The sequence below is a fragment of the Antechinus flavipes genome, chromosome 3, assembly GCF_016432865.1.
Source record: "Antechinus flavipes isolate AdamAnt ecotype Samford, QLD, Australia chromosome 3, AdamAnt_v2, whole genome shotgun sequence".
NCBI classification, from domain to species: Eukaryota; Metazoa; Chordata; class Mammalia; order Dasyuromorphia; family Dasyuridae; genus Antechinus; species Antechinus flavipes.
This window is the reverse complement of record NC_067400.1, coordinates 530,795,829-530,940,007: the sequence shown is the minus strand read 5'-3', so window position 1 is coordinate 530,940,007 and position 144,179 is coordinate 530,795,829. Positions and strand designations below refer to the sequence as shown.

At 36.5% G+C, this 144,179-nt stretch overlaps 1 protein-coding gene and 1 long non-coding RNA gene across 2 annotated transcripts; one reads left to right on the top strand and one right to left on the bottom strand.

Moving 5' to 3' along the window:
• Window positions 1-58,963: 58,963 nt before the first annotated feature.
• Window positions 58,964-59,846, bottom strand: LOC127555141 (general transcription factor IIF subunit 2-like). Its single transcript, XM_051987252.1, has one exon. It carries the CDS (start codon window positions 59,844-59,846, stop codon window positions 59,058-59,060), a length of 789 nt encoding a protein of 262 aa, XP_051843212.1. The 3' UTR covers window positions 58,964-59,057.
• Window positions 59,847-59,883: 37 nt separating this feature from the next.
• Window positions 59,884-114,061, top strand: LOC127555143 (uncharacterized). Its single transcript, XR_007952165.1, has 3 exons — window positions 59,884-59,995; window positions 72,489-72,599; window positions 113,878-114,061. It is a non-coding gene; the product is annotated as an uncharacterized LOC127555143 (long non-coding RNA).
• Window positions 114,062-144,179: the final 30,118 nt, after the last annotated feature.

Sequence of the window (144,179 nt, the reverse complement as noted above, 5' to 3'; positions counted from 1 at the left end):
AGGAGGAAGGGGAAGGCTACTTTCCCATGATGGCTGTTATTGTACTTCACCTAAATGTCTCATTCCTGTCTGTGGCACAGATGCCACTCTTAGGGTTCCATCACCAAGGACCTTTTATTCCAGGTCTGTCTTTCTCAATAAATCAGGCAAAAGCGAGAGCCATACCAGCTCCTTGCCATGTTCAATTGTATCCATGGCTGGATTCTCTTCTGCACTACTTCTACCACGACAGCCCTACCTCACCACTTTCTCCATCATCTGTTTTTGCCCTTGGTGAAAATTTTTCTAGTTATAGTTCTACATACAGGGAAATAAAATATTAAATAACAAAAAATTTCCTAGGGGAATTATACAAGCTCTTACAAAAAAAATAGGTCTATACATAGATAGGTAGATAACACTTGGACTGAAATCAGGAAAATCTGAATTCAAATACAACTTTTGGTCAAGTCAATTATCTTAGTTCCAGTTTCCTCACCTACAGGTGAGGAAATAGCATCTACCTTCCAGGATTTTTATGAGGATCAGATAAGATAATGATAATGCACTTAGCACACTATCTGATACATAGTAGGTGCTTACTAAATGCAGCTCTTCTTCTTTCCCCCCCTACCTTTTACTAGTCTCCCTTCTCTTGTCTGAGTCTTTTTTTTTTCAGATCTATTCTCCCGAATGAATTCCTTCCTTTAAGAAAGGAAACAAATTAATCATAATTTTTTTTTTCTCACTAACTCTTCCCAGATCCTAAGATTGGGCAATAGGTAAGTGAATGGATTTCATGAAATTCAAGTTTAAGTTCATTCACTATTCTGAAGGACTTCCTGGTTTGGGAATCATAGGACTCTAATAATGACTCTGCTACTTACTGCCTGTGGGATCTGAGTATAATGGGTGACCTCTCTGGCCCCTTACTGTACATCAACTTTGCCCACTTCACAAATGCAAGACATCTCATTATATGAAGTCTTGAACAATAGGCATCAGGAGTCTCTTAACCACTTTACCTATTAACTATACCTATCTAGAATGCTTTAAAGTTTGAAAACTTAACTTGGGAGAGTTCATTGTAAAAATATGTTTAAACCATGGGAAGACTTAATTGCATCTTGGAAGGGGAATGGTTCTCTTATTCCTGAAGTTTATGAATGGTGAGAAGCCCAGATTTCCTACAACAAAAATAAATAAATAAATAAATTATGGGTCCAAAGATAAACAAGCCACCTGCAATGTCAGTCATAACCTGAACTGGAGCCCCTTCCTTTATTTCTTCACCCCCTTAATCAACTGGAATACTCAAAGATCCCAGCACATAGATTGGGAAAGATGCAATAGATAGCACCTTGTTTCCCCACCAATTAAAACCCTATAAAGTCTACAACAAAATAAAGAAACAGTGAAGCAAAGAGCTGCTCCAAAATACTAGCTTTCTAGAACATCAAAGCCCAGAATCCAACATATTACATTATGCTGCCTGCTCTGTATAGATTTGAAAGTACGGATTCATCCCAGAAGATTCATCTCAGGCCCATGAAGAATATCAGAAGTAGTCACATTCTAAATCCTTCCTTCATCATCACAGAAGGCAAATCAACAAGCATTTATTAAGTGCTTACTGTATGCCAAGTACCATGTTAAGCACTGAGGATACAAATACGAGCAAAAAGAAAGACAATTCCTACCCTTAAGGAGCTTATATTTTAATGGGAAAAGACAGAACACAAGCAAGAATTGAAAAGTGGGAGAGGGGGAACGATGTTAACATAGTAGAGCATAGCATTGAAATTCAGAAACTTAGGCAGAGGCAGGAAGAAAGTGAAAATTGGCTGTTGTGGGCCCCTTCTTAAAGTGGGAAGAATTCAGCTAGCTCTGTTATAACCCTCAATGGACCTCTTGGATTCAGAATTTTGGTATGTAGATTGTCTTTTTATTTCTTTGACTTACTGACAAACTCATATAACTACTCATTTAGAAAGCATCTGCTACTAAATGGTGCGTCATGTAAAAGAGAAAATGATCATTTCTCCAACCTCCAAATAATTAGACCCTTAAAGCCAGAGTACTTGAGCAAATAGCTTGATTTATATGAGTCTCCCCGTTTGTGTTTTCTAGCTCTGTTTTTCTAGCTCTGAACCCCGTGATCTTTGACCATTCCTTTACACTAATGAATATTTCTCTTCCAACTCTTTGAGGAGAAAATGAATTTAAGAGCCTCTTCTAAGAGAAAATAACCTTAATCCATCTATATAAATATATCTCTTGCATCTTAGCATCCTCCTTTGTAATGTCTTGAGACTGATTCTACTAGTAGGAAAGAATCAAGCACTTAGCTTTGAGGAATTATAACTTCCAGCTAATTGAGAATTTTTTACTCTGTGAAAATAAAAATGCGTCCAAAAAATTATTAATCATCCTCTTTATCTTTAGCATGATGAAGTTTATTATTTATTCCATTGTTACTATTCATATATCTCTCAAATTCAATAGAAGAATCTAGTAATCATGTGTAATGAGAAAGGGACAGAGAATCTTAAATTAAGTAGTATAGTATCTAGAACTGGAAAAATCCTATCAATTAGACTAACCTCTGCATTTTATAGATGTGAAAATGGAAGCCTATAGAAATAAAGAGAACTTGTCCAGTTCATACAGCAGCAGAACCAAAAGTCAAAATCAATATGTATGCTCTTTAAGCTCAATGATCCTTCCACTGCCCCATATTGCCTCTTTCTTCCTATAGGATTTATGGAAGGAAGTTCTTTCAGAATCAAGAAAGATTATATGGATAGAATTTTAACAAAGAAGTATAACATCCGCTGCTGTAGTGTTTGAATTCAGAAACACCATCCTAAGCTTACACCCTCCCTTACCTCCAGCATTTATATACAGGTAAAATCAAGTTAAAAGGAACAGAAAGAGCAGCTTTGAAAGTATATATGAGTCACAAAAATCCAGAGCTATCATCTCATTACAGCATTTTTTAAAAGCAAGAAGTAGTCTGATAGTAGAAAGAACATTAAACTAAGAATCACAATATGATTCTAAATCCAGCTTTGAAACATACTAGGTCTATGATCCTATGTCAACTTCTTGAAGGCTCAATTTCCTCAATTGTAAAATGGTCTAGTTATAGTCATATTACCCACAGCATGAGATTATTGTAAAGAAAGGACTTTGTAAAATATGAGCTATAGAAATGAGGTTTTTATAATTGTCCAATCTGAGGATATTAGAACCAGAGCTACAACCACGTGCCCATTTATCCACCTCCTTTTCTTTCTTTATGTAATGTTCACCAGGGATTCTTAATTTCTTTTTTTTTTTTTTGGCATCATGGATACCTTTGTCAGGCTGGTGAATTTCTATGGACCTCTTTTTAGGATAACATCTCTAACTTCATAAAACAAAATATATAAGATTGAAAAGAATTATTTAAAAAATAGTTATTCAAAAGAAATTTAAACTCACAAACTCCAAAATAAGAATCACTGAGCCTAACGATGCCTCTAATTAAACTTCTACATGTTGACAATGCTTCCCTCTAGGGGATTAATAATAGCTGCCTAACATCTATATAGCACACTGAGATTTGAAAAGTGCTATACAAATATTATATCTCTTTTTTAAAAAGAAATTCTCACAAATCCTGAGAAGTAGGTGATATTATTATCCCTATCTCACAGATGAAGAAACTAAGGTAGACAAAGATTAACTGAGATTTATTAATAGTCATTTAGCTAATTAAGTGACTAAGGCAGAATTTAACTCAGATCTTCCTGAATCCAGACCAATAATGTGCTAGAGCCCCCTATCAAGAATTTGGAGAGCCAGGTGTTAAATATAATCAGTCCACTGTTCAGTCAGCTCCTGCACTGGTCATATTATTTATTGCTATAAAAGGATTGGTATAAATCACAGAAAAGTGTATTTTCAATACATTATTATCTATTTCGAATTATTATGGCATTATCATGAATGTTTGAAAGTGAAATTAGTTGCATTTTCTTCTGATAGTGCTGATAGTAACAATGCAGGGAAGGAAATCTGGAAAAATTACAATGAAAATTTTAAAAGACATTTTAAAATATTTGTGGATAAAAATGTATTCTATTCATCATCAATATAAAAAAACCAAGCTAGAAATTGTACCTACAGAATTTGAAATTGAATTTATTAAAATGGGACAAATATTAGGATCAAGATAGATTGGCATGTGGTTTACAAATTGCACATAATATGGCTTGGTACCATTATGGTAAACCTATCCTGCATTATAAATATATTTTTTCTTGCTCTCCTTCTTATTCTGTTCATCAAAGAGAAGAGCTTACATCCTTTCAAGATCTTATTTAATGATTGACATTCTTGAAGAATTATAGTTATTTAGAACTGCAATATAGGCAAGATCAGCTAACATACAGAAAGTGGAAAAAATTATCAAATGAACCATAAAAGCTCTGGAAATTTTATAGATTGGTACTAGGAAACACAACTCTAAGTTGAAATTTGATTTAGTTAGATAAGTTTAAAGACATTCCATACAATAAAAATAATAAATTTAATATTCTTCCTAGAAGTATATCACTAGAAAATATAATTCAACAACTAAACTTACACATTTTATAAGACAGAAAAAAAGATAAAGGAATTTTAATTGTTTTTGGTTTATTGGAATATTCAATTTGACCTTCTAAAGAACTAATACACAAGGGGGAAAAAATATAATTTAAGTGAAATTTTAAAACAGGAAGCTGATTTGAATGGGTTTCAAGATTTTTCAGATAATGGTTAGAATTAAACTTTGCTTCAATCCCTGCAACTATACAAAAAGCTAGAAAGATAGTCCTGTTACAATCAGTAACTTTAAACTGAAAGAGATTTTAGTTAAGAAAAATAATTTGTATGAAAATGGGAAACAGTATAGATTGTCTACAATAACAGAAGAGCAAATAAATTACTTAAACAGTCCCATTTTAGAAAAAGAAATTGAACAAGCCATTAATGGACTCCCTAAAAAAAATCTACAGGATAAATCCAGGATGGATTTACAAGTGAATTCTACCAAACATTTAAAGAATAATTAATTCCAGTTCTATATAAACTATTGGGAAAAATAGGGGAAGAAAGAGAATCCTACCAAATTCATCTTATGACACAGATATGATACTGATACCTAAACCAAGAGGGGTCAAAATACAGAAACAAAATTATAGACCAATTTCCTAAGGAATATTGATGCAAAAATATTAAAATGTTAGCAAAGAGATTATAGCAATTTATTACTAGGATAATACACTATGACCAAGTAGGATTTATGCCAGGAATATAGGGTTGGTTCAATATTAGGAAAACCATTAGCATAATTGACCATACCAAAACCAAACTAACAGAAATTATATTGTTATATCAATACATGCAGAAAAAGCATTTGACAAAGTACAATATCATTGTTATTAAAAACACTAAAGAGCATAAGAATAAGGAGTTTTCCTTAAAATGATAAATAGCATCTATCTAAAATGATAAGCAAGCGTAATATGTAATGGGGATAAACTAATATCACTCCCAATAAGATCAGGAGTGAAACAACATTGCCCATTATCACCATTCAATATTATATTAGAAATGCTAGCTTTAGCAATAGGAGAAGAAAAAAATTCAAGGAATTAGAGTAAATATTGAGGAAATAAAGTTATCACTCTTTGCAGAGTGTATGATGGTATATTTAGAGAATCCTAGAGAATCAGCTAAAAAACTACTAGAAACAATTAACAACTTTAGCAAAGTTGCAGGACATAAAATAAATCCACATAAATCATTGGCATTTCTCCATGTTACCAATAAAGTTTAGCAGCAAGAGACAGAGAAATCCCATTTAAAATAATTGTAGATAATTCAAAGTGAATTGATCCAACCATTCTGAAGAACAATTTGGAACTATGTCCAAAGGGTTAATCAAATAGTACACACCCTTTGATTCAGCAATGTCTCTACTGGGTCTATATCCCAAAGAGATAATAAAAAAAGAGAAAGGGACCCACATGTGCAAAAATGTTTGTAGCAACCATTTTTGTAGGGGCAAAGAACTGAAAACTGAGTGAATGCCCATCAATTGGGAAATGACTGAATAAGTTATGGTATATGAATATAACGAAATATAATTTTTCTATAAGAAATGATGAGCAGGATGATTTCAGAAAAGCCTAGAAAGACTTACATGAACTGATGCTAAGTGAAGTGAAATGAAGAGTTTGATTTAAAAAAAAACTTTTTATGAAAGTCAAATGACAATATATAGAATCCACAATAAAAAGAATTATCTGTTTTATTATTGTTTATAAATAATATGCTACACATCCTTCACATCAGAAAAATTTATAATAATTTCATATATATATATATATATATATATAGGCACACTGGGTTTTGAATGAAGGTGGGAAATTGGGAAACCAGTTGTTATACATTTATCAGTAACCAGCTGATCTAAGTCCAGCTATGCACTGTGCCACCTACCATTACAAGTCTGTGTCTTCTTTTCCATGGCAACCTTTCAAATATTTGAGGATAATAATTATATCCACCCCAAACCTTCTTTTCCCCAGACTAAGTATCCCCAGTTTCTTCAACCTATCCTCCTATAATCTCTTTGCTATTCTGGATCATTCAGGCCAACATTGAAAAAAGTTTTATTTAGTTCTAACCCATAGGTTTCTTTCAATCATTCTCCCCACCCCACTGCAGTTAGCAATCATTTATAGCTAACTTGTTTTATAAGGTGTAAGAAACAATAAAGGGCAGAAGAGGTCAATCAATATTTCTCTGCTGTAATGGAGAATGGATCTATTGAAAGAGATTAAGGAAATTCCTTGAAAAAAATAATTTAAAGAGGAAGAGCATGACTTTTAGCATTTTTATGGCTGAAACACATACATCGCAATTTAAAAATCCAATCCCCATTTTAAAATTTTCTAACTTTATTAAATCTCTCAGAGCTAAAGTCTGTTTTAAAATATGGCTTCAGGGAGGAATTTGGTGTAAGATGGAGTAAAAAGCAGTGTTTGCCCTGGCAGGGCTCTCTTATTTCCAGATTGATCTTCAGGTTTCTTATTCATGCATTTACTTAGCTAGGACTTCAAGATGACAGTTGAGAGTTTCAGCAACATAATTCATTTAGAAAATGTGTAGAAATTATTAAAGGGGTTCCAAAATGACAGTAACTACCAATATTTTTTGAACTCTCGACTCATATAAAGAATTCCAAGTGTGGAAAGTCTCTCTACCAAAGAAGATGAATAATTCTTTTGTAACTAATAGTTTTAGAGAGTTGCCTGGGCCACTGAGAAATTTAGTAAATTGCCCAATAGCATATAGACCAGGACTTAAATCCTGGTCTTTCTGGCTCTCAGATCTGGTCTCTATTCATTTTCTCTCTTCTCAAATTAACACAATAGATCTTCAGTTAACTGTTGGTTTAGTTTACAGAAGGCTGTTTGAAGTGAAAAAGACAAAAGACAAAGCTTGCTATTCCCCACTGGATCAGGTGATCTAAGAAGTCCTCTCCCATTCTGAAATTTTGTGGTTCTTTTTCTGCCAAGTCCCCTCTCTTCCTGAAGCCTCAGTTTCTTGCTTTTATAGACGAGGGCTGGGAGTGGGAGTGAGAGGTGGACTAGTAGTCCCTACATTTCCTTCTCACTTTGACAGGCTGTGATACACAAAATGCCAGTCACAGAATCTGGCCTTCTCTTGTTCTACCAGAGACCCCACAGGATTAACATTTTGAAGGCAATTATTGGGGCTGACTAGTTGATACTAATGACTGGTTATCCAGGCACGGTTCTTGAAATCACTTAAAATACATTAAGAGAAACTTTGCTCTCTAACAATGCGCTTTTAGGCTGCTGGATTCTGTTGGAAATAAGGAGTCTTTCAAGTGAGCATAATTCACAAGCATCAAATTGCTAAATGAAAAAGCAGTGCATTCCCCATCTGATCTATATCATGGAGTGTGCATGATGTCTCCTCCCTAAATATAAGCTGTTCAAGTGGTCAAGAGCTGATGCCAGGCGGAATCTTATTATAGAAATGAAGATGCTTCATAGAGGGAAAAGTTGACTCTTAAAAAGATTTTTTAAAAATAACAAAAAACAAAAATAAAACAAAACAAAGCAAAAATTTTTAAAAGGGGCAGCTAAGTGGCACAGTGGATAGAGCACCAGCCCTGAAGTCAGGAGAACCTGAGTTTAAATCTGGTCTCAGACACTTAACACTTCCTGGCTGTGTGACCCTGGGCAAATCACTTAACCCCAATTGCCTCAGCCAAAAATATATATATACATAAATAAATAAACAGACAAGTAAATGAATAAATAACACAACTTTGGATCTCTGTACTTGAGTTTGGATCTAAACTGGTTAAAGACTGTGTAAATCATTTAACCCCCTTTGTTTTACAAATGAGGAAACCAAGGCCCATAGGAGGTATATGACTTGCCAGAGGTAACACAGGAAGGTAGGATTGGAACTGAGGTCTTCTAAATTCAAACTCAGAGTTGTCTGCTGGACCACTCTGCTCTCCTATTGGCCAGTTGGCTGGTTAGAATAAGGAAACATGAAGGATTGGGAAGAAGGCAATACAATTTTTTAAATTAAACTTTGTTTCATAAATTCTTAAGGATAAGTTCAAATTCCTGGTTCAGAGGCAAAAGATAGAGTCATAAAATATTATTCAAAGATGAAAAAGGAACTAGTATAGTTCTCCTAATGAATAAGAAACTGAGGAAAAATTGCTGAGATTATTATCTCTATCTTGTGATCTTTTAAATCTTAAGTACAATTTGGTGGTGAACAAGAACTTTTTGTGTGTGTTCCAGACTTCTCTGGCAGTAAGTTCCAAGAAGCCAATAGAACCCTTCTCTGAATAGTGTTTAAATGCATAAAAGAAAATAAATAAGATTGAAAAGGAAACCAACTATATTGAAAGAAAGTTATCAAAATATTTTTTAGGTCAAGCTCATCAACCTCGGTAAAAATCTCTCCTTGTAGTGAAAAGAACATGAGATGATGAATCAGGTGATGTGCAGGCTTAAGTTCTGCTTCCACCACTCAACTGGCTAAATAATTTTTGAAATCTCTCACCAGTCATTTGGCCAATATGATAGAAGACTGGATACTTTCTCTGATCCTGAAAACCTTTCAAACCTCTCCAAAATAGAAATTCTGTACCAAAAATAAAGCAACTTTATCTGCCTCTATGTTCTTACACAGTAATGTCAAACATTTTGACTTAGCCATAACTAAACATTTATCTGTTATATATTTATTTATCAAGCATTTCCTAATCACATTTTAATCTGGTTTGGAATGAATTTAGAAATTTAGCTGGACAGTCAGTTTGATACTTCTGGCTAGGGTACCAAGAATTCAAAAGAAGGTGAAAATTCTATGAACCAATATCTAAATCATAGTTACTACATTTCCAGCAGGAAGTTTGTACTAGAATTGTACAAGTCAATTCATGACTTGGCCACAGAAGGCAACCATATGCTGACCACCCCTGCCCTTGTCTAAAGCTATGGAGGTCTAAGCTCTAATCTGCAGAAACTTACCAAGGCCACAAAAAAAAAAAAAAATCAATATGACCACATTCTGTACCACTGGGCCAGAAAACTGTGAGATAGAAGGAACCAAATGTGAAATCAAGAAGGGAGAGGAGGGAAGAGAGAGGAGCAGTGAGAAAGAGAGTTGGCTATACAATATTCCACTAAGCCTGAGAGAAAGAACCCAGCATCCAACTGGGGTCAGCTTCAACCTTTTAAAAGTCATCTGAGACTGATACCTAGATTGCTATAGTATCGAATAATCAGTGTGTAAGAAAAAATTCAGCCCCAAGGAAAACTATCGTCATAAGGGAGGGAGTTAGAAAGTGAACAATAGGAAAAAGTAAGAGATGAGGAATGAAATCTGAAGAACTCAAGGAAAGAAAACTAGAAAATCTTGAGCATAAGCAGGAGAAATATCATCTCCAGATGCAGCAAACAACTTATCTATGAATAAACACTAAAAATCAAAGGAAAACAATATCTGATAAGACAGAGAGACCCTGTAGATTAAAACGTGGAATTGAATGTGTGAGTCATGGTTCATAGTTGGACTGAAAGAATTCAAGGAGATTCTCTCATAGTCACAAAAGACTTTATTATACCAAAATGATGAGCTAACCTCTAAAGGAAGTCTAGAAAATTAGAAATAGTTCAGGAGGGTTTTTTATACTGAAAATTTGGGCATTAGCTAGCAGGCTAACAGCCTACAAAGTTGTGAAACAAATATAAGGAAGATCATAATTTATAGAAGTAAACAAGTAAGAGATTATACAGAAAGAAAAATAAGCTAAGATGGGGGATTCAGAGGAGATGAATAAGGAGCAATAGATAAGAGGTTCTAATTGCTATTCCTTATCTAGATATGTAGTTTTTATTGATCCACATTCATCAGCTATATGTACAGTTTTGAGCAGGCTCTGAATATGGACCATCAGAACCACCACACAATGTTCTTAAAGGGCTTATAAGATAAATGAGAATTGTGAGAGCAGAATCTATAGCTTGTTCAGCAGAAATAATTGACAAAATAGAAAAACTTGAATTTGCAGTGACAAGTCTCACAAACAAAATAAAAAGAAAGAACCATGGACTGAGAATATGGATATATGGAAGGACAATCTGGAAGGTAAAAAATAAAAAGAAATAATTTTAAAAGAAAATGACCCATATTGCTCTCAAAGACAGAATGCATAGAGACAACTAAAGACTGTCACTGATGAGAAATAAATTACTAAAGAGCCCACAAAGGTTATAGTAAAAGCTTTACACCACTTGTCAACTCTGAAAAATAAAATAAAATACTCAAGAACTCACAGAGGTTATAAACAAAAAAACTTTCTTTATCCCATTAGAGGATGGAAACTAGACATGCATACCAGGAGACCCAAGGCAACAAGGGTAAACTTTGCTATATATAGTTGTGAATAGACAAAGAATCAAGCAATAAGGTCTAACAGCAGTAGTAAAGAGTAAGACCTACAACATGACAAAAAGTCTATTCAGAGCAAGGTGTCGTTACCAGAATGTGGTTCCTGCAGGTGCTTGCTCAGGGATCATATGGGACTGGTTTGGGCCAATTCTATGATTTAGTTGTAACAGTTCATCCAGTGCGTACTGTTGTTAGACCAAGCTCAGCACCCAGCTTGCTTGGTGGGCCTTAGCGCTGGAAAATGTATCTCCCAGTAAGAAAAGAGAGGAGCAGAAAGAGGAGTAGTCTGGCGGGGGTGGGGGGGGAGGGGGGGGGGCTCTAACAGGAAAATAGATCTCCCAGAAGAACATGACAAGTCAAAAACATGAACACCATAAAGCAAAAAATAAAAAAATAAAAAAACAACCCAACCTAGGTCAATACTTCTGAACACAGAAAACAAAGTACCAGTTGAAAGGAAATCATTTATCTATCTGGTCCTCAGTTTCCATATTTGGAAACTCGGGATAATCCACCTTTAGACTACCTTGCTATGAGAGCAAATGAAAGCACTAGAAAGCTGACCTGTGGTTAGTTTACAAAAAACTTCAGACTGAAAAGTTCCCTTTGGATATCTCAAATAAATTCCTCTGTGCTATAAACAAGACTTTCTATTTTCAAATAGGTTGGATTTCCACATAGATGAAGTAAGGAATTATCTCAAAGGATAAAATAATTTGAGAGTTGAAAGGAACTCTAATTTTGGAATTAATCATCTAGTCCAACATATATATTAAAGTACTTGAAAGATTATGTCTCCAAAAGAAAAAAAACTTCCTTAGGGAAAATTAGTGTCTGAAATTAGGTATCTTGTCACTAAAAGTTCTCTGTCAAAATATGTATACTTTATGTTAGAAACACACTCTTGACACTGAAAATCAGATTTCAAGGAAAATTTATATCTTAAAGAATCATCTAAATGTTTCTGGTCAGAAGTAGGCTCCACTCCTCTTCAAGAAGAAGTGCTGAGCACAAAAGTGGGAGAACCTTTATACTTGCTATTTTGGCGCAGCCCCTCCAGAGAATGGATTGGTCTGTTTCTTCCAGGTTACAATCTTTCTGATAACACATGTTTCCCTTGAATATGTATAAAACATGTGTCCCCCCAAACATTCCATGTTCAAAAATGTCTGAGAACTCCTCCTATAAGGTGTATTGTTTAATATTCAATTAGCTTAAGCAGACACAATAGTGATTTGGTCAAGTCCAGTCACTGACCCCAATTAGTTTGAACTGGATAAGCTATTAGCTCAAGTTTGTGTTTTTTTCTCAAAACCACAAGATTCTTTCTGATGGAATGAATCCACCTGTGCCTTCCTAGCCCCTCCAATTCTTTGTTTGTTCAAGGCTTCTTTCTATTGATAATTTAATTGTTCTGTGACATCTTAAACTTCCTTACCCTCTCACATTCTGAAAACTCAGTGGAACCCACTATCCCACACTACCTCCAAACTTGCAACACTGTGGAAACCCAACTTTTCAACATTTCTCACATTTTACAACCTAGGAAAGTGAACATATTAATTCAACTATTAGTACCTACTAAAATTCCCACAATTAGATTGGTCAAAATAGCTAGTTATTGCTTTGAATAGTTCAGAGTAAGTTTCTTTGAACCACAAGACCCTTTTAGCCTTCTGGTGCACCCCACAGAACCTTTGCTTAGAATAATATTTTAAGTGAATTAAAAATATAGAAAATTACCAAAGAAACTATTTATATTTACATAAGATGATCAGGATATTTTTAAAGAACAAATTCAGGTTTAAAGCCCTTTTAAAAATGAATGGGACCTGTGACCCTGGACAAGTCATTTGACCCCAACTGCCTCAGCAAAAAATAAAAAATAGATAGATAGATAGATAGATAGATAGATAGATAGATAAATGGGACCAAAGAGGCAAGTTTTGATGATGGAAAAAAAGTTGAGGACAAGTCTGAGTGGAGTGCCAGTTAAAGAAGGAAGGCAGAAGTTAGACAGCTGGAATATTGTAGGCACAGATTCCATAGCCCCTTTAAGTTCTGTCTTTGACTTTTTTAGCTATCAGGATTCAACTCTAGTTTATAAATTAGACTAGAAGTGAATAAAGGATCATTCTGGAGTAGCATAAACTTGTTAGAAGCACAATAGAACCTCAACAGCTTCTTTACAAAGTGAAAAATGAACAGGAGAGGAAAAAAAACTTAAGTATTTCATTTATACAATAAAAGTCAGCTTCAGAATTAAAAGGCCCATCAAATTAGTTCATTTCATTTAATTCAATTCCATTCAACAACATTTACTAATCATCTATTTTATTCAAAGCATTATCTGGGAATAAAAGGGTTAAAATGAAATAGTCTTTGCCCTCAATGAATTTACATTTTCCTGGGTGATGTGCCATCTAAGAAGCAGGTACAAATTAGTGCAAATTTCAAGAATGAGAAAATACTAACCAGGGAAATTGGAGAAAGACTTATGTCTTTTGAATTAGATAGGAAAAGAAATAAAGATTGTAAGAATTAAAAAATAAAGATTATAAGAAATAAAATTATAGTCTAAATGAATTTGTGTGGGACAGCTATGACCCCCAACTCAAATTAAAATCAGAGATTCTCAAGGTAGAAAAGTTAAAAGGATTTATTAGGATCTTCAGGAAAAGGGTAACGCCTAATAGACAAGGTGTCATCAGTAAAGGAGTGCAAAATACAAATTGTAAAACACAAGATTATATAGACCCTAACCAGAAGGCCCCACTGCTCTTTTTCCCCATTGTCTGGGAGAGTCCAGGCTTAAATGGGGAAATCTATCTCAGAAATAAAAGAATACTAATAAATAACAAACTCTTTAACCATTAAGTACTTAAATGCTAATTAAGATGTGGGGGAGGGGGGACAGGAGGAAATCTTTAACTAAGATAGTGGAACACCTGTAGCTTTTAGCTTTAGCTCAACTTGTTATTATAAAGTCTCAAATCACAATTGGGGCATAGGTCAAGGTCAAATTCTTATGCAAGGTCTTCTCTTAGTTTATCCCATACAATCCCTCCTCTTTATTTATTAATCTTTGAAGACCTCACACCATTCTTGATACATTTCCTCAACTATTTTGTTCTCATTCTCCAATCCCTCTGGACCTGGTTTGTCCTTTTTCTCCTTTGCGCTCCATCCTCACCCTTTTAATATTCCAAGTCTAACTGAACACCCCCACCCCCTCCAGGTTTTTCTGTCTTTGCCATCCTGGCCAGTGATATCTGTACTACCCTTGGGATATATAAGCTGCATCGCACAGGGCAGGCAGACAGGGACTAGTGTAACTCCACTTAAAGCTATCAGCAGGAATCCAAGAGTCCATCTCCACCAGTTGCCTACAGACCAAGACCATCAAGAGGTATTAAATGGTGAGTGATGAGGTCTTCAATATTATGTTCCTCCTTAGCAGAGGAATTCATAAAAATTAATCCTAAATTTAAGCTGGCTGGGTGAAGACTGATAATGGAGATCAATTTGTCCTCACCCTCTAAAGGTAATCTAGTCAGAAATCCAAATTATGCTAAACTCTCCTGAGACCCATCCTCTGTGAAAATCCCAAGCAGTCCCTGAGGTTAAATTTTCTCTATAAAACCTACTTGTGAACCATCCCATGGCTGCTGACTTCCTGTGAGTCAGTACACAGCACGCTGCCCTGGGATGTCTTTTCCCTTACCCCATGCCACATAGTATCTCCCCTAACTCCACTATGCTTCCCAACCCCACTTCTCCTTACATCTAACTCTTTTAGAATGCTGAGTCCTTTTCAGGATTTAGGCAACCAGCTGAGAGCTTGCCCCAACATCATGGAGAGCTTTTTTCTACCAAGAAATTGTGATTTCCACTGAGGAACTTGTCTTTCTTATGCTCCCCCACTCTATTTCATATTTATCATTCCTTGTGTCTATTTATCCCTTCATTTTATCTGTAACCTACTCCCCCAGATTTTTTGCCAAAGACAATGGCTATTGTGAATCCTTCACATGACCAAACCCCAGCTTTTTGTGCCTGCCATTATTTGGTGACAAACCCCACACTATAGATCACATCAGTGATCTCCAGGTCTGGAATAGGGCTGGTTTTCTGATATCTTTGACAATTTTTTTCACTACCTATCCATTATCATCGATTTTCACACAGCAAGTGGATAGATTTAATTTCACACAAACTCCACCTTCTTCAGCTATCATGAAGTCTAATACCAATCTATGCTGGAATTCTGCTTCTCTAGTCTGAGTGGCCTGATCTGCTAACAAATGGAGGGTCTTTGTCATCTGGTTAGTAAGTATTTCATTGATGGCATGGAGTCTAATGAGCTTATTCGGAGTTCAAATTGGGGTTCTATACCCTTAACTCCCATCTGGGGCCATTTATGCCCCAACCATTTGTGTTCCCCAGTCATGAGAGTAGGTAATTCTTCACAAATAAAGATGCTTATCAAGAAAGTCAGCAATGACAGAAATGCTAAAAGAAACAGACAGACAGATGCATTTAACAACAGATAGATGGCTAAGCCAAATACTCACTTAACTACTTATTTAGGATATAATGACCACATATTTTCAGATAGGAAACTGCAAGATCTTTCATATTTGAATTGTACTCAGAGCTTCTACTGAACACTTACTCTGATTATAGAAATTTGCTATAAGAGGAAAAAGCAGGGACATGATTATAATAGCATCAAAACTGGTCCTTCAGGCCCCAGCCTGAGAGTACATACATTTCAGGATAAAGCATTTTTAGATCATATTGACTTAGGTAATTGTATGCAATAACAATTCCACTTAATAGACAGACTCGGGAATAAGCAAGTGGGTTCTTAGTCAAAAGAACATCACTGGGAAACTAAGAAAGATCCCACCTTAAGTGGAGGCTTAGGTTGTCCTCCCACTTCTTGTCCAGATACTAATGTCCACCTATAACAATTCAGGATCACTTTGCTCTGAGTAGCCTGTGATATAATCCTTTCAGATAGTGTATAAACTGGCTTGATGATCCACTAGACAATAATATCAGCTACAGTCCCAAGAGATTTTATCTCAAATAGCAAGTCTCAATAATCAAAGTTCAGGTGAATTTAGCTCTCACGCTTCACAGATCCTAAATAAGTTTTTACTATAATCCTACATTGATAACAGTAAGAGACTCATCCACCAGAAAGTTCACAGCTTATCTTCATATCTAAGTAAATGGGTTTTAAATTCAATATAACACAAATCATTTTACTTTAAGATGCTCAAAAAACAATCTATATCAAAACATGTTCAAAGGCCAAAGACATAGACTACTATTCTCAGAATCTTCCTAAACAATAGGAGCTTTAAAATGACTCAATACAGCTAATTAAAACTCACATAGAATATGAAATACACTTAATTTCACATTAAAGAACCCCATCAGAATTAACATTCATAATTTCTTCTTACACCCTAAACAGTGGAAATCTATCCCAGAAACAAAAAAAAAAAATACTAGTAAATAACAAACTCTTTACCCATTAAGTACTTCAATGCTAATTAAGAGGTGAAGAGGGTACCAAGATAAGATCAAAATGGGTCCATGACCTAGGCATAAAGAACGAGATTATAAATAAATTAGAGGAACATAGAATAGTTTATCTCTCAGACTTGTGGAGGAGAAAGAAATTTGTGACCAAAGATGAACTAGAGACCATTACTGATCACAAAATAGAAAATTTTGATTACATCAAATTAAAAAGCCTTTGTACAAACAAAACTAATGCAAACAAGATTAGAAGGGAAGCAACAAACTGGGAAAACATCTTCACAGTTAAAGGTTCTGATAAAGGCCTTATTTCCAAAATATATAGAGAACTGACTCAAATTTATAAGAAATCAAGCCATTCTCCAATTGATAAATGGTCAAAGGATATGAACAGACAATTTTCAGAGGATGAAATTGAAACTATTACCACTCATATGAAAGTGTTCCAAATCATTATTGATCAGAGAAATGCAAATTAAGACAACTCTGAGATACCACTACACACCTGTCAGATTGGCTAAGATGACAGGAAAAAATAATGATGAATGTTGGAGGGGATGCGGGAAAACTGGGACACTAATGCATTGTTGGTGGAGTTGTGAACGAATCCAACCATTCTGGAGAGCAATCTGGAATTATGCCCAAAAAATTATCAAATTGTGCATACCCTTTGATCCAGCAGGGTTTCTATTGGGCTTATATCCCAAAGAAATACTAAAGAAGGGAAAGGGACCTGTATGTGCCAAAATGTTTGTAGCAGCCCTGTTTGTAGTGGCTAGAAACTGGAAAATGAATGGATGCCCATCAATTGGAGAATGGCTGGGTAAATTGTGGTATATGAATGTTATGGAATATTATTGTTCTGTAAGAAATGACCAGCAGGATGAATACAGAGAAGACTGGTGAGACTTACATGAACTGATGCTAAGTGAAATGAGCAGAACCAGGAGATCATTATACACTTCGACAACGATATTGTATGAGGACATATTTTGATGGAAGTGGATTTCTTTGACAAAGAGACCTAACTGAGTTTCAATTGATAAATGACGGACAAAAGCAGCTACACCCAAAGAAAGAACACTGGGAAACGAATGTGAACTATCTAGGATGAATACAGAGAGGACTGGCGAGACTTACATGAACTGATGCTAAGTGAAATGAGGAGATCATTATACACTTCAACAACGATATTGTATGAGGACATATTTTGATGGAAGTGGATTTCTTTGACAAAGAGACCTAACTGAGTTTCAATTGATAAATGACGGACAAAAGCAGCTACACCCAAAGAAAGAACACTGGGAAACGAATGTGAACTATCTGCATTTTTGTTTTTCTTCCCGGGTTATTTATACCTTCTGAATCCAATTCTCCCTATGCAACAAGAGAACTGTTCGGTTCTGCAAACATATATTGTATCTAGGATATACTGCAACATATCCAACATATAAAGGACTGCTTGCCATCTAGGGGAGGGGGTGGAGGGAGGGAGGGGAAAAAAATCGGAACAGAAACGAGTGCAAGGGATAATGTTGTAAAAAAAAAAAAAATTACCCTGGCATGGATTCTGTCAATATAAAGTAATTATTAAATAAAAATTAAAAAAAGAAAAAGAAAAGGTGCTTGCTATTTGTATTGAAGGAGAGAGTACCTATAAATCCAATGAACAGATCTGCTAAAAGGTGATGTAGTATAAAGGGGACAAAGCTTATAATCAGAAGAACTGGATTTAAATCCCAATTATACTGCATGCAGTGTAACCATATTTATTTTAGTTTATGCAATAAAACAAAAATGTTATGCATAACATAGAATAATTTAAAGAAAAAGATTGCACACAAAACTGCAGGTCTATATACAACTTGCTGTTCTTTTAAAAATATAATAAAGTTATATAATGTTTTTTACTCTTCTCATGTAAAATTGACATGATAATATTTGTGTCACCTTTATCCCAAGTTTGTTGTGATGGCCACATTACAATGAATGATCATCTTCCTAATCTTCTGCTCCCTAAAAAGTAGCATTTCCCTGAGCAGAAATTCCTAAATTGATTTTAATTCAACAGTTTGTAGGCAGCCACTTGGATCACAGTTACTGAATAGCTCAAACCTGGGCAATGGCTTAAACCTGATGTCTCCCAAATATTTCATAGAAAGAAAGTAGTCTCCCTACTAACCATCAAGGGTCAAAAGTTAACACAGTCAAATTACTTGAGCTGGGACTTTTTGCAGGTGTGACTTTTCAATTTTCTTCTTGAATGATTAGTATTTCTTTCATAATTATTCCCCTCACTTCATGTGGGAAATTTTAAATCCCAGGGCCTGAGCATAAAAACAGAAAGTCTGCCCATTCTTGCTGAGATTTTTTTTTTAAACTATTATACATTTTAATTACCATAATCCCCATCTGCTTTTTTCAATTAGGCAGAAGACACTAGAGCACATGTTCCAGAATGTTTCTCTAAAGATGCAGAGAAGCTTGGACTGTGCCTACCTCATTAAATTTCTTTTTGAATGCAATAATTACATTTGTCCAAGCCATATGTTCAAGTTCCAGTTGAGAAACATCTGTGTAGCAAAGCCCCTAACAAAGGACAGACGAAGAAGAAAATACTTAAAGGGGAAATGGTTTCTGCTTGAAAATAACTTAAAAGGCTGTCTTGTGGGAAAGAAATTACCTAGTCTTATATAATTCTAGGGGAAGCAAAGAATGGAAATTAGAGTATGGGAGATTTCATGGAAAGATAAATTTAGTACACTTGTTAGCTGGGCAACCAGGTAATACAGTGATTAGAATGCTGGACATCTTCTTGAATTCAAATTTGGCTACCCACTTGCTGTGTGATCCTGGGCAAGTCACTTAGTCCTGCTGGCTTCAATTTGTGCATAGTAAAATGAACTGGAGAAGGAAATGGCAAACCACTTTAGTATTTTTTGCCAAGAAAATCCCAAATGAGGTCACAAAGAATCAGACATGACTGAAAAATATCTGAACAACAATAACAAAACACTGGCTAGGTAGGCAGAGTTCCATAGAGGCCTTAGGGACTGGTGACCTGCTCTAATCTCTGTCCTTCACCTGCCATCTTGAGTTGTCCTAGGTTCATTTCTCTAGGGCTTCTTGACTTTTCAATGGGGATATAGGTTCTGTTTCTCTACTGCATTCCCTTACTGCAGTCCACTTTGTAATGGCATTATATTGCAATAAAGTTTTGCCCCTTGACTAGGAGATGGATTCAAACTTGAAAATTCTTTTGAGACACCTCATGACACTGGTCTTGGACTCCAAACTTTTAGTCACTCTTCCCAACCTCTATAGACAGGGAAGGGTAAAGAAGGAGTGGACAGAAAATATCTGCATGTATCATCTAGTTCAACTCTCCCCCTCATGTTATTGATAAGAAAATTGAGGCCCTGGAAACTTAAGCAATTTTCTCCAATAATTGTTTGATTACAAATATTATGGAGTAAAGTCTTACATCGGGGAAATAAAGAGTCTAGGGAATAAAAGATTTATATAACACCTACTATGTGCCAGACACTGTACTAAGCTCTTTACAAATATTATATTATTTTGTTCTTATAACAATCCTGCAAGGTAATTATTATTATCATTTTACAATTAAGGAAACTGAAACAAACTGGTTAAGAGACTTCTCTAGGGTTATACAGCTAGGAAGTATCTGAGGCTGGATTAGAATTCAGGTCTTCAGACTTAGTCGTCTTATCCACTTTGCTGTTATTTGCCTCTGAGGTTCTCAAAGATCCCTTCCAATTATATCCAATTCCATTATTTGTTGTCTTTAAATCTTCCCAGAAGACATTCCCTTGTATCTAACAACCATGTTATTTTTCTTGTCCCTCATTATAATTCAATTGAATTCAATTGATATAGTAAGCATATTTTGTAGAAAGCAGGAGATACAAAGAAAAAAAGAAATTGTTACTTATATTGTGGAGCTCACATGCTATTGAAAGAATTCAACTGTTACACAGGTAAGGGATACAAGGTATTTAAGAAGAAAGGAAGCACTAATCACAGAGAGAATCTGGAAAGGTTCCATGAAAGAGGTGCTCAAATTGAGCAACTTTTCAGGTCCATTTTGTATGTTGTTTTCTATCACTAAAATACATTCTGAAAAATGTATTCCAATACTATATATACCATTTGGAAAAATAGGCAAAGAAAGCATCCTACCAAAATTCCTCTTATGATACAAAGATAATGCTCAAACCCAAACCAAGAAGAAAGGAAATAGAGAAAACTATAGACCAATTTCTCAAATGAATATCAATGTAAAAAATTTAAATAAAATGCTAGTAAGATGATTACAGCAATATATCACAAAGATCATGCACTATGACCAGGTGGGATTTATTCCAGGAATGCAAGGCTGGTTCGATATTAGGAAGACTATCAACATAATTGACCATATCAATAATAAAAACAACCAAAATCATATGTTATCTCAAAAGATGCAAAAAAAAAAAGCTTTTAACAAAATACAACATACCACAGAGCTTTCCTTAAAATATATAGTATTTGTCTAAAACCATCATCAAGTCTTCTCTGATAAACAATATTTTGTTTGTATGTGATCTTGGAGGCAGAGAATAGGGAAATAGTATGATGAGAACTTCATTTAAGGAAAATCATTTTAATGATTGAATGGAAAATGGATTAGAGTGGGAGAGACTTGCAGCAGGCAGATCCACCAGTAGGCTATTGTAATAATCTTTGTATGAGGTGAAAAAGACCTATATCAGAGTTACAACAGTTATAGAATAGGAGAGAACATGTTTGAAAGATGTGAATCTTTAGGCCTTGGCAACAACTGGCGTGGGGAGGAAATAGTGGGATATCCAACATGATTCCAGATTGGGACCCTCAAAGACTGGTAGGATGATGCTGCCTTCAACAATAATTCAGAAAGTGAAGAGGGGAAAGTTTGGGGATATATTAAGTTTAAGATATCTATTGGGCATATAATTCAGGATGTCTGAAGGTGGTTGGAGATATGAGAATGTAGGTCCATAAAAAGATTAGGGTAGTATAAGTAGATTTATGAGTCATAAACATAAAGATAGTAAATAAATCTATAGAAGCTAATGATATCATCAAGTGAAAGAAGATGGATGGGGAAGAGAAGAAGGCCTCAGACAGAATCCTGAAAGCATCTACAGTTAGAGGAAGCAATCTGGAATAGGATCCAGAAAAGGAGACAAGAGAGATCAGTCAGGTAGGAAGGATGAGAACCAGGCGAGAGAAGTATCCCAAAATCCTTCAAGGAAGAGGGTATCAAGGAAGAGTGAGTGATCAACAATATCAAAGGCTGCAAATGTCAAGGAGAATGAGGATTGAGAAAAAGTCATTGGATTTGACAACCTAGAGATCATTAGTAACTTTAGAAAGAACAGTTTTAGTGGAATGATAACAAGAAGCTTTTTGTAAAGGGCTAAGAAGAGAGTGGAAGGAGAAAAACTCAAAGCACCTACTGTAGATGTCATTTTTTTGAGACTTTTAGCTACAAAGAGGAATAAAGATATAAAATGAGAGAGGGAATGGAAGGATCAAATAAGGAGTGACATGTAGGCAGAAAAGAACAATCCAATCAAGGGAGAGATTGAAAATAATGAAACAGTGGAAATGAGAGAAGGTACAATCTTTTTAGAGAAGATAGGATGAAATGGGATCACTTGAACAAGGAAAGGGGTTAGCCTTAGTAAGGAATAAAGCATCTTCACCATGAGACAGAGATATAGGAAAAGATAGTGGCAAAAGGCATCAGAGTACTACATGAAAAAGGTGGAGAGAAGAGGAAGCTTATGGCAAAGATCCTCATTTTTTTCTGTAAAATATGACAAGATTCTCAGCAAACAGAATGGGGAAGAGTAAGACGCAAGAAGTTTAAGGAAGATTGAAAAGGTTTGGAAGAGCTGCCACATTTCTGCCTCTTCTTGTAGGAAAGGGGAAGAGGAAAGGAAAGAGAATAAAATAAAAGTTTTATATTGTACTTTAATATGTACCAAGCCCTATATTAAGCACTTTACAAATGTCATCCCATTTGATCCTCACAATAACTTTGTGAGATAAGCATGGTTATCTCCATACTCATCTACAAACACTGAGGAAACCAGCAAACAAAGTTAAGTGACTTGACTGGGGTCATAAAGTAAATAAGTGTCTGGAGTTAAATTTGAACTTAAGTCTTCTTGACTCTAGGCCCACAGGTCTATCCATTCTTCCACCTAGCTGCTATCATTTAGCACACTTTCTAACACATGCTTAATAATACTTTATGACTGACTAACAACTGTCAGATGACTTCACATTAACATGACACTAACCCTTGACCCAAAAGAATGAGGTTTTAATAGGGAACTTTAGGCATCATCACCAACAATTATACTAAAATCTTGCTATCAAATGATTATCTATAGAATATAATTTAGCATGATCCATGCTTGACATTGTTGTTAATCTTTCATTTTGAAAAAAGCCTAGTGACATTAGGGAATGAATGGGACTGATTGGATGAGACTAAGTCACATGATGTGAAGACCAAGTTATCACCTTGGATGTCTTAGAATCAGTCGGAGTCAGGATAAGCAAAAATCCTTGGTCTTTATTCTTGGTCTTTAGGGGTAGAAGTGAATTGGATGAACACAGGATCTCCACGACCATCCTTCTCTTCATCTACCACCAAAGTGACTCTGGCTTGTTTTACTCAACCCCCTAATCTCTCCTACAATTATCTTTATACACCAAAAAAAATGAGCCAGCACAGAATAGTGGGAAGGGCCATTTTCCAAGCATATGCTAATAGAGTATTGCCCAATTGGTAATTAGCCTTAAGTGCTCAGTTGTCTGACTCGAGTGCATCAACTCACAAGTTTTAGCCCTTTACAACATGATCCCTATTCTCCCTATTCCCAGAGTTGGGAGATCAGATCTTGGACCTTGGGTTGCAGGGAGTCACATGGACTCTACAGGTCAGATTCTCAGGAAGTTACAGGAAATGATATGACCTGTAGGAAGCAGACAACATTGGTGATCATTTATCAAAGATAATTACATTCTTTTTGGTCTATCCAATGAAAAGGCTTTGGTCTTTTGCTTTTTAAATCCCAACAAGCCAAAAGCTGGTCAGGTTCCACCAGCACATGGTGAGAGCTGGGATGGCTTTCAGGTGTGTGTCTGGGCCTATCCTTGCAGGAACTAAATAAATGCTTTCTCTTTGTACCTGAAGATGTTTCTGATTAGTTAATTTGGAAAAGGGGTTCTAGCACCCATCCCACACAGGGGTGATGTCTTGACTCATGCATGAATTGCATTGAAGTGAAGCAGAATTGCACAAAGTCATCAACCTCATTCTCTCTTTAGCATCATCAAAGTCCAGTGGCAAGATAAAAATCAGAATAGGATGCATTGGATGAATGACCTTGGCATAATCAATGTCTGATCAAACTCTAAGAGCTTAATGGTATCTGCCTGCTTCAGCTACCTTCATGGCCACTGGAACAAATTGTTTTCATCTGTCCATTCCAACAGAAAAAGTCTTCACTTGCTTGTGGTAGATATCCCCCTAACTTACTAATGGGTTTGATACCTGGTTTAATCTATATTCTTAATTTTTTGTTGGTTTTTTTTTTGTTTTGTTTTGTTTTAACCATTGCTCATACTACAATTTCTAGGTGCTACAGGTTGGGGGACAGGTTGATACCAAAGATGGATGAGCAGCCCTAACAGGGACTCAGCAAGTCCTCACACCAAAGGTGCTACTCATTACTGAACACCATATCCACCTTTACTTGACATAAGAGAAAGGGTACTGTACCTCACAAGTACCCCAGATCAAGTATTCTGATCTCAAGATCAGTATTCAATCCTGGCTTTTTCACTTAGCAATGACTATGGGCAAGTAATTTTACCTCTCTGGGCCTCAGGCTGCTCATCTATAAAATGGAGTTAATAAACCTTGTACTACCTACCTCGGAAGCTTCATAAACTTAAAAGTGTTGTAGAAATATAAGCTACTATGATCATTGGCAACCCAAATAACAGTCCCCAATGAGGGTATCATAACAAGTTTCTGGTGAATTATCAGTATCAGCTTTCCAATTATTTAACTCATTTCATAGGAAATCACCAGTGAAAGGCTTTGGGGAGGAAGTGGTTTTGATTAGTATCATGTGATGAGTTAAATAAAGGACAGAAGGCTACTTCTGCCAGCCAAATGTAAAAAAGAAAGGGGAAGGGGAGAGAGTAGTAATTTTCTTTGCTCCTTATTCATAATCAGTGGAGTTAACTAGAAAACCAGTGGTGATTTAAAAAAAAAAAAAACCCAAACAGCAAATTGGCAGAAAGAAGAGATTTTAATTCCAGAAGAACAAAATCAGTCAGACAGCCTGAGTAGAATTTCAAAAATGGCCCCAGGGGCTCTGGAAAGGGAAGCCAATAACCTATCTAGGCCAGATGGGGTTCACCCCAGTATATCATAGGAGTTACATAAGGTCCTGGTGGGAGCTAGATGCTCCCCTTCACAAATGTCACTGAGGCTGCTGAAAATGGGTCTGTCTAGAGAGGCAAACCTATGACAATGTCATAGGTTTGAAACAAAGAGGAGAGATGGAAGGAGACAGATGGAAGTGTGATGGAGAAAAGCAGAAAGAGAAGAGGCAGAGGGGAAGGGAGAAAAGGAAGGGAAGAGAGATAAGGAGACATAAAAAGACAGAGAAGAAAGAATGAGATGAGAAGAAATAGAGGGCAAAAAAAGGAAAGAAAGCTAAGAGGCAGGGAGAGAAAATAGAAAAAAGAGAAAGAAAAGAGAGGGGAGAGAGAGAGGGAGGGAAGAAGGGAAGAAGGAGAAGAGAAGAGGAGAGGAGAGAAGAGAAGACAAGAGATACCGAGATGGGCAGAGAGAGGGGAACATAGAAGGGAATAAAGAGACAAAAGGGTACAGAGAAAGAAAAAAAAAAGAAAAGTCAAAATAGAAGACTAAGAAGAAAGAAAAGAGAGATGGGAGGAAAGAGAAAAAAAGAGGAAAGGAAGCTGTGAAGAAGAAAAATTTGTTTCTTCCATATTTCTAAAAGAAAGAGGCAATCTAACTCTGTTGTTTTCTGGCTGCCCCCTTCAAGGATCCAAACCTATAAAGCAATTGACTCATCCTTACAGCTCCAGACATGAGAACAGATAGACAAGCATTCTGATCAGCCAACTCACACTAAGGATATAAAGAAATTGAAAATTTAGAAGCATTTGCATTTTAAAGGAGAACTGTAGAGAGAAGACAAATTTTAATTCAAATGAGCAACTTACTAATGGTTTAGCTATAGGTATTAGAATACACAGGCCTAGAAAAGAGGCCTTCATTACCATCCTTTAAATGACATCATTGCATCCTATTTTCTCTAACAGATTGATCTCTCTGTCTTGCTACCTACAAACATACCTATATCCCACATCCTCAAAAAAAAAAAAAAAAACAAAAAACCCTCACTAGTTTTATTTGTCCCTGCTAACAATCATCCTATGGTTCTCTTCCCTTTATTGACCAAACTTCTTGAGAAGGTCATTTATACTCAGTACCTCCATTTCTGTTCAAACTCACACCCTCACATCTCATTCCTTCTTAATTCTTTGCATTTGGACTTTAGACGTCATCATTCAATTGCAACTCTCTCTTTGATGTTATCAGTGGCTTTTTAATTGCCAAATCTAAAACCTTTTCTCAATCCTTATCCTACTTGACCTCTCTGCAATCTTTTACCCCGTGGATATCCTCTTCTCCTGGTCATCTCCAGTCATCCTGCTCTACATTTTGTCACTGGACCCAGATGGCTCTGAAGGAGAAAGTAAGATTGGTGACTTTGCACAGTCCTCCCTCATTTTCCCTCATTTCAATCCTTTCACTTGCATGTCATGGCATTATCTCCCTGATATCTTGGTTCTCTTTGAAAACAAGGGACAGTCTCTGCAAGTCAGAATAGGAGCTGCCCCATTGGGGACCCCACTATAACATGGTTCCTTCTTTTCTTTTCTTTTGGTTTCTTTTCTTTTTTTCATTTATCTTCTTTTCTCTTCCCTTTCTTCTGTCCATGTAAGGTATCATACCCTTACCTGTAGGTGCTCTGCCCAAAAGAATGTAAACTTTGTTGCTGAAACCTTGCTAGATACCTCTTATGTATTTATTTTAAATTTTCAGTAATATTTTATTTTTCCAAATACACATAAAGATAATTTTCAACATTCATTTTTGTACAACTTTGTGTTCCAAATCTTTCTCCTTCCCTCTCTTATCTCACCCTTCCCCAACACAACAAGCAATCTGATATAGGTTAAATATGTACAATTCTTTTAAATGTATTTACATATTTGTCATGTTATGCAAGAAAAATAAGATCAAAAGGGAAAGAAAAAAAAAACCCAAAAAAGAAAAATGGAACAACAACAAAAATACTATGTTTCAATCCACATTCAGCCTCCATAGTTCTTTCTCTGAATGTGGATGACATTTTCCATCCCAAATCTATTGGAATTTCCTTGAATAACTTTACTGTTGAAAAGAGCCAAGTACATCACAGTCAATCATTAGATAAACTTATTGTTAGTGGACTTGTTAGAGGTTGTGGGCTAGTAAAATGCTTTAAATCCAAGTCATGCTGGCTCTTATAAATTGGGGAAAAAAAGTTAGGTTCCATCCAAGCCCAATTTGGTCATTGTTTGAGTCAGAGTAAATGTAAATAGCAATTGTTTCTGTTTTGGCCAGAAACTCTGAGGATCTTCCCCTGCTTAGGTTAAAGAGTCTATTTTCTGCCTCATTTCTTACCTAGACTTAATCACTGATGGGGTATTGCCTCTGTCAAATTGAGACCTATTAAAGACCTTAGCTTAAAAAGGCCAAGATCTCCCACTGCATATAGGGCCATATCCAATTATCATGATCTGTAGCTAATTATTGGACCCAAATTGTTCTGGAGGAGAAAGTGAGACTGGTGACGCCACATAGTCCTCTCCAGGTCACTTGTATGCTATGACATCTCCTTGATATCATGGTTCTCTTCAAGAAGAAAGGCTGTTTAGGTTTTTGTGTTGAAGTTTTTATTTTCTCTTAGTTCTTCTATCTATCAGACTACCCTTACATAGTTCCCCTTGTGGGATCTTCAACCAAGTCATATCTGCTAATCATGGTGTCCACCAAGTCTCTTTTTTGGGCCATCATTTCTTCTCCCTCTATACAATATTGCTTAGTGATCTCAGTATCTCCCATGCTTTCACTAATAATCTCTTTTGCAAATGATTCTCAGATATTTTTACCCAATCCTCACCTCTAATTGCATATCTTCAACTGCTTACTGGACATCTCCTATAGAATCTTAAATTCAGTATGGCCAAAGCTGAATTTTTTCCTCAGAACCTTCCCATCTTCCTAACTTCACCATAACTATTATGGATACCACCTTCCTCCCAATCATTCAGACAAATATTAAGGATATTGTCCTTAATGCCCTAGGGACTCTCACTATCACCACCTTACATCCAATGTGTTAATTAAGTTCTGTTGCTTTTACCTCACATCTCTCAAGTATGCCCCTTTCTCTCTTCTGACACTGCCATTAACCTGATGAATTCCCTCATCAACTCACACCCAGATTAATGAAATACCTGTTGCTTAGTCTCCTTGCCTCGATTCTCTCCTCACTCTAGTCTATGCTCCATTCAGCTACCAAAATAATTTTCCTTAAGAACAGATCAGTTCATATCACACATCCCCTCCCCAATTCAATAAACTTCTGTGGCCCCTTCCTTCCTTCAGGAGGAAATATAAAATTCTTTATTTGGCTTCTAAAGTTAAATAGGAAGCTAATGGTAAAAAAGGGAATAAAAATCGGGGCCTGAAGTCAAGGTGACCTTAGTTCATATGTGGCCTCAGATATAAACTAGTTGGGTGACCCTGGGCAAGTCATTTTAACCTATAACTGTCTCATTTTCCTCATCTGTAAAATAGGTATAATAAAAAATCACATACCTTTCAGGGTTACTGAGAGAATCAAATGAGATATTTGTAAAAAGCTCTTTAGTACAGTGCCTGGCACATTGTAGGCACTATATAAATGCTCATTCCCTTCCCTCTTTCATAATCAGATTCCTTCCTACTTTTCCTGTCTTCTTTTATTTTGAACTCTATGATCCACTGATACTAACCTCCTTGATATTTCTTCCATAAAACATTCTATCTCCCGACTCTAAAATTTAATGGCCCTACTCTTAGTGCTGAAATTATCTCCAATTTATCCTGTATGTATAATATATATATATATGCATATATATATACAGAGAGAGAGAGTAGAGATATATGTAGAGAAATCTATACTATGTTTCTATATCTATATATACATATGTGTATATATAGACATATACACATACACATGCACTTTGTAATAGTCATGTGCTTATTGTTTCCCCCTATAAACTCCTTGAGGCTAGAAACCAGTTTTGCCTTTTTTTTTTGTTTCCCCCAGCACTTAGCCCAATGCCAGGCATATAGTAGGCATTTAATAAATGTTTGTTGACCTGACATCATACAGTTGACAACCTTTTCTGCCTGTATTAAAACTAACCCAGACATTTGCCTTTCTTCAGAACAAATCATATTATTCATTTCTGATATGTTTAGGGAAACTTTATTATGTATAATCTAAAAGAATGATTTATTTTACTTCAGAGCTGGAACATTTCTCAACTTCCCAAATAGAAATTAATTAAAGTATATTAATATCTCTATCTTCTACCTTTATTTTTACCCCAGTGAATCTATCAAGTGACCTTAAAAACTGAGGTATCAGGTTTGACAATTAAACAGTCAGATCAAGCTAGACATTGAGTCTAGCTCCTGAGTCCTATGGTTTATCCCTTTCATAGATTTATCTTGATTTTAATTTTACAGCTATCACAAATTTAGCCTCAGTCTCTTTAAAAAAAAAAAAGAGTAAAGTTTCTATTTACACGAAGCATCCTTAGGTTATATATTTCACTATCTATAAAACTAGGGAATTAGCATGACAGATTGCTAGAATTCCTTCAAACTCTAACTTTCTAGAATTCCATGATCCAAACTCCAAATGGAAGGGGAAGTTAATTAGTGGAACAGGTGAAGTAAATAAGATCCAGAAGCAATAGAACCCGTAGCATAATATTCAATAATCCAATAGATAAAGGGTCAGTCAATAAGGATTATTTATCAAGTTTATTATGGGCATTTTTTACTGAATCCTGAGGGTTAAAAAGAAAGGAAAAACAAAAACAATCCCTATTCTCAAGAAACTTACATTATACTGGGGAAGACATGTAAATAAGTATAAATATGATAGATTCAGAGTAGAAGGAAGGTAAACTGAGATTGGGAGGCTTTAGTGACTGTAGGGAATGCAGTCCTGCAGAAAGAGACATTTGAGCTTAGTCTTTGTAGAAGCTGGAGCAGCTAGGTGGTACAATGGATAGAGTGTTGGGCTTGGAGTCAGAAAGATTCCTTTTCCTTAGTTCAAATCTAGCTTCAGACATTTACTAGCTGTGTGACTGTGGGCAAGTCATTTGATCCTATTAGCCTCAGTTTTCTTACCTTTAAAATGGGCTGGAGAGGGAAATGCCAAACTATTCCAGTATCTTTCCCAAGAAAACTTAAATCAAGTCACAAAGAATTGTACATGACTGAAAAATGATTGAACAACTTTACAGAAGACAGCACTGTGGAGGAAAATTCCATGTAAAAGAGGCAGCCAGTACTAAATTATAGAGATGTAATATGAAGAATCAAATGCAAGGAACAATAATAAATAGATCAGCATTGATAGATCATAGAGTTTCCAGGGGGGGAGGGGAGAGAAGGGAGGGGGGGCGGGAAAGGGAGAAGAAGTCTGGCATTGTAGAGAAGGTGTAAGTCATGATATTCTTTTAATGCAAAAGGACTTTACATGACATCCTGAAGGTCTAGAAGCATCATTAGTGTATATGAGCAGGTGGATGACATGATTAGACCTAATTTTAGGAAAAATCATTTAGATAATGGAATGGAGGAGAGACTTGAAAAAGACCATTTAGAATGTTATTATAATATTCTCTATGAGAGGTGATGAAGGTCTTAACTGGGGAGATATATGAGGGCTAGAGAAATGGGAACAAAAATGAGAGATGTTGCCAGAGTAGAACTTATAATGTTTGGCAATGATTTAGATGTATGGATAGTGAGAAGCAGAGGATGACATTAAGAATGAAAACTTGATAAGTTTAGAAAATGGTGATTCCCTTAACAGTATTAAAGAAGTTTGAAAAAGGAAAACATTTGTGAGGAAAAGATAATGAGTTCATTAAACATGCTGAGCCTGGGATGCCTAAGAGATATCTAGTTTGAAATGTCTAACAGGCATTTGGAATTCATAAAAGTGGTCAGGGCTAGAGGTAGAGATCTGGATATAGAGAAAGAGATGATAATTGAACTGAACTTATGGAAGATGATAAGATCACCAAGAAGATTAATATAGAAAATAGCAGGGATCCCAGGACAAAACTTTGGGATACACATTCAAACACACACAGAGAGAGAGAGAGAGAGAGAGAGAGAGAGAGAGAGAGAGAGAGAGCATGGGGGAAAGGAGAGAGACAGAGAGACAGAAGAGAGAGAGAGAGAGAATGATAGAGAATGATATGAGGAATATGAAAAAGGTAAAGAGACAGCAAAAACTGAATACAATTGGTCAGACAGAAAGGAGAACCAAGAGAGAATAGAAATAGAAATAGAAATATAATGAAATTCCATTACACTCTTAAGAAATGAAGAAGGGTAAAAATTCAATTGGAATCATTAGACTAGATGAAGCAAGAGTTTTTAAAAGAATTTTAACTTATTTATAAGAATATTAGATGAAAAGTTGGAAAAGAAGGAAGAGAAATAGAATTAGAAATGTAATCAGTAACAGCACAAGATGTTTAAAACCTTTCCCAAGCAACAAACTTCCTGAAAATTAGAATGGACCAATTAGAAGTTAATGATTCCATGAGACAAGAAATAGTCAAGTAAAATAAAAGACTGAAAAAAAGAAGAAAATATAGTATTTAATAAAGAAAACAATTGACGTGAAAAACAGGTTGAAGAAAGATAATTTAGGAACCATTATTCTACCTGAGAGTCGTGAATTGAAAAAGAGCCAAAACAAATGATCACCTTGGTCAGGAAGCTAGAGAAATGAAAAACTCAGAGTGCCTATTAAGACCTATTTTTGTGACCAATGTGATCATTTGTTATGTTTGGCTATACATTTCTCTTCAGGCTACACTCTGGATTTCTGCCACAATACTTCAGAAACCTCTCCAACCTGTAAAACGCAGTTCAGCCCAGGAATTCATCTTCTTTTAATTTCTCCTTCTGATCTGATGGATCCAAGTTCTCTGAATTCAGAGGCAATGTTTGCTCTTATTCCATGCTGTCTCCCTATTGTCAATAATTTAGATAGGCTGGTGGTAGAATGGGAGAACATGGGAGAACACTTTAAACATGGGATAGTCTATGGAGCAGCTACTCTTAGCCTTTCTGCCTTCAAGATTTCAGGGATATATTTATTATTTAGTTTTAAGTTAAGAGCAGAGCTGCAATATCTTAAAGAGTAAAATGTGGAAAATTCCAATACCCAGGTTATCACACTTGTGGTTACCACTCAAGAGTTTAGAGTTAAATCTTGCAGTAATAAGTGACCCATAGAATGGAATCTTTCTTTCTTACATTCTCATGATCTTGGTAAGATATGCAAAATGATTTAAATGATCTCTGAGGCCCTTTCCTATTCAATAGCACAAAATTCCATGAAAAACTGTCTTAAATTCATTGTTACCTATGATACCTCACTATGGCTGTTGAAGATAATATGAGTAGAAATTATTGACAAAAATATAAACACAGGTACATGCTGTTGTCGCCATTCAACCGTTCCAGTAATATTAGACTATTTTTGGCTATATTGGGAATTTTTTGGCAAAGATAATGGAATGATTTGTCATTTCCTCTCCAGCTTATTTTACAGATGAGGAAACTGAGGCAAGCAAAGTTAAGTCACTTGACCAGGATTGATGTCTGAGGTGAAATTTGAACTCACAAAGATGAGTCTTCCTGACACCAAATCCAACACTCTGAGCTACTGAATTACCTATAATCCTTGAATCCCTAGATTCCTTCAAAGCTCAGCTTTGGTAAAGGCAAAGATAAAGGTAAAAATGACCACTTTTTTACATGAGGAAGACCGAAATTTAAATCCAAGCTCACTTAAATCACTTAATCTCTGCCTTAATCCACTGGAGAAGGAAATGGCAAAGCACTCTTTGCTAAGAAAACACTAAGGACATATAGTCTACTAAGTCACAAAGAGTTAGGACTGAACAAGAAGAAATTAGAGGATAGAATACATAGGGAGAGTAAAATGTAAGAAATGGAGTAGGAAGAGTAGGAAGGAAGCATATTATTAAGCGCTTTGAAGGTTGAACAAAGGATTTTCAATTAGATCCTGGAGTTAATAGGAAACCACTGGAGTTTATTGAATGGGGAAACAGTCAGCACAGAAAGATCCAAGCTTGAAGAAGATCAATTTTACAGCTGAGAAGAGGGGGGAATGTAGTGGGGAGAGACTGGAGGCAGGGATATTGATCCAAATGAGAGCATCTAGGTAGATAGATCTAGGGGATAGAATGCTATGTCTGGAATCAAGAAGACTCATCTTTCTGAATTCAAATCTGGCCTCAGACACTGACTAGCAGTGTGACCCTGGGCAAGTCACTTAGCCCTATTTGCCTCTGTTCCTTATCTGAAAAGTAAAGAAAATGGCAAATCACTCCAGTATCTTTGCCAATAAAATCCCAAACGGAGCCATAGTGTGAAACAGGACTTTAAAAATATCCTAACAACAACAATGAATCCATCAAAAGCCCCTTGCAATAGCCCAATCATGAAATGATGAGGGCTTGCACTAGAGTAGTGGCCATGTCAGAGGAAAGAGGGGAGACAATACAAGAGAACTGGATGTGAGGGGCAAGGAGAGAAATAGGTGAGAGAGAGTAGGGGTCAAGGATGACAAACAGGCTGGGTAAATGAGTGACTAGTAGTACCCTCAACACTTTAAGGGAATTCAGAAAGATGGGAGAGCTTTAGGGAAAAGATAGGTTCATTTCTCAACATTTTGAGTTTAATGTGTTGTGAGCCATCCAGCACCTAGCAAATTGCTTTGTACATATAGTACACATTTAATAACTGTTGAATTAAATTGTGGAAAGCACACTAGACTTGGAATGAGAAGAGACTTGAGTATGATTATTCTAATACCTACTTGTTATGTGTCTTTGGGCAGATCATTGAAGTTTCTGAGCTGAGTTTTTTTCTCATTTGTAAAATGGGGATAACCATACTTGCAAGCACTGCCTACCTCCGAGAAATGGTATAAAGAAGAAATTCTGGAGATCTTAAGGAGCTATTAAAATGGGAATTATCATTAGCTGTTCATATTGCTCAAGGTCAGGTGACCTCACTTGCTCCTCCGTGTCCTGTCACTCCCTCAGCTCTCTCATTCATTCAGCACCCAAGTTCAATGCCCCACAAGTTCAGTGATAGCAGAGATTTTCATTCTCAAAGCCTGTTCCTTCAGCCTGCCTATGAGAACGGATGGGCCCCATCTTTATTCTGAAAAGGTCACCTAAAACTCTAGCACAAATGTGGAGATGGGCAGGGTGCCAAGATAAACCCATCTGTTGTGTTCCTGTGGCAAGATATGATGGGTCAAATTAAACAAGCATATTTACAAAGACAAACTGGCAAGATTTATTGGGGAAGAGGGGAAGAGATAATTTGTTGCCCATAGAGGCCATACATCCTGTCTACAGTTTGACATCCTATAGCTGCTGGGGATAAAGCCAGAGATTAGAGAGGTTTTACTATTCCCAATGCAGATGTTACCATGTAACTGAACACAGCATCAACAGTCCAAAAAGAAGCATAACCAACATATGATTTTCTGCAATTCTGTCTGATGGTCCAGAAGAATGAGGATGGAGGCTGAGAGAATCAAATGGAATGGAATGGAATTCTCTGGGATGATCATAAGGCCTAGAGCTGGAAGGAACCTTATTTAATAATCTCCCTTCCATTTCATGCTATATCTTCATTTTTCAGTTATGGAAATCAAGGTTCCTTAAATAATTTATGCAAGGTCACATAGTCCTGATCCAGGATTCAAATCCAAGCCCTCTAACCTCAAAATCCAGTGCATGTTTCAACATACCATTCCACTTTTTTTTGGCAGAAGGTAAATCTTTAAGATGAAATTGAATATGGTACAACCTGAGTACACTTAAGCATCCTTCCTGGATGTAGCTTTCTAGGAGTTTATTTGTGTTGGCAAATATTTCTCAAGTTGGGACTGTTCTTAACCTTTCTTTGTAATAGAAAAGTAGTCTGATCTCTTAAAGGAGGAGAGCAAGGATTTTATGTTATGGTAACATGACTATTTTGGATACATTCATTTTAGAGGTTTTGTGTATCTGTTTGTCCCTGCCTAAGAACACTCTGTGTAAAACTCTGTGACTGAATTGTCCACTGATTCTGCTTTTAAAAACAGTAACACTGCCTGTATCTCTCTAGCAAATCTGTTATGTCAATGAACTCTTAGCTCAGGATCTTTTTTATAATGAACAATAGAATGTTTGGCAGGCTGAGCCAAACTGAAAGAACAGACAGTTTTGCTCAAGAGAGGCATTTAATGAGTACTAGCAAGAACATGGACTTTGGGGAAAATTTCTAGCTCAGTACAAGCATACAAATCCATCACAATGGCTTTGAAAATTTGAGACTCTAACCTTAACAGTAAAGCACTTCTCTAAATTGGATGGAATTAAATTATCTCTCCTGGGCCCAGTTGGTCTACCTTGATATGAAGTGGAATGGAGGGAGGGAGGGAAGGACGGAGAGAAGGAGGAAAGAAAAGAAGGAAGGAAGGAAAGAAGGAAGGAAGGAAGGAAGGAAGGAAGGAAGGAAGGAAGGAAGGAAGGAAGGAAGGAAGGAAGGAAGGAAGAGACAGAAATTCAGAGAGAGAGACAATGAGAGAGATGGACACAGAGAGACAGCAACAGAGACAAAGAGACAGAGACAGAGACAGAGAGACATAGAGAGAGCACAAACAATGGAGAACCATACCTCAGTTCCGCTAAAAGACACTACAGAAAGAGTGACTAGAGAGACTTCTTTTTGTCTTTAAGCTCTGCCTAAAGCTTCCATTTTAACTGGATTATATTACAAGTTCCTAACCCAGAAGAATCTATGCCTTTCCTGAGCAATAAGATTACTTTGAGGGTCAATGGAAATGTGTACTTTTCTTACAGGGACAAGATAGCTTTGAATCAAAGACTGTCTTGTTAAAAATGGAAAGCAGCTGGGTGGCTTAAATACTGGCCCTGAAGTCAGGAGGACCCAAGTTCAAATTTGACTTCAGACACTTAACACTTCCTAGCTGTGTAACCCGAGGCAAGTCACTTAGCCCCAGTTACCTCACAGAAATAAATAAATAAATAAAAAAAGAAAAAGAAAGTCAGCCCTATCAATCCAGTCATAGGACTCACTAGGGCCCAACCTCCAGAGACCTGATCAGTAAATGCAAGTTATCACTCCTATTCCCAAGAACCAGAAGGTAAGGAGGAATTACTTGATAATTCCTAATAGCATCTATAACAATAGATTACCTGATGTATTATATTTTTGATATTTAAGCTATGACAGTTTTTCACATAGGGATCTAAGTAGCTATTTGGATAAAAAGCTGTGCCCGGAGCCAGGAAGACCTGAATTCAAATGTGACCTCAGACACTAGTTGTGGGATCCTGGGCAAGTCAATTAATTTCTATTTGTTTTAGTCCCCTGGAGAAATAATTGGCAAACCACTCCAATATCTTTGTCAAGAAAACTCAATAGACCGTATTGGTTGTGCTTTGGTCTCCATAGGATCACAAAGAGTCAGAAACAATTGAATAACAACAACCAAGTTTTTCAGATGCCCAGCTTAGAAGTTCAAAGTCACTGAAGGAATCAATAATTGCTGTTCATTAATTGGGAACAAAGGGATTACTTTTTGCCAGAATGGTAGGAAAAATAGGGAATTATGAAATACAGAAACAAAAAAAAAATGTCAAGGTGATGCCCTATGTTCTCTCTAACCTTCCCATCCACCCACTCCAACTCTCAGCTGTAGAAAACTGAGTGGTATTTTTCATTGTTCTTAGGGTGCATCAGGGAGTCAGCTAGTGGGAAGGGGAATGGAATAGTTTATATTAAACCAGTCCACGTATGATGTTAGGAGGTCTGGATAAGAATCGGCACACTGAGTATAAGAGAGACGACAGCTGAACATGAGAAGTGTATGATGATGACACCCCAGTTATTTAGGCTTGAAGCTTCTCCCCTTATGCCCCCACTATAAATCATGGATTAGTATTCAGAACTGGCTATTGCAAAGTCTACATACATCATTTATTCATTCAGCAAACATTTGCATGATAGTTAACCAACTGCTACCAACCAGTTCTACTTCTGGTCCAGCTGCCACAGCCATCATCCAGAGGAGTTACCTTTGTGGGGACAAGACCTGCAAATATTTCTGCAAAGGGCTAAGGGTAGACTGCTATCCCTACCTCCTCTGCAACCAACACCAGATATTGAAGAACCCTGAAAGGTTTCGCTATCAGCATAAAAAATTATTTTATCCATGGAATAACATCAAAGAAGATGCATCCTCATCTGTTTTTCCACTCCTAAACCTTCCTGTATTTGATGTCTCCTCTTGGCACCTATCAAGTAGCCAAAATTTTCATGCATATATTTTTGTGCTTACCTGACCAGGGTCATAACATAGAAATAATTTTGATCAATATTGGAATTCTTTTCCCTTATCAATACTCTGTTTATGTTGTCTTACGATCCGGCAAGTTTCAGATGAGGTTGCTGAATATGCTTTGAATAGACATGACTTCTTTCTCCTTTCTATCCCTCCTTTCTTTTTTCATCCTTTATCAAGGATGAACTAAGGAAGAATTTGACTTTGAAAAGTCAAATATTATTAAAGCTTATAATTTGACAGAACCTTTCATTTTCTAACTTCCATATTGCCTAGGGCATTGCTTTTCTTGTTAGTAAATTTTAAATGAAATTTCTTTCTTTTCTCATTTCCTTTGAGGATGAAGCTATAACATGTGTGGCTAATGTTTGTCTTGTATGTGTATGTAAACAGTGTAACAGTATGTTTACATATTATATTTCACCCCATAAATTGCCCAGATCTGATCAAAAGCCCTTTGCTTTTGAATTTAGAATTTGATAACTACATAAAATACTAAATTTGTGTTATCAAAAATAAATGGAAGCTCCTTAAGAGAGGAGAGTATTTTGCTTTTTTTGTTTTTTGCTTGTATCCTATGTATCACACATAGTAAACATTTAATAAATGTGCTTTTTCATTCATTCACTAATCATAGAAAATATGTATGATAATTGTAGAGGCATGCAAAATTTAGAAAACCCTCATGAAGCTTAGTCTGGTTAAGGAGATATAACATTTGAATGGGAAAGTAAGAGATGATGAAGACAAAGATCTTATCCAATCAACTGCTGTTCTGAATTACAAGAGCCAATCTGATTCCCAGCTTCTTCCATTTCTTCAAATGACCAAGCAAGGATTTTCAATGGTGAACATCAGTCATTTGGTGAACTTCACAGAAGGGTTCATAGGTTAATGAATTTTAAAACTGAGAGCAATTTTAGAGATCATTAAGCCAAGCCCTTCATTTTACAGATGAGGAAACTGGGGCCCAAAGGAGTGCCTTGCATAAAGGAACAGTGATTAGGCCAGTAGGTAGTATGGTAGATAGAGCACTAGTCCTGGAGGCAGGAAATCTTGAGTTCAAAACTGTCCTCAGCCATTTATTCATTATATGACCCTCGGGCAAGTCCTTAACCTCAGTTTCCTCATTTGTAAAATAGGGATAATAATGGCACCCACCTCTCAGGGTTGTTGTAAGAATTAAATGAGTTAATAATTGTAAAGCTCTTTTTACAGTGCCTAGCACATGGTAAATGCTATATAAGTGTTATAATAATAATAATAATAATAATAATAATAATAATAATAATAATAATAATACAATGATTATTTTATGGAAATTTCAAGAAAATGCATTAGCATATTATCTCTCTGTAAAGCTACCTACATGCCACTGTATCTGCAGAAATTTTGCCTTAAAGTCCATTTATATTAACATAGAACAAGTTTCATCCAGAAGCAGGAGGTGTGCCAAATCAGGCAAACCTGGATTTACATCTCACTCCAGATACTTATTAGCTGTGTAGTCTTGAAGAAATAACATAACTGCCTTATAATATAGTTTTAGATCAATACAACTAGGCCATCTTCATTTGTATTTTTTTTTTCATTAATTCCCTTGAAATTCTTGATCTTTTGTTCTTCCAGATGCATTTTGTTGTTATTTTTTCTAGATCTGTAAAATAATTTCTTGGAAGTTTGCTTGGTATGGCACTGAAGAAATAGATTAATTTAGATAGTATTGTCATTTTTATTATATTTATTCAAGCATTTGATATTTTTCCAACTGATTAGGTCTGATGTTATTTGTGTGGAAAATGTTTTGTAGTTTTGTTGGCATAGTTCTTGATTTTCCCTTGGCAGATAGACTCCCAAATATTTTATACTATCAACAGTTATTTTAAATAGAATTTCTTTTTGTATCTCTTGCTGATGGACTTTGTTGGTAATATATAAAAATGCTGATGATTTATGTGGATTTATTTTGTAGCCTGCAACTTTACTAAAGTTGTGAATTGTTTCTAGTAGTTTTTAAGTTGATTCTCTAGGGTTCTCTAAGAATACCGGCATATCATCTGCAAAGAGTTATAATTTGGTTTCCTCATTACCTACTCTAATTCCTTTAATCTCTTCTTCTTCTGTGAAATAACATAACTGAACTGTGCTACAAAATGATGGGATTGTCTCAAATGATCCCTAAATCCATTCTACCTCCAAGATGTATTATCCTATTATCTACAATCCTATCAAACCCCTTTCCACTATTAATCTCCAAAGACTTCTCCCACCTGAATGGCAACACATTAATCTGTGGTCAGACTGAAGCATAAAAACTACTATTCAATTAAATCCAACAAACATACTGAAACTTCCTATCATGCATCCCAGTGCTTTAAATTATATTGTATCCCCGTGGACATCATCCAATCTTATAGTCTTGCTCAATATTATTATGTATTTGAGATGGAAGGAGGAAAAACAGAGGAAAATATAATCTATGTTCTGGATCGACTGTTCCCCCTATTCTCTCTATCACCACTAATTCCAATTATGTGGCCCTCACAGCTCTGAGATCAGTCCCCAAAAAAAAACCTTATTATAGACCCACTTTGAAGCTACTTCTTGATATTCTTAAAGTCAATCAGTTGACAAGTACTTATTAAATACCTCTTATGTTCCAGGAACTTAAACTGGCAAACAATCCACATTCCTATAAATTATGAATAACTTGCTTCCTCTCTCCAGGAAAAAGGAGCCTAGGAGGAAATTTTCCTCAATAGGTTACATACTCTCTGAATCCCTTAACTAAGTACTTGGTACCTACTGAGAAATTTTGATAGAAATTGTTGTTGACAGAAAAATGAATAAGCAACAGTCCCTCTCTTCAAGGAACTTCTGATCTAATGAGATAGATAAAATGTGTGCAATGTGTTAATACAAAGTACAGGGTATCATGGGATAGTACAGGATTGTACTGGAACCAGCTTAAACCAGATCATGAAAGCTGACTGTTAAATTTTCAGGGTGAGCATTTATATACCTCAAGGGCTTAATTTGTTGCTTTGTTGATTGTCTACGAAAGTGATAAAGAAAATATTAATAATTTATTGTTAATTAATAATTATAATAATTATATTAATAAAATATACTAATAAAATAATTAATAATTATTATAATTAATAAAATTAATAATAAAACCATTAATAATTATCTTCAATAATGAAGATAAAACTTATATCATATATGTCTTTGTGTATGTGTGTGTGTTTGTGATATCCATCTAAAAGGAAGAAATCACTTCTATCTTGGGGGAAGGGAAGTATCAAAGTGAACTACATGGAAAACATGCAATTAATTATCTTTTTTTTAAGAAATGATACCTAAGCAAGCCCATAAAAGAAATAAAGGATTTCAATGGGCAGAAAGAGAAATGATTAGGGAACATTTTAGACAGAAATGACAGGATGAGCAAATTGTCTCCTTTCCTGAAAACATTTATAGAATGGTCAGTCTATAAATATTGAATCTAAGAGATTGGTTGTGAGAGGGATGAAGGGAGGGGGAGAAAATAAGGTCCCTGGGTACCTTTGTTGGAAGTGAAGTCCCAGAGAATGAGAGAAATAGGGCTAAGAAAGGAAGTCAGTGATTGAAAAGATAAATCTTCTTGACTGTAATTTTTCTGAATGTTCAAAGTTCTGGGTTCCTGAAAGTAATGCCAGGTCAAGAGTTATAATGGCATTAAACAAAAATAATTCCTTACTGTTTGAATGGAACTTTTTGTCTGTAAGTATTCTTTACTGTCTGAATGGAACAGAGGAACCTAAATCCTGAAAAGGGCCCAAATGTAGTAATGTCTCTGGGGGGTAGCTGGGTGACCCAGTAGACCTTAGTTTAAATTTGGCCTCAGATACTTGCTACTCTAGGCTAGTTGGTGCAAGGTACAGAGTTCTGGACCTGGAGTCAGAAAAACTCATTTTCCTGAATTCAAATGTGACCTCACTTTCTGGCTGTGTGACCCCTGGGCAGGTCACTTAATCTTGTTTGCTTCAGTTTCCTCATCTGTAAGATGAGCTAGAGAAGAAAATAGCAAACTACTCTAGTTTCTCTACTAAGAAAACTCTAAGGGCAGCTAGAGCCACAAGCAGTCCATAGAGCACCAGCTCTGGAGTCAGGAGGACCTGAATTCAACTCCAGCCTCTGACACTTAACACTTCCTAGCTGTGTGACCCTGGGCAAGTCACTTAACCCCAATTACCTCATCCCCCCGAAAAAAAAGAAAACTCTAAAAAGGATCATGAAGAGTCAGACATATGTGACTGAAAACTGATTGAACAGCAACCTGCTATCTATGTGATCATCACTTAGACTCTCTCAGCCTCAGTTTCCTTATCTGTAAAATAAGGATAATTATAGTCCCTACTCTCAGGGTTATTGTGAGGATCAAATGAGATAATTTTTGTAAAGCTTTTAACACAGTACCTGGCACATAGCTATATAAATGCTTATCCACTATCTCTTCGATAAAGAGAGCTAATTCAGTTTCAATTGATCAAAGATGGGCAGAAGCAGCTCCACCCAAAGAAAGGACACTGGGAAATGAATATAAACTGCTTGCATTTTTGTTTTTCTTCCCAGATTATTTATACCTTCTGAATTCAATTCTCCCTGTGCAACAAGAAAACTGTTCGGTTCTGCACACATATATTGTATCCAAGATATACTGTAACCTATTCAACATGTAAAGGATTGCTTGCCATCTGGGGGAGGGGGTGGAGGGAGGGAGGGGAAAAATCGGAACAGAAGTGAATGCAAGGGATAATGTTGTAAAAAACTACCCTGGCATAAGTTCTATCAATAAAAAGTTATTTAAAAAAATAAATAAATGCTTATCCACTTCTCTTCCCTCTGTCTTTCAAATATTTAAAAACAATTGTTATGTATCCACTCAGTCTTTTTCAAGCTAAATATTCCTGATTGCTTTAAATATTTTTCATATAACATAGTTTCAGATTTCATCATTTCAGTGGCTCTGCTATAGGCACACTAGTTTGTTAAGTTTACTTTTGAATATTCACTCAAAATAAGTTGGGACAATCATTTCTCTTACCTTGAGTGTCATGTTTCTGGAGGTACCATGATATGATTGAAAGATAATGGGAGAGACAGGGGGAGAAAAAAACAAAAAACAGGCCCACTAATATATTGTTAGTAGAGTGATGAAAAATTTTGGAAAGTGATTTGAAATTATGCTAGGAGAATAATTAAATTGTTTTTATCCTTTGACCCAGAGATGCCACTGTTGGGCATATTCTCCAAAGATTCTATACATTGGAAGAAGAGATTTCATGTATACCAAAATTCTTAGAGCAAGACGTTTGGTACTAATAAAAAGCTAGAAGCAAAGAAAATGCCCATAAAAAAGGAACAACTGAGAAAACTATTCTATTAATTCATATATCACTGTGATATGTGAATTAATAGAATTTTATTGCCCCCATAAGAAACAACAAATACAAGGAATTCAAAGAAACTCAGAAAAACTTGTATGAAGCAATACTGAATGGAGAAAGCAAAGAAAGTAATATTTGTACTTATTATCTGTGACCTTGAGCAAGTCATTTAAACTTTTTTTGCCTCAATTTCCTTATTTGTAAAATAGGGATGATAATAGCACGTATCTCTAACAATAATTATAAAGTGCTTAGTACAGTGCCTGGTACATAGTAAGTGCAACTAGTAAGTACTTTTAATAAATACCTTTTCATTTTTGTATTCAATCATTCATTTCTCAGAGAGGAAGAGAACTAACTATGTGAGTCCTAAAGGGTAAGATAACCAGTCCTGAACAAGAATATGGACTTAGTGTCTTACAAACCTTATATGCCTTCTAAAAATTAAGTCCTGATTTTTCAGTACCCTATATCTGAAAGCGTAATGGCCTCTTTTGAACCTTTCAGATCCTGGGAGGAGAGGGAAGAGAAATGTGACAGAACATCAAATGCCATTGCTTTGAAATTTGAGAGGAGACAAATGTTTCCTAGGTTTCTGATGAGATGGCAGTCATGAGAGCGATACATAGGAAGGGAAATAATAGCAGAAAAAAGCATTGGGTAAATGGGCAGCAGGCTCCTAGGGCTTTCCGGGGCCAACAAGTGTCAGTATTGTTTTCAGAAAAACTGCTTCAGATGCCTTCTCTCAACTCACAAGAGAAAAAGCATGACAAAGTCACATCCTGGGTGTTCACAGAAGCAAAAGGATCTTCCTCTAGGACAAAACTGCTTCAATTACTTAGAGTTGCACAGGACCTGAACTCCAAGGAATTGCACCCACTGTTGGTTGTCTGATCATTAGTAGCATTGGTTGCAACGGCTCAAACGGATCATAGTCAACCCTGGCCACTGAACTTACAAATCTGACCTCTTTACAAAGGGAAGTGAGGGTAGGAAGACGTTAAACTCACATTTATTGCTGTGTGGTTGCAAAAACACTTCGAGCAGTAGTTTGATACTGGGAACTGAGCATAGGATAAGGATTTGGAGGGCCTAGATTCAAACCCTGCTTCTACTATTTGCTACCTATCTAATATTGGGAAAGTCCTTCAACTTCCCTAGGCCTCAGTTCCCTCACTTATAAAATAAGAGATTCAACTAAAGCATTTCTAAGATGTCTTCCAATTCTAAATCCCATGTTGCATCAGCCTTTCCTGATCCCCTTAAAGTCAGCACCTTCCCTTTACTGATTATCTCCAATTTCATCTGCATACCTCTTATGTGCACATAATTGTTTTCACATCATCTCTACCATGAGCCTGTGAGTTACTTTTTTTCTACTTAAAATATTTTATTTTTCCAAATAAATTGTCTATCTTTGTATCCCCAGAGTTCAGCACAGTAACTTGCAAATAGTTTTTTTTTTGCAAATAAATTTGCAAAAAAAAAAAAATATGTTTACTTGATTGGCCAACTATTTCATTTGAACTTTAACACAGCCCTGGTCTAAACTTTAAGCTTCATAAGAAGAAATCATACTTTATCTATGCCATTCTATCTCCCATGGTGCAAGCACCGTGCTCTGCACACAATAGTAAGTAAATAAATCTTTATTGAAATAAATTTAATTTCTCATTTATTGAGTTTCCAATGGTGAAATACTCAATGTTAAACATAGGCTCCTATGCAGAGTAAGTGCTTAATAAATATTTATTAATGGTAGCTAGATGGATGCATGGACAGATAGACAGAAATATAGACAGACAAAAAAGACATTTTTTTTGTTTGTTTTTTCCTCTTTAAATATTTTATTTTTCCAAATAAATGCAATTATAGTTTTCAACATTTACCTTTGCAAAACTTTGTGTTACAAATTTTTCTCCTTCTCTCCCTTACTTTCCCTCTCCCCAAGACAGCAAGCAAATTAATTTGGATTAAACATATGCAGTTCTTGAAAATATATTTCCATATTTGAAAATCAGCTCAAAAGGGACAAAAAAGAAAAAAGAAAAAAGAAACAACAAAAAGATGAAAGTACTATGCTTTGATCCACATTCAGTCTCCATAGTTCTCTCTCCAGATGCAGATGGTACTTTCTATCATAAGTCTATTGGAATGTTAAAAGGATATTTACTAAATGCTTATTATATGCTGAGTCATATACTTAGCACTGGCAATGCAAAGAAAGGCAAAAATACTACACCGGAGTTTAAAGAACCCACATTTTAATGAGGGAGATAAAATGCAAATAACTATGTAAATATGTAAAACAATTATGTACAAGCAACCTTCATATTGGATAAATTTTGAGGGAAGGCACTGCACTGGAATCTGGGAAGAATCTCCTACAAAAAGTGGAATTTGAACACTCTTGAAGGAAGTTAGGAAAGGTAGGAAGCTTCCTCAGACTTGAGTTATTTAGTCCAGCTTTTATTATTAACTAACCAAATGACCTTGGACCACTAACACCTTTCAAGTCTCCAGTGAATGGGGGGGAGGGGGAGGGTCAGGTTAGATGTTCTCTAAAGACCCTTCTGGTTTTTGAAGTTTTAAGATTCTTATTGTTTTCCTATGTTGCTGGTAATTGAAAAAAATATGCTTCTGATTCTTTCAGCATTCTTAAGTCATACATACAGAGCAAACCTCCTATTTCAACAAATATTTATAAAGTATCTATTATCTGCAAGAGCCTGTGCAGAAAGCTGATTTCAGAAAAACTTGGAAAGATTTATATGAATTGATACAAAGTAAAGTGAAAAGAACCAGGAGATCATTATACACAGTAACAAGATTATGTGATGATCAACTGTGATGGATTTGGCTCTTCTCAATAATGTGGTGATTCAAGGCAATTCCAATAGATTCAGAATAAAAAAATGCTATCTGTCCAGGGAGATAACTATGGAGACTGAATGTGGATCAAAATATAGTATTTTCACCTTTGTGTTTATTTTATTTCTTATGTTTTTTTTTCCCTTTTGGTCTGATTTTTTGTGCAAAACATGTCAAATAGACAAATATGTTTTTTAAAAAATTATACATATTTAACCTATATCAGATTGTTGCTATTTTAGGAAGGAGGGAGTTAAAGTAGGAAGGGAAGAAAATTTGGAATACAAAGTCTTACAAAAATTAATATATAAAATGATCTTTACATATATTTGGGAAAATAAAAAAACTATTGAATTTTTTTTTAAAAAATTAGAAAGAGCTTGTGCTAGGTAATAGAAAAATAAAAACACAATTCCTGTCCTCAAGGACCTTTCAATCAATTTGCAAAGGTAAATTCTGTACACAAATACCTACAAAAATAGAATTCAAAAACGAAGAAGAAATGCAAAGTACAAAGGGAATTAAGAGAATTCAGCTCTCAGTATTAGGTCATCCAATGCCATTTCCACCTCCCTTGGGCAATCTGCTTCTGAAACAAAAATCTGAAGGGAGTTCAGATACATTAGAATTTAATCTTTATTTAGCATTTTATCATTGCTCATTCCATACTGGTATATTCTACTGAGGAGTAAAAAAACAGGTCATAGTCCTCTCCTCATTTACCACCCACCCTCCAACCCTCCATCGAATTTCATCCTCAAGCACTGCAGCTGCTCCAATTTGCAGACTCACATTCACTGTCAGCACAATATTTCTTCCCTTACTCCAACTCCCAGAATTCACTGCCCAAGGTCTCAATTTCTGCATTGAGTTTCACTCTCTGGTTCTCTCAAATGATTCCTCTATGCAGCTATAGACTCTCTTTCCACACTGGACTCAAAATTTTTTACAAATCACTCCCCTGCACATACTCAGTGGTCCAATACTAATGACCTACTAGCTATTTCTTATGCACAAGGCTCCATCTCTCATTTCTGCACCTTTGTAGGGCTTATTCCTGAAATGCGCTTCCTGCTCACATCCACCTCTTGTAATATATCTTTTCTTTCAGGTTCAGCAAAAATGCCACTTTCCAAAGATCTTTTCTGCCCCTCCTACAGTTGCTAGAGCCATTTCTACATATCTGGTTCATATGTATCCTGTTTATATCTATTTATGTACGTGTGATCACTTAATTTCTCTGAACCTCATGGAAAAAACAATGCTTATCTTACCTACCTCACAAAATTGTAATGCTCACATGTGATAATGTGTGTATCGGCATTTAATAAACTACAAAATATTATAGAAATGTGAGCTATTATAATTTTCCTGGGTTTGGGAAAAGGAAAAAAAAAAGATCTATCCACATTGAAACACAATTCCAGATAGTAAGCTAATTGTGATCCTTTGGAAATAGTATAGCCTTACCACAAAATTTTCTCTAGTCTGGTGGAAAAACTCTAGAGAAATAAAGCAACCAAGTGCCACAATGAAGACAGCATTAGACTTGCAATCAGGATGACAAATTCAAAGTAGGCACTATTTTGTGGCACCCCCCCCCCGCAAAGGTCTCTAAACCTCTCTCTGCCTCAGTTTCCTCATCTGTAAAATGGGAACAATACTTGCCCAAAGCTCCCAGGATTGTCTTTTTCCAAACTTTAATATACTATATAAGCACTAGCTATTATCATTATCATTATGATTAAAAGACAGAATCTCGGAGTTGGAAGAGACTTCATCAGTGATCAGATGTCCTCCTGCATATCCCTGAAACAAATTCTCTCTACAGTTTTCCTGACAGGTGGCCATCCCCAGTCCTTTTCCTCCAAGGAGAGAAAAGCAATTACTTCAGAAGGCAGCTTTTGCATGATTCTTAATTGATGGAGATTTTTCCAACAGGGAGTATATAAGTAATCTCTTTGCAACTTTCACCCACTGCTCCTAGTTTTGACCTCTTGTGACAACCAGAATAAAATCTAATTTTTCTTCTATGCCAGAACCCTGTGAATACCCAAGGACAACTAATATGTGCCTGCTAAATCTTTTATTTTTCAGTAAATGCCTCTAGTCCTTTCACTCAATCCTAAATCTACAATCTAATCTAATTGTTGTCTATAGTAAAAGGATAAGATGATATAAAGTAGAATTAAATAGAGGGAGACCAGACAGAGCAGGACAGAATAAAATAGAATGAAAACTAATGACCCTGAGGAAGGTGAGCTCCAGGTTTTTCTGTATCTTCATTGCTTTCCTCTGGATGCTCTCCAGTGGATGGAACACAGGAAGATCTGAATTCAATTCTCTATCAGATGTCTCACTGTGGACAAGACAATTATTGTCTCAGTTTTTTTATTTAAAATATGAGCATGATAATAACTTTTACTTCACCAATTTGTCCTGAGAATTGAATGAGAAAGCATTTATATTCGCTTCATAAGATCTTAAAGAGCTTTATAAATGCTAGTAAAGTAAGAACAAATTATCAATGTCCTTTCTAAAGTGGGACACCCAAAATTAGGTACTAACCTAGATGACTAGATGACACAGTAGATAGAGCTCTGGGCCCAAAGTCAGGAAGATCTGAATTCAATTCCAGCCCAGATGCATTCCAGCTGTGTGACCTTGGGCAAATCACCTAATCTCTGTCTGCCTCCATTTTCTCCAATGTAAAATAAGAATAATAACAGAACCTATCTCATAGGTTTTTTTATGAAGATTAAATGAGAAAATATTTGTAAAGTGTTTAGCACAGTGCCTGGCATATAGTTGATTAATTGGTTGTTGTCCCTCATTCTCGAAGAGGACCAAAATGATATTACTATGTTAGAGTCAAGTTATAGTGTGTCCAACTGTGGCTAATTAGATTAGAATATGAGTTCAGAATGCTCTGCCACAGGTCAGATACAGATAGTCCATGTGAACATTTAGAGTGGACTCTCTAATTTTGAGTGTCTCATATTTCTTCTTCACTAATTCAATTCTGCTTTGCACAGTACCATATGCATGTGCATATGATATCATATATCATGATATGGTGAGGTCATCATGATATCATGCTATAATGAAAGTATACCATGCTGGGTGGTCCTGTGCCAGTATCTCCCATGTCATACAATCAGTTTTAAAGTTTTTAAGAGAGATCTTAAGAGTGTCTTTGTATTGTTTTTTCTGACCACCTTGTGAACGCTTACCCTGTTTGAGTTCTTCATAAAATAGTCTTTTTTTATCATTTTTAACTGAGGCAATTGGAATTAAGTGACTTGCCCAGAGTCATATAGCTAAGAAGTGTTAAGTGTCTGAGACCAGATTTGAACTCAGATCCTCCTGATTTCAGGGTTGGTGCTCTATCCACTGTACTACCTAGATGCCCCAAAATAGTCTTTTTGCAAGCATACATTTAGCCAGCCTAAATGAAGACTTGGCAGTTTAGTTCAAAAAAGAACCTCAATGTTTGGTATCTTATCCTGTCAGGTGATCTTCAAAATCTTTCTAAAACAATTCAAATGGAAACAATTCGGGTTTCCTGATATGGTGCCCATACACTGTCCAGGTTTCACAGGCATACAACAATGAAGTCAACACAATGGCTCTGTAAGATCTCCAGTTTGATACTAGGTCTAACACCTCTCCATTCCCACATTTTCCTTCAGAGCCTCCCAAACACTGAGTTAGCTCTGACAATCATGTGTCAACCTCATTATCAATGTCTTATCAATTAACATTGATGTGGACAACCTTGGAAAACTGTCAAGGTAAGTGAATTTATCCACAGCACTCAAAACTTCTCCATTTGTTATAACTGATGGTTCCACATATGGATGATATGGTATTGGCCGATGGAATACCTGTGTTGTTATTGGGGGTTTTTTGGTGTTGTTAGACCAAAGCAGCAGAGAATCAATCCACACTTTGCTTCATCTCAGCTTCAGAATACTGCATTGAATCAGTCATCTGCAAACAAAAATTCATACACCAACACTCCCTCTTTTTAGTTCCTGGTTTGTGATTTTTCAAGTTAAAGAATTTACCACTGGTGCAGTAACTTATTTTGACATGTTCATCCTCACTGAAGGTATTTGAGAACATGGCTGAAAACTTCATGCTAAAAGCCATAAGAGCAAGGACATAGCCTTGTTTTACTCCAACGTTGCCATCACAAAATTGATGTACAATACTGATGAACTGCTCTGGGTAACCAAATTTTGCAACATTTTCCATATGTCCTCACAACTGACTGTATCAAAGGCTTTGGTCAGATCTGCAAATGTTGTATGCAGACCTCTGTTCTGCTCCAGCACTTCTGGCGTTATTGGGCAGCAAACATCATATCAACTGTTCCTTAGCTTCTTTTGAAGCCATACTGGCTCTCAGGTAATTGACCTTCTTCCAGATGTAGGATCAGCCTGTTAAGGAGGACTTCAAGTGTTGCCAGCAGTGCTTAAGAGAGAGCACCTCACTGTGATTGTTGAATGACAATCCATTCCCTTAACCTCTATAGAGATGAACAGTGGAGACCTCCTTGAACTCCTGGGGCATAACCTTCTTTCAGTTAGCTATTGTAAAATGATGCAAAATGCACTGCTATACACCAGATCTCTGAAAGCTACCCACTCCTTTTCTGCTCCATTGTTGACAATTGTGTATTGAGTCAACTTGCTAACCAAGTTAGCAACAAACTGTTCCCTCTTAAAGAAGCCCTCTAATCTTTTTACATTAATTCTTCTGACAATCTTTTCACCATGGGGACACCATGTTTAGCTTTGTTGTCACAAGCTAATGTGAACATTTAGCTTGACGAGGATAAGTCTATAATCAGTAGCACTCTGCACCACACACTGCCTTTGTAACTCTCATATATTGTCTCTCTAATTCTCCTTACAATAACATAGTCTATTAAATGTCAACATTTGCTTTCTCCCTCCCTCCCTCCCTCCATCTTTTCTTTCCTTCCTTCCTTCCAACCTATGGTGAGCAGAATCAATATTACAGAAGTTTTGGGTACATTTTTATCTATTTTGACCACAGGGTGCGCTCCCTGCCTGCTGTAGTAATGAGGTCAGGATTGGATAAGACAATTTTAGGGTACTTTCTCTAGCTTTTTCCTCATACTTGGAGCAGTATGCTCTTTAAAATGCTGCACAGACACCCAGGATACTGCTAGACTACTCTATGGCCTGGACTGTGTGCAAGGTTGTGACTGCAGCTCCCAGTATACCCACACCTGTGTTTTGGTCATCACCAATTACACTAGAACTTTGAGGTAGGCAGAAATGGTAAAATGATATGCATGACATCTTTTGAATCATGTGTAAATTGGATTTAAGTGAATCAGAACTACAGAAAATCATTAGCTTCATTCTCTCTTTCAAAGTCATCAGTGTCTAGTGAAAAGACAGAGTCAAGACATTGCATCTATGCAGTGGATGACCTTGGTGCCTTTGATGTCTAATCCATTTCTAAGCACTCCATAGTTCCTATTTCATTTGCCTTCATGGCCATTAGCAGATTGCTGTCATCTATTCATTCCATCAGGTAAAGTCTTCAGATGCTTCAGATGTTTTCCCTAACTTACTGTAAGGTTTGAGTCTCCTTCAGTTACCCTGAACTTTGTTTAGCTGATCTGCCAAAATGGTTTACTGGGATATGGCTACTGTACATACCACAGCTTCTTGGAGATACAGGTAAGAGTTAGGTGGATCAGATGGATACCAAAGGGGGAAAGCAACCCTGAAAGAGGCTCAGCAATCTTAATACCAGACAACTCATACTCCAGTGTATAGTAGGTGCTTAATAATATTTATTTCCTAGACTAGTTCATTAGTAGAATAGGATAGATTCACAGGACAAAATAGTCAATAACTATAGCAATCTAGTGTTTGACAAAACCAAAGATCCCAGCTTTTGGAATAAGAATTCACTATTTGACAAAAACTGCTGAGAAAATGGGAAATTAGTATGGCAGAAACTAGGCATTGACCCACACGTAATACCATACACCAAGATAAGGTCAAAATGGGTTCATGATCTAGGTATAAATAATGAGATTATAAATAAATTAGAAGAACATAGGATTGTTTTCCTCTCAGACCTGTGGAAGAGGAAGGACTTTGTGAGCAAAGAAGAACTAAAGATCATCATTGATTACAAAATAGAAAATTTTGATTATGTTAAGAAGATTTTGTACAAACAAAAAAAAGCTTTGTGTAAAAACAAAAAGCAGTCAAGATTAAAAGGGAAGCAATAAACTGGGAAAACATTTTTATAGTCAAAGGTTTTGATAAAGGTCTCATTTCCAAAATATATAGAGAATTGACTCAAATTTATAAGAAATCAAGCCATTCTCCAATTGATATGAACAGACAATTTTCAGATGAAGAAATTGAAACTATTTCTAGTCATATGAAAAGATGCTCCAAATCATTATTGATCAGAGAAATGCAAATTAAAACAACTCTGAAATATCACTATATACTTCTCAGTTTGGCTAAGATGACAGGAAAAGGTAATGACAAATGTTGGAGGAGATGTGGGAAAACTGGAACACTGATACATTGTTGGTGTAATTGTGGATAAATCCAGCCATTCTAGAGAGCAATTTGGAACTATGTTCAAAAAGTTATCAAACTGTACATACCCTTTGATCCAGCAGTGTTTCTACTGGGATTATATCCCAAAGAGATCTTAAAGAAGGGAAAGGACCCACATGTGCAAAAATGTTTGTGGCAGCCCTTTTTGTAGTGGCTAGAAACTGGAAATTGAATGGATGCCCATCAATTGGAGAATGGCTGAATAAATTGTGGTATATGAATATTATGGAATATTATTGTTCTGTAAGGAATGACCAGCAGGATTAATACAGAGAGGCTTGGAGAGACTTACATGAACTGATGCTAAGTGAAATGAGCAAAACCAGGAGATCATTATACACTTCAACAACAAGATTATACAATGATCAGTTCTGATGGCCATGGCCCTCTTCAACAATGAGATGATTCAAACAAGTTCCAATTGTTCAGTAATGAAGAGAATCAGCTACACCCAGAGAGAGAACTATGGGAAATGAGTGTGAACCACAACATAGCATTTCCATTCTTTCTGTTATTGTTTGCTTGCATTTTTGTTTTTCTACCTTCTTTCTAGATCTGATTTTTCTTGTGCAGCATGTATACATATAAATATGTATACATATATTATATTTAACATATTTATAATGTAAAATATTTAATATGTATTGGACTACCTGCTAGGGGAGGAGAGTGGGGGGAAGTTGGAACAGAAGGTTTTGCTAGGGTCAATATTGAAAAATTACTCATGCATATGTTTTGTAAATAAAAAGCTATAATAATAATATTTATTTCCTTCCTTTCCCCAACATTAAACACAATACTTCTGGTAAAGTCTAACTCTACAGCTTTCTCAGTCTGATTTAAGATTCTATTAGCATTTTTGGTCGCCATATCACACTGCTGACTCCTGTTGAGCTTTTCTGTCCATTAACATTAAAAAGACCCCCAAATCTTTTTAAGACCAATAGTGAGCTAATTATACTTCCTTTTATTTGTATTCTTACATAATATCTGGCTCAAGGTAAACAAAAGCTTCATAAAAGCTATTGAATTGAATTTAAACTGATTCTTTGACCAAGTATAAGGCTTTTTATATATACCTTTCAAATTTTATCTCATTTTTACAATGTTAAAATAATGGTCTACCAAAAAGCAGCATGTGGCACATTTTCCCTCACAGTTTTTCTTCAGAACTTTCCACTAAAAGTTGTTATGGCTTTGCCTTGCCCTAGTTTTTTGACTCTAGACTCAGTTTCCTCCTAAGTCCCTTGAGGAAGTTGGACTAATTGATTTCCAAGGCCCCTTCTAGCTCTGAAATGATGTTATTATTTTCTCTTATGTGATAGTCCTGTAGTAGGAGAGGGATTATGTTCAGGAATGCTGGTTCAATATCCCAGCAGGAAGCATTTGTGAATTCTGTGGAGGACAGAGTCTTAGGAAATAAAAGCCACTAAGCTCTCTGCCTAATAATTGCTTTGGCCCTGCAACCAGTCTCAGGACCATGGACAGCAATTTTCCAGCAGATCTGAGTGGAAAAAAAAAGCATAAGGCTTTAGCAAAAATAAAACAAAAGGCATTTTTGTCACTGGCAAGCTGTATGACCATGGCACTCTGTCATTGGGACCCCTCTTAGGAGTCCAATGAGGAAGTTGAACACTAGATGAACACTAGAAGATGAATAGGATGAACACTAGTATAGGAAGGAGTTACAGTCAAGAGACTTAGCTTTGAATTTTGGTTTTATCATTTATAAGCTCCATGTTCATGGGCAAATTATTTTACCCGAGGCACAGGTTCTTCATTTATAAAATGAGGATAATCATACACTTTACATGTGACTCAAACTATCATTGGAAAAATGCTTTGTAAACCCTGAGGTACTACAGAAATGTTTGATTTTTACCTTCATTATTATTGTCTCTGAGTTCTCACCTAGTTCTGGCATTCTAGGTGCTTATTTATTGACACATACCAAGAACTCTGAATATCAAAAAAATTATAATGTTGCACTATTATTTTACATAGCAAATCATTAATTTATGGAAGTAGTTATCCAAGAAATGACTTAAGTTAAAAAATAGGGAAAGCACATGAAAGGTTTAGATAATAAATAATATATACCTAATTGATCATTAAAAGAAACTAACCTATTATTTTTATTATTAAGAATTAACTGATGCTGTGAACATTAGAAATTAGTAGTGTCATACCTTAGTTGGGGGGAGGATAAGGAAATAGATGAGAATAAGGGAGCAGCAATGGAGCAGAGGTGTTCTAGTAAATATTTAATAACAGCGTTTCAAAAAAAGCTACACATAATGCAAAGTTTAATCTGTACTCTTAACATGTTCTCCATCACATTCTTGAGTCCATTAACAAAAACAATAATCAAGCCCTGATTTGTAGAATTTTTCATCTCTGAGATAAAATGAAAAATCTCACAATGAAAATTTAACAATTTTTTCATCTGCCAATATGAACTAGCTTCAGCATACCCATGAGTCCAGAGAATGTCCAAATCCAGGTTTGGTAGTGTTGGGGGAAAGAGTAGTTAGACCCTAACCTTAATGAGAGATATCTAAAATCTAGGTTGCTGAAAATACCAAAGTTGTTGATACCACAATGTGGCTTAAAGAATCAGTTCTCTGGGGCAGCTAGATAGCACAATGAAAAGACTATCAGCTCTGGAGTCAGAAGGACCTAACTTCAAATTTTATATACTTAAAATTTATTAGTTGTGTGACCCTGGATAAGTCACTTAATCCCAATTGCCTTGGCAATAAAGAAGGAAGGAGAGGAGAGAAAGAAGAGAGAGGATAAAAAGGGAAGATTATTTCATAGGATTATTTTTATATAACTTAGAACTCAAGAGCATTTATAGATCGTTTGCTCTCACCCCCTCATTTTACAGATACAAAATTATTTGGAGTCAGGGAATGCACTAGGATATAAAGTGATTAGGAAGGATGTCCTATAGGAAATGGTGCTGAATCTACACCTTCAAGGAAGCCTGGGATTCTGAGAGATAGAGGTGAAAAGAGTATATTCTGATTATGGGGAGAACCAATGCAAAGCCCAGAAGTGAGAGATAATGTACCATAATATGAGAGATAAGGAACAGCAAAAAGGCCAATATGTCCAGAAAGGTAAGTTTGAGTCCAGTTTGTGAATGGTTTAAATGTCAACCAGAAAAGCTCATATTTTCTCCTATAGGTAATAGGGAGGAAGTATAATTTATAAAATAGGGAAAAGATATGTCTAATTTATATTTAAGGAAAATCAATTCGACATTTGTGTGAAGGATAAGTTAGAGAAGTCAGACTGAAGCAGAGAAATCAAATAAGAGTCAAGCACAATAGTCCAGGCAGAAGATGAGGAGGTCCTGAGCCATGGTGAGTTATTAAGGTTAGTGAGTGAAAAGGACAACGAAAGAGGAGCTGTGGTTGACAATATTTGGCAACATATTGGCTGTGCAAAGTAAATGAGAGAGGGGAATTAAAGATGTTGGGGTGGGATGGGATGGGATGGGATGGGATGAGAAGTAATGTGATATGGCACATTGAGATGGAATAAAGTATACATTTAAGGGTTTGACTTTGGAGGGAGAAGAGTCACCCACTTGTCAGAGATTGTAGTAAAAGAAAAAAGAATAGAAGATAATGCCAGGAGGTTGTGAAATAAAAAGAAAAAGAGAGAATCCATGGCAATCATCTTCTATTTTCTCAATAAAATATGAAGCAAGGTCCTTAGCTGAGAAAGTTAGTAGTATGGGTATTGTGGAAGATTTCAAGAAAGAAGACTAAGTTTGAAACAACTTCTTAAAGAATAGATGAGATGAGGTGGATGGAAAACTACCTTTGATACATACTATCTGTGTGATAAGAGCCTCATTTTTCTCATCTATTAAGTTGTACTCATAATGTCAGGAGTCATTATGAGTGTAAAATTAAATAACATTTATAAAGTGTTTCACAAATTCCAGCTACTTTAAGTGGCAAAGATTTGAACCCAGATATCTGATGTTAAATCCAGTATTCATTTCACTGCATTCCATGGTTTCATGATAGCCCAGAATCACATCATCTGTTCTGTTTCTTAGCCATCTTTCAACTAAAAACACTTCTGCCTCCAACTTTTAATTAAGCTCGCTGCTTTAAAGTATTTTTGCCATTTGCTACTCATTATTCTAGATTCTCACATTAACCCACAAAAAGGCTGAAGGCAGCAAAGTGCCATCACTAATGTCAAAACAAAACAACTTGATACACATAACAAAAAAGGGCTGACATGGAATAAAATTGAAGGGGACCACTGTTCTGACTGCAGAAAACTGCTAACAAAGCTTGTAAACTACATTCAGTGGCTAAGTTGCACTACAAAACAATACGGTCCTCTATGGGGTATCAGTTTCCTGGGATCCTTGCCAAAGTGACTTTCCTAATGCATAGGAAGAGCCATCTTACCCCTCTGTCCCTTAGTCAATAAATTATAGCAGTGCCCTATTACTTCTAAGAGCAAATGTAGACTGATCTGTTGCTGTTTAGTTGTTCAGTCATGACCACCCTTTGTGACCCCATTTAGGGGTTTCGGGACAGAGATATTGGAATGGTTTGCCATTTCTTTCTCCAGTTCATTTTATAGATAAGAAAACTGAGGCAGACAAGGTGAAATTACTTGTTCAGAATCACACAGTCAGTATTTGAAGTTGGATTTAATCAAGAAGAGGAGTCTTCCTAATTTTAGACCCAACATTCTACCCAGCTATACCACCTAGCTGTCCTATAAGATCATCTATTTGTCATTTAAAGATCTGACTTTTACTTTCAGTTTTTTGACATTTGCTTTCCTCCACATGATTCTCCATCCCTCATCTCAATGCCTTGGTTCTGGCAATACCCTAAATGTGTCATGGGAAAGAATCATAAGTGGATAGAGAATGTATCTCAGGCATGGGGATGGGTTATGTGAAGGCATGAAGGTAGGAGACAACTGGACATAGTATCTCACAGTTAGCAAGCACCTGAAAGGTATGAGAAAAAGACTTCTTGTAGAAGGAGATACTTCAGCTGAGCTTGAAAAAAAATTTGGATTTGAAGAATTTCAAGCTCAGCTGAAGAATCCCCTTCTATAAGAGGTCTTTTTCTGATATCTCTCAGGTGCTAGTGATGTGCTGCAGCCCCTAGGAATGATATATGTCTTCCCTTAGTCTATCTTGTCTTCACTTACCTTACCTGGCTAGAACTCTGAGTCCAAAAGATTGCTGGCTGTCAGAAAACAGCCTGCTGATCAGTGATAACAGGATGCTTGGAGCTAATGAATATTAATAACGAGATGCCTAAAGTTCCTGGAGAGGAAAGACAAAATTGGATGCCCAACACTTGATCTAGTGATGTTTGAACCCTAAAAACATACCTCCAGAAGGTTCCTCCCCCATACTTATGAGATCTGCCAGGAGAATTATGGGTAGGGCACCTCTGCACAAAAAAAAAAAAAAAAAAAAAACTCTGACAAAAACTCCTCAATTCTACCTCAAACCCATAAAATTGGCATATCAGAGACGTGAAGCACCTGGTTTCTCCCACTTTTCCCTATAAATTTGCCTGCTTGCTCCTTACTCTATTCTATCTTCCTCTTTGGGGAATTTAGCCCACTTTAATTGTCATTACAATCATAATAAACTTTGTTTCTTTACTGGATAGATGGATCAGAGCCTGCAAGTCTTTTGAGACATCTTGCAACACCAGTCTGGAATCTAAAAAACTTTGGGGAGTCCCAATATTTTGGGGTCCCTTTCATCCCCCAAAGTTATCTTGCAATTATTTTGTACATATTTTGTATGCATGTATACTACATATAATCTTCATAAGGGCAGGAACAGTTCAAATTTCTGCTAGAATCTAGATCAGGGCCTGGTATATATAGAAGTTTAATAAATATTTACAGGTACAGAGATGAGTGGATGGAAACTAGCATGCATTGTATTGCTAAATGGCACCAATTGCTCCTATTTCAAATATTTCAAGAGCATTCTGTCCAGACCTCTATTTCGTCTTAATCCCATGATCCTTTGGATCATACTTATTTATATATGTCATGGCCTCCAAAATGGAAGGCAAGCTCCTTGGAAGCAGAGACTAGGGCATTTTTTACCTTAAAACCCCAAGGAGCAAGCATAAGGCAATAAATAAATATTTATTGTTGTTCCACAGTATAACCCAAGGTCACACAATGTATTCATGTTAGATGTGGGCCCTGCATCATAGAAATCTTGATGCGTAATCAGTGTTCTTTTTCCTTGTACCATTTGGCTTCTTCCCTAGGTGGAAATTATGCCCTCTAAGCCTTAATAACTTTGAGCTCCCTAGAAAGATATCATGGCCTTGTAGAAATAGTATTAGAAAGGCTGAACTTGTGATCTGCTCCTTTCCTCCCCCTCAAAATAGCTCTTTTGTCATTTTTAAATGGTTTACATAATACAGGTACATGGTCTTTCTCCCAAGGGTCATTGTGACAAATTCACAAGATAAATTTGTTGGAATCTTCACAGACTGCTCAAAGTTTTGAGGAAGGCTGCAGGGTTTGCTTAGTACAGTCACAAGCCCACCCTATCATCAGCTTCTTGTGGGCATATGGATGAGGTCTTCCTAATCACTCTTATCCTCTCCTTGGTAATGTCTGTACTCTGGCTTCAGTTCCCAGGTATTTTTGTGGGTTCCCTTAACATTGTAAATGCCTATTTCTCTCAAGATTTCCTTCAGGTATATCACAGGCTGTTTGGTGATGTCCACTAAATCCTTAATATTGTAATACTGATGTTTTTCAAAAGCTGAAAACAACATGTCCAAAACCTGTTGCTTATCAGCTCTAGCCCGCTTTCCATCTTCTTTCTTTTTCTTCTCATATTCAATATTGTATTGATGATTAGCCACAGGTTTAAAATTTGTTGTAACAGCTTTGTCCAGCTGCTGTGATAATCTTACAGGTTTTGAAGATTCTTCTATCTGTAACCTCTTCAATCTCATATAGTTTTCACTGGCAGCAGGTCTGCATTCAGCACGTTGTACCACTATTCCCTCCAATGAAAGTTTATCATTATTACCGCTCTCAGAATTTTCTTCAGGCTGGCCTTCTGATGAGCTCTCTGTAAAGACTGTCAATGTCTGTCCTCCCACACTTTGCAAGAGAAACGGATGTTCTCTGGGAGCACTAACAGAAGCAGGTTTTCCACCAATATCATGGATATTTGCAAGTTCCTCATTCAAGGTAAAAGATACCTCAGTCCTTCCTTGATTCTTTGCAATTCTCAGCTTTCCTACTTCTCCTCTTCCTGAGGCTTTGGCCCACTGCTGAGACAAATACTTAGGAACCTTCACTAGCCACACGCCGGTGTTTTGTTTGGCGCCGGTCAAGTCGAACTCTCTGCGCGCGGCCATGGCTCAACTCCGACGCCGTCACCGTTGGGTTCGGAGAAGGAGGTCCGGAGGTCGCTCGGACAAACTCAGTCAGAATCAGGACTAGGAAAGACAGAGAAGTGGTGGCAGGCTCTCCTCTTCCGATTCCCCAATGAAACCAAGATCCGAAGGTGTGGTGATCTTCTTTTAAAATAAGTAAACTAGTTCTCTCTGGGGGAGAGGGTAGGTTTCTCGAGGAAGGTTTCTCCGGGGAGATTTTCTTGGAGGCAGCCTTAGTATCAGTTCAGATCCATAATTACAGCCAGGTGATAAAAGTTCAGATCTTTTATCTCCAATATAGCCCGGTTAGTTGAGGTCTATCTCTCTGCTTAGTTCCAAGAGCTCTTGCCTCTTTGTCCTTTGCTTCTGCCTCTGCTTTCTTCAGCCTCTAGAGCCAGCACCAAGTTGAGTCCGTCTTGCCTCGGAGAGAGAGCTTCTGGCGTAGTTCAGCTGAAATCTCACCGAGAGCCTCTGTCTGTCTCTTTTATACGAGAGAGAGAGAGGAATTATGGGTTTTCTCCCATAGTGCTCTCTGGCCCCAAAAGCTTCAAGGGAGGTGTGAATTCAAATATCCCATACTTAACCCTGAAATTTCCCAAAGGTGTCAACTCCAATGATTAAAGGTGCAAACACAAGCATTGTATCAATTAGTTCTACTTAGTACCTTGTTTCAGGTTCTGGCCCAAAACATCTTCTTGTAAGATCACATCAATAATCTATCAACTCTAATGAGTTAGCAGTTTGTAAAGATTCCAACATAAATTCAGCAAAATATTTTGTAAACTCTATAGTTTACAACCCAATGAGATAACAGGTGAAAGCATTTTGTCACCATAAGGAAAGGGTGATCTAAGTGTAAGCTCATATTATAATAGTACAGATTCTGTAAAAATGTAAATAATGTTGCCATCTAGGGGAGGGGGTGGGGGGAAGGAGGGGAAAAGTTGGAACAGAAGGTTTTGCAAGGGTCAGTGCTAAAAAATTACCCATGCATATATCTTGTAAATAAAAAGCTATAATAAAAAATGTAAATAATGTTGTGTTCACTTTGTGGACATCTATCAGCATGGTATGATGGCTGGAAGCTATCATTCCAAACTGTTATACTCTCCATTCCTCCTGTGTCATTCCTTTAAATATTTCTTGAACATCCACAGATGGTTCCACCAGTCAGAAAACAAACCCATCCTCAGTAATTACATATATAGCAGACCCTTGAACTCAAGCTCATCTTCCTCTTCAACAATCCATTAAGGAATCCATTGGGTCAGAGGATGAGACTGGAGGCACGTGGATGAGCATCAGCCTGGAGCAAGGTTATTGAAAGCACTTAAACTAGTCACCTTTTAAATGGCCTCATTATTTTTGTTGGAGGCGGGTCAGATGTCAGCCCAAGGAAAAAGTCAAGAAGGGTTTGGGTGCAGCAGCATAGAGAGGGAGGAGGATAAGCTCTGCACAAAGGCAGAAAAGGGACAGTGTTGGGCCATGGAGACTAGAGGAGGGGATTCAGGGCCCACCTGTACCTAGCTAATTAAGAAACTTTCACTACACAAGGACAAATCGCTGTCCTTGTGAATCTCCAATTCCACTTATTTTTCATCATATTGCAAAATCCTTGCAATACTCCCCAACTATGGTTGTGACAAAAATATTTGGTAATCCTTCAAGCAAAATAGAAATGCTAACTTAAGCAATTTTGGATTGTATTGAATCAAAAAGAAAACAAAAACAAAAACAAAAGAAAATTGGAAGAAGATTAAAGAACTAGAAGCACCAGAACCACTGCAAAAGCAACGTGGAGGCTCTAAGCAAGCTCTAAGGATGTACTGGAGATCAGGGGCCTGACTTCATCTAGAATTCTGGTGGGGTTTCTTAGAATGATATCATCTTCTTTACATGTGACTTGGATATGGCCCCAAAATCCAGTGCCTCAGCTCCCCAACTCTTCATTTAGCCTTGATTTATTTGTGTATATACAATCATAACTCTGGCAGAATGCAAACTTTAGGAGGGCAATACTGTTTTCGGTTTATCTTAGCCACATTTAACATTTTTTCTTCAGACCTGTGATTTCACTGTTATGAAAAACTTCCTCTATCAATGCAGTCCAGCAACTGATCTGCAATTTATGGGCTTAGAGAGTTGCCTGAGGTGCTGAGAACCAAGGAAAGGGGCAGGCGTTTCTATATATCAGAACGTGTCCTGTTCTGGAGCAACATTGGTTTCTTTATGTGGCAGGTCCCTGCCCCTCCATGGCCATATGTCTTCCTTCCAGTCATTTTGCCACTCTGACCAGATACTAGGCCTCTGAGAACTGAATCTCTTCATTTCCAGAATACATCATCCTCTCCTTTGTGGTCCCGCTGTTCTGATTAGTGAATGTTTCACATAGACTACCACATTCAGGTCAGCTCCAGCCATGTTTTGCTTTACTTTGTAATGAATGAAAAGTTCAAGAGACATAATTTCTGGGTAATTAATCATTTTATTAATTATAACTAGTGAAAACTTAATAAAAGGATGGTCATTTGGATTACTCAAACCAAAGGTTCCCTCCTGGAGATCTCATGATGCTTTTATATCCTCATAAGGATGTGTACCCATCAGACAACAATTAGCTCTGTTTAGTTAACAATTAATGAGAGAATGTATATTCTAAAGAAAGGTGAACCAATAATAATAAGGAGCTGGGGGACTACTTCTAGTCTCAGGCAATCTAGTCAAAGGGATTTCTCCCTCAACTCCCAACCACGCCATCATAATAGTCCAGAATTTACCTACATTCTTTGTAAGGTTTTCTAGTTTGATGGGATAACAATTCTACCTAAATAAGACAGTTCTTAGGTAGGGTAAATTTGGGGGCAAGGTTAGTAATGTTCTTCAAAGACTAGTTATATAATCTACAGGGGTTTATTTCTGAAACAAAAATAGGAAAAAATCTTAATCCCAATTAATAACTGGTTATTAACATGAGAGAATATAATCATTTCTTTCAATGAGAAATAATTGAGAAATTATGAGAGAAATAATCATTTCTTTCAACTTCCTGAACATCTTTTTACCAGTTATATTTATATAGTCTGTTGACTTCCCCCACTTCCTAGTTCTAGAACCATAACAAAGTCAGTCATTTCTACCAGAAAAGATTTGTCAATCTATCTTCCTATGACTCCATCCATCATCCTGTTACTGTTTCAAATCAAAACATCCAATGCTGATGACTACTCCCTTAGTAATATCCTTTCCTTTCCCCTGTTAGTGAATAAACTCCTTAAAGTCTGAACCTGTGTTCATTCTTGTATCCCTAGCACTTAATACATTGCTAGACACAGTAAGCAATTAGTAAATGTTTTTTTCATTAATTCATTCATATGTGGTATGTTATCCATACATGTAGTATTCACATTTGTGGCATTAGAAATGTACAAATAAAAAAGATTTGCTGCTTTTGTAGTTGAGTTGTTTGAGTCATGTCTGACTCCCCATGACCGCATTTGGGGTTGTTTTGGCAAAAGTACAGTATGGTTTGCCATTTTGTTCTACAGATCATTTTATACATGAGGAAACTGAAGCAAAAAGGGTTGTGACTTATCCAGGGTCATGTAGCTAATGTTTGACAGATCTAGAATCATGAAAATGAGTTAAACCTAGCATTCTATCCACTGTTTGAGTAGAAACATATTTTTTCCTTTCTTTTCTTTTCTTTTTTTTTGAGGAATTAGGGTTAAGTGACTTGCCAGGATCACACAGTTAGAAGTGTTAAGTATCTGAGATTGGATTGGAACTCAGGTCCTCCTGACTCCAGGACTAGCTCTATTCCCTGTGCCATCTCGTTACCCCAACATACTTTTAAAATGGGGAGAAGATTAAGGATGACTTCCTGGAGAAGATGGTATTTGAAATGGACTTTAAAGGATAGAAAAGAATTCAAAATTTGGAAGAAGAGAAGGGCATTCCAGACAAATGCACCATTTTGAGCAAGATGACTGAAATGGCTCAAACATGGTGTGAGGACGTAAGTGAAATGAGAAAAGGTTGGAAGGTAGGGTGGTACCATTTGAGGAACTCCCTGAATGTCATAACAAGAGATTATATGAAGCCATTTAATATTTCTGTGTTAAGTGAGTGATATGCTCATTTCTACCCAGAACAAAAATTGTTCTGGCAACAACAAGAAAAGTAACAAATTAGAACATGAAGAGTGAAAATACAAACTTATTAAGAGTCTAAGGTACAATAGACCAGGCAGATGGTGATAGGGAGGCTTATCCAAGTAAGAATAGAGAGAAGAAGGTGGAAATGACAGATATCTTGGAAGTGAAATTTGCAGAGTTTAGTAAGTGATCAGAGTTTTTAACTAATTTTTTTTCTGACATTAACAAATACCAGCTAAAAGAAGCATTTCTGTAAACATAGTAGTGAGAGAAACAAAAAGAGAAAATTATACAGTAAATTATGAATCACTATTATGTTTTGCTTGCTTTTCTAAGTATATCAAAAATTCTGCATATAATTTTAAATCTGCTCTGCTTGTCTGCAATTCCTTCTGGACTGCCTTCTGTTCTCTTTGGTATATATATTTAAATCTCAATGACTCTTTTCTTTCCTTTTTGGAGTTCTTTTTGGAGGAAGGGGGAAAGACTCTATCCCTACCCCCCCTTTCCTCTTACTTAAAAATTCTTTATAACAAATACACATTATCAAATATAACAAATTCCCACATCAGTCAGATCCAACAGTATATCTCACTCTGCTGAAGGTCATTACCCATCACTCCTCTGTCTGGAGGTAATCTAAATATTTTGAAAACTAGTGACTGATGACATAGATAGAGGTAATGAAGTCAAGAGGAGAAGAAAAGTCAGGGGTCAAAGATAAGCCCAAGGGTGACATATATGGAGAGCTGTCTTATAGTCATCTTGAAATGTGGTCCTGGAACTCAAAAGAGAAGTGAGCATAAGGGAAATGCTCTAAATGTTTCCAAGGAAACAAGATCAAGGTGATGGTTAGAACCATATAGTCTGTTAGGGCCATATGGCTTGAATTCATCCCGGGATGCTTAGTATTCTCTTATTTCCTTGTTTACCTTAAGTCTCAACTTCCTCTTACTTATTTCTATTCTTTCCTTTCCCATCCAAAAGTCATCAGTCATTGGCAATAAACCTCTTTATTAAGGAAATAACAGTGGAAATAAAGACGAAAAAACAAATAAGGAAATATTGTCAAGTTGAAATTTCATTGGTAAATAATTCACAATAACTCAGAGTAATTAGGGAGGAAAAAAAATCCCACTGTTTTAAATACAGTGAGTTGGGTGGATGATTATTCCCAAAAGGAATATTGGAGAAACAAGATTAGGGTAAGGAGAAATGCAGTGTCCTAGAAACTTTATATAAAAGTTTGCTTATGAATATTTCAAGAAGTTTTCAAGAGGGACGAGATAAGATAGTGGCTAAATGGAGTAGGATTTTTTTAATAAAAGGACAGAGAAGACCTATGTTTATAATATTAGAAAGGAGTCAGTGGAGTAGATATGTAAGGGTCTCTGAGCTTCTAATTTTTTCTAAACTTCTTAGAATCACAAATTTTACTTAAGGCTCAGTTGAAGCAGTACTTTCTACAAAAGGTTTTTGCTGATTTAATGCCCTGAAGTGTTAGTGGTCTACACCCTCACTACCCAATTATTTAATTTATTTGTCTGTGTATGTGTTATAGACTCCATCTCCTACCCCAGCAGAATATAAGATCCTTGAGGAAAAGAACTATGTTCATTTCTGTTTGGAGGCTTCATTATGCTATTAGAGATTCATTTATTTGTTTTGAATTCTACCCTTTTGCTGTAAACATAATTACCAAAATCATCATCCCTTACTCTTCTCTTCTTTCCTTCAGCTTCTTAATTGAATTGGTCCTTGTACTTGGCAAGTTCACCTCCTCTACATGTGTACTTGACTCCATTTTCTTCCATCTTTTCCAGCAGATTTGTTTCTCAATTATCACCCTGTCTCTCTAATCATTAATCTCTTCCCATATATTAGTTCTTTTTCTACTGCCTTCAAACATGCCCAAATCTCCTCATCCTTCACTAGACTTTTAAGCCATCATCTGATATCTCTCCTCTCTTTCTCAGCCAAATTCCTTGAAAAAGCTGTCTGTGCATGTTACCTCTATTCCTTACCTCATTCCCCAACACTTTTTAAAAATCTGATTCTCTTATTACCTGTTTAATCATTCTTTCTCAGTCTCCTTTGCTGGAATATAATCATCTTACCTCCATGGAATAACTAAACTGTGGATGTCTTCCAAGCTTTTGTCCTGCACCTTATTCTCTTTTCTATATTCTCTGGGTGATTTCATATACCCATTTCTATACAGATGATTCCCAGATATATATATATATATCCAGCTCCACTCTCTCTCCTGAACTCTATACCTTCACTATTAACTATTTACTGGACGTTAGAAACAGAGTTCCATGCATGTCTCCAACTCTAAACCATCAAAACAGAGCTCACTATCTTTCTCCCTAAATCTACCCCTTTGAAATTCCTCTATTGCTAAGGTTTCACCATTCTTCCAATTTCCTAGATTGATATTATCCTCAAATCTTCCTTTTTCCTCATCCCATGTATACATTTAGTATTTCTCCAAAATACTATTTTTTCATATTTCTCCAAAACCTCCCTCCCATCCAACATCCTATTTCTATGCACACAGCCATCATAGTAATTCAAGCCCTTATCACTCTTGCCTAGTCTGTTATGATGATGATGAACTAAAGGGTCCTTTTCATTCTCCAACAGCCAATTCCTTAAACCCATTTATAGAGATAGTATATTTTTAGCAACTAAACTCCATGGTTCAACCAAGCTGGATTTCTCTTTGATACTCATATAGAGTATTCTATCTCCCATCTCCATATCTTTGAATTCGCCTTGCCTCATACCTGAAATATACTCCCTCCTCACTTCTGTTTCAAAGGATCCCTGACATTCTTCAAAGTATGAAGAGCACCAGCATATATTACATGATACCTTTGCCAGATTCTCTCAAGTACTAGTGTCTTTCCTCTCTATCTTATATTCAACAACCTCAGATTTATTTTAAATTCATTCTGCATCTAGTTTTGTTGTTTATACTTATATCATATATACATATTGTCTCTCAAGGAAAAATGCACTTTTCAAAAATAGGAATTCTTTATTTTGTTTCTTAGTTTTGATATCCCTTATATATAGCATAGAGTCTGGCACATGGTAGGAGCTTAATAAATGCTTATTGATTAATTGATAAATTGAAAGCAAGTACTCCTTTAAAAAAGTTAAAGTTTTAGAATAAAAAACCTTTAACATTTGCTGTCCTCCCAGGCAGATTCAAGAAGGAGGATAGAAGGGAAAGACTTTAGCCAGTCTAAGAATATGGGGGTATCTGGAGAGAGGAGGGGCTAATGAATCCCAGATTTTAGCATCTTCCCAGTTCTCAGAGCATCCATCCATAGGAAGCAGAGCCATTTTCAAAGCTGAGTTTCTCCTCAGTTAAGTCGGAATGTGTTATTTGAATCCAATATATAGCAACATCCTGAATTTTTGAGAAATGGCATTTCCAACTGAACTCCCCTAATAAATCTATATATCAAGCACAGGGCCCTGGCCTTTTCTCACAGCTCCTACAGAGTCTCTCCTCTTAATAAGGCTCCAAAGGCAGATAGTGACTTCATCTCTCTTTCTGCTTATGTTGCTTTGCCTTTTACCAGGGCTCTCAGAGGCCTCCCTGGGGGTCATATGGGACTAATTCCACACAGTGTAACAACTAAATGAGCAGGCCTGAGGACGTGATGATCAGCAAAAAGCCCTGCGATGACTTTTCACTGCATTCACTTCAATCCCCTACAATCAATAACCCCATGGACCTGTTTCTTCTCTAACAACCAAGTAATTCACATTTTATTAAGCTTCCCTAAATACACTTTATAGAGGTAATATATCTTTGGCAACTACACTTTTTGAAAAAGCCAGGGAAGTGTTTATGATGTAGTAATAGGAAGAATAGCCACAAAAAAGGGGCAGCTTTATGTCTCTACCTCCATTTTTTTAATCAGTCAGTAAACATTTAAGCCCCTAAAATGTGCCCTGAGGCAGTGTGCTAAGCAATGTGGATACAAGGAAAGGCAAAAAATAGCCCCAGTTCTCAAGATGACACACATCAACAAGCTACGGACAGGATAAGTTGGAAATAATCAACAGAAAGACTGTATTAGAAATACGAAGGTTTGGGCAAGGCTTTCTGTAAAAAGGTAGCATTTTAATTGAGACTTGAAGAGACCCAGGGAAATGAAGAGGTAGAGATGAGAAGAAAAAGCATGGTAGGCATGGGTGACAATCAGTGAAGATGGTCCAGATCAGAAGATGGAATGTCCTATAGAGGCCAGTATCCCAAGGAGACCACGAATTATTGGATTAAAAAACATATGTAAAGTTTAAGTAGACTACAAAGGTTGAGTTTGGAAAAGGATTTTATATTTGCTTTTACAAATGATAGGGAACCAGTGGAGTTTATTAAGTGAGAGATAGGGAGACTTGTTCAGAGCTGTCTTTTAGGAAGATCTCTTGAACAGCCTAGTAGAAAATGGACTGCAGTATAGACAGACTTTTGTCAGGGAAATCAATCAACCATTATGCTGTTGCAATAGCCAAGACGTAGAGTGACAAGGTCTGCAACAAAGTTATGGTAGTACCAGAAGAGAGAAGGAAGCATATACAAGAGATATTACCAAGGCAAATTTAATGGTTTTGGAAATCGACTGAACATAGGGATTGAGCATAAGTGAAGAGTCAAGAATGATACTTAAACCCCAGTTTCTGGGATAAAAAAGCACTATTTGACAAAAATTGCTGGGAAAATTGGAAATTAGTATGGCAGAAACTAGGCATTGACCCACACTTAACACCGTATACCAAGATAAGGTCAAAATGGGTTCATGACCTAGGCATAAAGAATGAGATGATAAATAAATTGGAATAGCATAGGATAGTTTACCTCTCAGACCTGTGGAAGAGGGAGGAATTTATGACCAAAGAAGAACTAAAGATCACTATTGACCACAAAATAGAAAATTTTGATTATATCAAATTGAAAAGTTTTTGTACAAACAAAACAAATGCAGACAAGATTAGAAGGGAAACAATAAACTGGGAAAACATTTTTACAATCAAAGGTTCTGATAAAGGCCTCATTTCCAAAATATATAGAGAATTGACTCTAATCTATAAGAAATCAAATCATTCTCCAATTGATAAATGGTCAAAGGATATGAACAGACAATTCTCAGATGAAGAAATTGAAACTATTTATAGACATATGAAAATATGCTCCAAATCATTATTGATCAGAGAAATGCAAATTAAGACAACTCTGAGATACCACTACACACCTGTCAGATTGGCTAGAATGACAGGGAAAGACAATGCGGAATGTTGGAGGGGATGTGGGAAAACATGGACACTGATACATTGTTGGTGGAATTGTGAACACATCCAGCCATTCTGGAGAGCAATTTGGAACTATGCTCAAAAAGTTATCAAATTGTGCATATCCTTTGATCCAGCAGTGTCTCCCCAAAGAGATACTAAAGAAGGGAAAGGGACCTGTTTGTGCCAAAATGTTTGTGGCAGCCCTGTTTGTAGTGGCTAGAAGCTGGAAAATGAAAGGATGCCCATCAATTGGAGAATGGTTGAGTAAATTGTGGTATATGAATGTTATGGAATATTATTCTTCTGTAAGGAATGACCAGCAGGATGAATACAGAGAGGACTGGCGAGACTTACATGAACTGATGCTAAGTGAAATGAGCAGAACCAGGAGATCATTATATACCTCAACAACGATACTGTCTGAGGATGTATTCTGATGGAAGTGGATCTCTTCAATAAAGAGAGTTAATTCAGTTTCAATTGATCAAAGATGGGCAGAAGCAGCTACACCCAGAGAAAGAACACTGGGAGATGAATATAAACTGCTTGCATTCTTGTTTTTCCTCCCAGGTTATTTATACCTTCTGAATTCAATTCTCCCTGTGCAACAAGAAAACTGTTCAGTTCTGCACACATATATTGTATCCAGGATATACTGTAACCTATTCAACATGTAAAGGATTGCTTGCCATCTGGGGGAGGGGGTGGAGGTAGGGAGGGGAAAAATCAGAACAGAAGTAAATGCAAGGGATAATGCTGTAAAAAAATTACCCTGACATGGGTTCTATCAGTAAAAAGTTATATAAAAAAAAGAGCTAAGAATAGCAGTACCCTCTAAAGTAATAGAGGAGTTTGGAAGAGAGGAGAGTTGGAGGGGAGGGGAAGATAACAAATTCAGTTTAGCACTATTTAAAATTTCTGTTAGACATTCAGTTCAAGCTGAATATGCAAGATTAGAGGTCAACAGAGAGATTGAGATTGACAAATACATCGGGGAATTATCAAAAGAGAGAAAATTTAATCCATGGGAGATGATGAAGTAACCAAATGCAATAGTAAAGACTCTCTAGTGTTTCTATTCTATATTATAGAGGGAATAGAGAAAAGCACCCAAGGTAGAGCCTTGTGAGCTATCCATGGGTTTCTAGGCATGACCTGGATGAAGATCTTGGCAAAGGAGACTGAGGAATGGTCAGACAGGTAGAGGAGAATCAAGAGACAGTAGTGTCACAAATAAAAAGAAGAGAATATCAAGGAGAAGAAAATAAGAGTGTCAAAGGTATCAGTGAGGTCAAAAGGATGAGGACCGAGAAAAAGCCAGTAGATTTGGCAATTAAGATATTGTTAACAGTTTTGCAGAGCAGTTTCAGCTCAATGACAAGATCAGAAGCTAGACTGTAGTGAGTTAAGAAGAAAGCGAGAAGATAATTATTGCAAGCACTTATTGTAAATAATTTTCGCAACAAGTTTAGCCAAAAGGGGAGGAAAGATATGGGAAGCTTACTAGTGAAGATTGGCAGATCAAGTGAGAATTTGTTGAGGGTGGGAAAGATATAGGCATGTTTGCAAAAAGAAGAGATACAGCCAGTAGGCAGAGAGAATTTCAAGAGAGGTAAGAAAGTGAAGATAATGAAAAAGAAAATTGTAAATATGATAGAATGGGATCAATTTTACATATTGAGGAGTTTTCCTCAGCAAGAAGCAGGTCAAAGCAGAAGACATCCGAGTTATGGGAGTTTGGGGGAGGAGAAGAAGGAACTCTTGGTGCATATTCTCACTTTTTAAAGTAAAATATGAGACAAAATCTTCATTTGAGAGATTAAGCGGGAAGAGAGCTCCATGGGTCATCAAAAGAAGGATGAAAAGGTTTGGAAGAGGCACTGTGGAATTGGGATTGACAGTCACTATGTGATCAAAGAACAGGGCTTAAGGGTTGCAAAGCAAAAGAAGCGAAATGATAACTTGTGATCAAATAAGGGAATTTCAGAGTTCATGAACTTGATGCATTTTTTGAATAATAGCAAGATTAAGAGTATGATGATCTCTGAGGTAAGCTGGCAGAACAGGTCATATGAAATAATTACATTGAGGAACTGAAAAATTTGGGTGTTTGAGGGAATATTGATATGTATGTTTAAGCCTCCTAGTATGAGGACAAGATTTGAGGTAAAAAAAAAAAAAGACTCTGAAGCAGGTTCTGAAAGAAAGGAAGGGAATGTCATGGAGACTAGTAGGCATTAACTGTCAGAACCAAGCATGAAAGAACATTCTTACAATCTTCAGAACTGTCAAAAATTGAGCCAATTTAGCAAAGAAATTGCTTTTAAAATAATGTGACTGGAGGAGCTTAATGTATTGAGTGGTTTCCATATTTTTTAGCCCTATATTGGGACTTGGAACTATAGGGAGGTATAAGATTTTGCTGCTTTCAAAGGCCTTGTAATCTAATTTAGGGAAATCAGATGTATAAAATGAAGAACCTATACCCCAACTTCCATATTAATCCCACTAGAAAAGACATTGGTTCAAAGCAAAAGGCATTTAATAAAACAATCTAGTAGTTTAAGAGGCAATACAAGATTCCTCCAAGAATATATTCTCCCATAAAACTCCATACCACCAATGGGAGAACTCACAAATTGCAGAAAACACATATGATCAGGAAAAAATGTGTGGTGGGGTACACACCAGGAACACATGGGGCTGAAGTTCACAATTCTAGCATGAGAGAGTCAGCATTGTCCTCTGCTGCTATCATCATGCAAGCCTTCTCTATTGCATGGAGGATTCTCTGCTGCCCTATTCTCTCTGCCATTTTGTTCTCTTTTGCCATCTTTAGTGCTGCTTTTGTGGCTATTACTTTGTACTGCCATCTTCTGGTCCTCTGCTGCATTATGTTTTCTTCTTTCACAAGTCTGTTGGGTTTGTAGTTCATAGCTGAAGGGACTTTTTCCTTTCCTTTCCTTTTCTTTTCTTTTTTTTTTTTTTTTATAAACTCAGTAAACTAAATTTAGCCAGCTAGCTAGAGGGACCTTAAGGCAGATTTCAAGTGTGTCTTTTGAACTGATTCCTCTGGACTCTCAGTTTAATTCTTATCAGAGTCATGATTTTAAAATTCCTTTTAATTCCTCTAATCCATCTGGTTCCTTCCTAGGCCACCACTTGGCAAAATCGTGAAAGATCCAGAAGAAACTATGGCAAGGAAATTTCTCCCACTAACCATGAAAATCATAGATATTAGATTGACAGGACAAGCCTGAAAAAGGTAAGTGACCTCATATCCCCTCAGAAACAAAATCTCTGCTTTTTGTTCTGCATTTTTAACGCTAGTGCAAAATGCTAACTACTTTACTCTAATAATAACTCGCATTTAAATCTGTAGATCACTTTCATCCCAGTCACCTTGTGAGGAAAAATAAGAATAAATATTATTTTCTTTGTCCTATAGATAAGGAAATTGAGGTTTAAAAGATCTGTAAGTTACTCACCATCTAGAGAATTACCTGCAAACAGGACCATCTCTGTGCATCCTGTTCTATGCCTGGCCACTGAATCCAGATAGTTCTGGAGGTAAAAATGAGTCTGAGGACTTGGTAATACTTTCCCTCATTCAAATCAAATTCACAAGTATGTCATGGCATCCGCTCCTAATATCATGGTCTTCTTCAAGAACAAAGGAGAAGCAACAATAGGGAAGGATTTAAACCCAGTTCTCCTGATTCACATCCCCAGTTCTATTCACTACATGATGTTCTCTCTTTAATATTTATAAAAGCTAATTAACAGTTGCTACAAGCTAAGTGCCAGATAATAGGGATAGACAAAAAGAGGTTAAAGAGAAACATCATATAAGGTCAAGAGAGTCATGAAAAGCTTCAAGTGGCGCCTAAATACCAATACATATAAATGAATAATACATTTGAGCTAATATTTCCCACAAAAACTTACACTTTTGAGGCAGTTAGATGGTGAAGTGGATAGAGCACTGGCCCCTAAAATAAGAAAGACCTGAGTTCAAATCTAAATTCTGACACTTTACACTTCCTAGCTATATGACCTTGGGCAAGTCACTTAACCCCCAATTTCTTGCAAAACACACACACACACACACACACACACACACACACACACACACTCTACATATTCAATGGGAAAACTGAACTTTAAAAGGAATTATGGATGGAAAATCTACAAATAGGAAACATGGATCTGCACATACCATGAGTATATGTGACCAAAACACACTCATGGAGTTGAGTCTTGAAAGCATGACCTTCAAACATGGAACTTGGGACTTCACCTTAGTTAGTTTGGAAGAAAATGAGCCTTTGGTCCAGGACAGCAATATCAGGAGAGGCTCGTTTCTTCCTTTGGATGGAGGTATGCTTCTTCTTAAATCAATCACTATTCCTTAACCCCACTTCACAATCCCCACCAGCCTTCTCTACCACCCAATTGAAGCTATAATTGTAGGTCTTCTGAATCACTGTCCCTACCATCACCAAGTCAGATTGTCCTGTTTTTTAATTATCTTTTGCCATGGGACTGTGCTCTATACAACTGCTACTATCACTTCACATCTCAAAGGTTTTGCCATAAAAAGAATTTTTAGCTACAATTTGGAGATGGAAACAGTCTATAAAAAGCATTTAAGAAAACAGACTTTCTTCTTACCACTGAGATGGGCTTTGATACTTGTAACCTTAGAATATAATTAACCAGGAATAGCAAATTTTTGTCACAGAATCTGAATTAAGACTACAATGGGCTCATTTGTATTGAGAAGTTCCCTCATTTGCCTTTATATACTATTTTCAAGAGAAATTTGTCATACCTGTAACCTTTCATTAAAGTTTTAAAGGCACAAGGACTTTTTAATAAAGAATCCATCAATAAAGAATAATCTTATTGGACTTCAATTTACCTGAGTCCTCAGTGTTATAGGCCTTTTATTTCTCTGTGTTTCATCTTTAATAGAAATAAATCATCAAAAAAATAAATAGGTATTAGGTATTTTATTCACCAATATTAAGTGTCAGAGTTCAACCTGGTTTCTATACTCAAAAAATTTACAATCTAGTTTCAGAAAGGTAAATTTCAGAAATTATGCTTATAGGATTCAACCTGACTTCTTATACTGTAATGTTGGAGAAACTGAGGCAGGAGAGAGATTAGAGAGTTTTAATATTTTATTAATGGGAGAGTAAGATTGACTGGACAGGACTCTCGTCTCAAATTATCCAGTCAGACAGAGATAAAGATATTCTGGGACCAAGGAATCCATGTTGGTCCCAGGTCTGGAGGAGACTGTCATCCCAAAGAATCCAGCGTCCAGCATACAGCCAGCTGCCAGCTGCCAGCCGCCATCCTCCAGCAATGAATGGAAGAACCCCAACTTCTTAAATACCTTTTTGGAGACAAAGAAGAGGAAGGGAGGGAAAGTTTCTATCAGGAAGGGGAAGCCATAAAACCCTTAAAAAAATCCAGAGACAGGATGTCTGAATACAAAGAAGTAAAGATATCATGGGTTATCTTGGAATATTCTAAAGGGATATTGTAAATCAGTCAGGAAATCTACTCTCTTGTTTATCTTGCTTGGCTAACAATTTATAACCTTAGACTAATTGGTCCTCAGCCTTCATGGACCAGAGGGAGATTTACAACTTAGGGGAGTAATTAGGGAGACTGAGACAAGGGAAACTTGTACAAGGAAACTGAGTCAGGACAGTTAAAGAGAACTGTGGCATAACAATACCAGATCCATTTCCATTACATATCATGGAAAAAGAGAATTAGTGATCACCAAAATGATTAGGGGACCTTAAAAGATCTAATTTCCCTCAAGAATATGTTCAATGTGGCATTTCTCAGGCAGAAAATAGGTTAAAAGTTTTTTAATAACAAAAGCTTATGCAAAAGTATTCTTAGTTTGTCTCTTAGTTAATCAGGCAACCTAATTAACTGGAGCACATTATTCCTCACACATTCTAGTTATTACAAATTCTACTGCAGATGCCAAATAGTTTGGGAAAGAAATAGGCCCTGAGACTCAGAGAAGCTACTATTTTAAAGGTCATACCACTAGTTAATGACTAGAAATAAGAAATCAGTTTGTTAAAGCAAAGCTTTTTCCAGTTTGTAATGTTATCTGCTTTACTATGTAAATGAATAATGTATTTGTGAAAAATGTATAGAAGCAAAAATCTGAGTCACTCTATTATATTTGGGAATCATCTTTATAAATACAGATTTGTGAATTTCTCAAGCAATTGTAAGGAGGATTATTGATTATTATATGTTTTAAACAAGAATCCCAATTTACAAGGAAAATATGAGGATTTATATAAACTTCCAAAATATTTCCAATAATTTTAGCAATTTTCTAAAAATATTAATCTTTCATTATGGTTTCAATTCAAAAATTGAATATTTACCTGAAAGAAATGGGAAACAACCTAAAGATGCATTTATACTTGATTAATATATGACATGCTATGACAAATCAGTAACTTCTAGCCTAATAGTCCTCAAATGAAAAAAATCCAAAAAATTGAAAAAAAAATTAGAACAAAAAGCTTTTGTATCTGCAAGGTTATTCATGTGCCCTATTCAATTAGCACATAGCTCCTTAGTCTTGTGATTAAGGCTAGTGGCTGAAGTTAATAGCCTCATTATTTCAGCTGTAGTATTAAGGCCTTTTAATTCTATTTTATCTCTTAAGTTTGAAGCTTTAATATTCTGCATCTTCATTAACAAATATTGTGCTGGTAGAAAGATGTATTACAACTTCTCCTCCTTGGTCTCATCCTGATCTTTCCAGGTAGAAGCTAAGAAAAAGATAAAATACAGAACAGAAATGAAGCACAAAGTAAATGGTGAGGGGAGGGGGGAGAATAACAGCTGACAGAAAGAAGACAGAACAATTAAACCCTAATTTTGCTTCCATTTTCTCTACCTAGAAAAATTATATTTGGATTAGGATGGATAGAACAAAAATGGATGGCAGGACATAGAAATCCAGCAAGTGTGAGTAGAAAGTAAGAAAGCACATAAGGTTCATGTTATCAAGCTTTGATAATCTACATCCCAAGGTAATAGAAGAACTAATTATTGTGTTTGCTGACCTATCTATGAGCTTTGCAAATGGTAAGGGATGAGAAATTTTCCATAGGACTTTGGACAAGAAAATGTTGTTACTTCTCTCCCCCCCCCCAAAAAAAAAAAAAACAGGGGAGATTATAGCGTCTTTAGAATACAAAATGGGAGCCTTGAATTCATTCCCTGGCAAAATTCTGTAACTTATTTTTAGAGAGAGTATTCAGAAAAGGAATTAGTTGTCACTAAGTGTGAATATGGTTTCATCTAGGACTGTTCATATAACACTCATACTGGTTTGGGTTTTTTATTAGTTTGTTTTCTGACCAATTAACCAGACTAGTTGATCAAGAAAATAACCAAATAGTATATTTGCATTTTTCTAGGCATTTGACAGTCTTTCAAATTATTCTTGTGGATAAGAAGAAAAGGTGTGGGCTAGATGATCATATGCTTAAATAGATCTAGAATTGGTTAAATGATCAGCATCATGGAATTTTACAATTGGAAGGAATATCAGTGGCTATATTCTCTAATATATTCTCAGAAAGAAATCTTCAGCACAATATGCCTGACAAATAGTCATTCAGCCTCAAACTGAAGACCTCCAATAACAAAGAACCTTACTATTTCTAAAGCAGTCTATCATGCTTTTGGAAAACTTCAATTGCTAGGAAGTTTTTCCTGACAGTAAGCCTAAATCTGACCTTTTAAAACTATCATCCATTACTCAAAGATCTACCTTCTGCAGTCAAGCATGAAAGCAGAATCCCTCTTCCATAAAAAATTTTGACCTTCAAATATCTGACTGCAATTATTTTGACCCTTGAATCTTCTCTTCTATAGGCTAAACATCTCAGATTTTTTAACCAATCCCAAAGAGTACCAGTGAATAAATCAATGTCAATAACTGTAAAGGAGTTCTTTACTAAAGTAACCTCAGGATCTGTCCCTAGTTCTGTTGAATACAATATTTTTGTCATTGACTCAGTCAAAAACCTAGTGATTATAGAATTTGCAAATAAAGCAGAGCTAAGGTGGATAGTTTATATGTATAACAATCAAAATCCAAAAAGATCTCAGGAGAATTAAAAGATCAAATCTAAAGAGATAAACTATGTAAGAATAAATATAAAATACAATACTTGTAATTCAAAAAATCAACCGCTCAAGTACAGAATGTCAAATCATGAATTGACAACAATTCACATGAAAAAGATCTTTACTTGTGGCTTTTGGAGAACTTCAGACCAAATATGAGTCAGCAACATGATACAACAGCTAAAGGTATAAGAAGTATGAGACTAAATACTGTTTAAATCATAATAGCTAGCTTTATGTATAACTTTTTAAGGTTTGAAAAGCACTTTACATGTTAACTTATTTGATTCTCAAAACAATCCAGTGACAATGGTTCTGCTATTATACTCACTTTTATAGATGGGGAAATTGAGGCCCAGTGAGCTTAAGTGATTGCATTATAAAACTATAAGAATCTGAGTCAGGATTTAGGCTTCTGAATTTAAAGTTCAACATTTATTCATTGTACCACCTAGTTGCCCCAAAGGACTTTCAAGGAATTCTAAAAAGTTATTTTAAGACCACAAAATTCACATTTAAGTTATCAATCAAGAATACAGTAAATATCCAACAGGAAAAATCAAAGTCAAAAACACATTTGGAACATTAGACCTAATATACAGATGTAAAGATCCTAGAATGAGGAAAAGATATTATGAATTACAAAGATTCAAACAATATTAAATTCTGAGAATAAACCTAATTGGATCTGGTTATAGAACAAAAATTGTTAGGATCTTCTTATATCTTATAATATATGCTGGTATCAACATGTAGGCTACTAGCCTTGAGTAGCAATTGGTTCTGTGAAATTAGAAGCCTAGTGAATTGACCTAAGTAGTAGGGCCTCTCTTAAATTTTCATTTACTTATAAATTTCTAATATTCTGCTTTTATAGACTAGATGACCTGTACAGTCCCTATAATTCAACAGTGAATTTCTGTGATTATATGAATATTCCACAAGATGAATCTTATGTCAAATTATCTTGTCAAGTATAAGAACACTACTGGGTTCATTCATTATACATTATGTTTTTTATCTTGCCATGAGTTTCAAAAATGGGACCAGAGAATCTAGTTTCATATCCTGCCTTTAGAGGTTAAATCATTAAATCTTTCTTGGTCTCAGGTTCATCACCTGTAAAATGAAGGGGTTGTAATAGAGGGTCTCTAAGGTTCCTTCCTCTAAATCTATGCTTCTATGTACACTGGTGCATCGAAATAGTGACATCTACAAAAAAGATGGCTTTTTCTAGCATTTTGTTATGCAGGCTTGGCACTATCCACATATAATGTGAATTACATAGCTATCCACATGGTATAGATAAGGACTTACCTGCTTAGAATTTTCTCTCCTGGTAACCAGGTGCAACATCTATATTTTTTTTCCTTTCTTTTTTTTTTATTTTTTGGATGCATTAAGATTAAGTAACTTGTTCGGGATCAAATAGCTAGTAAGTGTCTGAGGTTAGACTTGAACTTGGGTCCTGCTGATTCTAGGACTCTGTCCACTGCACCAGCTAGCTACCCCTAACACCTATAATTCTTAGCATTCAGAACATTCCTTTCAGAAAAAGGCATAGGTACCGTGTCTTGAATTCCTCTCTAAAAATAAAATTGGTTATCTCGAATAAAGAGATGTAGAGGAGAGGAGGGATGAATACAAGTACTGTGGCCACAAGGGAGTACTCTCCCATCATCCTACCCTTGTCCTCTCCAACCTAGTCTCAGGGGTCTCGTTCAAGTTTCAATCAACCATTTCTTGTACACAGGAGCTTCTAAATTCTAAAAGTACAACTATGAGAATACTTTTATTTTTAATATACCTTTCCCCCTGTGCCTTCATAATCATAACAGCTCATCAGTCTCTTAGATATTACCTAGAATAAATCATCTCTCTATACCTCACTTTTTTATTTGGAAAATGACAATATTATACTAAATCAAGTGTAAAGCCCCTTCTAACTCTAAAGTTCTATGAATTCTAAACACTACAGTGGGATTATATAATACAAAGGAGTAGTTGGGGATTGAGGATGGAAGAGTCAGTAACAAGATAAATAACAGTTACCAGTTTTCAAATATTCATAGTAGTTTATTGAAACTCCTTGCTGTGGTACATCGTTGTGATAGAATGCTACTGTACTTGAAGAAATGATGAGCTTGATAATCTTGGAAAAACATGGATAGACTTGCATGAAATAATGAAGAGTGAAATAAATAGAATCAAGAGAACATTGTATACAGTAACAATAATATTGGTTTTAAAATGACTTTGAGGGAGTAAGTTATTTTGACTACTATAAATACCCAAATTAACTATAAAGGACACATAAATAAAAATATTATCTACATCCAAAGAAAGAACTAATAAATAGAAACTTATATAGAATAATTTTATATATGCATATATGTGTATATGTACAAACATATATGTGTATGTGTATATATGTGGGGAGCCAGCACTAATCTACAGGTAATAAGGCCACATTCCTAAGACTACTTTAACCTTGGATAGGCAGACAACTAGGCACTTTCTAATCACATCCTGGAGCTTCCTACGTCACCAAAGACCCCTGGTCAACTCGTCCTTTGGTGAGAAACTAATCTTTTGTCTAGGGTCCCTCTGTACTGAGTTTGTGTGTCCCCTACTTCCTTTCTTCTTGCTATAAATACTTGTACTTTTGCCCACAATAAACGAGACTTGATCAGAAAGCCTGTCTTGTCTCCATTCTTCACGTCTCCTGTCCCTTGCCCGTTCTCTTTTCTTTCAGGGTCCACACTCTGGTCCCACAAGTCAGGACATATATACATGTATACCTATTTGTGTCTAATGATAGTCATCTGGGAGGAGAAGAAAAAAGGGGAAAAAGAAGACATTTCGTTATATATAGTATATAGTAAACTTGCAATTCCATGTGCAAGTCTTTTTATTGTACTATGTTAGCAAAATATTTATTTTATTTCATAAATTAAAAATAAAATAAGTTTTTAGAAAACAAATTTTAAAAGAAAAGAAACTTTCTTTAACCTTTTTTTGTCATCAAAGTCTTTTTCTTGGTCTGGTCTGTGATATTATATCATTTTCCATAATCAGGAATTGTCCTTTTTACAGATTTCCAGAACTTGCTTCCTTCACTCTCACTTTGACCTTCAGGATTCTAAACCTAAATGTAGTTTTCCTTTTCTTGTTTACCACCTCCTTTTGTTTCATCATCTTACCATTGGTCTCTTAAGTCAATGCCTGAAGAAGCTCACCCTGTAGATTCACTGTCTCTCTGGAGTCCAAATCTATTTCTCCCACGGTTTCTAGCCCTAATGATTCCATAACCCATGAAAAGATCATTGGCTCTGGAATCAGAGAACCAGTGTTCAAATCACATCTCTAAGGCTCAAATTTATGAGATCTTGGGCAAGTCAATGAATCTCCTTGGGCTTCAGTTTTCTCCCCTGTATAATGAGGAGGTTGAACCAGATAAACTATGACTTTCCATCTTGGACCTCTGCTTGCTTGAATCCTGTCAGAATCTTCTCAGTCTCTTATCCTATCTCTTATTCTAATTGGTTTCCTGAAGTGGATGATTTTAACTAAACATTTTATGATAAGATTCCCAGTACCCTCAGCATCCTGGTCAGTTTCCTCTGGATATCCTCCAATTTTTTTGTATCTTCCCTGAAATGTACCCCCCCTCACCTCAATGGAGTTTGGTATTTAAAGTCTCCAAATATCCGTTGGTTAAATATTGTAGTAGAAAGATTCTGGAGTGATAGAAATTTTTTTGACATAGCCCAAAAAACAATATAAAAGAAATAGCTGAGATTATCATAGAATCATAGATTTTAAAAGGGGACCAGAAGTCCAAATTTTCCATTTCACAAATGAGAGGATAGATGCCTAAAGAGATGAAATGATTGTTCAGAGTCACAAAGCTAATAAGTGTCTGACACTGAATTTGAATTAAGGTCTTCCTACTCAAAATTCTCTGTCCCATCTACTATGTAAAACTGCTTTTCTGAGACATTAATGTCCAGTTAATGTTTGCCAAAGGATCATCTTGGCCTTAGATTTGGGATTGGGATAGAGCTTAATTTGAGCAAGAGCCAAGTACATCTTGTAGGATAAAGAGAGAGTAATACCTACAGCAACAAACCAAAATGACACCCTCCTGCCAAACAGGACTTTAGAACCAGAAGGGATCTTTGAAACAATGGAGCAGAATAAATACAGACATGCTGAGAGACAGTCTGGAAAAATAAAATGAGTACTAGCCTTGGAACTGGATACATGAATTTCAATTCCAACTCTGACATTTTAATTCTTACTATGCAAACCTAGACAAATTACATAAACTTCCTTAGTCTCAGTTTTTCCATATGTAAAATGGCAATAATACTAGTATCTTCCTCTTAGGATAAGTTGAAAAGAGTTATTTATAAACCATTAGATGACATAAAAACATGAGTTGTTACTGACAACTACCTCTGTTTGGTACCTCTGTAGATAAATCAGAGTTCAAATTAATCATAATCATAAAAACTTATGTAGTGCTTTAGGCCTGCATAAAAACTTATGTAGTGCTTTAAGGTCTGCAAAGTGCTTTACAAATATTATTTCATTTGATCCTCATAACCAATCTAGGACATGAATACTGTTATCCTCCTTTTACACATAAGGGAATCAAGGCAGCAGAGGTTAAGTACCTTGCCCAGGATCACACAATTAGGAAGTGTCTGAGAATGGATCTGAACTCAGATCTTCCTGAATCCAGGTAAATGTGTCACCTAGTTGCCTGTTAAAAATATATGTTGCAAATGTTTAAACTGAATGAGGTTAGTAGTTTATATAAGACTATCTAGCATACACAAATGTATACAGAAAATTATCTTAAGTCAGTTTAGAATTCTACTCAGTTTTCTATATAAGGATAATAAACAATATTAAAGTTGTTTAGCCTGGGAAAGAGAAGATTTGGGTGGAATAAGACAACTGTTATCAACTGCCTTATGAAACAGAGATTCCACTTGTTTTATTTGGGAGCAGAACAGAATGAGAAGCAGTGAGAGTCAAGGGGAAAAGGAATTGCAAAAAACAGATTTTGGCTTGATATAAAGAAAAACTTCCAAACAACTGGACTTAACCCAAAATGGGATGGGCTTCCATGGGAGGTCATGGCTTCTCCATATCTGGAGGTCTAAAAGTAGAGACTGTATGACTACTCAGTGGAAATTTGCACAGAAGAGTCTTGCTGAAAAGGGATTTGACATGATACATGTGGGAAAATGTTTAGAAGAATTGCACGTTTAATTTATATTGGATTATTTGTTGTCTAGGGGAAGGGAGAAAGGAAAAGGGAGGGAGGAAAATTTAGAACACTAGGATTTGCAGCGGTGATTGTTGAAAACTATCTTTGCATGTATTTTGAAAATAAAAGGTTATTATTTTTAAAAAGAAAAGAAAAAAGAAAAAGTTGAGCTTTTCTTTGAAGCTGCTTTCAGTTCTAAGCAACTTTGATTCTTTTTGGCTCAAGATCTGTGTGATTTTTATGACTGACCAGTATAGATGCAAAGAACTCATCATATGATAGGATGTCAGAGAGGATTTTCTTTGTAATAATAAAATAAGCAGATCTCTGATAGATAAAGGAAGATGTTCCTCTTTCTTCACACCACTTCCCAGACTATATCTAGAGTAATATAGTATCATTTGTCATCCTACTAGAGTAGGATTATATTATCCAAATTGTTGCATACCTGATAGCAGACAAGCAGTAGTAGTAGAAAGCCCTAAATTAAGAAGCAGAAAAGGTAGATTCTAATCTCAATTTCTTTGCTTACTGACTATATGACCTTAGGCAAGTTATTTAATCTTTTTGCATTTAGTTTCCTTATCTTTAAAATAAAAGAATCAATAACATTTAGGATCCCTTCTAATTTTAAATGATCCTTAAATCAGTGACTTAAAATCATAGGATTTCATACCTTAATGGCCATCTAATCCAACCCATATGAGAAAGAGAATTTTGAAGATCTTCAGCAAGGGGGAGCCCACCACCACCTTTGAGGGTATCCCATTCCATATTTAGGTAGCTCTAATTTTTAGGAAGTTTTTATTTATCTCCAATGGTGTTCATCATCTACTTTGTTCTTTTTTTAAAAGTAAGAAATTGTGAAAATGTATTTCTGTACAATGGATGATAAGTTAATGTTGTAAATAACAAAGTAGACATGGATGTAAGTTATAGCAATAATGGCAGACACCAAACACAGGTATCAATTAGAAATTAATTTGTTAAAATATATATATAGCTGATATATTTATCACTTATTTTTTTAATAGTTTCATCAATCAAAAGATGGGGTAAACCAACATCTCTCAAACACCTTGGTCTCCTTATACTTTTGGTCCCCTTTGCATTCTCAAAAATCATAAATCCCCTAAAAGAGTCTTAGGGATCCTCAAGGATCTCTGGACTAAACTATGAGAACTGCTAATATAAACAGTGAAGGAAATTGCTATTCTAGACCTAGTTCTGATCAATAAGAAGGAACAATTTGATGAAGTGGAAATGATAGGAAACTTGGGAGACATGAGCATGTTATCATGGAATTTGTGATAGTCCAAGAGGAGATCAAACATTAGGAAAAGTTGTAGGAATTCAGAAAAAGAATAAGAACAATCCTATCACCTGAATCTAAAAGTGAATATTACTCAATGGGTTAATGATTCTCAAATACAGAAAGTTGATATTATCCTAAATGATTCTGATGAGAAGGAAAAAGAGAAGATTGTAAAAACTGTCAAGTTGGTCTTACCAGGAGCTCTCCAGTGAGCTCAGATTAAAACACACACACACACACACACACACACACACATAAATGGTAGAAGCAGGCCCTATAAATAAGAAAAAAAATTAAAAAGAGACCAATAGATCCTTAAGAAGAAAATAAAAAAGCCAAAGCCCTGCATGAACTGAGACTTATGAAAAATTCTAGAAAAAATGGAGTGAGGGTAGGCCAACAAATAAACAAAAAAGGAATGGGAAAAACACAAACCAAAAAAAGCAGAGGATTAAAAAAAAAAAAAAAGAAATAGGGGAAAAAACAAATTTTAAAAGGAACAGGAAAAAAAACAAACTAAAAAAGAAAAATTCTAAATAAAACTTTAAGAGCTTTTTTTAAAGTCAAAAAGAACCACAAGAAAAGGAAGGGGGCCTTGCCAGGAATTTATGATGTCAACAACAAAGAACTACTCACTTCTTATTTACTCTATTTCATCTTTAAAGGAGGATGACAAAGTTAGAAAGAGCAATGGCCTTAGCAGAGGGGAAACTCAAGTTTGTTTAAGAGGTAGTAAAAACACTTAGTGAATCTAAGTTTCCCAGGTCAAATACACAACATCTCAGAATAATTAAAGAGTTTGCAGATATTGTTGATCATGAGGTCAAACAAAGGAAAGTCAATCAACTAGCATTTAAGAGTTTACAATGTGTCATAGTAGTGTCCTAAAATTCCAAATAAGAAGATAAGTTCTAAAAAGTATAATTTGCTAAATAAAAGTAACTCAGTGACATCTAATTATTATGATTAGGAAGTCTGGCCCTGAGGAATAATTGAGGAAAAATATCTTCCTCCATTTGTGCAGAGGTTGGAGGCTGTGAGTGTGGAATATTGCATGTACTGGGGGACTCAGTTGATACTTTCACTGATTTTGCTAAATTGATTTTTCCCCTTCTTTGTGATATTTTGTCACAAACTTCATTGGGTAGAAGTAGAAGAATGTATTTAGAAATAAAGGTGATATAAAAACAAAAAACTACAAGAAATGTTTTTAAAAGATTAAAAAAACTCAGTTTTTTTTTATCCTTTGATATGTACAATTATCATTCTGTAGGTCAATTTAAGTGATAAATATTTATTAAGTGCAAAGTAATATATGCCATCTATTTTAATAGGCTTAAGTGATACAGACATAAACAAAATAGTGATATCCTCAAGAAGTTCGTATGCTATTGAGGAAGAATAAAGAATGAATTTAAAACCAAAGGGTCTATATTAGAGGACAGGTTCTGCTGGAAAAGTCACTTCACTTCTCTAGGGCTCAGTTTCCTCATCTTTGGGTAAAGTTAGACTACATCAGGAGTTCTTAACCTAGTTTACAAATCCATGGGGCATCCATAAATAGATTTGTAAAGGAAAGACTTGGATGGAAAGATAATTTCATCTTTTTAACCTTCCTGGAACTGAAATTTAGCATTTCTTTAATAAGGAATTTGTAAAGGAGAAAAACACAAATGGCCAAAAACAAAACAAAACAAAACAACAAACAATAACAATAATAAAAATGAGGATGAGAAGGGGACTTTAATTTAGTGCCAAAATGGTCCGTGATAACAAAAAAAATTTAAAATCTTTAGACAAATATAAGACAAGTATCCATTCCCCCAAAGATAAATGTTCAAAGGATATGAACAAATGCTCTTCAAAAGAATTGCAAAGTATTCATAGCCACATGAAAAAATGCTCCAAGAGAAATGAAAATCAAAACAACCCCAAGGCTTTACCTGCAAATTGGAACACAAATAAAAAAAGACCCAAAATGGCAACAACCAATGTTGGAGGGATTCTGAAAAGATGGACACACTAATATATTATTGGTTAAGTTGTGAAATGGTTACAACCATTTTGGAAAACAATGAAATTCTGAAAATAAATTGACAAAATTTCTATACTCTTTGTATCAGAGACTCCTCAGTAGAATTATACCTCAAGGAAGTCATTGATCAGAAAAATGTCTACATATACTCCAAAATATTTATAGCAGCATTTTTTGTGATACAGAAATCAAGTAATTGCTCATTAGATGGATAATATCTAAAGAAATAGTTGCATATTAATACAATGGAATATTATTGTGCTGCAAGAAATAATCCATGTGATGAGTACAGAGATGCATGAAAAGATCTATATGAATTGATGCAGAGTGAAATAAGAGAGTCAAAATATACATATTATAATAACAGTGGAAATGGAAAAAACTCACCAAAAAAAATCAAAAATAAATGTAACAAAATTAAAAAGATCAAATGAGACTTGAATAAAGGCATATGAGAAGACCATCCCAAACTTACTCCTTCATGTAAGTGAGAGATCCACAAGTGTGACACATAGCACCTTTTCAGACATTCTCAATATATCAGTTTTGCTATTTTTTTCTTCTCTTAAAAAATATTATTGTCACATGAATTCACTCCAGAGGACAGGAAGGGAAAGGACATGAGATACATGTAAGAAACAGAAAATATCAATTAAAATTTATTTTTAAAAAAGAATCTTTGGACAAGATGATTTCTGAGGTGCCTTCCAGCTCTATATTCTATAATCTTAGTGAAACTGATGCTCCATCTTGGATCTCCAAGTCATCTGAACATGCTGTCTTATGTGCAGTGTTCATTTCAAACCCACCTTGCTTTATCCACTTTGGACTTAATCAGATGAGCTCAGATATTCTTGGCAGCTGTTACAACAGCTCTCCTGAAGCTCTGAAGCTCACTTGAGAACATGGCAGTCATCTGGGAGGAACAGAGGCATCAGGCATTCACATCAATCATGGTCCAATTTTTCAGGCAAGGCACTATAATAAAGGCCCCCAGGTAGTGGCAAAGACTTTAAGGGAGATGGCATCCTCTCATCATTGAATGCTAATTATAGTGATTAAAAAGCTTGATACTGGTGTAGAGTTGAGAAAACACATCTCACTCCCTTTTTGCAGAGATTAGGGACTGTAGATGTGGAATATTGCATAGGCTGTCAGACTCAAGTTGGCTCTGAGACTGGTTTTGTTGAATACAGTTTTGGGCACCGGCTTGGCACTCTTCTGCATGAAGCAACTTTGGTTCCATTGTTGCTGTTGTACAGTTATGTGGATTCTTTGTGATCTGATTCTCAGTGTTAATATTCTCATTATATACTCTTTTTTTGCTGTATCAAATGCATGCAATGCCTTTAATTCAATTTGGTTCAATGCAATAAACATTTGTGAAGTACTTGTTATATGCTACTATAAGTTCTGGGGATACAAGGTAAAAAACAAGACAGCCCCTACCCTCAAGGAGTTTACATATGACAAGATATATAATTTTTGTATTGTTGTGTAACTTAGGCAAATCACATCCCTTTTTTGTTCTCTCATTTCCTCACCCATAAAATAAGATTATCACTAAGGTCCTTTTCAGCTAAAAGCCTTATGAAACAGATGACTAAGAAGCCAAATACTCATTGAGATGAACTACCAATAGAAAAAATATTTAGGCAAAGATGGAAATATTGAAGGCAGTATATCATTGATCCTAATGTTCAGTGGATCTGAGTCCAAGTAAATTTAAGCATGAATATTAACAAACATACTAGTTTGTAGACCACGACAAAATTCTAGAATAGTTTATTAAACAGATGTTAATACTTGGAAAGAAAAGTAATCAGGATTATAACTAGGAGCCTTCATAGATTCACAAATTATTCAGACTAACATTTCTTTTCTACTATAGGTATTTTGCATCTTGATTTTAGCAAGCAATGTTTCTCCTAAAAGAACTGAGGAGACATATCCTTGAAATGAACAGACTCAAAAGTGAAATGATTATCACCTTCAACATTTAAGGAGAAGAGATTGGGTCTCTATCTCACCCAGTGAAATTACAATAGCCACTTATGAGATGAATCCCACTACCAATAAGAGTAGAAGTTTTAACTGCCTTTTTTTCCATCTGGGGTCATTTCACCCTTCCTTAAGCAGCCTGGTGACCCCAAAGTCAAATTACAGCCAGGGGCTCTCCACATTGGCACTAAACATGGAACAGATTCTCAATCAACTTTAACTCTTTTATACCTTAGAATTTCTGAACTCAAGCAATCCATCAAAGTCTCTCCAGTAGATATGAGTCCCACATCCAGTTGTCTTCAACTGTTTAGAAGGCTATCCTATGAAAAAGAAATTTGACTTGATCTTAAACCCAGATACAGTTCTAGTGACTGGAGATATAGAATTCCAGAATCTGAGAGAGGTCATCCTTTCTCCAACACAAGTCTCCCTGCTTACAGCACCCCTGACAAATGCTCTTCCAGCTTCTACTTGATGGCTGTTAGTGTTTTGGTTCAATACAAGGAAAACTTTCTTACAAGCTGTAGAAATTACTTTGCATACCTTTAATATTTATCTTTTTACATGTTGTCCCTGCTAAAATATAAGGTAATAAAAACCAAGAACTATTTTATTTTTGTCTCTGTGGTATATAGTAAATAATAGATTTTTAATTAATGGAATTGAATGAAATGAAATAGGGCAGAAGCTGGATAACCACTAATTAAGAATGTTAATGTATCAGTAAGCTACTAGGTGCCCTCTAAGGTCCTTCCAACTCTGACATTTTACGATTCCATGAAATGAGGAAAGCATAATGTTAGACATCTCTCAATAAAATCATGGGCAGACTAATCATTCAGGCCAGTTTGAAGAGAACAAACTACCATTACAAATGCAATTCGTCAAACATTTCTAAGTGCCTACTGCATTTGTTAAAATGTATAGCTGCTCAAGAATATGCTCAGCTTAAATAAAGACATGAGAAAAGGAACCATTTGTTATAGCAAATAGAGGTATTGCACACATAATTATAAAAAGTTATTATATAAGTACAAAACACAGTACCAGGTGAGGTCATAAGGAGAAAGAGTAGTTACTGATTGGGAGCATCAGAACATAGAACAAGTGATATCTGACTTGAAAGACTGGCTATGAATTCTATTAATGGTATAATTAAAAACTAAAACGAGAGTACAATGTACAATATATAAACACAAAGAGATTTTAACCAACCAGCAAGAGAGTAATAATGATAGTCTGTTTTTTCGTTGTTGTCTGGACTTCAATGTCATGTTTCAGCTGCCCTTGTACCTGTCTCTCAGTGGAAATTACCTAACTTTCTTTCCTCCAAGTTTTCTCAGGCAGGAGGAATGCTCTACCACAGTAACTCCACTCTCCTGTTGGTGAGTTCCTACTGAAGGCTCCATTTGAGGAGAATCCCAGGCCAGTCAAACTTCATTCCTGGCTTTTCTTCTGACATTATGGATTTCAGCAGCACTCACCCATATAGATAGTACTCTTCTCACTCTGCTTTTAAGATCCCTTCTATGTGTTGTCTTCCTTCATTACAATGTAAGTTCTTTGAGGACAGTAATTATGATTCCTTTTGCTTATATTTATATCCCCAGCACTTAGAACTGTGCTAAGTACTATGTTTGTCATCTTGTGTTCTGATTTTCATTTATTACGTCTCCCTTTTATTACAGTGGTCAAATTTGATATTTGCTAAAGATTAGAATGGCCACCCAGTGCCTTGGCTGGAATATGTCAGAATCAAAAGAATAAAAGAATCCTAAAGACAGAAGAGATCCTTGTGGTTCTTTAATTCAAACTCTATAGAATCTTTAGCAGGAGTCTACCCATTCTTTTATTACCACCTCTTGAAACAACTCAACTAAGTGGTGCGGTAGATAGAGCATTGGTCCTAGAATCAGGAGTTCAAATTGGAGTCAGACACTTAGTAACTGTGTGACCTTGGGCAAGTCACTTGACCCTGTTTGCCTCAGTTTCCTCATCTGTAAAATAAGCTGGTAAAGGAAATGACAAACCATTTTAGTATCTTTGCCAAGAAAATCCCAAATGGAGTCAAAAGGAGTTGGACACTACTGAAAAAAAAAAAAAAGATGACTACACAATCATAATTTGAAACAGAATATTTCATAAGTAGATAACTGTTCCCTATGCTGAGTTGAAATCTGACTCTCTGGAAGTTCTTTCCATTGTTCTGCTTTCTAGAGTAACACAAAACCAAACCATTCTATGTGTAACAGTTTCCAGTCCCCTTCCCACCATAGTTACTTTCCTCTGAAAATGTAATCCAGCATCCCTTGGCTGTTTTATATCTCAAAGGAGAGCCAGGAAAAAAAAAATTCTTATACCAGGCACTCCAAGGAGAAAACACGGGACTAAAAAAAACATAACGGGAAGAATATGGCATTTCTGGGAAGGGACTAAAGGGTCACAGAGTCATAAATCTAAAACTAGAAGGCCTAAAAGATGATCAGTAGTAACTTAATGGTCAACAGTAATAAACAGAAATGCAAAAATTCAGAGCACAAATGCTCATCTTGCAAATAGTCAACCCAATAATACAATTGGTCTCCTCCATTAAAAAAAAATGCTGTAAACTTCTATAGAAATGTGAGCCATTATATTAAGGGCTGGTGAGATTGTCACTAGACGAGTAAAAATGCTAGGAGTTAGAGAGATCTTTTTAACCTATCTATGAAAGGGTAATAATGCAATGTAGTAGTTATTTTTGACACACATTTACTAACTCATTAGCTATTCAACTGTCTGATTTAAGTACCCAGATACAAGAAGAGAGATTTCTCACACCTGTACCAAAGGCAGATTCAACAAATGTTCCTCTATGTTAGGGGGTGTCCCAGCACACACATAACTTTCAAATGAAGACCTCTTTAAATTTTTCAACAGAATTCAAAGGCAAACCAAATAAAGAGTCACACTTTCAGAGTACTTCCTTAAAGAGAAAGTAGAATATATGTTCCACAACAACAATAATAAAAACTCATTTTTATAAAGCTCTTACTCTCTGCTAAGTCTTTCACTTGATCCTCTCAACAACCATGGGAGGTAGGTATTGTTATTATCCCTGTTTAACAAATGAGGAAACTGAGGCAGACAGAGATTAAGTGACATGCCCAGGATCACACTGAGGCCAGAATTGAACTCATATCTTCCTGACTATGAGACCAACTACACTCTAATCGCTGAACCACCTACTGTTTTTTGAACACAGGAACTAATTTGTCTCTTAAATACAATGCTTTGCTTCATAAATGTTTGTATAATTTGGTTGAATTGTTGAGTATGGGAACATTTCCCCTCACTGCATATCATTTTCTTCACAAAATCAGTGTAATGGAAGAAAAACCTGGATTCAAATTCTGCCTCTGAGGCTGGCTATTCTAATGATCTTAATGCATTCATTTAACCTGTGTCTCAAGTTTGTTCATTGAGGAGGTTGAACTAGATGGATTCCAAGCTCTAGATCTATGAAATTATGAAATAAAGAGGTTGTTTAAACTGGATAATCTCAAAGGCTAAGGTCCCTTCCAACTTTCAAGTTCAGTTTGCAGGCCTGGTCTTAGTTCATTCATTTCTCTTTCTGGCATATTCAAATTCCAAAACCCTGAGGGTTTTGTGTTCCAAATATTCCTCTCCTTCCCCCACTTACTTAAGGGAAATAAACTCAGCCCTTATGTATTCCTCTTGCCTAAAACTGATTAAGCTCAACTACGACAACTTGAGCCTCATCAGGGATGAAGGGAACCAGCAGCAAATGTCCAGGACTTCCTCAGGGCTCAGACCAGACACAGAAGTCAGGGAAAAACTAGGACAATTCTGACAGAGGAATTGTATCTAACTGTATCTAAATGGCACTTTCTCCTTAAGAAGAAAAATGGAGATGAATGATAAGCTCGGTCCAGTAATAAGTTAGGGACTATTGTCACAACCCATCTTCCATAGCCCTTGATCACATTGAGAGCTCCCAAGGTGATGGCTAATGGTGCTGCCATCTGAGGCAAGTGCTTGTGACAGCTGGTAAGAGGGCACAGACTCACTCCTCTCTCTGCCCAGCCAGATGCAGAAGGCAGTGTCATGTGCAAAAGCAGAGGGCAAGGTAAGGAGCCCTGATTAGTTTTTAATGAGGCTCACTATTTGGAATATCAAGTGGGTTTTTGCATCCTAATGAACAACTCTTGCAAGATTTTTGAAATGTTCCTGAATTAAGGACTGCAGACTTCCAGATGAATCACACTGGCTTCAGGCTGCCTGTAGAGCTCGCTTATTAGCCACATCCTTTCCCAGACAAACTCCCCAAACTCCAGGGGCAGCTATTTTTAGCCTGCCCCCTGTTGCCAGCTCTAACCTGTAGAGTCACCTCTCAAATGAGACAATAACCTAGGAGATCAAAGAGTAAGGGAGAAAGGAACCACTGGGAACTTTGTGTTAATGGAGGAAGCTGCAAACCAGATCTCTTTAAACAGTTCTGCTTATTATTTATCTGATTTAGGGGTAATTCATACAACCTCCCTAGTTTAAATTTCCTCTTCTATAAGAAGAGGTTGGACTAAATTAATCAGTCACAAAGCATTTTATGTGCCAGGCAAATAAAAAAATGGAATAATCCTTGTTCTCAGAAACCTTACACTCCAATGGAAGAGGCAGCATGTACATGTACAAGGAAATCGAATGAACATAAATACAAAATAATTAAAGTTTCTGGGAATGGTTACTGTAAAGAAAAAATACTTAGGCAATTGGGAGAGATCACTAACATTTGAAAGATAAGGAAAAGGCCCTCTGTCAAAAGGTTCAACTTGAAGGGAAAAAAAGGATTTTAACAAGTTGGTATTAGGGTATTGGGGAACAAGATAAGAAGTCAAGGCACGAGGGAAAGGCCAGATACAGATACAGATAGGGAAACACAGAAGAGAGTTCAGATGGATAACACAATATAGTAGTGGTAGTCAGGAATAATGAGGATAGAAAGATAATTGGGGGCAGGTTTTGAAGGACTTTAAAAAAATCTGAACAGAGAAATGTATTTATTTATTAAAGCTTTTTATTTACAAAGCATAGGCATGGGTAATTTTTCCAACATTGGCCCTTGAAAAATCTTCTGATCCAACTTTTCCCCTCCTTCCCCTCACCCCCTCCCCTAGCTGGCAGGTAGTCCAATACATGTTAAATATGTTGAAATACATGTTAGATCCAATATATGTATACCTATTTATATAGTTATCTTGTTGCACAAGAAAAATCAGATCAAGAAGGAAGAACAGAGAGAGTGAGAATGCTATGTTGTAGTTCATACTCTGTTCCCATAGTTCTCTCTCTGGGTATAGATGCTCTCTTCATCACAAATGGAACTGGTTTGAATTATCTTAATATTGAAGAGCGCCACAGTCATCAGGATTGATCATCGTATAATTTTGTTGTTGCCATGTATAATGATCTCCTGGTCCTGCTTATTTCACTTAGCATCAGTTCATGTAAATCTCACCAAGCTCTCTGTATTCATCCTGCTGGTGGTTTCTTACAGAACAATAATATTCCATAACATTCATATACCACAATTTACCCAGCTATTCACCAATTGATAGGCATCCATTCATTTTCCAGTTTCTTGTGACTATAAACAGGGCTGCCACAAACATTTTTGGACATGTGGGTCCCTTTCCCTCCTTTAAGATCTCTTTGGGGTATAAGCCCAGTAGAAATACTGCTGGATCAAAGGGTATGCACAGTTTGATAACTTTTTGAGCATAGTTCCAAATTGCTCTCCAGAATGGCTGGATGTGTTCACAGTTCCACCACAATGTATCAGTGTCCCTGTTTTCTCACATCCCTCCAACATTCCGCATTATCTTTTCCTGTCTCTAGCCAATCTGACAGATGTGTGGTGGTATCTTAGAGTTGTCTTAATTTGCATTTCTCTGATCAATAGTGATTTGAAGCACCTTTTCATGTGGCTACAAATAGTTTCAATTTTTTTCATCTGAAAATTGTTCATATCCTTTGACCATTTATCAATTGGAGAATGGCTTGAACTATTATAAATTTGAGTCAATTCTCTCTATATATATTTTAGGAACGAGGCCTTTATCAGATCCTTTGGATGTAAAAATGTTATGCCACAGTCCTCTTTGACTGTCCTGACTCAGTTTCCTTGTACAAGTTTCCCTTGTCTTGGTCTCCCTAATTACTCCCCTAAGCGTAAATCTCCCTCTGGTCCATGAAGGCTGAGGACCAATTAGTCTAAGGTTATAAATTGTTAGCCCGAGCAAGATAAACAAGAGAGTAGACCTCCTGACTATCTTCTGTCCTCAAGAATTTATTATATCCCTCTAAAATATTTCAAGGTATTTCACTGACATCTTTATCTCTGGGTATTCAGACATCCTGTCTCTGGGTTGTTTTTTTTTTTTTTTTTTTTTTTTTTTTTCAGTTTATAGCCTTTTCTAGCTGGACAGTGGCTTTCCCGCTCTTTCCCTCTTCTTTGTCTCCAAAAGGTATATAAAGGTTATAGATTCTCCCATTCAGCACTGGATAATTTGAGATGAGAGTCCTGTCCATCAATCTTACTCTCCCATTAATAAAATATTTAAAACTCTCTAATCGCTCTCCTGTCTCAGTTTCTCCCGCATTACAAAATGTTTTCCCAGTTTATTGCTTCCCTTCTAATCTTGTCTTATTACTTTTGTTTGTACAAAAACTTTTTAACTTAATATAGTCAAAATTATCTATTTTATGATTAATAATGATTTCTAGCTCTTCTTTGGTCACAGATTCCTTCCTCTTTCACAGGTCTGAGAGGTAAACTATTCTATGTTCTTTTAATTTGTTTATAGTGTCATTCTTTATGTCTAGATCATGAACCCATTTCGACCTTATCTTGGTATACATTTCCAGCAGAGAAATATAAATGTGATCCTCAGGACAATGGGGATCCCAAGGAGATAACTAAGTTGAAAAGTGAGAGTCGAGAGGATTCCACATTGGCAAAGTGGAAAACCACTTTGGCAAGAGGGTATACAATAAGACTGATGTGGGGAGAAACGAGATAAGGACATGAGGCTCTTGCACATGCTAGGGCTGTGGAGAGAAGAGGTCAGAAATGAGAGATATTGTAGAAGTAGAAATAAGATTTGGCAACTGACTGAATAATTGAGGTCAGAGAAAAGAGTTGGCAATGATACCAAATATTAAGAAAACGGGAGAATAGAAGGAATACAGTCCCTTCAACAAAAATGAAGCTTGGAAAAGGGTAGGGTTGGAAAGGAGGTGAGGAAGATAATGAATTCGTTTTTTGATGTATTGAGTGTGAATGTCTCCAAGACACTAACTTGAAATATTCAATAAGCAATTGAGAATGTGGGATTAAATCTCCAGGGCAGAGAAGGTGGGTTTGGAGGGGTGGCTAAATATGCAGATCTATGAATCATCTGCGTAGAGATGTTTGTTAAACCCCAGGGCCAGAAATGAGGATAGGAAGAGAAGCAGGAATGAGAAAAGAAGGGGGAACTAAAAGAGAACAGTGGAGTATCCCCACAGTTAGGGGGAATGATCTGGATAAGCTAACAAATGAAATGAAAGAGTAATAAAACAGTGGAAGAGAGTGGGATCACAAAACTCCTGTGAGAAGAGGATATCTAATAGGAAAAGGTAGTTAATCATTAAGTTTTCACAGATGTTTCAAGAAGGATGAAGACCATCAAATTTAAAAATTAAAAGTTCATTGGTATCTTTACAGAAGATGATTTCAGTCAAGTGATGAGGTCAGAAGCCGACTCCAAAAGGCTTAGAAAAGAGTGACAGAAAAGGAAATAAGGATAGATGAATATTTTGGGATTAGTTGAGAAAGAAAAGAAAGATATAGGACAAGAGCTTGAGGGAATGATGGAATTTAACAAAAACATTTTTCCAGGAGGGGAGAGATTTGAGTATGTTTGAAGAAAGTAAAGAAGGATTTAGTAGACAGGAAGAAGCTTAAGGGTTGTATTTTGGGTTTTTTTGTGGGGTTTCTTTTTCTTTGGTTGATTCTGGGAGGAAGAGTGGAAGGTGATGAATATTGCAGTGTTCTGATGAAAACAGGAGAGGATGCAATCAAGTGTGAGTTTAAAGGGGTTGGCCTTGCAAAGAAAAAGGCTACCTCTTTATCAGAGTTTGTAGGAGAAAAAGGAGTATATGATGAATGATATTGAGGAAGTCTTGAGATGAGAGAAGGGGAAGGAGAATTCATGTACAATAGCCTCAATTTTCTGAATATAGTAAGATTCAACTGAGAGGGAGAAAAAGGAGTGTGGGAGGCTTGAAGAGGAAAAAGGTTATATATATTTTAACATGTATAACATATATTGGATTACTTGCCATCTAGGGGAGGCGGTGGGGGAAGGAGGGGAATATTTGGAACACAAAGCTATGCAAGGATCGATGTTGAAAAATTATCCATGCATATGTTTTGAAAATAAAAAGCTTTAATAATTTTTTAAGGGAAAAGGTTCAGAACAATTTCTCTGGGGAACAAGAGTAAGAAATCAATTATGAAAGAGTAAAAGGACTGCCCTGCTTCAATGAAAGCTTATTTTAAATTGGATAACATGAATTAATAATATATCCAACTAGCACAGTAGTGTGGTGTCTCCCAATTCCACTGAAAGAACTGAGAGTTATCCTGAATGGAAGTTTGGCAAGATTTGGAAATAGTGCTAAGGGGTGAGGGATTCAGCATATAACAACAATGTTGAGTTGAAATAGCCGACAATAAAATTGAAATTAAAAAGAGAAGAAAATAAAGTCAGAGAAGGTCTAATGACCTTGAGAAATTTTAAGGTGGGAAGGGATCAGAAGTTTCCATAAAGGCAAAGAATAGGTTAAGGTGGGTTGAGGTATAAAGAGAGATGGAATAATAGGAAGTTTTAATCAGATTAGATGAATGGGGAAAAGATCATTCAGTAAAACCACATTAAAAACAAAATATGTTTTAACATAAACAACTTTGAACTTATGATAATGAGGTACCTTAATTACATTCATGCATACAAACCTAAAATTACAATTTTTAAAAAATAAACAATTAGTTCTAAGGCACTTTATAATAAAGCAATTCTTAATTCTTCTTTGTAGATAGATCAATCACCTCCAAAATGCAAATTATTCCTATTTTGAGCACTTTCCTTAAAATGAACACTAAGTAAATTGAGTCAGTAGACAGCTTCAAACCAAGCTAACGCTATATATTCATGAGATTTAAGAATAAGATTTAAGGAGCCTGAAGAATTGGGAGATTAGGAAGTTAGAGAGACAATCGATATGAATATTAAAATCTCCTGGTGAAAAAAAAAAAAGAGAGGAAGGATAGAAATATAATGAGGCAAGGGTAGAAATCCTTGAGAAAGGAAAGGAAATGACCTGGGAAAGGCTTGACAGGAATTATCATGATTTAGATTGAACTTAGATTTAAATAAATTCAGATTTTAAATATTTAAATAATTTTTTTTTAATTAAATTGAAAAATTGAAGCAAACCTTTAAAAAAAGAAAGGTAGGTGAATGATGAAATAAAAGGACAGTATGGAAGCAGCAACAGGGAGTTTGGATTGCAGAATACAGAAAGTGGGATAATGAATGATGAGGCTAGAAAGAGAGTTTGGAGCCAGGATAGAAAGGGAATGAATGACAATGAAGCAGGTGGTTTTATATTTTATCCTAGAGGCAACACAGAGTTACTGGAATTTGTTAAGTGGTGAATGACATGGTTATATCCACATGTAAGGGAAAAAAATCACTTTAACAACTATGTAGAAGATGCACTGGAATGGTGAGAAACTTGAGACAGGGGGATCAAGCTGAAATTTCTAGGTGAGATGTTGTGAATAGAGAAGGAGGTCCTTCAACTTCTAAATTCCATTGATAAGATCTCTTTGAGAGGGAAAGAGAAAGGAGGGAAGGAATTTGGAAGGAAGGAAGGAAGGAAGGAAGGAAGGAAGGAAGGAAGGAAGGAAGGAAGGAAGGAAGGAAGGAAGGAAGGAAAGAAGGAAGGAAGGAAGGAAGGAAGAAGAAAGGAAGGAAGGAAAGGAAGGAAGAAAAGGAGGGAGAGGAGGGAGAAAGGGAAGGAGGGAGGGGGAGGGACAGAGGGAGGAAGAGGGACAGAGGGAGGAACAGAGTATGCACTTATTAATTCACAACCCTGGGCCTCAAATTCCTATTTGAACTGTTAAGATTACTTCTAACTCAGATATTCTGTTCTTCAGTAGGAAGTAAATAACAGAATATCTGTTATTCAGTAGGAAGTACTCTCTCAGCTTTTCCCAGGCTTTTTAGAGGGAGATGGTAAGTCATCCTATCAGTTATAAATCACTCTCAGAAGGAAAAAAATCCTGCCTAATTGTTTCAGCTGACTATTCCTTTTTTTTTTTTTTAAATAACTTTTTATTGACAGAACCCATGCCAGGGTAATTTTTTACAGCATTATCTCTTGCACTCACTTCTGTTCCAATTTTTCCCCTCTCTCCCAGATGGCAAGCAGTCCTTTACATGTTGAATAGGTTACAGTATATCCTAGATACAATATATGTGTGCAGAACCGAACAGTTCTCTTGTTGCACAGGGAGAATTGCATTCAGAAGGTTGAAATAACCCAGGAAGAAAAACAAAAATGCAAATAGTTTACATTCATTTCCCAGTGTTCTTTCTTTGGGTATAACTGCTTCTGTCCATCATTTATCATTTGAAATTGAGTCTTTGTCAAAGAAATCCAATTCCATCAGAATACATCCTCATACAGTATCATTGTTGAAGTATATAATGATCTCCTGCTTCTGCTCATTTCACTTAGCATCAGTTCATGTAAGTCTCTCCAAGCCTCTCTGTATCATCCTGCTTCAGTTGACTGTTCCTGAAGAACAAGTTGAGAATGGGAGGGAAGATGAAGAAGTACGGTCACTGAAATCCTTCTGATTCTTCCAGGCTCAGGTCACATCCCATCAATTTACTAAAGCCTTTCTCTCCTCTGGAGTACAATGATGTCGCCTTTTCTACATTGCCCCCATATGTCCTGGCTTCACCACACAATTGAACACTTGATCATTTAGTGTGTTCCATTGTTCTCAACTTGTTTCTTGTAAAAGTAGGAAGCAGCCTAATATGGCAGAAGGAAGGCTGAATTTGGAGCTAGAACAGTAGGGTCCAAGTCGGGATCTGACATTTACTAGACCTGTGACCATGAGCAAATACTTTTATCACAGTTCGTGTCCTTGAGGGGCTTATAATCTGGTAGCTAGAGAGGATATGTGTTGGGAATGTAAAAAGAACCATGAATTGGGAATCAGTGGGTTCACAGTCTGGCTCAGTCACATCCCGTGTGATGACTATTTAATTTCTTTGGGCATTAGATATTGCATCTGTGAAACAAAACCTTAAATGGGAAGCTTATTTCTAAGGTTCTTTCCAACTCAAAATGCTGTTCTATGAACTATAAATGCAGTAGTCAGATACAAAACAAGATGCTTACTAAAGTCCAAAGGGGAAAACTTCATTACTAATTAAGAATCAAGAATGGCTCCATGGACATGGTGAAAAGACAGTCCTCCTGCCTCCTGGCTTCTGTGAAACCTGCTCCTAGGCTGGACCAAGGCTCTCTCTACCTCCAGACCTCTAGAATCTCCTCCAGAAAAGAACAAGTACTTCTCCCTACTGTTTCTACATGCTCTGAAGAGAACCTCTCAGAGCTTCCAAGGACACAACACCATTAGCATTTCACTGTTCTCTACAATGATGCTTTTATGTCCTAATTTTTAAAAAATATATATTTTTAAAACATACCTGTATTTAATGATTTGAGGTTATAGATGAAGTAGCTTAAGGAAAGGGGAGGTATTTAAATATCCATTAGATATATATGTATATAACATTCACATGGGCTCTGAAATGGCTATACCAACCTGTCAGAGTTACACAACAACTAGCCAATCAGAAAGGCTTCTGAAGATCAAAACTGTTTGACATACCAGTGATCCTTTGAAAGTGAACTCTAGCTGAATTTGGAGAGAGGCCTGTAATTGCTGAAAGCTAAACAACTCAAGGGCAACCTTGAGCAACAGCTGCAGACCCAAGACCTTATTCAGTACTTTCTAAACATCCTGGCTTGTTGTGTCTACAGATGTCTTCTCCCTTAACCTCCCCGCTGCTAGAAACTATGTTATCTCAAGCTTTTTTCACTCCACTTTGAGCAGCTGAGAACCCTCTCCCTCTCTGCTTCCTTGCAGGATCTTCTCTCCCCTGCAAGCTTCTTTTTCTCAGACAATAAATGCTTATAATTGGTCTATCTGACTTTATTTCATTTCAGGTCCCTTTATGGGCCTGACAGTCTTTTGTCAATAAGATGTATATATGTGTTCCTGTATGTGTATATCATATATATGGTATGGGGTGGGGGAGAGGGAGAAAGAGATAGAGAGAGAAAGAAAGAGGAGGAAGAGAAAGCGAGAAACAGGGAAAGAGACACAGAGTCAGAGATAGAAAGAGACATATAGAGACAGAGACAGAAAGGGACAAAGACAGAGACAGAAACAGAGAGAGAGAGAGAGAGAGAGAGAGAGAGAGAGAGAGAGAGAGAGAAAGAGAGAGAGAGAGAGAGAGAGGGAGGGAGGGAAAGGGAGAAAGAGACTGATTTTGTATTTCCTAAAATAAAGAAATAAAGTATGGACAAGCTTTATCCTTGGCATTTTTTTCTTCTATATAATACTGCTCATTTTTTAATTACCAAAGTCTAATAAGAATTAAATAGACATTTATTTAAATAAAATATTTTGTTCATATGGCCAAAAAATGAACATTGCCCAGACTATGATATGCAGTACCATAGCAATATTTAAATTTTCAGAGGAAATTATTTACATTATTCAATAATGTATTGAAACATAAAAAATAAACATAAATATCCACTGATGGTAACTAAAAGCTTGCTGCATGCAAATAACTTGTTAGGCATTGTGGGAAGTACAATGATGAATAAAAATATTCCTTACCCTAAAGAAGCTTGCAATAGTAACAATAATGATAATAGTTCACATTTATAAAACACCATTGTCTTGGAACATTCAAGAGTCACTTGAACTCTCTGGGCCCCAGTTTTCTTGCTCTATAATGAAAGTTTTAGGGGCAGCTAGGTGTCACAGTGGACAGAGCACCAGCCCTACAGTCAGGGGGAAATCTGAGTTCAAATTTGACCTCAGACACTTAACACTCCCTAGCTGTGTGACCCTGGGCAAGTCACTTAACCCCAATCACCTCAGCTAAATAAATTACTAAATAGAGAGATGATAGATAGATAGGTGAATGAGTGAATGAATAAATAAATGGAAATTTAAAAAATAAAATAAAATTAGTTGTATGATTGCTTCATCATTTACCAAGTGGGGGTCCTTGATTGAAAAACCACAATAAAATCACAGATTTAGAGCTGGAATATCCCTCAGAAATCACTGAGCCCAACTTCTTCATTTTACAAATTAAAAAACTGAAGCACAGAAAAGTTAAGGTACCATAGTAAAGTCCAATATCCCATATTTAGTAATATCTGAGCTAGGGTTTGAACCATGTTTTTCTGTTTTCATTTCTTAAGCATTTCTGTATGTGTGTGTTTCTCTGCATCTCTCAGTCTCTTTCTCAATCTGTCTCCCTCCCTTCCCCCTCTTCTTTCTCTCCTTTTCTTTCCCTCTTTTCCCTCCCCTCCACTTTCTTCTTCCCTCCTTTCTCATTCCCTCCCCTCCTCTCCTCTCCTCTGTCAAATCACCTCTCCTTAGGCAGTCTGATGGCTCCTGCTCCCAGGAGCAAATGATTGCTTTAGTGCTGACACCTGATTGGCTTACCTTTACTGCAGCTTCAGACTCCCCAGTTCTAGCATCTTTTAGCCGAAGTCTTCTGAATAGCAGGGCTCCCAGATGTGCCCCAGCATACCCAGCCCAATCCTCATCTCCTGTTACTTCCTAACACAGCCCCATTGATCCAGCAAGTTCATTCCCATTGCCTTTCTATGAAGGCACCAGGTTTTTTTGCTCATAATGTTTCTCCCTCTCAAAAATCCTTAGCCCTTTTCTACTGAGGTCAATTCTACCTACACTGCCATATTCTGCTAAAGTTTTAGTTCTTCTATGTCTTCTTAAGGCATGTCTGGGTATTTCATTATCCTCTGCCTTGTAATCACATTTAACTTTTTCACACATCTCGTAATTCCTCAAAACTACTGTATGTTCTTGAGAAAAGGAATCTAGAGAAAAATTCTTATTAAAGTCTGAGAATCATAGAATTGGAAACAACACAAGAGATCATTTAGTTCCATCCTACCTGAAGTAAGAACCCCAGGAACAATATATCCCTGGCAAGTAATAATCTAGCCTTCACTTAAACACCTGCAGGATGGGAAAATCACTACCCCCCAAGGTAACCCATTCTTTATTCAGACAGCTCTAATTATTGGGGAACTTTCCCTTATCTTAAGCCAAGTCCACCTCCCTGCAACTTCCATCTATTTCCTAAACCTAGCTCTGCCCTTTAGGGTCAATTAGTAAGTGTTTATTAACCATCAACTATGTTAGGTATTGTTCTTCCTGTGAACATGGGGTAACAAGTACAAAGATAAGACAGTTCCTGACCTCCAGGAGTTACTATTAAGGAAATTATAACATTCTCAGATAAGCAAATGTAAGATGTAGATATATATACAATGATGGGGAAGGAGAAGCAGTAAGGGAAAGCTAAATGTTTCCAGAGCTATAAAATCATTAAGCTGAGATGTGCTCTATGTGCCCCAACTTTATTGTATTTCTTTTCAAAATCTAGTTGAAAAGATGGTATTTGGGAATTAAATTTGAATTTCTGCAACATAGCAAAAAAAATTGCAATAATAGACTGCTGGAAAAGGATAGAAAGTACCTATCAAAAACTCCTAAAAATGTACTGCAAATCAATTAAAAAGAGTCACAGGATTATCGTCCCAATTCTAGAAGCATTCTAAGAAAGCATCCATGCTGATCTCATTTTTCAATTAAGAAAACAGAAAACTCCCCACTAGATTATATATGGAAAACCAGAAAATGTGATGGAGAATATTTGAGTAAAGATCAATGGATGAAAAAGATAAAAGTGACATAATCAGAGTTTTCTATAAACCCCCTAGATAAAAAGCAGAACTATATTAGGATTTCAGATCTTTCCTGATCCCCATTTGTGTGAGTACCTTCTCACCATTAATTAATTATTTTAAATTTCTATAGATAGTTTGTGTGTGTGTTTGTGTGTGCACAGTTATTTACATGTTAGCTAGGCAGTGCAGTGGATAGAGTGCTGGTCTTGAAGTCAGGAAAATACAAGTTCAAAATTCATCCTCAGACACTCTGTGTGACCCTAAGCAAGTCACTTAACCTGTTTGTTTCATTTTTTCAACTGTAAAATATGGCTAATAATAACATCTAAAAGCTGTTTAGCTGTACTAAATATATATACTAAATAATAACACCAGAGCTGTTGTGGGGATAAAATGAGATAATATCTATAAAACACATTGGAAACCTAAAAGCACTATTATTATTATTACTTGTTATATGTTGTATTATTATTATTATTAATTGTTGTAATTGTTGTCCTCTTCTTCATTAAACTACAAAGTCACATAGTAGCTTTTAATAAATGCTACTTAAATAGTGCAGTGGATAGAGTGCTGAGTCTGAAGTCAGAAAGTCTCATCTTCCTGAATATAAATCTGGCCTCAGAAACTTACTGTATGGTAACAGCAAGATTATGTGATGACCAACTGAGATTGACAATGCAGTGATTCAAGAAAGTTCCAACAGAATTGGGATGGAAAATGCCTTTCACATCCAGGGAAATCTATGAGACTGAATATGGATAAAAGCATAGTATTTTCACCTTTGTTTGTTTGGTTGGTTTTTTTGCTTGCCTTTTTTTCTTGTGGTTTTTTCACTTTTGGTCTGTTTTTTTTTTTTTCCCCACAACATGACAAATAAGGAAATATATATAAAAGGATTGTAGGTATTTAACCTAGATCAGATTACTTGCTATCTTAGGGAGGGGGAGATAAGGAAGAAAGGGAGAAAAAATTGGAACATAAAAATTTAGAAAATGGATGTTGAAAACTATCTTGCATGCATTCAGAAAATTAAAATACTATTTTAAAAAAGAGATTTCAAAATTAAAAAAAGAAACTTACAGTGTGACCCTGAGTAAGTCACTTTACCTTCTTTGCTTTAGTTTCTCATCAGCAAAATAAGCTGGAAAAGGAAATATCAAGCTGATTCCAGTATCTCTCCCAAAAATCTCCAAATAGGGTCACAAAGAAACATGACTGATAACAACTGAACAACAGCAACAAAATTTGTCTGTTGATTGCATTCTAAATTGACCAGAAAGCAGCTGAAATAGTATATCTAGTGCCTATGTACTAAATATATAGAAAGGAAGGACATTGAGAAACTGGATTCTAAGAAGGCAACCAGCAAGGGGAAGGTTGCTAAGATCAAACCTTACTTGAAAGAGATGAGGATAATTCGCTTGGAAAATAGAAGACTGAGGTAGGACATGATAGTGGGCTCCTGAAGAAATGTCATTTGTTCATGGGATCAGGTTGGTTGTTTTCTGACTCAGAAGGAAAAATAGAAGCAATGGATGGATAGAAGGTGCCAAGAGATAAATGAAGGCTTTATCTAAGGAAAAACTAACTCCCTGATGGAACTATCCAAAAGCAGAAAGGGCAGCTTCAGGAAGATTCCTCCCCCACTAGAGGTCTTCAAACAAAAACCTGGGTGATCACTTATTAGCTCTGCTGTGTAAGGGATTGGTTTTTTTCTGGTAAAGGTTGGATTTGATAGCCTCTAAAGCCCCTTCTGAGTCTGGATTCTGGAATTCTCTGAAAAGGAGACCCCGATTCCTTAACAATGTCCCTCATTAACTTGTCCCTTCAGGGACCTATTCTTGTAGTTCTTGCCCAAGCCTGGCTAGCTCAGATTCCAGGTCTCTTTTTGCCAAGTCCATTCCACTGTGACTAGTCACATCTTCCTAGCAATGAGCTTTGGATGGCAAAGACTTGTATTTCATTATTGGACTGTGTGTGTTATCTGTCCCCTCACATTGCACACTTGTGTTCTCCCCGTCTTCCATGGCGTCACCCTGTCCCTGGTGAGCTGGCTGCTTCCCTACCAGATGGACTGGCAGCTCTCGGTGGATTCAGCACTGCCAGCCAGGCTCACTTCTCACCTTCCAGACCGAGGGCCCAAACTCTCCCCAGAGAGTAGCATTGACAGAGAGATGATTGAAGGTGACCATAACCCCAACATGTACCGGGGAATCAGACGGCCCCAATGATTTCAGATGTCAGGAGGGGTAGAATGTTTGATGTGGTAAGACAGATTTAGTCTTGCTACCTCAACTCCATATGGCAGGCTGCTTGCAGATATTCCAGCCGTTCTCCCCAGGGAACCAGCTGGTATTTACTGTGTAGCCACAGGCTGGTGTGCTGATTATTATGATTGCCATCCAAACTGAAAGCTGGTGATGGCATCAAAGGCAGGGGATTGAGCATGCATCAGCTTATTTACAAACATTTCCCGGAGAAGGATCTTGGCAAAGAGGCTGGGCAGGAAAATATGTGGACTTTCTCCACAGAGTTCTATGTGAATCAAAAAAAATCATGGTACAAAGATATTTGGAGTCAGAAACTCGGAAGAATCTTATTTCGGCAGCAGCCCAGGCTTTCCTAAGAAAAAAATCCAGACCCTTCCCTTAGGTAATATGAGTATGTAAGAACTGGGGAATCTACAGGACAAAAATGAATAAGAAAATTGATCAGGAAGTTTTCCCTCTGAAATTGATGATTTGACAGGTGGGCCTATGGTATAGGGAACTTCCAGCTTAGGAAATTCTCTCTACTAGTGCATGTTAGCACTTTCCCTGAAACTTATTGTCTTAGAGAGTTGCCCACAGCCCTGAGATCTTAAAGAAGGATATGTCAAAGGTTGAACTTCACCTCAGGCCTTCTGGTTTCAAGGCTGACTCTCTCTTCCTCCCTTCTTCCTTCTTCCTCCCTCTCTTCCTCTCTTCTTTCCGTATCTCTCTCTCTCTGTGTCTCTCTCTTTTCTTCTTCTTCTTCTTCTTCTTCTCCTTCTCCTCCTCCTCCTCCTCTCCTCCTCCTTCTTCTCTCTCTTTCTCTCTCTCTCTCTTTCTCTCTCTCTCTTTCTCTCTCTCTCTCTCTCTCCTCTCTCTCTCTCTCTCTCTCTCTCTTTCTCTCTCTCTCTCACCTCCCCCCTATCCCACCTTCACTTCCAGTCAAGTAGAAGCCATGATCTCCTGGGGTGGCACATTTTGATTTTGCATAGTTCTATTTATTAGAAATGTTTTTTTCTTATATGAAGACTAATTCTGTTTATCATTTTCACCTACTGTCTGTGATTTTTCCCCTTGAATAAGCAAAATAAGTTTGATTTTTTTCTATAGCAGTCCTTTAAATTCTTGGAGAGCTATCACTCTAGATCCTCTCTACAACCTGTTCTAGATTTTCCCAGTTCAAAATCATGTTATTTTTTCTAGAGCCTAAGCACCTGAGACCTCTTTTGCCCAGAGTATCCAATCATCTTTGCTACTTCCTCAATCAACAATACAAGGCTACACTCTGTGCATTCCCTCTAGAGCCTTTATTTTGTGTCTGGGTCAGCCTCCCTTCCCTTCCTGGATCTGTTTCTGGCTTCCTGACTTTGAACCATGATTTCCTTACCTTGAGGCCCTCTTCCCTTTTTAGGTTCCTTATGTGTATTCTCTTTCCTCATTCAAATGTAACCTCCTTGAGGACAGGGATTATCTTTCTTTTTCATTGTACTTGTACACTAGGTGTGCATGGGGTGTGTAGGGAGAGCTAGCACTTCTGGTATAAGGGGTTGTTGTGCCCTCTTCAGAGTGGCTCATCTACCTTTAGGGGATACCTGTTCCCCAACTCTCACTTGTGGCTCCAAGGAGTTGTAGCATGTGCAGTGACCACAACTTGCATCTATTATATGGGCTAAACCAGGTTAAGGGTATCCAACAGGGCTCAAACTAATCAGTGAGCTGGGGGGCTGTCCCCCCCGAGCATGGGAAAACTTTCTCTGGTGGAATGGACAGATGAGAGCAATTTGTTCCGAAAAACCATGAAGGCAGCTGGAACAGTTCCATGGGGTCTGGGGGCTTGGTCAGATGTTAAAGATATCAAGGTCTCCACTACATTCCAGGCCTTTACCCATTTCCTTGATTTTTGTCTTGCTACTAAGCTTCAATGACTTTGGAGGAGTGGAGCTGATGACTGTACAATCTGTCTCACATAAATCCAATTCACACACTAGTCAAGTCATCAGCCCTTGATGTGACTGATCCTCCTCAAAAAAGTTTGAAGAACAACAATATTTGTACACCCACCGCTTAGTGCAGTACCTAGCCTACAATAAATACTTAAGAAATACTTGTTGCCTTCCTTTCTTTCTTCTTTCCTTCCCTAAAATCTTCTCTTCTTCAAATTAAACATCTAAAGTTATTTCAACAAGTCCTCACTTCTCCTAATCTCATCATCTTCCTGGTCACCCTCATCTGGATGGATGTTCTCCAATTTGTCAAGATTCTTTTCAAAAGGTCACTCCACAAGAAGTCTGACCAGGGCAGAAGACATTGTGAGGTTGAAAATTGATTTTAATTCTATTTTTAAGATATAATAAAGCTAGCATAGATTTAATGTTCCCTTTCACTGTGTGAGTCTAAAATGCCTTCCCACTGTAGATTTACTCAGGTAACCTCAGTTCACTCAATTCTATTCCTGTGACTTTCATCTCCACCTTCGTCTTTTGTGGCTTACACCCCAGGCTTGTAATTTCACCCATCACCCACTTTGAAGAGAAATTTGATTAACCTAAAGGTCAGTCTCATCAATTTAAAACTATTGTTGTAACTCCCATGCCTACTAGACTACTCCCATCACCTGAGGACTGATCTCATCTCCCAGTGATAAAATAAGGAAGAATTGAGATGTTGTTTGTCCCACACCCTCACTGAAATATCTAGTCAATCAGAAGACACACCTATGTTACTTGCAATTTTCTCTGTCATCTTGGTCCTAAAAGACAATAAAAGACTCTTGTCAGCATCAACAGAGGTCATTGACCCCATTTATCAGTAATTGCTAATCTTGCTAATAAAAAGATCATGATCAGAACTTTGTCCCTCAGACTTTCTACCTTGGTAATGTGAGTCATGCTATCTCCCTTCTTCAAGACACTATGTTTTCACTAATTCTTGCAGATCAAGATTGCATTCTTTTTTGACTGCCACACTTTTGACCCATAATCAGCTTCTAAAATGAGGTATTGCTGTTTTTCTCCAAATAATACTGCTATTTACATATACATCTCTCTCTCTCTGTCTCTCTCTTTTTCTCTAATACTCTCTTTCTCTTTCTCTCTCTCTCTGTCTCTTTTTCTTTCTCTCTCTTTCTCTGTCTCTTTTTCTTTCTCTTTCTCTTTCTTTCTCTCTCTGTCTCTTTTTCTTTCTCTCTCTCTCTATCTCTGTCTCTTTTTCTTTGTCTCTCTTTCTCTCTCTCTGTCTCTTTTTCTTTCTCTCTCTTTCTCTCTATCTCTGTCTCTTTTTCTTTCTCTCTCTGTCTCTTTTTCTTTCTCTCTCTCTCTTTCTCTTTCTTTCTGTCTCTTTGTCTCTATCTTTCTGGCTCTTTTTTTTCTCTCTTTCTCTCTTTCTCTTTCTTTTTCTTTCTCTCTCTCTTTCTGTGTTTCTGTGTCTCTCTCTGTCTCTGTCTCTGCGTGTGTCTGTGTGTGTGTGTGTCTCTCTCTGTGTTTCTGTCTCTCTGTGTGTCTTTCTCTTTCTCTCTTTTTCTCTTTCTCTCTCTGTCTCTGTCTCTCTCTCTCTCTCTCTCTGTCTCTCTCTCTGTCTCTGTCTTTCTGTCTCTTTTCTCTCTGTCTCTCTCTCTCTGTGTCTCTGTGTTTGTCTCTCTCTTTCTCCTCTATGTCTGTCACTCTCTCCGTCTTCTCTGTCTCTGTCTCTCTCTGTCTCTGTCTCTTTCTCTCTCTGTCTCTGTGTCTCTGTCTCTCTCTCTCTGTGTCTCTCTCTCTCTCTCTCTCTCTCTCTCTCTCTCTTTCTCTCTCTCAGATACTCTCTCACACATATATACTCTCTCTCACACACCCACACCCACACACCCAGCATGGTCCAGAGGTGATGATGGATTATTGGAGATCATAATTGTAAAGAACAAAAAAAACCATCTCAAGCTAAAAAAAAAAAAAAAGTTAAATATATACAAGCATTAGTTACAAAACAAAGAGGGGAAAGAGAAAAAGAGAGTGTTTCTGAGTTTTTCAGCTCTCTATTTTCTGTCAAGTAAAGCTGATACTTCTCTTCATGGCATTCAAGGCTGTCCACAACTTAATACTATCCTATCTTTACATCTAAACCTTAATCATTTTTCCTCCATGAGCCCCTATCTCTAGATTGCAGTCATATAGAGCTATAATCTGCCCCTTCAACAAGCCTGAATGCAAGACTCTATGTCTCATCTTCATGTCTATGTAATGGCTGGCTTCGCTCATGCCTATAATTGTCTTCCTTCTCCCCTCCATCTCTTAGTTTTCCTGGTTTTCTTTAAGACGCAGCTTGAATCCCACCTGCTGCAAGAAGTCTTTCCCATTTCCTCTCCACATCACTCCTCCCCCAAGAGGTTACCTTCCATCTACTCTGTGTATTTCTCATTTATAGTGATTTATGTGCATGCTGTCTTCTCTCTCTCCTCCAACCCCTCAACATCATTAGAACATGAGTTCTTTAAAGAAAGGAACTATTTTTGTCTTTCTTTGCATCTCCAGTGATTAGCACAGTGAGTGGCACATGGTATTTGCTTAATAAATGCTGGTTGGCCAATTGGCCAACATGCTCTGTTCTTCATAGCTGTTCCTTTGCTCCCAATTGTTCCCAATATCTAGAATACCTTTCCACTCCCCCTCATCCACTTACCTTATCAATACTTATCAATATTCTATTGATCTTTTAAAACATAACTCCAATGTCAGTTTTTCCATAAAGCCTTCCCTATAAAATCTTTTCAGTACTGATCATCACCACCCTAATGACCTTCACACAGAAATTGCTCAGCACATCACCAGTGCCCTTATATAATAGTGTGTATAATTGTTATGTATTTGTATCTTATTCCTAGTGAGATTGTGAGCTCTAGAAGGCAGGGGCTGTGTCTTTTCAAAGTTTTATATGTCATTCTATCGCCCACCTTCTGCTAACCACAACATTCAACGTTAAGCTTAATAAATATTTACTGTGTTGTAGTACATTACAAAAGAAGCTTTTTCTTTACAAAATAATTCCCTGTGAGAGTCCTCAAAATATCAGACTTCCCAAATGCTTGTCATATAATTGATTTTACAAAAAAAAAAAAAATCTAATTAACATACCCTTTTATTCCTTGGACCTGTGATTTAATTGGTATAGAGAGCCCCTTGGAATGCACTTCCCTTACCAAACAGACCCGCACCTCCTCCTACTGTTAATGAGAAACTAAGTGACTTGCACAGGGTCACATAGCTAATGTGTCAAAAGGCAGAACTTTCATCTTGATGCTCTTGGCTCCAGGGCCAGCTCTTATGCAGTTGTGCATCAGTCTCAACTCATTTATGTATGATGAAAAAGTAATTGAAAATGCATTAATCAGCCTAAAAGGTGTGAAATTCAGGACTTAAATAAGAAAAAGAAACCCAAGAGAAGAACTTCTAAGTTCAAAGACATTCTATCCTATGTACTTGCTAATTGATTCTCTATTCAGGAATCAGAGGGGGCAATATGAAAAGAAGAGTTTGGAAATTTGGAATTATGATTGTTTCAGGGCCATTTCCATATCACAAGCCTGGTTTGAAAAGTTCTCTTACTCAGATTCATCAAACGTAGTGACATTCCTTCTCTATTTTCTTCCTCAGAGCAGAAAAAGGGCACCACTCAGGCAACAGGAAAAAGCTGAGTTTAGTTTAAGGTGAAAATAGAGTGATATTGCCTGTTATGGTAAAGTCAGGTCATAAGGAAAAACCACGACATTGGTGAAGTTAGACTTGGGTGCCCTTGAACCTCTCTTTGGTCTATCCCTTCATGCTCTCTACCTGCTTTCATGTGTTAGAAAAGGATTCAATAAGCTACTCATCCTTTATAATAATGGGATCTAGAACAAAAAAGACCCTAAAAATCATCCAGTCCAAAACCCTCATTTTAATCAATCAACAAGCATCTGTTAAGTGCATACTGTAGGTCACACTCTGTGCTATATCCTGAAGATATAAATACAGAGATTGAAACAATTGGTATTCTCAAAGAGAATAATGTGAAAAATAAGTATAAATAGAGAGTAAATAAATGCAAGACATTTAAATACAAGATAATTAGAGAAGAAGAACACTTAGTTCCTTGAGTATTAGGTTCAGAATAAATAATTGTTTAATTCAGAGGCCTACTATGTGCTAGGAATACAAATAAGAAAAATCGAAACAGTCCCTTCCCTCAAGGAATTTACAATCTAATTGGGGAAGACAATGAACAGTAGGAAAGGGGGAAAGGCCCCTAGGAGTTCCTGGAATAGGTTTAGCATGTTAGTCACAGAAATGATAAGAGTTTGGCAGTCATTGGATGTCCAATACAATCCAATAAACATTAATTAAGTGCCTGCTATGTGCTAGGCCAGCTAGGTGGCCAGTTGATAGAATACCAGGCCATGCCCAGAAAGACTCATCTTCCTGACTTCAGATCTGGACTTAGACACTTAGTAGCTGTGTAACCCTAGGCAAGTCACTTAATCCTGTTTGCTTCAGTTTCCTCATCTGCAAAATGAGTTGAGGAAGAACATGGCAAACCAATCTAGTGCCTTTGCCAAGAAAACTGCAAATGGAGTCACAAAGAGTCAGACACAACTGGAAAAAGACTGAACAACAAGTTTCAGGCACTATGCTAATTACTGGAAGTTGGGGATGAGGGAAAAAGAGTCTAAGTTTATTTTCAGGTTATGAGCCTGAAAGGTCTGTGGTTCTAAGCTACATACTTGGTCACCCAGTGCCTGAGGGTCTCAGAGCATGGCTGTCCCATCAACAAAAATAAAGGAGCTAAAATCATAGGCATGTTTTTTTAGATGGAAGGAACTGAGTATGGTTCAAAATGTGGCATTTTCACTCTTTTTGTTGTTGTTTGCTTTCATTTTATTTTACTTTTCTCTTTTTTGTTTGTCTTTTACTGATTTGATTTGATTTTTTTCTTGTATGGCACAATTATTCTACAAATATGTTCAAATATATTCATATATTGGATTTAACATATATTTCTACCATGTTTAACATGTATTGGACTACTTACCATCTAGGAGAGGGCGTGGGAGAGGGGTGGGGGGAATTGGAACACAAGGTTTTGCAAGGGCTAATGTTGAATAATTGTCCACGCATATGTTTTGAAAAATAAAAAGCTTTTTTAAAAAAAAGTTGTCTAGAAAGTTATTTTCCAGGAAAAGCTTATCATTGAGGAAAAGAAAAATTCTTAAACCAGATGATCATCTGTTCAAGTCCAGAAGCTCTAAGGAATAGAAGCCTACAAGATATTTCCATAATACAGATTTGTGTAGGTGGGAGCTGTTTGTGTGCACATCAAAATGCAGCAAGAGGCAAACAGCAATAAGAAAAGGGAATGAATGCTAACTTGTTTTTTAAAAAAAATAGGATTAAGGCCTATTGTTATGAGAACTATGTTTTATAATTTGATATAAATTGGGTTTACTCCAAGGAGAAGTGAGGTTACAGATCATTCCAATTCCTGACTCCATCTCTGAGGGGCTACCCTTTACAAAGAATAACTAGTCCTCTGGATTATAGAACAGCTGAAAGTATCATGTCCTGGCTGATCCCAAGTTTCCTTCTTAAATATTTGAAGGGCTGGCCTATGGAAGAGGGATTAGGTTGGTTATCCTTGGTACAAAGAGGAGGAACCTAAAAGTGATAAGTGGAAGTTGCAGAGATGCAGATTGAAATTTGATGTATTTTTTAATTGCTATTATTTAATAATTATCCAAAAGTAAAAATTGTCTAAAAGTTTACAAAGTTTTTTTTTTTTTTTAAAGTAAGAAAAGATTGCCCCTCCATCCCTCAGATGTTCAAGCAAAGATTGAATAATCACTTGTTATCTGTTTGGTAGAAGAGATTCTTATTCAAGTATGGTTTACTGTGGGGACACTTCCAACACTGAAGTTCTATGATCTCTAAATCCTTCAAGTCCTCTCTGGAACAGAACAGACTGGCATTTGTCTCAAGAGTTTTGTTTTTCATTTCTTTTCCAGTGAGAGGAGGGAGTTGAAACAGAGGGTAAGGTTAGGGAATAAGGTTCAGTCCCATCACACAGAAAAAAAGAGAGAACAGAAGGAAGACCAGAAGGAATTGTAGATAAGCAAGACAGCTTTTAAAGTTACATATTTTAATTTAGCATCTATTTTAAAGAAAAGCAAACTCTAAGTAAGAGAGATTTACAGTTTTGTGTACATACTCTCCTTCTGTTCTATAATGTATATAAAATGCTAAATTTATTTGTGTTTGTTAGATTCAGAATAAAAATAAATAAAATGATTTTTTTAAGGGAAGGGGCAGAGAAGAGATTAGAAAGAAACCAAGATCATTTTGATTGAAGGAACTTAAGAGGAAGACATGAGTAAGTGGAACCAGAAATCCCAACAGCAGCAGCAAACTACACCTTTATAACCTATAGGGGCAGCTGGAAGAAGACCTGAACTTTGAATCAGGAGGGTTGAGTTCTAGTCACAACTGAAAGAGTTTAAATAAAAGCTGTATAATTATGACCTATGACTGGCTTTCCTAACTTTCAGGGGGAAGCTGCAGAACTATCAATGTAAGGACAAATTAGGGGTAGTCTCAGAGTGGGGTGGGGGGATGCAGGTGACACTTAGATGCCAGATCCTCAAGTTACACTGCTCATAAATGTCCATATCCATGCTACACAAGTATATATAAAACTGATCAAGAGCAGCCTTGGTGGAACAAGGCACTAGCACATAGAAAAATCTCAAAGAGGGCAAATAAAAAGTGTTGACTTAGTGCTTACTATGTGCAAGCATCAATTGAAAACTGGAATAGTTCTTACTCTCAAGGAGCTCACACTTTATTGAGGGAGACAATACTTTAGATGGAAAATTAAGCTACTGTAAATGGAAAAGACCAGAAGTTTTAAGAGTGAATCACTGGGACAAATGCAAGGTCCAGAAGAGCCCCTGTGTCTGGAAGGCCCAGCAAAGGGCAGATGTGAAAGCCCAGGAGGACTCTGCATACCACGGTAGAACAGGTAATAAGGTTTAATTGATCTTTCTGGTAGAACTACAGTTTATGGCTCTATTGATCCAAATGGTGGGAGAAGCCATGTTCTAGTCAACAACAGGCAGAAATCCTAGAGGGGTGCCCTGTTAGGGCCCAAACAATTAAAAAAGGACTGGATTCAGTGTCTATCCAGGAGGGGTATGAAAGGAAAAGGGGATTATTGGCAGGAAGGTTGGGGGAAGAAGTACCCCCTGAAATACCTGCTTTACCAGGTCTCCATCACTCCTAAAGTGTTCTGATGGCTAGCTTTGGGGTAGCTTGCTGCCTTGATGGTGCTTGACCTGAGTTTGTGGGGAAACCAGGTATTCCAAAATGAAGAGATGAGGAAGGAGTACATTGCAGGTATGAGAGACAGCCAGTGCAATGCTCAGTGATGAGAAAGCAAAGGAACATCATAGGTGAGGGACAGAAAACAGGCCAGTAGGACTAGACCATCGAGTGTGTAAAGAAAAATGATGGATGGGAAGACTGAAAAGGTTCTGAAGAGTTTTCATGTGATCCAAGTGGTAAATGCAATTACCAGAGTGTGTAAGGGAGGTGGTAGGTACAAAGTAGGTCACTGTTATGAAAAGTAGCCATTGTTGGTGTAGGGGAAGACATGAGGCAAAGAATCAATAAGGAGGAACTAAACTTGGTAACAGTTGAGTGAGAAGGGAAAAGAAAACATGCTGTGGAGAAAAAAAGATGAAAAGATTTGACAACAGGCTGAATATGTAAGGAAAGTGAGAGTGGCAACTCTGGGGATTTGGAATCAGGGTGGGGAGTTCAAATCCTAGTCTTGCTGCTAATTGTGGTGGGAAATCATTTCCCTTCTGTGGGACTCAGTTTCCTAATCTGCAAAGTGAGGAAGATAGACTAAATTATCTTTAAATTCCCTTCCAACTAGAAATCTATTCACCTACCTTGTCCATCTCTCCCAAAATAATGTGTCTTCTCCATTTTGCTTTGTATTATCTCACTGGGGGTTATTTTACACACTATAAAATCTGAGGATCAACCGAGCTTTCACCAAATGATTTCACTGCATTTCATCGAAATGATGCTGCTGGACTAAATGGTTTCTGAGCTATGTCTAGGTCTGTTATAATTTGGAGTTCATGTAGTTCTAGTCTATTAAAGAAGAAGAAATTGAGACCCAGAAAAAGAAAAAATGACTTGTCCAAAATCACAAAACTAATTAATGTCAGAGATCATATTAGAACTAGGTTTATCATTTAGCTAGACCACAAAATGTTAAAGGGAAATAATGTATAATAAGCCTGGAGAGATAGGTTGGAGTCAGAGCTTTAAATGCCAATGAAGGAATTTGTATTTGATCCTGGAGTCATGGGAGTTTATTGAATAGATAAGTAATGAAGTCCTATTTCTGCTTTACAAATATAATACTGAGTGTATAATAAATTGGAGAGGGGAGAAAACTTGAGGCTGGGGGACCAATTAAGAGACTATCAATATAGTCTTTGCAAGAGGTGATAAGATTATAAACTACGATAATCTATGCAAGTGGAGAGAAGGGAATGGATGAGAGGAATTTTATGGAGGTAGAATTTGAAAGACTATGCAACTGACTGAATAGGGGAACTTTAAGAGTAGAAGATGAGTGTAAAGTTGTGAATTTGGGTGAAAGAGGAATGGTATCTTCTTTAGAAAAAGAGAGCTTTATAGGAATGATGGGATCAAGGGTGGAGTGAGGACAATGGAGTTCTGTTTTGGGAAAGTTGAGTCTGAGATATCTATGAATATGTAGTTCGAAATGCCCAACAGGAATTGGTGATGAAGAACTAGACTTCATGAGAAGGCCTAGGGCTAGATATATAGATGTAGGAGTTATCAACATAGAGGTGATAATTGAATTATGAGATTGCCAAGAAAGTATAGAGAAAAGAGAAAAGGGCTCAAGACAGCTTCCTAAAATATAATAACCCAGCTTTCCTTTTAACATTCTAACCAAAGTGTGAATCGATAATAAAAATGAGAAGTTCAGCTTCCCAGCGTGAGTGAGGAATAAGTCACAAGAGGGATGTTAGAATCACAACAGAAAAGCACAGACTTTCCAACAGAACTTGGAACTATTTGAATCCTGATTAGCTCTGACTGTGACTTTTAATGGAAAGAAAATTGGATATTGCATATCTGTAATTGACCAAATGTGGCCAACTTATATTCAAGATGGCCCCATCAACAACAATACCAGCTTAATTGAGGCTGGAGCCACACTGGAGTGTTTGAAGTCACTGCCTCATATGGAAGTTGCCCTTCTCTCTCTCCTCCTCAAATACATATAAACGTTAGGGAGTCACAGAGCAGTCTAGCTTTGTGAGAATTCCAAAATATCAGCGATTTTCTCTGGTGCTGAAGTCACAGTGTACACTTTACAGTAATGATAGGACCTTCCTAACTTTGGATAACTGTGCTAAGTGCTACAGGAGATACTCCCAAAAAAGATGGAAAAATACATCTTGCCCCTGAAGAGATAAAATCCAACTGAATTGTGAATTATATTTTCATTGCTCTCATTCATATTGCTTGAGAAAAATACAACATATAAATGCGTGTATATGTATAAACGTGTATATGTATGTATGCACATGTGTGTATGTGTGTTTTCCAAATACCACCATTTTGGAAAAAGCCTTGTACTTAGAGTCAGGAGGCCTAGTTTTGAATTATAGCTCTGTCACTTATTTCTATTCCCTCTATGACCTTTGACAAATCTCTCTCCCTCTCCAGGGGTTCAGGCTGAAGCGTGACTAAAATAGGGCATAACTTAGTAAAAAGGAACAGAATAGCAAAAACATGGGCAGCATAGCAATTCTAAATATTGAGAAAACACATTTATGTGAGAAAATATTTGCACCATAATAGGGAATCATGATGCAGGTTTGGGGTGAAAATGATGAAAGGAACAGTAGGAACAGAAAGATAAAAATATGTTTCAGACCACCTGTCAGAAAGGAAGAAGCAAATGATAATCTGAGAAAACATCACACATATGGCCCAGAGAGATGACAGTGTAATGAGAATATCTCTCCCTTTCCCAAAAGGACAAGGACTGGGTCTGAAGTTTTATCTCAGAACTTCTAGAGTAATTGTTTAATGCTCAGCACAAAAATCCTCTATTCTTTGTTCTAAGGAATCTCCAAGTTCTGATATTCTATATTTTATTCTTGATGCTTAAAGTCTACAATCCCTTCCAACTCTGACATTCTGCATTTTAAAATCTGTTGTTCTATCAGTCTGTGAAGCTATGGAGAAAAAAAAAGTTTTCATAACAGAGTAAATTAAAGAAAGGCTACTTTAAAATGACTAGAATTAAGTGCTTCAGGTTGAAAGACAGTGGGAAGGACACTTCAGAACATTTTTCAGTGGCTTTTATTATGTCCCATTTCTGGTACCAAATTGCTCCTTGCTTTTTAAGAGATGAAGCTTAGTGTAGAGAAGGGAAAGAGGCTGAACTTGGTATCAGATATCATTAACTAGCTGCATAGCCTTGAGCAAAGAATTTGATCTCTGCAGCTGCAAGTTCCTCATCTGTATAAGGGAGGTAAGAAGTTCTTACCCACCATATAGGTTACTTTGAAGCTCAAATGAAAGAATGGATGCAGTATTATGCCTCTGCCTTTTAATAAAAAATAAAAACTCAAATTTTTATATCAATTTGTTTATAATACAACCTTGAGAAAGGTAGAATTATTATTCAAATTGAAGAAATTGCGTGTATTAAGTGAACAACACTGACTCCATCTTGTGACTCAATTCTGGATCTACTCAATTCCCTTCCCATTCAATTAAGTAGCTAGTACAATTTCTGTCTTGAAAGGAAACTCTATTCAAATTATGGGAATCTTGAGGAAAATTTTATTGCATTGTTTGACCACCTCTACCTATTGTTGAAGAAACCCTTAACTAAAATCCTAGGTTATGCTGACTAACACTCCAGTCAGATTGTAGATTGACGCAAGGAGTTTTCTCACTATTATACATCTTCAGCAACCCATATGTCTTATCTGGCCTCACACTGGTCAATCAGTTTTTGTTCCCTTGATTGAATAAAGACACTTGAGGGGAAGGGAAAGGAGGGGCATCTCTTTTTCCTGATTTCAGGGAATTGTACCTTTTTCTTCCCTTCTCCAAACTCAGAAAACCCCCAATCTTTCCTCCAATCAGAAATCAGATTACATAATTTTGTAGGCTGATTGATATTCTGTTGTTTTCTTATCATTTCGTAAAAATCTGTTGTTTTCCCCCATCCCTTATATTCGGGGTCCACTGCCAAGTTATATTATGTGGTTGGCGTGCATTACTTAATAAATCAATATGCTCAGAAGCTGGAACCTTTGTTTCTCTAGTTAGTTCAGATTTCACCCATCACATCATAACAATGATTCACATTTATATAACGTTTAAGGTTTATAAAGCACTTTCTCCAAAACCCTGTGAGGTTGATTGTGCAAGTTTTATCTTTCACATTTTACAGAGGAGACTCAGAGGGTTTACATGACTCATATGTGTTCATCTAGTTAGTAACTGACAGTCAAGACCTGAATTCAGGGTTCTCCTGCCAAAAACAGGGCTCTTTCCACTACACAATATTCTCCTTTCTTTCTCGTCCTCTCTTCTTGTCCGCTATCTCTTCTCCCTTCCCTTCCCCTTATAGCCCATCCATCAAAGCACAAAGTCAAATACAGCTAGGAGAGTTCTAGCTCTTCCCTTCCCCTTAGCCCAAAGTTTTATCCTTTTCTCTAAGTGATGTAGACTACTGACTGCAATCTCCTGCCCCCCGGCGGTAAGAACAGATGAAAGGCTGCTCTTGCTTCTTCCTTGAGCCAACACAGCTTGAGAAAGGACAAGTCTGAACATCAGGCAGGATGAACCAAAATTCAGCTGCTGCTCCCTCCCCACTGCTAAAGTGATAGCCTTGAAAAGCACCACGTGTTAGCTCCCTCCCTTTCTGCAGTCAAAATCACAGTCCTTTGGAAAAATCAACACCCTGAGGGGCGGTAATCACTTCTCTCTGCAGGGATGAAACAGTTCCTTTGCAAAGACAAGGCTGCAGGCTGCTCTCAGATGTAATCTTGATTCTCGGATGACTTCTGATTTCATGGAAACTTCTCCCCATTTTCACACGAGATAAAAGACCATCCTTCATTCTTTATTTATTTATCATAGAATCAAAGACTGAAGGAGCTAGAAGGGCCTTTAAAGAGAATCTAGTCTAGGGTTCCAAAGCTGAAGATTTACCCAGGCGGCCAAATGGTAGGATGGGAAGAATTTGTTCCAAAGGCCATGAAGCTAGAGCTTGCCTCTTGGTGGATACCAAGGTCATTCACCGTACCCTGGGCCACTGCTGTGACGATGGAACAGAGAGTGAAGTTGATGAATTTGTGCAATTCTGCCTCACTTCAGTCCAACCATGAAGAGGTCAAAAAATGACCATGTTGTCACTGGTCCTCTTCAAGACAAAAAAACAACAAATCAAAACAACTAGATGATTTTCAACTAATATTTTTTTGAAGGGAAAAAATACAGAGGAGTTGGGGCATGAATAAGTTACATTAGAGAAAGCCACCCTATTGCGTGTACAAGGGTATCTCTAGAGCCATGAGAAGGAGATGTTTCCAGCCTAGTTCTCAGAACCCAAGTCATCTATGAAAGTGGACCTGATGTGAGATGCCTTGAGCATACATAAACTACTCCTAGTAACTCACTATATCAAATGGTCATCCAGCTATTCCCTGTCTCCCAGCACAACTCCATTTGGTAATTTCCCTCAAAAGAGCTCTTTCATCTTTTTCTTAAAATCTTTGGAAAGGTAGTCTTCTTAATAAAATGTCCCTTTCTCACTTAGATTTTATAATCTAATGTTTGATCTCTACAGAATTTATAAGATGATAGATTTAAAGTTAAAAGGGACCTTAGAAGCCAAAGAGTCCAACTCATTCCTTTTAAAAATGAAGAAACTGAGGTAGAAAAAGGTTAAATGACTTCTCCAGAGTCACACAGCTAGTAAATGTTTAAATTACAATTTTAATCCAGATCTTCCTTATTCAAGTGCTGTCTCCTACATCACACTGCATCTCCTACACATTTTGTTCCTCTCTTAAGTTCTCATCAGGTTCTGTTTTTTAAATTCATTCCGTATAGGTCTTTTCTTTCATATAAGTTCCTTGAGGGTAGGAACAAAGTCTTATTTATCTTTTGTAAAAGGTACTTGCTGAAGTGTAGATATGCCAGGTATGTTTTGCAAGCACATAGTAACTATCTTTAAAATATTTAATAATCACCAATATATTTATATTGCTTAAAAGTTTACAAAGCACTTTCTATATATTGTTTTTATTTTGGGGCATTTCAGTTATGTCCAACTTTCTTGAGATTTTCTTGGAAAACCACAGCATAGGGGCCAGTTTAGGTATAGCAATCCAGAGAGGCCTGAGCTCTCCGGCAGCCCCAGAATGGGGTCTAGGATAATGCCTTGGTTAGGACTACTGGCAGCTGGTGCTGCCTTTCTATTCTCACAATTCAATGGATGCTGCCTGCCTAATTGTGGTGATATGAACCAATTACTCCATGTTTTGGTTTGGGCTTTATTTTTTTTAATTCAGGACAACCACACAAAGGGCTTACCTGAGTTATAGGTAAAATTGTGCTGCTAAGGTTCAGTGGAAGTTTTCTGAGGCCTACAAACAGATCCTCGGCAGTTGAATAGTGAGATGAAGGCTGGTATCAGGACAGAAGATACCTGAGAAGTTTCTTTTAAAGTAGAAAGAAACTCAGATTGGGGTCCAGTTTATGGAATCCAAAGTCAGAATGCAGAAGAAGGAAGCAAAGTCCACACAAAAAACAGCTAAAAGGGATAGCACTGTAGCATGGAGTCAAGTTTAGGAAGTCCAAGACAAAGCAAAGAACAGACAGATCAGGTTAAAAAGCAAAATCTGGATTAAAAACGAGGGTGAGTAGAACTTCAAGGCAAAAATCAGGCAATAGGAAACTGGGGTAGATCATGAAATCATGACTGGCAAATTACTTTGAATGACTTTTGTACTCCCTACACCTGTTTGGAGAAAAGTTCAAGGCCATTCATTCTAAGCAGCCAACGTTCTTAATCTGGGGTCTGTGAACTTAGTTTTTAAGTATTTTAATAATTATATTTCACTATAATTAATTTCCTTTGCAATCCTATGTAATTTTACTTTATGCATTTAAAAACTTTGTTCTCTAAAAGAATCCCTAGGGTTTATTCAACTGCTAAAGAGTTCCTTTGCACAAAAAAGAAAAAAAAAAAAAGATTAAGAAATGCTTATTTAAAGAATTTTTTTTTTAACCTGGGAAAGCTGGGATTGTTTTTTGCCTTTTTTTGTATTTCTAGAGTTTAACCTAGTGCCCTATCCATTGCAGGTGCTTAATAAATACTAATTAACTGGCCTCACTTGCAGTGAAAAAAATATATAATCACTTCCACTAAAAGCCTTTCTATGGCTTAGAATTGGGTAGGGACATCTTGATCTGCATAGATTTTGATATTAGGATAGAATAGATATGGTAAGTCTTCATGGATTCAGATTTGTGTATGTTTTCATTTTCAGTGAAGATATGTGGGGACAAAATGAGTAAATAATCAGTTCGTATTACTTGGCCCAGTCTTCACTGTTATCAGGAAGTGTCAATTTAAAATCTACCTTCCCAAAGAGAAGCCTGGAGTGCATGAGACATTAGATTTGCCCCAACTGTCTGGGAAACTAGATATCTGCAGAGAAATGTGATCTTACAACTCTGGGCTGGAAAATGGTTTCTGACCAAGGTCAATAGAGCTGCAGAAGAGGACAGAAGGAGAGAAAGGGAAAGAGATGTCTAAAAAAGTTTTGGGGAGCTCTTTAACAGTATACACTGTTTCTCCAGCCAAGTATGGAATGGAGTTGGGTTTGGGAAGATATACTGATCCTCTCCCTCAAGGGTCTCACTCAGACTGACAAATAAAGATGTATCAGATATATACTTTATCTTGTATAAATGTTGCAGTTGCTATACATTTTCCAAGTCTCAGCTGCAGATGGAGGGAGGGGTAAGTTTTAGGGAGGGACAGTAAAAGATAGAGAGAAAAAGACTGAGAATACAGAAGCCTTTTGAACTCATGATTCTTTAAAACAGAAGTTTGAAGTCTTGCCAACTCAAACAAGTTTTTCTGCTCCCCCAAAGACATTTTCATTTAGCAAAGAATCACTCCACTGGGAGAAAGGGTCTTAAATATAATAACGCAGTGTTTCATTAATCCTCAAATGGAAATAAAATTAGCCTGGCCGGTTCCCACAAGACAAGTCTGACCAGCTGTTACCATAGCCAGGGAGGCAAGATAGTGGAGTTGTGTGGGCAGAAAGGTACCAGCTGCTGCCAAAAGCCCTAATGAGGGCACCAGCCTCTCTCTCACTCTCAGGTTGTACCCAGTCAGCACATGTACGGAGGCCCTGAGATGGTGGCCTCTATGCTGCTCTTGCTCCATAGTCTGGCTTCCCAAAGTTATCATCTTCCCGAGAGGGAGACAATGAGGCAAAACTTGCGCAAAGGATTTGACCTTCTCTAAGAAATCCTTCTGGATTTGCTGGTGTTGCCGTACTCAGTCACCCTACTGTAATTACAGAATCAGCTACTCTTGAGACAGGGAGTAGAGGGAGAGTCAGAGGAAGCTTCTTTGAGGTTGGGGTGGATGGGGATTGTCTCTTTCCTGGGTGCTTCTGGTCGCTTGGACATTCCCCTAAGTTGTGGTCTTGTACAGGGCAATTTCATCCTTATTAATACCCTCTGTACCCCAAGAAATGAACTGATTTACCCAAGAAAATGTGGCCAAAGTAAAAATGGGATTTGGACCCAGATCCTTTGATTCTCAAGCTCAATGCCTTGGAATATTTCTAAAATCCCTTTGAATTCTAACAATCTGGGATTCTGTCCCCTTTGGAAGAGAAAGCCTGATGGGCTGTTCTAACTTGATTTTCCCCTCTTTGTCTTCAGAAGCTAGGGAAGCTTAGTTAGCAATTTCTCCCTGTTCCAGTTGCTTATCACCCAACCTCCTCCGCCTTGCCAGTGATAGGCAGGTCTAGGTGGGGGAGGATGTGCTGCCATCACCTCAGCTGCACCTGCTTCTCTTCTCCCTTTAAGGTTATCTTGTCAGGCCATGAAAGCAAGTCAATCCTAAGCTCTAAATAGTTCCTGAAACTAGATCTTTTCCCACCTTTCCTTCTATGGGATTTCCAGATATCACATATGGGGAGGCTTGGTCTCAGGGATAGAGCTCTCCAAACTAGCCACTTGACCTGTCCAGGTATTTTTTGGGGGGAGGAAAAAAACGGAAAAAATAAAAACAATAAATGGTTTTCAATTAATTTTAGGAAAATCTAAATTATTTTTCCTTTTTGGAGGAGATCACATGAATAACGTTTAGGGGAATCTAGATCACAATGACTAACATCTCAGGCTTTTCATTATATGATGCAATCCAAGTTTCCTATCAGTGATAATTATTCTACTTTCTATGATGCCTTATGACTTGCAAAGTATTTTCTTACATTATAGGGAATAAGGAGAGAATGCTCCACTTTATAGGTAAATAAGCCAAAGAAGTAAGGAAACAAGCATTTATTAAATGCCTAGCACATCTGCAAAATGGGGATAATTATGCTCACATCTCACTGGGGTGTTGCAAGGATCAAAAAAGATAATAAGTTAAGCACTTTGCAAACCTCAGAAGTGTTATATAAAATTCTAGTTATGATAGACGACCAGATTTTGCCTTGAACTATCTGTGTGGCCTTGGACAGGTCATTTCTCCTTCAGACTAGATATATGTTGTACCAGCCAAAATACACCTATCAAACACTTAATAAATATCAGGCATTTTGTCAGGTACTGAGAATGTAAATACAAAGAATGAAACAATGCCTACCTTTAGAAGTTACATCTCAATCAATCAATAAATCTTAAGCACCTACTATATACTCTGTTTTTTCAGGATATGGAAGAAGTCCCCAGTCCTTGAAGAAAATTCTTCCTGCAGAGCAGAACCTCTGACCAATTTTACTAAGCCCTAAAAGTTTTGGGCATGGTCTCTTTAATGGACTGGTCTATAGACCCGCTTACCTAAGTGTGAACTAGCTCATTACCAGAAATTTGACTACCAAATATGAGGTTTTTTCCATCCACAGAAGCTCATATTTAGAAGAACTGCACATGTTTAACTTATATCAGATTGCTTGCAGTCCTGAGGAGGGGAAAGTGAGGGAAGGAGGGAGAAAAATTTGGAACACAAAGTTTTGCAAAGGTGAATGTTATGAATTATCTTTGCATGTATTTAGAAAAATAAAATGCTATTTTAAAATAGTGTCATGATAAAGGGAGAGTGTTATGATCTTCATTGATGGAAAAACTTCCCACATTTATGATATCATAGAGCCTGGAAATACTGGAATCAGGGATACCAGTAAGGACAACATCATAAGGATACTTGATGGGGGAAATAATAATAATCACTAGCATTTATACAATGCTTTAAAGACTTATAAAGTACTTTTAAAATATCTCATTTTATCCTCAAAACAACCCATGGAGGTATCTAATTGTCATTTTATAGAGGAGGAAACTGAGGCAGAAAGATTATTCTTCTGAACTTCTATAGTGCTGTGTATTTGATATTTCCGAGCTCACACAGATAACATGTTTTGGGAAAAGAATATTAACTCAGATTTTCCTGACTACAAGTCCAGTACTATCTACTGCACTGCCAAAAGCCAAAGTACTAAGATACATGCAATTTAGTCCCCACTCAATTTTCAGAGTATGAGAATAATGAGTACGAGTCTGAATGTGACTTGGGTATCCAGGACTTGGGGCAGAGAGAGAAAGTGCTTCTCTGCCAGAAGAAGTTGACAATTGGAAGTTTTGTCAGAAATCTGTGGGACTCCTTAAACACAGGAGGATTAGTCAGGAAGGATAAGGCTGAGTAGATAGGCCTGAGAAAATTCTAGCTGTAAAGGCAAGATGATGTCCCCCAACTGATTAAGGACTAAGATTTAATGCCTTCCTAGGTAGCTACTAAAAAGGATAACCTCAGGAAGGTCTATGCAGGGGTCCTCAAACTTTTTAAATAGGGGGCCCGTTCACTGTCCCTCAGACTGTAGGAGGGCCAGACTATAATAAAAACAAAAATTTTGTTTTGTGGGCCTTTAAATAAAGAAAATTCATACTCTGGGTGAGGGGGATAAATGTCCTCAGCTGCCGCATCTGGCCCGCGGGCCATACTATGAAGACCCCTGGATTAGTTCAATGATTCTAGTTTCTGATGTTATCTTATAAACAAATTAACCTGACTTTTTCTGTGTTTAACCTCTTATGACCTCAACCTGTAACTTTGAAACCAATACTCCTCTAATTTTTTTAAAGTTATTGGAAAAAAAAACCCAGATTGGCAAAAAACTATGAAGTTTTAACATGCATAAGAAAAGCTTAGTGTTGCAATCAAATAAACCTTAAAAGAAAAATAACCTGGCATATATGAGAAGCATAATCATTCTTGTTTTAGGTAGAAATTAAATCTAAATGGTAAACTTTTCATATAAAAGAAAAAACTTCACATTATCATATTGATTTTAATCTAGCTTTTATCTTTTTCTTTTTCTTTCTTTCTTTCTTTTTTTTTATTTATTTATTTATTTTTTACAAATTTTGGCTTGAATAAGGTCAAAATGGGTTCATGACCTAGGCATAAAGAATGAGATTATAAATAAATTAGAAGAATATAGGATAGTTTATCTCTCAGATCTGTGGAAGAGGAAGGAATTTATGACCAAAGAAGAACTAGAGATCATTATTGACCACAAAATAGAAAATTTTGATTATATCAAATTGAAAAGTTTTTGTACAAACAAAACTAATGCAGACAAGATTAGAAGGGAAGCAATAAACTGGGAAAACATTTTTACAGTCAAAGGTTCTGATAAAGACCTCATTCCTAAAATATATAGAGAGAATTGACTCAAATTTATAATAGTTCAAGCCATTCTCCAATCGATAAATGGTCAAAGGATATGAACAATTTTCAGATGAAAAAAATTGCAATTATTTGTAGCTACATGAAAAGATGCTCCAAATCACTATTGATCAGAGAAATGCAAATTAAGACAACTCTGAGATACCACTGCACACCTGTAAGACTGGCTAGAATGACAGGGAAAGATAATGCAGAATGTTGGAGGGGATGTGGGAAAACTGGAACATTGATACATTGTTGGTGGAATTGTGAACACATCCAGCCATTCTGGAGAACAATTGGGAACTATGCTCAAAAAGTTATCAAATTGTGCATACCCTTTGATCCAGCAGTGTTACTACTGGGCTTATATCCCAAAGAGATTTTTAAGAAGGGAAAGGGACCTGTATGTGCAAGAATGTTTGTGGCAGCCCTGTTTGTAGTGGCCAGAAACTGGAAACTGAGTGGATGCCCATCAACTGGAGAATGTCTGAATAAATTGTGGTATATGAATGTTATGGAATATTATTGTTCGGTAAGAAATGACCAGCAGGATAATTTCAGAAAGGCCTGGAGAGACTTACACGAACTGATGCTGAGTGAAATGAGCAGGACCAGGAGATCATTAAATACTTCAACAACAATACTATATGATGATCAATTCTGATGGACATGGCCCTCCTCAACAATGAGATGAACCAAATCAGTTCCAATAGAGCAGTAATGAACTGAACCAGCTACACTCAGGGAAAGAACTCTGGGAGATGACTATGAACCACTACATAGAATTCCCAATCCCTCTATTTTTATCCACCTGTATTTTTTATTTCCTTCACAGGCTAATTGTACACTATTTCAAAGTCTGATTCTTTTTGTATAGCAAAATAACTATGGACATGATTACATATATTGTATTTAACTTATACTTTAACATATTTAACATGTATTGGTCAACCTGCCATCTGGGGGTGGGGGTGGGGAGAAGGAGGGAAAAAGTTGGAACAAAAGGTTTTGCAATTGTCAATGCTAAAAAATTACCCATGCATATATCTTGTAAATAAAAAGCTATAATAAAAAAAAAAAGGAAAAAAACAAATTTTGGCTTGAATATAAAACCTACAATGGCAAGCCAATATATCCTTCTACTGTTCTTATATTGTTTTCTATATATCCTTCTACTATTCTTGTATTGTTTTCTTTTTTTTTCATTAGTGTTAGTCTTTCCTTGCCATCAAAACTGTAGAATTCTCAGATATTACACACTTGTGAAAGAATCAGGAGATCCTTTCAAGAGAAAGAAATGACAAAAGTTTTGAAAAGAAAGACAAAAATGATGATTGAATAGAGCAATATGTTCTAATTAAAAGAAATATATGAAATGTAAATATTTAATTAAATTTAATTAAAATTTAAATATTTAAAAGGTTATAGTAAATTCTGCGTAATTTTTTAGTGTATATTTAAATATACAGATGGGATAAATAATTTCTTCCCTTTCAGAATTTGTTTTAGAGATGCAGCTTTTTGTTATGGGATGCCTGTGGGATAGGCTAACATTTCCAGATTTTATTTTAAGAAAGGGGATGCTGCTCATTTAAAGTAAAAATCAGAATATTGCTATCTACCCTTTCTTGGACCTCATTACTAGGAGAGAAGGAGTTCTGTCAACTGAGAGTATTCATAACATTTTGACTCTGGGTGCCTCTTTCCAATCCCTTAGGGAGGAAAAAAAAGAAAAAAATCTATAGCTAACCTAGAGACACATTCTAGATTTCATTAGGAAAATCAGGAAAGATCATCATCTTCTGCTACCACTTCTACAATTTTGTAGATCCTCCAATTGATTGAGATCAATTACTCTTCTGAAGTTCTATAGTGCTTTGTATTTGATGTATGATACATAATGATATACAATATCATAATTAGGAATTTCATACCTGGGGCAAGCAGCACAATAGTCATATATATATTTGTTTAATTCCCATCTCCCGATGTGCCCAACCCATGTATCCACTTGAATGTCTCATTAGTCCATCAAGAAAATAAATATTTTTCATTGAAAAAAATTAAGTTCTCTAAGTGAAGGGGGGATCTCTTTTTTATCTTTGTATACTATAATCCGCAGTTTCTTACATAGAAGAGACTTAGGTCAAATGATCAGAATATAAATCACCGACATCAGACCATAATGCTTAGCCTTACACTCTTGCTCATTTCATAGTTATTGTTCTTTCAGGCTCATTCTGTGAAGACAGGTCCATTTATCATTTTTATTGCCTTTATTGCTTTCAAATTATAGCATGTATGTTAGTTTTTTCTCATTCCAAACCAGCTAAACTTTCCCCCAAAAAGCAAGCAGATGCACCATCTCACATTACTTTTAAAATGGCCTCTGCTTAGAGCAGCAATATGTCTATGGTAGTATCCCAGAATCTGATGTGAGATGTCAAATATCACAGTCTAACTTCCACCCAAAGCATGGATGTAGTATAATTTCTCTGAGAGATAATGCACACACACACACACACACACACACACACACACACACACACAGTCCTCCTCCTCCTCTGGATTAAGGCCTTCTATTTTCAGCTTTTTTCAAGCTCACCTCAATGTGGTATAGATTCACTTCACAATTCTTGCTGTACTTTGATTAGTCTCTAGTTGATCAATGTCCCACTTAAAATTAGTACTCAGAACTAAATACAGTACTCTAGGTATGTTCTAAAATAGAAACACTTAACCTAAGATCTGTGAACTTGCTTTTTAAAAAATATTTTGATAATTATAATAATAATGATGATGATAATTAATTTAATAATTATTTCAATATAATTGGTTTCCTTTGTGATTCCATGTATTTTATTTTCTGCACTTAAAAACAGGAGTCAGAGAAGTGATCCCTAGACTTCGCCATATTGCCGAAGGGATCCCTAATACTGAAGAAGTTAAGAAATCTTTTTCTGGATGGGGTGAGCAGCTCAGGTAGGTGCTAAACTAAGCTGGTGAGTTGAAGGGAAAAGTAACCCCTACATCAATCTCCATTCTCTTTCAATACTGAGGTCCTTTAAGAGTCATTATTGTTATTTATTTGTTTTTAAAGCCTTTAATTTCTTGAGTTAGCTTCCAGAGCAAGCTGGCTTCTCTATTAAAAAACAAAGTTAACACAGTCCCTTTTGGCAAATTTCCCAAATAGGCAATCTTGATTATGAAAACAACTTCCTCACATAATGGCCTCATTGGAGTTTTAACTGACTAGCCAGAGGACACTGTGGAATGGAAAAGGGAAGATGATAGAAGAAAAAAAACAAGCCAGGAGCAGCAATGGCAGTAAGAAGATTATGAGCAGGAGAAAAATGCCATGAATATAACTTAGGTTTAATGTCTTGCTTTTGTACAGAAAAATAAATAAACAAACAAATGAATGAACAAGTGAATGACTGAATAAATGAGTTAATTAATTAAATGAGTAAATAAGTAATTAAGTAAATAAATAAAAGGTTATCTCCAAATGTTTCTGCCTAGATGTCCAATTACCAGCATCTTAAATTCCACATGACCAAATCTAAGCTGATTATCCTTTCCCAAAACCTCTTCTCCCTATGATTTCCCTATTTCTTCTTTTACATAACATTTACTCATCTCCTCAGTTGAAAACCTTGTGCTGCCATTGACATTTATCTTTCCATATCACTGAGGCCCCTGACAGTTGGTAGTGACCTCTAAGGTCTCATCCATTGTAGAATGGACTTTTCTAACCTAAGTGTGGATTTTACATTTCTCTCTAATAGATTTCCATCATTGTAGCCTGTTAGAATTTTGTCATACAACCTGACACCTATTCCTCACAACAGTCAGAAGAAGCAATTCAAGGATGCTATCATGGTCTCTCTGAAGCAATTTGGTATTGATTGTGAGACATGGGAGGTACTAGCATGTCCATGCAGCATGCTGTACCAGCATCAAAGAAAACATTGTGCTCTGTGAGCAAACTAGAATTGTGGGAGCTCCAAAGAAACATGAGTTGTACAATTTTAGAGACATCTCTATCCAAAATATTCAGATGGATTCTTTGGACCCAACCAGTGGTAGAGTCTTCTGAGTTCCTCTTAGTCTAGTCAGCCACAATTGGACATACTGGACATTAACCCCAACATTGTGATGTCATTTGGGTCCTTTTCAAGCATGAAGGACAATCCTTTTGGGTCTTGTTCCCTGTGCCCCAATACTTAGATTGATAAACACTTCAAAAGGCCCAACACAGATGCATGGCTCACTCCACTAACAACTTCTTTTAATTTCTAAGTTTATAATCATCCATTAATGACTCTATTCTGTCATGTTATTCAACTAATCCTCAAACCACTTTGCTGTAATATAATCCAGTTTTCATAGACACTAGAAAAAGAGTGCAGAATTAGATAGAATCAGTGGATCTCACTTCTATCAGCTATCTGTATGATCCTGGACCTCTTTTCTCCAGATTTCATTTTCCCCATCTGAAGTGAAGTTAGACTAGATAGCCTTTAAGATCCCTTGTAACTCCAAATCCATGAACTTCATAATACTGCAGTCTACCCTGACAGTGGTCAGTCATCCACAACTGATCCCCAAGAGCAACACATAAGGCCACCAGATATAATAAGTTTGGAACTACATTAAAATTCACCAAGATTATAGATTTAGGAAGTATTGAGTGAAACCTCTCATTTTTGCAGATAAGGAAACTGAGGCAGAGAAATAGTAAGCAGTAGATGTAACCAGGATTCGAACCCAGGTTATCTGTCTCCAAAACCAACCTTCTTGTTACTATAATTCAAAACACCACCTCAATGCTTCAGCTCATTAAAATAAAGAAGGTTTATCTACTTTGTGGCCACTGACCCCATCCTTCCCTACTAATCATAGTGCATGTCCCTCTAAGGAAGAAAAGCATTTCCAACCAACTTGGTTTATATTCCTCCAGGGGAAAGCAGTGGTTACATTCATTGCCTTAGAGATGGAAAAGAATAATTTCCTAATGGCTGACCTGGTAGATTTGAAATCCCAGACAATGTGCTCATGAGAGAAAGAGATTCTAAATCAGAATGTTCCCATGCCCATTGGCCCTTTTGAGCTATAAAATCACAAAAGGAAGGAAACAAATGTTTTAACACACCTACTATGTGCCAGGTACTGTGTTGTGCTTTAAAAATGTCATCTCATTGAATCCTCACAACTTTGGGAAGTGCTATCATTACTCCCTTTTAGAGCTGAGAAAACTAAAGCAAATTTAGAGTATAAGTAACTTGTATAGGGGCATTCATGTGTTTGCGACTGAATTTAAATTCGGACCTTCCTGATCCTAAGTCCACTTCTGTACCCACTGCACCAACTTGAGTCAGAAGGAATGGTCACAGGAGTGATCCAATCCAACTCCTAATTGAAATAACAATTCTATCACATGTCCACTAAATAAGTGGTCGTTTAACTGTTTAAAAGCCACTAATTAGGGAATTCTTCAACTCAGCTTAAATTGTTGACAATTTAAGTCATGCCAAAATCTGCCCCTCTTTGACTTCATATCTATTGCTCCTGATTCTGTCCATTGGGTAATCTTTATTTCACAAAGTAATCCTTCTTATATTTGAAGACCATATTTGTGAAATTTCCCACAAAATCTGACTCCTTGTGGGGAGGCAATGCTGAATTACCTCAAACGCAGGAAGTGTTCTTTCAAAGAATAATTTGTTTCAGTGGACAGGACAGATCTGACTCAAAATCATACTGTGTGAGTAATGAGTCCAAAATGTTACCCAGATGAAACCAATTTAAAATGAACCTTAAAGTTAACCTGGGGATAGGAGCTTGCACAATGCAGCCACATATAGTCTAAAGCATCAGGAAGGGGCAAGTCTACCTGCTGCTTTGATGATATTGGGAGAGATCCATAAAAGGAAGATTGTATATATTTCACATGTGTCACAGAACCAACCTTCTTAACTAGCAGTTCCTAAGGATTTCAGGGCTCTCCAGTTCCCTAGTTTACCTTGCCTTAGGAAATATTCTATTCTATTCATTTCCTCATTTCCTCCATGTTGTCATGGAGAGAAATCCTTTATGAACTAGATGGTACTATGGAAACTCAACCTATTATTCTTACTTTTAGCTCCCATTTACATTTCCTCCAGAAATCAAGGAAATAGTTGAGTACAAATTAAGACTTAAGATCATTAGTCTTGCCCCCAGATGATAGTAACCCCAAAAGAGTCTACTTTTAAATCTAAATGCAGTGCAAACATTATAGTAACTTGGGGTTACAATATTCAAGATGGGTTCAAATTTTGCCTCTGACAAATACTAGCTATATAACTATAAGAAACTCCCTTAATGTCTCAAAGTGTCATTATTTTTTTAAATAATAGTTTTTTATTTTCAAAATATAAGCAAAGATAGTTTTCAACATTCACCCTTGCAAAACCTTGTGTTCCAAATTTTTTCTCCCTCCCTCCCACTCCCTCCCCTAAATAGCAAGTAATCTAATATGTTAAATATGTGCAATTCTTCTATACATATTTCCACAAAGTATCAATTTTAATAGTAAAATCGTCAATTTACCTTTTGTTCTATATATATATATATATCTTGTATTTATATAGTTATTTATATATTGTCTCCTTCATTAGAATGTGAGCTCCACACAAGCAGGGACGATGTCTTTGTCCTTCTTTGGATCATCAGAATTTAGTGAAGTGCCTGATACATAGAAAGGGCTTGATAAAGTTTGTTAATTGACTAAATTTGAGGCAATTATACCTATCACCTAAGTGGAAGTGATCCAGTGAAGTGGAAAGATGATAGGCTCAGCCTCATTTTGAATGCCAGTTCTGCCATTTAACTACCTGTACACTTTTAAGCTTACACTTATACTTCCCTTCTCTCTGCCTCAGTTTCTTCATCTGTAAAATGAGAAAGTTGCAGTATATGACTCAGAGGTCCCTTCCTGCTCTAAATTGATGATTTTAAGATCCTAATAACTGCTTCATAGGGCTGTTGGGGGATTAAAATGAGAAAAGAGGTACATTTATAAGCTTTAAAGTACCATGTAAATAATAGTTATTAATATTAAATTTCAACTGTTAACTCTATGTTCTTAGGCAAGTCACTTCCCTTGTCATTTCCCCATTTTCCCTCTCTATGAATGGAAGGGATAGGCCAGATGGTCTGTCACATCTAAATTTAAATTGATTTAAATTGAAAATTTTGAATTATATAGTCAAGCAGAAAACTATTTTAAGTTTAGGTAATGCCCAGACAATACCGTTGTGATTATAAGGAAGCCAAGGTCTGAGAAGCATAGAGAGACACTTCCTTGCTTGAAAGATGGCAAATTTTGCTTGATGGCAGATGAATTCCTTCCCTAGACAGATAAATAGATTGATTGGGGAACCCAGATTGATTGCATAGGCAGATAATTCTTGAGCCTTTCCTGTAGTCCACAATGAAAATTCAGTTAAGTTTTTGACCCCGGGGTATTATATAACAAGGTGAATTTTCCCCACAATCCCACCCTTCACAATCCAGTATTTGTTTCAAAAGCAACTATATCAAAAACAATTTTCTTAACACTGCATCCTCTAAATGTTGGAAAGGCAATAAATAATGGAATATCACTGTTTTTATAAGAAATGATAAGCTCAATGATCTTAGAAAAACACAGAAAAACTTGCATGAAATAATAAGTGAAATTAATAGAAGCAAGATAACATTGCATACAGCAATAGCAATATTGTCTTTAAATGATTTTAATCAAATAACTCATTTTGGTTATTATAAATACTCAAATTAACTATAAAGGACATATGAAGAAAGATGCTATCTGCACCCAAAGAACAGATAAATAGAACAATTTTACAGATATATATGTGTGTGTGTGCATATATATTATATGTTTATATATGCCTATTTGTGTCTAATAGTACCCTTCTCTAGAACATATAGGGCGGGGGGGGGGGGGGGGGAAAGAGACTTATACTTTAATTTTATTAGACTGGGATAATAGAAGCATAGGACTTGGAACTGAAGGGAACCATAGAGGTCACCATTAGCACTAATTACCAATCTCTGCATTTTACAAATGGAGAAACTATGGCCAAGCCTTGCCCAAGGTTGCAACAGCTAATAAGTGTGGATTCCAATGGATTCAGAATTGGCTGAATAGCTGGAGTCAAAGAATAGTGCTTCGTGGTTTAATGTCAACATGGTAAATATTCTCTAGTGGAGAATACCAGAGACCTATGCTTGACCTTGTACTGTTTAGCATCTTGATCAAGGACTGGATAAAGGCATAGGTAATGTGCTCACCAAATTCACAGAGGATACAAAGCTAAGATGGATAGCTAACACACTGGGAAACAGAGGCAATGTACTAAAAAAAAATATGTTGACAAGTATTGCACTAAATTTAATAAGTGAAATTCAATAAAATAAATGTAAAGTCTTGTGCTTACATAAAAAATCAATTTCACAAATATAAGATAAGAAAAAGAAACAAATATTTATTAAGCACTTACTATGTGTAAGGTACTTTACTAAGTGCTTTAAAAATATAATCTCATTTGATCTTTGCAACAATCCTATGAAATAAGTGCTATTATCATTCCCATTTTACAGCTGAAGAAACTGAGCTAAGAAGCAGGTAAAGTGACTTTCCCAGTATCAAATAAAGGTAGCCTCAAAAACCTGCTCTATAAACTGCAAAGAGGTATAGATAGCAAGGGATGTTATTCAGGGAAAAATACATCTAATAGCAGTAATCATGAAAAGAATTTTGAAACAAATTTCCCTGATGAAGGCCTCATTTCTCATAGAGGGAATTGAGTCAAATTTATAAAAAATAAGAGCCATCAAAATGTTTGTGGCAGCCCTGTTTGTAGTGGCTAGAAGCTGGAAAATGAAAGGATGTCCATCAATTGGAGAATGGTTGAGTAAATTGTGGTATATGAATGTTATGGAATATTATTGTTCTGTAAGGAACGACCAGCAGGATGAATACAGAGAGGACTGGCGAGACTTACATGAACTGATGCTGAGTGAAATGAGCAGGACCAGGAGATCATTATATACCTCAACAATGATACTGTTTGAGGACGTATTCTGATGGAAGTGGATCTCTTCGATAAAGAGAGCTTTAACTGATCAAAGATGAATAGAAGCAGCTACACCCAAAGAAAGAACACTGGGAAATGAAAATAAACTGCTTGAAATTTTGTTTTTCTTCCTGGGTTATTTATACCTTCTAATTCTATTCTCCCTGTGCAACAAGAAAACTGTTCGGTTCTGCACACATATATTGTATCTAGGATATACTGTAACCCATTCAACATGTAAAGGACTGCTTGCCATCTGGAGGAAGGGGTGGAGGGAGGGAGGGGAAAAATCGGAACAGAAGTGAATGCAAGGGATAATGCTGTAAAAAATTACCCTGGCATGCGTTCTATCAATAAAAAGTTATTTTAAAAAATACCTCAAAAAAAATAAATAAGAGCCATTCCCCAATTGACAAATGATGAAGATATGAACAGTTTTCAGATGAACTAATCAAACTATTTATAGCTTTATAAAAAATACTCTAATTCACTATTAATTGGAAAATGCAAATTAAAGCAATCCTGAGATACTATTTCATACCTATTAGATTAGCTAATGGGCCAGAAAAGGAAAATGGCAAATGTTGGAGGGAATATGAGAAAAATAAGATATGAATGCATTGTTGGTAGAATTGTGAACTGATTCAACCATTCTGTAGAGCAATTTGGAACTATGCCCAAAGGGTTATAAAATCATGCAAACTTTTAACCAACAATACCACTACTAGGCATATATCCCAAAAAAGATTTTTTTTAAAAGGAAAAGGATCTGTATGTGCAAAAATATTTTATAATAGCTTTTTTCTCAGGGCAAAGAATTAGAAATTTGGGATCAATTTGGGAATAGCTGAATACATAATAAATAGCTGCATAAATTGTGATATGTGATTATGATGGAATACTATTGTTCTATAAGAAATGATGAGCAGGATGCTCTCAGAAAAATCTGGAAAGTCTTCCATGAGCTTATGCAAAGTAAAATTAAAGTGAAATTATTATGTACAAAATAATAGCAATAGTGGGTGATCAGCTATGAATTACTGTGCTGTTTTCAACAATACAATGATTCAAGGCTACTCTGAAGGACTTATGATGAAAAATGCTATCCATATCCAGAGAAAGAACTCATTGTGTCTGAATACAGACTGAAGCATACATTTTTTTTACTTTATTTTTCATGAGAGTTTTTGTTGGAGGGAAGGCAGACCTATGTTTTCTTTTACAACATGACTTTTATGGAAATATTTTATAAAACTTCACATATGTCTTCTCAATGTGGAGAGAGGAGTGAGAAAAGAAGAAGGGAGAGAATCTGGAACTCAAAGTTTTTTTAATGTTAAAAATTGTTTTACATGTAACTAGGAAAAACAAAATATTAAATAAACAGAAAAAAATAAATAAATAGGAAGTTATGTTATTAACAAGAAAGGGAAAAACATGTACTTAATACTTAGCTTTTCTTTCTCCATATACCCTCACATACTTGAGGTCAATAACTTTCTCACTTTTTACATTTATGGTAACTCCTCAGGCCATACTCCACAACCTAGTCACTGGTGTTATGGAAAGTTTAAGAAAATGGGACTATAATGTTTCAGGACTTTAGCTTTCCAGAAGTTTATAAGCCAATGGCAAAAGGCATCTGGGACTTGTGTCATGGAGCCTCCCATTCCCCTAAATTTGCTACTAAAAGAATAGACCATTAACAGAATTCCCCATTCTACCATCAGAGAGATTGTATTTGGGTCAGCAGAAGGAAGGAATGGCTCATCCCCTACCCTGTTACAGAGAACTCACATAAATAAACAAAAGTACATTAGGGGCAAGGAGTCATTCATGACTAAAACATGTCTGAAAAACAAAAACACCATGATCATTTGACTGGATTGATTCCTCTCTCACTGAATCTTTCTGAGAAGGAACCTCAGAGCTTTTAAAAGATTTTCTGTCAATTTTCTTTTCAAAAGATTTGGGTTCTCCTCTAATGCTGTGCATTTATATCCTAACCCAGCAAAATGACCAAAGCAATTATCTGAATGATTTGTTTGAATGTATAGACACAAACCAAGAGTTCATTGGATACTTTGTTCTTGTCAGGAATAGAATCCTATAAAACTAGTGGGATGCTCACTTAACTAAGATGGCAAGACTTATTACCCATAATTAGCACATAACTCTAATATTTCTAATTCCAACCAAAACCTCATTGCTCATTAAAACCTTATAATCTGAACAACAGGGTCAGGATGGGGTGGGGGAGAAATCTAATGATAATAAATTAAGTCAATAAACACTTATCAAGCACCAACTAGGTGCCAAGCACTGTGCTGGTATTTGGGATACAAAGAAAAGCAAAAATAGTTCCTGTGCTCAAGGAAATCATAATATAGTAATAATAATTCCCAGTTCCATAGTGTTTGTGTATCACATAATGCTAGAGATTGGATGTGTTATATAAGTATTTAATAAACACTTACTGAATTGAAATCACAACAACCCTGTGAAGTAAGCAGGTAAAAGTTTATAAGATTTACAAACATATTTCCTCACAACAATTCTTTGAAATAGTTGATTCAAGAAGTTTTATCATAGAATCATAGAATTGAAGTTTTGGAAGAAACATCAATGATCATCTAATCCAATCTTTGCATTAAGAGTATTCCCTGCTATAATATATGTTTCGAGTGTTTTTGTTGTTTACTTTATCCAGTACACCACCTATCCCCATTTTGAAAACTAAGAGAAACTATTTTTTTAATTTTATTTTTTTTGAGATGGGGGGAGATCTATGTTTTCTTTGACAACATGACTTTTATGGAAATGTTTTGCATAACTTCACATGTGCTTTCTTTAATGGGGACTGGGAGTAGAGATAAGGCAGAGAATCTAGAACTCAAAATTTTAAAAACAAATGTAAAAAATTGTTTTAAATGCAACTGGGAAAAAATAAAAATATTAAATAAAATGCATTACCCAGAAAAAAAAAAAAAAGAAAGAAAAGAAAACCAAGCACAGAGGTGAAGCAGACTTTAAAACCCAGATGTAATCCTGGGCCTTCTGCCTCCAAATCTAGCCTTCTGTGCATAGCAGCTATTATCAAAGAGAATGCTAAGCCATGGACATTTTAATATAAAGACTGACAAGTAAGAATTTTAAAACTTAAGAAAGGAAGACATCAGTTCAAATCTTGTTTCAGACATACATTGGCCTCTCCCATATTTCAGACCATTCTCAAAGTTGCCTTGCATTGGGAGAGAGCATTTCCTTATCAAGAAGTCCTTATCTTAAGGTCTTTGATACCCCAACAATATAAAGATCCCCAGGTCAGTGACACAGGTATGGTAAAAGAATTCACAAGCTCAGTTTGTCTCTAAGTTAAGGGGCAAAGATTTATTTATGCTACTAGCAATGAGCTAAGTTCCAAAAAAGTTAGCAAAGAACCAAGAGTAGGAAGGTGAATTTATAAGGAAAAGTTAGAGAGACCAGGTGCTTCATGTCATTGATAATGCGAGTTGTATGGCTTAGAGGCAGATTTCAGGAGTGATCTGGTTCTGATTTTGTGTGCAGGTTCAAATCTCATAGTTTTATCGACAAAGCTCAAGGGGCCACTTTCCGGAGGTGTGTCTTTAGATCTGAAAAGTGAGTAGAGAAAGTGGCCTCCTCCAATTTTGTTCTGCATTTGTTAACTTTAAGCACCTCAAACACCATTCTTACTAAGCAACAGTCTGTTATCTGACAGCCAGCAATATTTGTGGGCTAAGCATTCTGGTCATACAGAGTAAATTGGGACAGGCTAAAGGAAGAAATGTATCATTTCTAAATACATCATTCCCAAGGCCAGGTGACCTTAGAATTATTTTTACATCCTTCCTAAGGGCTGCACCATATCATTTATATCAATGAAATCACAGGTGCATCCTCATTAAGTTTGTGATATAATAAGTATAACTGTTTCTCACCTCCACTAATGTGCCAACAAGAGGAGACTTAAAATACAGGTGAAATAGGTTAGACTTTACGAACTTTTTGTCTGAAAACAAGAAAAGGATATTGAGATCAGACCAGATATGAAATGTACTCCAATTTAAAAAAAAATAAAAGTACTACTAAAAATGAGCTGGTGAGGATGGTTTGTAAGAAATATGCTTTCTGAGATGGGGGAAATCAAAATGGTCTTTGGTGTAGGCCAGGAGTTCTTACCAACCCATTTTTGGTACATATCCCTTTGACGATCTGGAAAAGCCTTGGACTCCTCAAAATAATATTCTGAAGAAAATGCTAATCAAGGCTGATGAAAGATGTCATCCCCCCCCCCTCACATTCTTAGAAGATTACGTACCTCTAGTGTAGTTGAATGAGTCCTAAGTAGGAATCTGGAGAGTTAGGTTCTTATATGAAATGTGCTGTTCAAACTATTTTACACTTAAGAAAACAGCAACCTATATATCAGGGTTTAATTGTTCTGTTTTGTTTTGTTTTCTCAGTTGTCAATATTTACAAAATAATGCAGATTAAACTTTTATCAACACACTCCTGGCTTTAATTTTCTCACCAATTAGCTTGGACAAGAAGTTGGACTGGCATTTAATCTGCCAAAATCTTAATGTTCTCCCCTATAAAAAGAAACAATAATGTTTGCTCTCCTTTACAGGTTTATTGTGAAGCTGGTCTTGAGAGAATTGAGGTGGAAATACTTTATAACACTTTAACAAGTAAACTATGTTAATGTAAAGTATATGACCTGGTTTTAGATGTATTGTCCTAACTGAGCCACATCCAGATCAGTCTTATTTAGGAAGAGAAAGACAGCTAGAAAGGATAAATTTCTGGACTAACACAGCAATGTGATGAAAACAAGAGGCTATTGGTAACCAGAAGAAAAAGAAGATAGCATTATATTCATGTTTCCAAAGGACTTTACATTTTACAAATCATTTTCTGATAGAATGTAAGCTCCTTGAAGGCAAGAACTATTTTTTTTTTGTCTTGTATTCTCCAGCACCTGGCACAAGTGGCTGACAAATTATCAAAAACAAGTAAGTGCCTTATAAATACTTTTTAGTTGAACTCTACATTATCCATGATTCAATTCCATCCCATCTTCTCTTGTAGATTGCCCTCTTTGTCATTCCCACTCTCATTAATCTTCACCTAATCCATAACTACTGGTTGCTTCCCTACACCTTATAAACACACTCATGTCTCTCTCCCCCATCCTCAAAAAACCTTCACTCAATCTGTCCATCCTCATTAGCCATCAACCAATATCTTTTCTTTTGTAGCTAAACTCCTTGAGAAAGCTGTCTCCACTTCTTTTCCTTTTAAGTTTCTTCTTAACTTTTTGCAATTCTGACTTCCTAATTCAATCAAAACTGCTCTCTCTGAAATTACTAATGATTTCTCAATCCTTGTTCTTCTAGATCTCTCCATAACCTTTGATACGGTTTCCTTTCTCTCTCTTCTCCATAGGTTTTCAACACACTCTCCTGGTTCTTCTCCTACCTACCTGACAGCTAATTCCTTGTCTGTTTTGCTAAATCTTCAATCAGGTCATGTCTAATAATATCAGATGTCCTAAAAACTCTATCTTGGGCCTTCTTCTCCCTTTCTACTATTTCACTAAGCAATCTTACTAACTTCCATGATTTAAATAATCTCTATGCGGATGATTTTTAAAATCTATTTGTCCAACCCTATCCTCTCTCCTGATCTCTAATTCCATATATCTAGCTGCCTTTTCAACATCTTGAACCAAATATCCCAAGGATATCTTCAAGTCCCAAAAAACCCTATACCCTATTCCTAACTTCTTACTGCTGAGGATAGTATCATCTTCCTAGTCACCCAGGCTTGTAACCTAGGTGTCATACTAGTATGCTCATTCCTGTCTCTCCTTGCAGTGATAAAGTCCTGTCATTTTTACTTTCATAATATCTTGACATTATTATCCCCCTAGTCCACAACCTTATCACCCCATGCCTTGACTATAGCAATAGCCAGCTGGTTGGTCCTTCCATTTTCTCCCCACTTCAGTTCGCTCTCCACTGGGCTGTCAAATTGATCTTCCTAAAGCACAAGTCTGACCATATAACACACACACATTCAATAAACTCCATTGACTCCCTATTATCCCCAGGATCAAACATAAGATCCTCTTTGACTTTTAAAGCCTTCATAACCTGGTCCCTTCCTATTGTTCCAGTCCAGAGACACTGGTCTCCTTGCTGGTCCTGGAATGGGACATTCCGTCTACCAACTCAAGCATTTTCACTGGCCAATCTCCATGCTTTGAAGGTTCTCCACCTTTCTTCATTCCCACGTCCTCCTTCCCCAGCTTCCTTCACGTCCCCACCATTTCATATTCTGCAAATAAGGCTTTCTCTGCCCACTTGCATCGTGGTTTTCTACAAGTTTTCTCCTCCATTAAAAGAGCTTCCTTAAGAGCAGGGAGCATTCTTTGTTTTTATATCCCCAGTATTTAGCACAGTGCCTGACACAGAGGCATTTAATAAACGCTAGTTAGCATATTGATTGATTGATCGACAACCTTGTAAGGTAAACAGGGCAATGATTATAATTCTCATTTTGCAGATGGGAAAACTGAGTCCCAGAGAAATAAATTACCCAAAGTCAGTTGCAGATGGAAGTATCAAATTCAGTTCCCTTTCCAGCACAGCTCTCTGCTTTTGATACTGCTGAGTCAAGGTCCAAGGGTTTTGCCACTCCCAGAGAACACCCTCTGTGAAGGTCCTATCAGCCTGACTCCAGATCCTAGCTAATGGTTTGCGTATTGAGGACACTGTCTTCCAAACTAGCTGAAGGGAAGGATTACTGGCTTAATGGAGTGTGACTGAAATTACAAGATAAAGAATCAGTGGTGGAAATGAACACTGTAGGTTACACAGTCTCTTTCATCACACTCCCTCTGGTGTTGAGCTCTTTACACAGTCTAAGAAAAAATTAAATTCATTTGGTCATGTTCAGTCTCTCTCTATGTAAAGTCTAAAATGTCCAGAATGCCAAAAACAGGTGTGGAGAGGCAGCATGGGATGTTTGGTTAAGGACTGACCTTGGAAAATAACAGACCTGACTTCTCTTCCTGCCTCTTGTGTATCAGCTGTGCGCCCATGGGCAAGTAAACCTGCAAGCTGCAAGCTTCCCCATAGTCTTTCTCAGACTACAAGGTAGGACAACAATAGCTCGCTTCTATAAAGCATTTATATTGCACCTCCTAATTTCTCCAGCTTCGTTGGTTTGCAAAGTACTTTGCATAGGTTATCTCACTTGACCGTCCATTAATCCTGCAAGGTTGATATTGTTACCATTTCACACATGAGGAAACTAAAACTGAGTTAAGTTCAATGAGTTAATGGGAGTCACACAGCTACAAAGTATCTGCTCAGGAATTGAACTCATCTTTCTGACTTCAAGGCCAGCAGTCTGTCCATTACACAATCTAACAGCTGATCTATATTGGAAAAGAGTTTCTCCATAGGGAATTAGCTATAATAGTGAAATTGCATTTTTGACTAACAAAAAGATGAGACCAGTATACCCAGGTCTAAGTGTGATTAAAGCATTCAAAGCAAGAGGAATTATCAACAGGAAGAAGAAAACCCCTTAAATTCTCTGTAAATTTTCTGTAAAATGAAGATTGGATTATATATTCTCCCATTCTCCTTTCAATTTTAAACTGCTATAATGTTATGAATGATCTAATCATGAACAAATTCATAGTCCATATCTGGGGAATTAGCCAATAATCATAGGATTGTAGGCTTGATGAAAGGAATATTAGAAGGTTATCTAATTCAACCCTTTCATTTTACAGGTGCATCAATTAACTGATGCCTAGAGAGGTTAAGGAATCGATCCTACCTCAAACAAGTAGTTAATGGCAGAATCAGGATTTAAACCTTAAAATATAGAAATGACAGCTTCCTGACCAGAAAACGAAGTACCTTTCAAAGGCTGGCAAGAAAATATTTATCTGGCATCTTTCAAATTTAATCATAAAGGATTTGAGGGGAGAAAGAGAAAATTAGCAAGGTAGTTTCAACCAATCTATCTACCTAAAGAATAGGAAAAGAAAGGCAGAAAAAAAGACAACTAAGACACTGAGAAATTTTGGAGACTAAATCCAAATAATGAGCCATTAGTAAAACACACAAACTAAAAGTTCATATGTCAATGCACAAAGTTTAGGCAATAAGCAAGTAGAATTAAAGTAAGGAGGAAAATTGAACTTCGTATGTATTACTGAGACTTGAGTTTGTAATAAAGGAAAGAAAAATCAGTTAGAATTTGACATATACTTTAGATTTTGAGAGATCTGGAATCAGTGGGTTCAGAAGAAAAACAGGTAAGGTTCAAATGACTAAAATTCTACAGGGGAAATCAGCCCAGAAA

Bases quoted from the DNA above. Each gene is read 5' to 3' on its own strand.
- LOC127555141 (XM_051987252.1), bottom strand. From the start codon at position 59,846: ATGGCCGCGCGCAGAGAGTTCGACTTGACCGGCGCCAAACAAAACACC.